This window comes from Perna viridis, chromosome 13 (genome assembly GCF_037379345.1).
Source record: "Perna viridis isolate PV_CMFRI_1.1 ecotype Kerala chromosome 13, ASM3737934v1, whole genome shotgun sequence".
In the NCBI taxonomy this organism is placed as follows: Eukaryota; Metazoa; Mollusca; class Bivalvia; order Mytilida; family Mytilidae; genus Perna; species Perna viridis.
Window position 1 is genome coordinate 28,019,813 of NC_142457.1, and position 120,701 is coordinate 28,140,513.

Sequence of the window (120,701 nt, forward strand, 5' to 3'; positions counted from 1 at the left end):
TTGAACATGTCGGTCGGGAGTACTGTTGTTCATGGCTGACATACCATTCAACATGTCGGTCCGAAGTACTGTTGTACATGGCTGACATACCATTGAACATGTCGGTCAGGAGTACTGATGTTCATGGCTGACATACCATTTAACATGCAGCATTTCATAACATTCCAAACAGTTTTTCATTTTAATTTCATTGTCTTTTAAAATAGAATGAGGTTGGAATAAGTCTACAAAATTGCTAGTTTCTTCATGTTAATTTTGGCTGGAATTCTGTAGTAGTTAGTGATTGTTTTGAGTGAAATGTATAAAGTATCCTTCTGTATTACATTGATTCAAGATTTTTATTGAACAAACATAGCATGTTAGTGTTAAGCTCTGAAATCATTGTAAATGTTCATATTGCTATAACTTTTCAAGCTTGGGTCAATACATTTATCTTAAGGAGGTAGTCCCTAGTAAGGGACATAACTCTTGAAATCAGGGATATTTGTTTGTATTATTTTCAATTTCATCAAAGCCTATCAAGCTTTCATTTGAAACAGAATGAAATCAGTCCTAGTTACTTTGATGCTTACATGAGACTGATGTAAAATGCTGAATACAAACGTTCCAATGATTTGTAAGAGTTGTGTTCCTTACCTTAGGTCTACCTTATTAAGCCACACACTAGTCTGCTGTTTGTTCTCAAAAGATGTCTTTGAAACTTGGTGGTAGATGCTCTAATGTAATATCAACCAGCAAACAATACATATATAAAATTAGCACTGAAAAAAAATGGAAGTTACTTGGTTAAAAGCTTCTTTTTTTTAACCCCTTTTAACACATGTACTATGATAGTGAAATACATTGTTGAAGTAAAGTATAGACCTAGTTAGTATGTTCTCATTAACTTTTGCTCAGTTTTATACTAAAAATTGTAGCCATTGTACTTAATTATAAATGATTGGCAGTGTTTTTTTTTTGTTTTTTTGTTTTTTGTTTGTTTTGTTTTTTTTTTTTTGGGGGGGGGGTTTACAATAGTTAAGGATTTATTAAAATGGCTGTAATATACACCAAATGCTTATTTTTATACATTGTCAGTGCTCACAGAATTCCAAAGAAGTGCATTAAAGGTCAATTCAATATGTCACTGATTTTTGTTACAATTGATTAATGATTGGTCCATTGTCAGTATTAAGACAAGACTTGACTGCTATCTCAACCATAAAAAGTATGAATTTTCTTTTAATATTTCAACCATTTACCATCTACATGGAAGTCTCATGGTAAAACTTTAAGGAGTTGAATAGATATATATATATATTTATTTATTTTAATTTCTTTTCCATATCTTTTGACCCATTGAGACCAAATGTCCATTATTGAGAACTTGCTCTTAGAATCATATTTCCCTCTTGTGATTTTTAGTTTGTTACTGTTGGTTGTTTCATTACAGAGAAAGTCTACTGTATTTGTAATAGTTGATCTTGCAGTATTCATTTTACAGGTTATAACAGGATTACTGTAGTGATATGAGTATGAAAATAGTGTTTGGCCTTTTATTTCTCATTAAAGGTTTCAAAAATCCACTAAAAAATGCTATACCAGTATTACTTTTACTCTAGCTACTGAAAAAAAATCCTAGAAACTTATTTTTATTAATTTCTTCTATTGGTGTATTAATAGTTCAGTGTGAAAAGATGTAATGAAATTTTCATACTTTGCATGGAAATAGAGCATCTTTATTTTTTCTTTACTTTCACTCCTTATTTCATATACCTAGATATCTCTCGCTCTCTTTTTTTTATTCCTATTGTAGCTTTCTATATAAATGAAACCATGTTCAAAGAACAAAGGAATTAAACAGCTTATTTCATCTTTGGTTTGAGATTCTTTTATTTATTTACATTGTTTCAATGTTATTTGTTTGTATTGATTTATATTATTTGAGGACAGCCACCTTTGTTGGTTTGTTAGATCTGACTAATGAAAAAGGCACATTTTTTGTTGTTTTTCTTCTTGTGAAATCTGCTCCAAAAATAATTATGAAAACCCACAATGCAAAACTATCTCATTTATTGAAGAATACACAACTTGCAAAATACATCTCTTAGGGATGGTAAAATTTCCTTTTCTATTTATGAAATTCATTGTTAATTACAGTATAAATCAATAATGTACAGTAACTTAAGAAAGAATTAAATTTAAATAATAGTGCCAAGATGTGTTAATTACAGTATAAATCAATAATGTGCAGTAACATCAGGAAAGAATTAAATTTAAATTATAGTGCCAATACATCTTATTTTCTCACTTCTGAGAATATTTTATTATTTCTCCTACATGTGACAATTCATTGTGAAGTTACAGTACCATGGCATTGCCAGAAATTTCAAAAGGGGGCTTGCCCTGCCCTAATTATTCCCTGTGACTTTATATTAAGTAAGATTTTTATAGAATAAGGATGGCCTGTTCCTTCATCCATGGAATTACGTATGCAACAAAACTTCATATGACATGCTATAACAACAATGAGTTTGCTCCGAATCCATCTACAAATCACAAAACTAATTTTAAAGGAGGAAAAATGAAACACCATTAAATGAAAGACTAGAAATTCTCAGGGACACTCAGGTAAGATTTCTCTAGGGGAAAGCAGAGCCTCAATTTTGCCCTAGTCTTTAATTTATTATTCCTGCATTATCAACAGTGCGTCCCCTCATTTTTAAATCTCTGAACCCACCACTACACACTTGCAGCAAGTGTCAGTGGCTCTAAATGTGTGTTATTATATAGTTCGGCATGACTTCATTGATTTTCTGTGGGTTTTTTTTTTCAGATCACTACAATGTAATCGACCAAAAAAAAAATGGAAAATTGGAGTTCAAATTCATTAAGAATAAATAAAAAGGTAGATAATATTGACATTTTTTTTTTCTGTTTACTTGCAAAAAGAAATTGCCGTATGTAATTGTCAATAAGCAAATTACATAAAACTGTCAAGGTAAAATGAATGTTTAATCTTGAAAGAGCCTCTTTCAAGGGGGATTTCTGGTTGGTAAATATTCTGAAAATGTTATATGATTTTTTTTTGTAATTACAAGGGAAAATTTTGGTGATCCCATCTTTTTTTTTTTTTTTTTTTTTTTTTTTGGAAATTGGAAAGTTATACATGTGTTCTTCATACAATTTTTAAAGAAATTTATCAATTAATTAAGACTTGTTTTAAAAGTGTGAAATATTATCTTAAAAACAAACTTTGTGACCTGTTTTTATTGGAATTTCAATATGTTCATTAAAAGATTACCTATCAGAAAATAAGAAAAATTTATAGGCAAAAGACTTTAGACATGATCTACTAGTACATTAAGGGATGGGGGAGTGGACAGTCTATCAAAGAAGTGCCGAATTCTGGAAGGGGCGAGATGACCCGATGTTTGCTTTGGTGGTGTTTTTTTATTTTAAAGAAAACTGCACAAAATCGAATTTATTCCTACATTATTTCTTATTAATAACATATAAATTTAATTTATGAAGACGTGGTATTTAAAAAAAAAAATCTATATTTTTGTTGGTGTCACGACCTTGCGAGATTACACGCTGACAAACCGGCCATGTTTGTTATGCTTTCCGGTGTCCAGATCGATTAATCAGACGAAAGGAACGTAAACCTGTTCCAAGGCATAACAACAACGAAAATGGGGAATCTCTGTAGACAGACGATATCTGTACACTTTATATTAGTGTCACTTTTGGTAAGAAAACGTGTCATTGTAAAATAAACACGTATAACGCACACAAATGTTGATCTCGAGATCCCAGATAACCATAACTCATTAACTGTCGCATTGGTCATGTTAACGTGACTGCAATGTACTGTGCGCTTAGGCTCAAAGACATAAACAGCTGGTGTAAGGAATTAGTCTTAAGTGCGTGCAAAAAAACATTAGATGATTCCCTTAAACTTTTTAGAAGGAAGTCGGTTTTCATGTCATTAAGAGATTAACCACTTTTGCTAAGTTGAAATTTTTTCATCTATGGGAGCCAGCAAAATACTTGTAATTTTATTGGTAAAACAGTTGGCTTTGGGCAAGAATGTCTGGTTTTGCCACAACTGAAAGTAAGTTTGTTTAAAATGTGTGGTGAGTTATGGTCAAATAACATGTATACTTCTTTGAAACATATTGTCTAGGTGGTATTTTGACTACATTTTTATAACTTTCAATAGATAGAGATGTAGTGTTTAGCTTTGATGAAAATTTAGAAAGTAAAGCATGATTTATGTTCAAGACAAGGTATACTAAATGCCTGGATGTTGCATATTTTATGAAGTATGCATAGTCTTCATTATTGTTGGCTATGTGATTATCAAGTCACCGTTTTGATTTGTATTGCAAAAGTACAGCATACTTGTAAAATTTATATGAGGCCGGTATTAATTGGTGTATTGAAACTCTAGTCTACATGAAGGCAATCTAGTATTCAGTCCTCCTGATGACATCCATAATCAAAGTAAATCAATTGTATGATGCCTTGCTATGAAAAAGTTCATTTTTTATCTGTCATGTCATTTTTGTAGTATATGTAGCATAATCTGATTTGTACAAATGTTTGAAGATGAAGTTATTATTGTTTATGATCATACAATGTACACATTTAATTGTTGCCATTAGATCTTCAAATACAACAGAGTTACCTCCCTATTAAGGAATAATGAGGAAGACACTACCTGTAGCCTTTATAGTAACCAAATTGATTTCTACAAATTTGGGGACATGTTTTGAATCATGGTGGAATGGGCTACCCCTGGCATGTTACATGCTGGGGTCGTCAGGCTATATTGTCACAACGTGGTGAGAAAGATACCATGTTCTTCGCATGTTTAAGAACCCTTCTGTGTTCATCTGCCAGAGTAGGAACCATTGGGCTCTGCCTCAGAAGGCTAAATTGCCCTACCATCAGGGTTCTCAGAGACCTGAGCATCCAGGTCCCTGATCCTCAAAATTAATTGGGGACCCTTGAAAATCACAACATGGGAGTCCAGGGGATTTGTGAAAATTCTCAATCCAATGGCCTAAACCTGCACTAGTAAAACGATTACTCAACATGAAGTTGATTTGATTGTTAATTTGTCCAACATTAATCCAAGCCGCCGGCACAATAAAACAGGGGCTCAGATGATTAGCGTGTGGTATTAACGATCGGCAAATATAACATGTGAAAAGATAATCAATATTATTGATGATTAATACTTCCTAACTGCCCAGTATTGCGTTAAAATTAATTAAAGTCCATTTGATGACCAGACACACATCGGAGACATCATATACAATGTGTGCATTTAAATTTCTAAAAATAGATAGTTATGAGCAAGGTTCGTGAAGAGTTATTTTTCATACGTGAAAATATCTATCGGCATCCATTAAAGATTGAAATTGTTTAACACAACTAATCATTAAAATAAGGATATATATGTAGGGTATATTTGAAACGTACTTTATATCAGAAATGTCTAGGACAAATTCAAAGCTTTTTTCAGCAGAAGACGACTTAACAAGGTCACCGTATTGTCCTCATTTGGACAACGCAGAGGAAGAATTTAGTTCTTGTACAGTCAGTACACCAAAGAAAATTAAAATATTCCATATGCAGTGGCTGAAAATGTTTCCGTGGTCGGAGAAATTTGAAGAAGGTGAACAAAAACTTGTTATCTGTACGTGATGCAAAGACTTTAAAAAAATCTGTTCACCACCGTTGGCAGTACAAACTTACAACATAAAACCCTTCACTTTTCTTGGGACTCCAGGGTTCGACATTAACGGTTGCCCGATTGCCCGGGGCAAGTGAATCGCCGGTCTGGACAATTAAAAACGACATCAACGTTGCCTGACTGGGCAAGTGAAAAAAATATGTGCCCAAATTACATTATTTCTGATCATCGCAGCTCTAAAACATCGAAAATTACTTCTGTATTTTTCGCCGTTCTTCCCGACCTTGCTGACCTAGATTATCATTGGATAGTTTTCTGATTTTCCCTTTGCCAAAAATAGATCGTATGATATTAATGTCGACCAATCGGATGCGTCCAATTGTACATCTATTTTCGTTATCCAATTGAACATCGCGATTTATTTATGGAATTTCTTACTTTGGAAAACTGTAAGAAATCTGTATCGAAAACTTCGAAAATATGAGAGAAAAAGAGAAATAAAATTCTATTGAAGATAGTTATTGTTGTCCGTTTGTTAAACTAAAGATGTGAAATAAAAACTCCTCACATGAATACTTTACTTTCAGAGAAATTCGTACATGTAGTAATTAACATGGTTTCTGAATTCATATACTAGTTTACTGAACATTTTTTTGCAAACTTAATTTGTTGGACAAGGTATTTTGTGTCTTTTAAAGGTCTTTTAAAGGACTTTCACAAACTGAGTTGTCTTGAAATATGTTATATCCAGGTTCATTTTAATTTAGTAAAATGTGTTTACAGTTATTTTTATTCAATTTTATTTAATTCAATGGTAATCAGTATTACATAGGTTCATGAATATGTCATGTTGTATTTGGTGCAATTCTGACAGGACAACATGAGCTGACCTTTGCCATCACTTTGTGTATCCTTTGTCTGACTGGTACATTTTCTATTTGCCTTACAGAATTCTCTGAAAATAGTATACTCAACAATGTTGATTGATCATGGTGTCTAACTCTATGTATCACTGTAATCGAATCTTAGAATGGTCAATTTATGTTAAACCACTGTCATCTGCATTATAGTTGAACAGTTTCTTGCCATCCACGTCTTATTAAACAAGGGTTTCTGGTTTAAACACTATATAGTGACACAAAGTTCCGGGCAAGTATTTCAATATTTCGGGCAAGTGAATCACATATGTCACTTGCCCGACTGGACAAGTGAATATAAAAGTTAACGTCGAACCCTGGACTCTCTGAATTCCTTACAGGACTTGTCATTTTTGTGGCAAGGGAGTCCTGGGACTTGCAATTTTTTGGAAGGAGTGAGAACCCTGACCCTACCCACACCTCCATATTTCCAGTTGCAATCAAAATTTGTGCAAGGAATAGGACAACTCAGATTTGGTATTTATAATATGTGTATAATTGACATATTAAGTTCATAGCCACTGATGAATCAAAAATTTGAAATGCACATTGGTGTAAAATTACAATAATAAATGCACTTCGAAATTTCTGAATTTACATCAATAAATAATCTACATGTTACATCACATGTTAATATGTTCAATTGTGGTATAGTTCAAGAGAATTGCATGCTCAAAGTCTTGTTTTTTAATACATTTTTTGGGGGTATAGATCTAAACATACGCATTTCAAGTTTTACAGTTGACACTTGTATCTGTAAACATACAGTTGAGGACATTTAGTCATTTACATGTAAATTATTTTAACAATTACAAAATTCATGCTCCTGAAACAGGTGTTCCATGGAGACATTTATGCATTAATTAGATAAATAGCTTTTGTAGTAGTGTTTATTTTATGCATATAGGGCATTTTCTACATAAAAGCAAAAGTTTGGCTTTTTATACCTAAGGTGAAAGCATGTCTAGTAGGTGCTCAACCCTACTTTGTGTAACCTATAAAGCCAAAAGTATGAAAGCAATATTATTCAAACTTTGCAAAATGGTTATATACTTATTGAAAGAGTAATCAAGGGGACCAAGGTTTTAGAAGTAATCAAAAAAATGCAACCCAGGGACAAAGACCAGGCATGGAAAACGGACATACACAACAAAGAACATAAAGTAACTAAAATCATACATACAAAGTAACAAAAGCAAATGAGCAACTCGGACTCCACTAAAAACTGGGAGCATGGACCAGGTGCACCGGTTGAAGATGTACACATCCTGTTATAGAGAAGTTTTCAATTTTTTTTCAGCAAATTAAATTTGGCCATTTTTTCAGCAGTATATGCTATCATTTGGACATTACACTTGGAAATTCATAACCCAGAGTGTAGTGTTTAACATGATTAGTGTTGAAGACACTTCAGTGCTGACAAATATATGATGGTGACTCAGCTCATGACATGTATTGGGCTTTTTTATGTACAGTATAAGCAGTTTCTTATCTTATGTGATTTCGATTTGGTTTGGTCATAGAACATTAGTCAAACTTTTTTTAGTTTATAGAACTCTTGATTCAAATGGAATTTTAAGCTGTTTAAACTTTTCATACATTGTATATTAATTGTGGTGAGTAATCAAAAGAATAAATTCCATGAACAATGGACAATTCTCCTTGAAGCATTACTTGTGATTTGTAACAAAATGGCATTTGTTATGAGTAACCTCCCTTGGGGCATATAATAATGTAACTAAATACAGTAACAGCTGATAAGTGTTTGGTAGAAAATGACTGACTAAATGTACATTTATTGATTTGAAATATTAGTAAAACTTCACTTCAAAGATGCAATAATCAATATGTTAGAAAAAATATATAGATATGAAATTTAAATGCAGGTCAAGACTGTCAATATTTTAATTTATATATCTCAGTTCTAAATTAGTATTTAGTAGATTAAGTAATTTTCTTGCCCACAAATCCTAAATATTTCTTTAATTCCAAGACTTGACAGCTGTTGAAATAAAGTGCTATGTACAATGTACACTTTCTGTCAACTGACCATTCAGACTCTCATGAAATTCAATACAAATGTAACTCATATAATGCTTAACTTCTAAAAACTTGTGGCTGAAACATGTTTATCAAATTACATATCGATTCCAGACTTAAACTTTAGTTTTCATTAAAGTAAACTCACAGTGTATTGCTTTTGATATTTCAAAATTAAGTAGCACTCCACATAAGAATCATGCAAAATGTGATTCATGGTCGGAAAGCCTACATGTTTTTATTTTGATATTTTGTTTAAAATGTCGTAGTTAACAGAAAGTAACATGTGGTTTTTCATATTACCCAAGTTCATAGGAGATAAAAATTATATCGAATGCACTGTAGATTTCAAAATTAGGGGAGACAACTCTGTAAATGACATTCAAATACAATAGAATCTACTGGATTTTCAATGTTGATTATCTCCTAAGAGCAGGCAGATATGAATGAGTAATTACACATCTCACAATATAGACCCATAAAACAACTTAATTACAAAAATAATAAGTATGTAACCTTTTTTTGGGGTGCATCACATTCTTCAGATTTTGCATGATTCTTACAAAGACAGCTACTTAACCTGTCAATTATTTATTTTCCAGTTGAATTGTTTTTCACCTGTATATTCTGATGTAGTTTCCCTGAATCAACAAAACCTGAAGTCAGTACTAGGTGAGTTAATTATATTTCTTCTTCTGAAATGGATTTGTGCATAAACTTACTTCTAGTCACAGAAAAGATTATATTTTTTTGTGACATTCATTTGTACAAATTTTCATGTACATCTGAAATAAGATTGTACTTTATGACCTTTGGAACCACCTTAATTTTCTATGTTGTGGATAATTTGCTTCAGTTGTGAGAAATTCAAGTATATTTTACATTGACATGTACGTAAATAAATGGAACAGTTTATACAATAGTAAGTTAAGAGATACAAGGGGTTTATGTACATATTACATTGTCATTTTAATGAGACAACACTTTTGGTATCATTCAACAATGATAAAATGATGAAACGTTCTATTCTGTTCTAGGGGGCAGCGAGTTGGTTTTTGTAAATTTTTATGCTGATTGGTAAGTTGAATTAAATTGTAGGTTTTTTTAATGTGTGTGTAATCACCGGGTGACAGAGATCACATTTATCGAACTTGAACTCAGTGATTGGGATTAAAATTTTGACAATGAACAATCAGAATTTCAATAGGACATTCTTTGTGAAAATTTCTGATTTTAATGGGACATTTTCAGCTGGGATGTGATAAAAGGCACAGGGTCCCCTCTAATCCCAATCACTGCATATTTTACAGCATGTAGTATGTGTTCTCATACATGTAAGTGCTGGCAACCTATGATGTTGCTGTCTACTTAAACATTGGCAGTAAACGATAAGCTTTCTTATTTTTTTCTCAAAGGAGAAAAATTAAACACAAATTTTATACACATAGTTTCATTGTTAAGTTCATAATACCAATAAAAATAAGTATAAACATTATTTTTTTTCAGGTGTAGATTTAGTCAAATACTAAAACCTGTATTTGAGGAAGCTTCTAGTAAAGTAAAAGAGGAAATTAAGGTTTGTATCATCAACTAAATAGTCAGATTTAATTTGAATACTGTATACTACAGTGAGTGATGTGGGGAATTCTGTATTCATAATATGAACACTCTCAATTATATGTTTTTACAATTGTGGGTGTAGGTCACACTAGACCTTGAAACTATGATCATATTATCAAATTATGATTAAAAACTTATTTTACTTTCTTGATTCTTGCAAGAATTTCAATTAAAGTGGTATTAAAGGCAGAAGTCTTCAGATGATATAGACTATAAAATGTTTCTCTGAATGATTAAATGAAGGATAAATACTGCTCTTCTCTATATATTAGACTACCATTGTTCACGGGGTACTAATTTTGTTGGTGAGCTAGACCACAAAATTTGGTTCCCAACAATAGAGAGATTCCCATTAATGTGTGTATACTGAAAACCTCAAAACCATGAAGTCAGTCATCCACAAACTTGTGTATCTTCCCTTATTTTCCTCACCTGATAAAAAGCATTCACCAAAAAGCACACTTTGATTTACACTACAAAGGACAGCATTGTAATAGCCTTATATTTCTGTTTACAGGAAGATGGAAAAATAACGTTTGCAAAGCTAGACTGTGATACAGAAAGTAAGTTTAGAATGACACTGTTAGAATTACTTTTACATGTAATAATAAGTTCTACTTTTACATGTATATTTTAAGTGTAATACATGTTATAGCTATAAGTGGATTCACTGGAAATGGAAGGAAGTGTAATAGGAAGAGTTATTCTGTTTAGTTTACTGCCAGGGACTGATGTGTAAATGTACATGTACATGTAATAATAAGTTCTACTTTTACATGTATATTTTAAGTGTGATACATGTTATAGCTATAAGTGGATTCACTGGAAATAGTGTAACAGAAAGAGCTATTTTGTGTAGTTGTTTACTGCCAGGGACTGATGTGTATATTTACATGTATTGTTAATGGTCTACTTTAAAGTTGAACTTTCACCCTTTAAGTACAAGTTAATATGAATAATTGATATAGATGCAGACCATGTAAGACAAAAAAAAAATGATATGTTGTATAATTTGTTCCTTTTAGTGTTTTAATTGCCAAACAAGTCATTGATAGATTTCACAGAATCTTTTAAGAGTGAAATTGATTCTGTGTTGATATTGGGTAATGAGAAACTGACCACAGGAAAGAAATTTAACCATAATATGGTGCAGTGAATACCAGTTCATAAATTTATTTTTTTCCATTTGGAAATTTCAGATACAATAGCTGCTCAATATCATATAAGTAAATATCCAACATTAAAACTATTCCGTAATGGAGAACCATTGAAAAAAGAATACAGGGGTCAGAGATCAGTTGATGCCCTGGCCAGTTTCATCAAGGAGCAATTAAAGGATGTTGTAGAAGTTGCTCCAACATTAGAATCTTTGGATGAAATTGATGTAAGTATATCTAGATCCAGTGCCACAAACATGAACGAGTTGCATTGCTTCGGAAAATTACTTTCTACTGCTTTTAATCATTTAAGGAGGTAGACCTAGGGTAGGGGACTTAACTCCTGAAATCACTGTTATGTTTGTATCATATTCAATTTCACCAAAACCTATCAAGCTTTCGTTTGAAACAGAATGAAATCAATCCAAGCTACTTTGATGCTTACTTGAGATTGATGTCAAATGCTGAATACAAACGTCCCAGTGATTTGTAAGAGTTGTGTCCCTTACCTTAGGTCTACCTCCTTAAATTTTCAACTTATAAATGCTGGTTATTCTTGAACTTCTATTATTTTTTCAATTGTGAGGTTCACAGGCGTAAATGGTCCATGAAAAAAGACTTGTAGGTCATATAACAGGATCCCATGAATTCATGAGAATTGGTCCCAAACTTTCATTCAACTGGTTAGGGTATACATGGTCATGTTTAGAGTAAAGACTACAATCTTATCAATGGAAACCTCTTCCACAGCTAGTTGAAATAGACCTGTTCCAGGCCTACCTGAATTTGTATTGATATTGGAACTGGTCTATTTCAACTAGCTGTAAAAGTGTAAAGATATGAAATTTAATTATTTCTATACTTTGGAAAATGTTAATATTAAAGTAATAAAACAAAACGGAAAATTCAGATAACTATGCATCATATTGATGTATGTGTAAATAGAAAACTAAATATAAACTGGTCTTTCATTTTGAATGCTTTCAACAGTAGGAACTCCAGATCCAGAACAAGTCTTACGACCTATAAGGAGAATAACACACACTGCTTTACATATTATAGTAAATTTTGTACAAATGTCTATGACTTTCTAACTCAGAATACAAATTTCCAGAAAGTGTTTAATTGGTTAATTCCTGTTACTAAAGATAAAGATAAAAACATTTTAAATTTTTGTACATATTGACTCTGATATATCAACCATGTAGTGATTGCTATGGTTACAGCAATCCCAAGATCTTTCAACAAACCAAATAGTTATACTGTTTTACCCTTTTTTGTGTGTCCGTCAGTAAATATTCTTCTGTTTTTAGTTTTCTTTGCAACTATTCATCACAGCAGCTTCAAATTTTAACACATTCTTCCTGTATGTATACCATATGGTGGGATTCATTTATGAAAAAAAATGTGACTATAACTTCCTGTCTACTGAGGACTTCGTTGAAATTTTTGTCACACATTTCTCAGCAACTACTCATCACGGCAACTTGAAATTTTAATACATTGTTCCTGTAAGTATGCCATATGGTGATATTCACTTAGGATAAATTCAACAACAACTTCCTGTTTCCCAATGACTTTGTTTATCTTCCTTTTATTGTGATTGAAAGCTGGGTTATCACTACTTGTTTAGTCAGTTAAGACCCCACCATATTGTATATAATTGAATAGAGATTAATTTAGTTTTTGTCATAGTGGAAATACAAATATACTATGTGTCTTGAAAATGAAAAGAGAAATAAAGTTATCACATATTTTTATTTTATTTTTATTTTTTTTTTTGATAGACAAATAAGAGGCATATGATAGGGTATTTTGGAACCCAGGATTCTGAGCAGTACAGAATATTTGCCAAAGTTGCCAATGTCCTTAGAGATGCCTGCCAGTTCCATGTTGCCTTGGGGTAAGTTGATCATCGGTTTACTCTTTTGTCTAAACTTAGAAGATTGCTGATATATCTTTGTAAAATTGTCTAAATCATTTGATCTGAATTTCTTCCTTTTTTGTTTCCCTTCAATTTCTTATCATTAACTGATATTAGTTCAACCAAAAGTATCTACAATAATAAACAATATCCAGTATTTATTATTCATTGAATGGAGATCAAGTAAAGAAAATGAATATAGAAAACAAACACATTAAAAAAAATACAAATGATGCTATTTAAGTTTTCAACATTTCTTCTGAATTTTTATGCAGATTATTATGCTGCAAACATAAATCTTTAAGCAAACGATTCTTTTAACTTACATAATTGTTCTATTGTATTGGAACATATTTATGATAAATGTCTATTTTTTAGACCAATATCAGAATCTGAAAGAACTGGTGGAGATACAGTGCTCTACAGAGCTCCTCATGTAAGTAAAATTTAGTACAAAACTATTTTAAACAGAATAACTAACAATGCCATAAGCAGAGTTGTTTACTTGTACAGATCTCCTGTATTTGCTACGAATTTTGACAGCAAATTACACTCTACGGATTGTGAATATCTCCTTAGTACTTTTGTTAAAATTTCAGGAAGTTGAGGATTTTACGGATCATTTCCATAGAATACTGTGAAAAATACAGATTGTCATCAAGTAGTATAAACATTTCCTGCATATGCAAAGTCATGCTGTAATACAAAAAGAAAATTTGAATAGATTCCTTTTTGTTGGCCTATAGTTGATTTCACAAAATATTTTAAGTGTAATATTTGTTAAGTAATTAATGATACACTTGTGACTTTGGTGAAATCGGCTACAGACAATAATAATAATATGTTTTTAAATGCTTTTTATAAGGTTTCTTCATTTTGAAAAAAGTTTACATTAATAAACTATTCAAAGTAATAATTACTTCAATTTTATCTGCAGACACACAGAGAGGACCTGGCTTACACAGGTTCCCTATTGTCTTATGACTACCTCCACCAATGGGCTACAGACAAGTGTATACCACTAGTCAGAGAGATAACATTTGAAAATGCAGAGGTAAGAACAGTCCTAGTTATAACTCATTGAAAGTCATGAATCTTATAAACAAATACATGTGTACCATGGTAATTAATGGAAATTCCACATCAAATTTCATCCTTTTGCCACAATGTTCTATGAACTGTTACAGAGTAACTGGGATGAAAAAGCCAGAACTAAAGGCCATAGCATGTACCTTTTATCGTTTGATATTTGCGTGTAAATTGTGTTCAGTTGATATTGTGATTTCCCCATTTTCGTTATTTTCTTCTACCAAATGTGATATAATTTTTTACAACAAGTTGAAAACAGCAGTTAATTAGATTATTAATTTATATTGTTGGTTTTAATTGTATTAACATACTACTCGTATGCATTTAAGGACGTAGACCTAGGGGAAGGGGCACAACTCTTACAAATCATGAGAATGTTTGTATTCAGCATTTTACATCAATCTCATGTAAGCATCAAAGTAACTTGGACTGATTTCATTCGGTTTCTTCTTGATATGCTTTTGTAAATTGAATATGATACAAACAAATCAATGATTCAAGAGTTATGTCCCTTGCCCAAGGTCTACCTTTTTAAGCTGTGATTCAAACACCACATTAATTTCTGAATTGGCAGTATTCGGTTATACCACTTTGATTTGATCTTTCTGTTTAACAGGAATTAACAGAAGAAGGACTGCCATTTCTGATTTTGTTTTATAACCCTGATGACAAGAGTATTATAGAAAGATTTAATACAGAAGTTTCTAAACAGTTAATGCATGAAAAAAGTGAGTGCACATTATAAGTCACATTTAGCATTAAAATGAGGCTTTACACACAAACCAGTCATGCACTGAATAATACATTTTCTTATTTTCTTCAGTGTTACATGTATTGGTTTATAAGACACCACTTTACCTAGATGTAAAGCTGCCTGGACTTTTCTAGACAAATTTTTTAGCTTAGGGATTTTCAGTGCTTTGAAATGTTTGTTGAGTTCAAGATTCAAAGAATAATTTTTGTTGTATTATCAATTCTGGAAGATTTTCTTGGTATAAATGAAAACGACATTTGGCCACACCAAGTTTATTTCTTGATTCACATGCCATTGATAATGTAAATGATAATGGGGTGGCATTCTTTTAACTGATTGACTTGTATTCTATTCATTTGTAAGAGTAATCAAAGGAATCTCAAAAACCAAGCGAAAATCAAAAACATATATTCCAAGGATAATTGGAAAAACATTAAATATTTGTTGAAATTAATAGTACTTAAATGAAATGCTGTTGTAGGTTTTAAGTAACACTCCAGATAATAATCATGCAAAATGTGATTTATGGTTGGAATGCCTACATATTTTTATTTTTGGTATTTTGTTAGGAATGTTATAGTAAACAGCAAGTAACATTGGGTTATACATATAACCTTTGTACTTAGGGGATAAAAATTAAATAGAATGTACTGCAGAATTCAAAATTAAGGGAGATAACTCTGTAAATGATACTGAAATGTAATAGAAACTAATAGATTTTCAATGTGAGTTATCTCATAAGAGTAGACAGATTTGAATGAATGATTATACATTTCATCATGTAGACCTATAAAGCAACTTAATAAGAAAAATAAAAATGAGTAGCCTTTTTGTGGTGTAATATGCATGATTCTTACAAAGACTGATACTTAAGAACTAAGAAGTAATAAGCAGAATCTACCCTTTTGCTTTAACATGTGCATTTGTATACATATCTACACGGTTTTCTCTCTTCAGATAATGTCAATTTCCTGACTGCAGATGGATCCAAATTTTCTCATCCTTTACATCATTTAGGAAAAACTGCTAAAGATTTACCAGTTTTAGCTATAGATAGTTTTAGACATATGTATGTCTTTCCTCATAATGTTGATAAAGATTTAGAGTAAGTATTGGATCCTTTTAGAAAATCCTTTAGCCAATAAGAAATTCACGAAAATAATTTACAGAATATTTCAGTGTCTTTCTTAAACACTAGATGTCTCCATTCCCATATCTATAACATAAGTTTTGGTATCTTAACCAAGCTTGAAATCATGAGACATATGTGAATGCGCAGTTTTATTAATGTACATTAGTATTATTTTGATTTGTAACAAAACTGCAATGATGGGGAGAAGAATTTAACAATTGACATTTTCTAGTGCAAACAGGATTATACGGGTCATTCTTTACTATTCTTTGTAAAACTTCCTGATTTCTATGAGACATTTGCGGCTGGAATGTGATAAATGGCTCATGGCTCCCTTTAATTCCATTAACTACAGAAATGCTTTCTTTTAAAGTCGGTATATTGAAATAATGTTAGTACTACATCATAACAATATAAGTGTTTTATTTCAGAACCCCAGGGTTATTACCCCAATTTATAGCTGATTTACATTCAGGCAAATTACACAGAGAATTCCACCACGGACCTGACCCAACAACCACAACAGAAGCAGCACCAGGGGTAAGTCTATTGTATTCTCTCTTATAATCACTCTCTTAATTTATCTTTCAGAAAACCAGGTTTACTCGGCCAGTTTGTAGCTGATTTACACTCTGGGAAATTACATCGAGAGTATCATTACGGTCCAGACACTACGGAGTCCTACCCGACTCCAACACCTACTCCCCCCGGTGGAGTAAGTTAGTGGTGTTGGGTGTTGTTTATCTGCATGATGGCTAGGTTCTATATATTCAGATTTAATTTAGATGTCGAGTTTAGTATTGGTCTCATAATGCTGTGGCAATGAAATGGTTGTCCTTACTTGAGAGTGAGAATAATTTCATGACTGTTCATAAGTCATGGCATGTTGTCATAAGATTTCATTCATTACCTAAGGTCAAGTGTGCTCTTATTTGCAAAGGATTTTTTACTGTCTATTGTTATCTAATTTTTATGTCTTTTTTTTATTTCTAATACGATGCAGGAAAGGCCTGTAAGAGGAAAATGTCAAACCTTTCAATCCCTAATTTGAGGCAGGTATAATATGTAAGAGGATAATGTCAAAGCAGAGATGTATCTTCAGTAGATATTGCACTTTTGAAATGTTTTGAAGGTTTTGGAATTTTTTTATATCAAGAACCATTTGGTAATTTTCTAATTTGCAAAAATTTGAAACAGTTTATGATTTTTTTTTTATCCTGACTCTCACAATGCATAATTTTTCTTTTCTACTTCTCTAGCTAATGACTATGTATGAGGTGACCAGTCTATAGCTCTAACTTATGACTATATATGAGGTGACCAGTCTGTAGCTCTAACTTATGACTATGTATGAGGTGACCAGTCTGTAGCTCTAACTTATGACTATGTATGAGGTGACCAGTCTGTAGCTCTAGCTAATGACTATGTATGAGGTGACCAGTCTGTAGCTCTAACTTATGACTATGTATGAGGTGACCAGTCTACAGCTCTAGCTTATGACTATGTATGAGGTGACCAGTCTGTAGCTCTAACTTATGACTATGTATGAGGTGACCAGTCTGTAGCTCTAACTTATGACTATGTATGAGGTGACCAGTCTGTAGCTCTAGCTTATGACTATGTATGAGGTGACCAGTCTGTAGCTCTAGCTTATGACTATGTATGAGGTGACCAGTCTGTAGCTCTAACTTATGACTATGTATGAGGTGACCAGTCTGTAGCTCTAACTTATGACTATGTATGAGGTGACCAGTCTGTAGCTCTAGCTAATGACTATGTATGAGGTGACCAGTCTGTAGCTCTAGCTAATGACTATGTATGAGGTGACCAGTCTGTAGCTCTAGCTAATGACTATGTATGAGGTGACCAGTCTATAGCTCTAACTTATGACTATGTATGAGGTGACCAGTCTATAGCTCTAACTTATGACTATGTATTAGGGTCAAGTCTAGTATTAAGTTATGAGGGTCTTCAATAATTGTCTTTTGTGCAATAGATTTAAGAATTACGTCCTGTCTAACTGAAATCATACTGTCAGTGATTCAAAGGTCAAAGTTTGAATTTGTACTGGTATCTGTTATTTATTGATTTTCTATGAAATGTATTGTGTGTGCAGAGGAATTGATAAAAGGCTTTATGAGTTAAATATTCATGACAAGATTCCATAATTCATAATTGTAACACTTTCTAATGTTTATGCTGGTATTTCCTCTTTATTTCTCATGTACCTCGCATGTGCATTTTGGTCTAGTTGTACCGTTACCATGATTAAAGCTTTATTCTTATCCATTATGCTGTAAAACCATCTTTCAACTTTTTTAATTGTTCAATCAGATTTTACGGAGCTGATATGTCGGATTGATTAACTCTGTTGTTGATTCTTTATTCTATGCTTGCCTTTTATGTCTTTCTTACCTGTCTTTGTGGTGTTGCTTCATATGCATTTTTGAAAGGGTTACATTCTCAATCTGGAATGGTTAACTTTAAAATCTGCAGTTAATGTCTCTTTGCTTATATATGGTTGCAGTTTCCCTGCCTTTACTTTTTCAAGGAAAATGTAACTTGATATATTTTTTATTGTTTTTTTTTTTATAATTTAACCATGTGTATTTTGATCTGCATCACCAATGGAGAATGCAGGTCTAGTAGTCACTTTGTACATACATCCATCACCCTTAGGGAGAACCTTCTTATTTGTTTTCTATAACCCAAAATTATGTTTATGAATTATATGAACCAATGTTATTCAAAATTGGCACAGTGGTTGTGTACATACTGAAAATGTGCAAGTTCTATTAGGACTATTCTAGAATAAATGTATGGGAGTGGGGGTTGGGGGGCATGAGGCACTTCTTATTTGACCCCACCATGCATATAATTTTAATTGATTATTTTCTTTCATTGTTAAGGCTAATTAAATGTATATTAATAATAGCAACTCTTGAAATGTTGACTTCAGGCCATTTTTGTCACTGGGGTATTCGTTATGAACAGTACCTACTTTTTAATGGCTGATAAAATCACATACAATGATGGGATATTGTATTGTTTACTAACAAAGATGCATGTCACTTTGAAAGTGAGTTAGAAAACTAGAGATTTGGATGAGTTCTATCTACTGCTCATATATAGCTATGACATTTTGCTTTCCATTGTTGAAGATAGGCATTTGTCTTATCTTCAGATGTAAAAACAAAGATATCTTTTCTTAAGGAGGTAGACCTAGGGTAAGGGACTCAACTCTACAAATCATTGGAACGTTTGTATTTAGCATTTTACATCAATTTCATGTAAGCATCAAATTACCTCCTTAAGATCTAAAGTATTAATTTGCAAATACAGCTTATTAGCTCAATGGAATGTTCGTTCTTGATTTTTGTTTAATATTTTGATCATTTACCAGTTACAAGTAAGAGACCTGAAAATTACCAGTAGGATCTGATTTAAGTTCGTGGCTTGTATTAATGATTCAGTCTGGAAGCTGAAAATATTTTTTTTTTTTTGCACTGACTGAAGACCTTCAGTGTTGCTTTTGGTGTTGGCTTAAATAAGCTGTCTAGTGGAAAATTTTCACATGGTGCTAATTTTGACATAATTCAGGGGTCTGTCTAAAAAAAAAAACAATTTTTTTTTTCCATTCAATTGAAGATTAACTCTGAGCTTAGGTACTTAGAGCACAACTGAGCAATTGTCAAAATTAGAATTGCCGTAATTTTTTTGCATACTTCTTTACCTCCAAATCGCCAAATTTTACACCCGCCAAATTAAACCGCTATACAGTATTTGAGATGCTTATTTGGAACTTCACAGCATTGGTTTGATGCAGTAGATGTCTGATAATGATTGTTGATTTTTATATTGTTAATTATTGAATACAACGTTGTTTATTTACAGGAGGCAAAGGAAGCAACAGGACACTTGCCACATGACAAGAGTGACAGTAATCAACAGGAAGTCAAACAGCCCACGTCGCCACCAGAATCGTCATTCATCAAACTAGCACCATCACGTAACAGATATACCATACTCAGGGATGAATTATAAAGGGACAGGTTTTGTTCTGATTGGTTCATGGTGCACTCTAAAATCATTGGGATTTTTTTTTTGTAACATTTAAAATTCTATTACATTACAACCATTTCGGCATTGAAAGTTTGCTGTCTCATGTCACCTTTGACCTTTCTTTTGTAAATTAGTGTTTTCTTTAATTGGAATTAGTCATTGTTTTGTATTTTACTTGAAGAAGTAAGTTTTTGAGGTTTGTTCATTTACATAAATTTAAACATAGCATGTTTTCATAGAAAATCACAAATATGTTGTAAAATTATGCTTGAGAACTAATTTTTTTTTTACTGTCAGGGAGATGTATTATTTGTGTGCACCATCGTTGATAGAAAACTGATAATTGTGCAAAAAAATTCTTGTATATTTCAAACAAAAATTTGGTTATATAACTACATTGTTAAAATAGTTCTTTTCTAGATACATAAGAAAAGGGTAGGTTTTAGTTTGAACAAAACCATTTGACTCGACTCACCATTTTGTCGTTAGGTAATTATTATATGATTTTAAATGGGTGCTCTAGTATACTAATAAAAATTAATGTGATAGACTTATAAAGCAATGTTTAGATTTTTAAACTACATGTATATGTACATTATAGGTGCATTTTATTGTTTGGGTTGCAATCTGTATGTATATTCAAGTGTAATCCTAAATGTGTGCATAAAAGTGACACCTGCAATCAAGTTAAATATTGTTATTTGTATATGATTATGGTAGCTTTAGAAAATGTATTAAAAGGGTATTTCCCATGAAAAATGTCCATCTATTTTAATACTGTTGTAACTAGAATATATATTTAGATTGGTGCATTATTGAAATATAACACCCTTGTTTCTTATAGTTCATTCTATTTTGTTAATTTTTTTAATTTAAAAAAAACATCATTTCAATAAACTTAAGTAAAATATTATCAGCTTTGCTTCAGGTTAAGAACATAACCAGTCGAAACTACTCTGCCATTTCCGCTACACTAAAAAATAACCTTGGCTGCAGAAAGGAGAATTTCTTCTTGAAAAATTGGTCAGAATATTAGTCATACTTGACTTAAAGTAGTTCTATCCACCAGATGGTGCTAAAAAAATGGTTAGATATCACTAGTAATAAATAACAACTCGGTCAAGAATTTTGGCTCTAGACGAGGAGCCAGGAAAAAGTAATGGTAAAAATTCCAACCAGTAAAACTTTAATTTAAAAATCAGATCGGTCAAATTCAGGACAGATTCTTCCTGCTAGTGCATCCAAGGTTTTTATTTTGTGGAACTAGAAAGGCTGAGGATTGGAACACTTGAACTTGAAGCTTCATCAGAATGGGGTCAGGAGTTATCTCCCTTGACTCTGTTTTCTGTGAGCAGTGGTGGTGGATAGTATTTTTAGATATTAATAATAACTTTGTCAGATGAACAGTGAGTAAACCAATCTTTTTACATAGAAATGTTCTATTATATATAAGGATGTTGATTGGAAACATTACATAACTTTCTGTCAAGACAGAGTTAATTTTGACAAATGGTATATTTGTTTTATGGCAGAATTATTTATTTACGATTATTGTGTCTATCAAAGTTAATATTTTTTTGTTATTTGTTCAATTGGAAATTTAAAATTGTATAAATGTCAAGTGCTGTGTGGAAGGTTATTCTGAAGTATACATGTACATGTATAGATTTGTTACTTGAAAGATAGAAATGCAGTCATTTATCCGTGAAAAAAGCTTTTTATGTTAGTTAAATGTGCTTATTCAGTATACGAATGTCATCAAATTTATAAATTGTATGAATAAATACTGTTATTTGTTTGAATATGAGAAAGGATATCAATTTTATTTTAAGACGGCTTATCTCCCTTTTCATGTAGTTTTGAATGAATTATTTCTGCATTCCTTATGTATATCATTTATATGCCAGGTTGTAAACTCACAAGTTAAAAACAAATTACTCCTAAATCAAGTTATAATAGATTTCTGTGTTATACCTTAGTACATGTACTCAGAATCCATCTTTTTTAATGTGCAAAGATTTATACTTGAGGAGGTAGACTTAGGGTAAGGGACACAACTCTTAAAAATCATTGGAACGTTTATATGCAGCATTTTACATCCCTATTAAGTAAGCATCTAATTAACTTGGATTGATTTTATTCTTCATCAAACAAAAGCTTGAGAGGCTTTGGTGAAGTTGAATATGATACAAACATCACTGATTTCAAGAGTTATGTCCCTTACCCTAGATCTACCCCTTTAATGGTTTTCTTTTTGGTGAAATGCAATTTTTCTCAACTATTTATTGTTCTGAAACTTTATAACTGTTAAGTAAATAATTTAGACATCTATGAAAAGTAAAGAAAAATATCCAGAAAAAGTGCATTATTTCAGTTATTTCTGTGGTAATTTGGAACAAATTTTCCATGTCTGGTCCCTGGATTACATTCGTTTGATTTCCGCTAAAATCTTGGTACCCTTGATTACTCTATTTTAATTTATTTGACATATTTCTTAATTTGTGTATTAAAGCAGAAGTCACTACTCTGTTACTATATAACACAGCCTAGTCTATAGAGACCATGTATACATGCTGGATGGAAGTGATTTTATATCTTTGAACGATGTTTATGATTTTTTATGATGTGAATGTGACATGTCTGACATGTGTGTAATTTGTTTTTGAAATAAAATTGATTTTAAAATGTGTCATATGTGTCTTTAATATTTTCATTATCGTTAGCCCCCATTAGGTGGGGTTAAATAGGTATCACCCTGTCTGTCGGAACTACTTTCTTAGCAGCTTGCTTCATTGTTACGAAACTTTGTGTGGTGTTATATAAAACTTTGTGTGGTGTTATATAACCGTACTGTAGAAATGATGGCAGTTGAACTTAGACATTTTTCAGCAAAACTTGGTCTCATGAATGCATTGTCTGCAACTGCTCCGCAACAACTTGGTCTCATGAATGCATTGTCTGCAACTGCTCCTCAACAACTTGCAGGATTGTTATGAAACTTAATGAAACATTAGAATACCATATTGGGATGTGCATATTGTCAGATATTTATGTTATGTTGTAGAAATGATAACTCTTGGAACTTGGTCTAATGAATTATCCACAACTCCAACAGGATTGTTATGATACACGATCGAATGTAAGGTTACCATATGGAGAAGCTGGAGATGTGCATAATGTTGAGAAATTGTCATTCTCTGTCATTGTGTTGTCAACAAAAAACAGTACCGATTGCTGTTTGGAGTTGGGTGTATTAGAAATGGCAGCAAATTGTGTGTCAAATTTTAAGTGTAGCCTATCCACCACAAAAAAATTGTGTCCAATATGAATTGTATGTCCACAATGGTCCACATATGTACAGGGTTCAACAGGCTGAGGGTTTGTAGGGTGTGTATTAATCCCACTAGTGGCAATGTCTAGTCCGTGTACAATGCTTCAACCTTATGTCATAATACTTCGGTAAGCTTTTTTTATTTGTATTTATCCTACTACCATCAACAGGCAAAATTTGGGGGCAAATAGCTGGACTTAATCTAGCCATCAAAGAAGTTTTGGTAAATTATAATTGAAAAATTGCAATATTGACATTTTTGTCTAATTAATCTATTACAAAAACTTCTCCCTGATAAAGACAAATGGGACAAGTGGGCACAAACAAGGAGACGTTTTTGCTCATTTCTCCATCTAGATCATGCCCTGATATAGAAATCAAAGTCCATTTATCTGTCCATTAAATATTTTCTTATTTTATTGCCATTATTCAAGTTGTTTGATCACTCTTCATTCTGACCAAATCTTATTCAGTATCCAACATTTCAGCTTTAATTCAAGGTCAGATTTAGCTCCAGCTTGAATGTTGTTTTCGTGTTTAATCTGTTTAGGTTGGACCTGTACGGGTATTTCAAGCTGCTATCAGAGATGTGTTTTATTGTTTAGGCTAGGGAGCTTTACTACTAGTTTGTAATTTTTCTGGTTTCAGAGTTGCATGTAAGACTTCATACACTGAGAAAATTGCATAGGGGTATTGCATGGGGTATATTACGAAATGAAGTGACACATTCATGGTAACCCAAGAATTTTGAAGTCCCTTGATAGATCATCTGAATGAAAGTCGCCCGGAAACTCGTAAAATGCTGGCTACTGCGGCTAGTATGTTGAGTTATTATTATTATAGTTGCGTATGGATAATTCTTTTTAACTATCATTCCTGAAGTAAGTTTTTACCAGTATCTGCTGCGTCAGTATATACTACTACTTACAAGGGTTGATCATGAAGCAAAATGGAAATTTTTTTCCACGCGGGGTATTTCTCCTCGTCATTTATCACCGGAATGTAGTTAGACGACACTAGACTTCTGTCTGTAACACTTTTATAAACTCTACAAACAGCATCCTACAGTTAATTTTACATAAATTTTCTATCAAAAAATGTTTAAAATGTCATACAAATATAGGTGGAAAAATCTAATGCTAATTAGTAGAAAATATAGGTCCTTATATCTTATTGTTCGTCGAATCACTGGCCTAAATAATAATAATAATAGTATTGTTTCCTGCTACCAGCAAAAATAGGGTACGTAAAAACATTATTGGGGAATTGAACAATCTAGACTTCAACATTGCTTGATATAATATGGCCATAAATTGTTTAGGAATGGTAGGGTAGCAGCATAGGTTATATATTTTATATGGTAGCAGGAAATAGACATTATTTTGTTTCACTGGCCTAATCGTTCCCAAGCGGAATGAGTGTTTGATAGTCGAACTTTATATCGAGAACTAATATGATGATGACGGTGATGATGACGATGATGATGATGAAGATGATGAAGGAGCCTTAGTCAACAGTGAGTTTTATAGCATTGATTTTCCCGTAAGACCCCGAGAACAATTAAATATTAGTGAAATAGAAGAACCCCTTATCTGAACGTGTTTTTTTTATTGTGCTATACATGTATTTTCAATATTTCAATAAATAAACCTAGATACTGACGTTAAAACAGACAGAAATGATACTTGTCGGGCTTGAGAATCGGATATTGAAGCCTGTGAAGGAATAGGACTTCGGCCAAAGCAGGGACATATGATATGCAGTTCGAATTATACGTCCATGGCCAAAGATACTTAGGGAAAATCATTTAAATTTATTCTGAAGGGTGTCTAACAGTTTCAGTCGAGCCAGTATATCAAACAAATTTAATTTCATATGCTATACGGCTATATAGCAAGGATATTTTTTAAATAGTAGCTAGTCTACTTTAAAAATCATTGGCTTTAGAATATTTATTTTCATCATAATAGCTGTATTCGCGGTAGAATATGGAGGTCAGATTTTTTTCTATTTTGTAGGTAGTGGATCAGCGGAGGACGGAATATTTATTTCCAATTTTTTCCAGGAATCACATGGGCGCCCCCTTATATATTTTAAAAGTTTTTAGGTTTTATACAATTAGTTGTACAAAACCGGGGACTTTGTATTGCTTAAATATGAACTCGCTGACAAAACCAACCATGATAACCATTGATCATAAATGCCCTAATTAAATCATTTCAATTTCCTTACATATATGCGAATGATACAAAGTACATAACATGAAAATGAAATTAATGTTTTAAGTTCAGTTTTCACATTCCAGCATAACTGAGAGGGACACACCCATTTTGACATTCTGTACAAGAAGGGGACGATCGATAGAAGTGGGCGTCGATGCCTTGGTCCGATTTAGTTGTCAAAATAAGCCATTGTCGGTCATTATAAAGAACAGCCTTTTTAGATGTACATCAGAATATAATCAAAACATGATAATCTACAGAAAATACTTATAACTAAGAGTAAAATACATCATTTTCTTTTGTGATTTTGAAAAATAACCCGTTGGCGCCTCTACACAAAGCCATTTAGTTCCCTGTGATTTTATCAACTTAGTAGACAGTAACACGCGCCCCTCTACGCCTAGCTGTCAATCAAATTTTAAATACCACGCCAACGACCGATTCACGAGTCAGTGCGCTTACAGCTAATTGCGCGTTATAAAACAGTTCTTAGGAATAGACCATCAAATTACCTTTTTAATATCATATTAAAAACCGAACCATTTTTTTTAATGAATAAACAATACTATTTTACCAATTTTTACTTCTAAATGTCATAAAATACGTAACTTTATCATAGTCACAAATTCAAAATTCATCCGAGCTGGAAGGCAGCCACGACGAGAGAACAAGGCTTTCCGTACACAGCCCATTTTTGTTTTGAAAATTGTGTGTATTATTTATTAAAAATAGGGGATTACCGATAAATGACGGCGACAACTCCAAAGAAAAACAATCAGGAATATGTTGTACCTGGTGGCACAACACAGGTATGTAAATAAACATTAAATAATCAAAATTTATTCGAAATGTCGGCAAAAAAATCGTTCGCGATGGCCATTGTGATTCACACCCCTAATCTATGACCCCGCCTCGTTTCAGGAAACACAGCCGTCCCCATTAGCCCTCTTAGCAGCAACGTGCAGTAAAATAGGGGCACCGCCACACAACCAAGAGGAGGGGCAAACACAGAATGGTACACCACAACAAGTCCGAGTTATTGGGACAAATGGAAGTGGGAGTGGCGATGTTGTTGTTCCTAACTGGGTGCAACTTCCGAGTGGGGCCGTTGTCGATTCTTCGGGTAAACAAACTATTGGAATTCCCCTTTCTTCACTGGGCGGAGGCCAAATAATTCAACAACAAGTTAATTCTACTTCTCAGCCACAAATTATTGCTACTGCAGGCCCTGGTGGCAATCTTACGTACAATGTTGTCCAACCATTTCAAACGATCAACGTTGAAGGACAGGAAGCGATCATTATTCCATCATCGATGGCTTCTGGGAACGGTGGACAGATAATTGGAGCAAACCAGCCACAGCAGCAACAACAACAGACACTTTTTGCTACACCTTCAGGTCAGATAATTCGTGCGGCTGCATCAGGTATAGCTGCAGCTACCAGCAATGTCATCCCCAACCTTGGGACCGTTGTCAACCTTGGAGGAAATATGGTGAACTTGGGTAATGTACAAGGAATGCAACAAGCTAGACCCAACATTCTTCAAGCTTTACAGTCAGTACAGCCTCAGAATCAAATTCAAATGGCTAACATGTCTAACTTCATTCAGATTCCTATGTCAACTGCAAATGGTCAAACAATTATGCAGACTGTACAGATACCTGTGCAGGGTACTGGTATACCAGCATCAGCTTTTCAGCCAGGACAGCAGTTTACAACAACTGATGGTGGACTGACAACAACTGCAGGGCAAACCCAGACAACTGTTACTTCCTCTGCAATTGCTGGTCAGACAGTCCAGGTTCAACAACAACCACAGTATATTGAAATACAAGCCAATCCAAACATTGGTAATCAGATCAAAGGTGAAGACTCTAACAGTAAACCCTCAACACCACAACAAACAGTTAATACACAGCAGACAAATCAGCAACAACCTCAGATACTACAACAAAACTCTGCTGGTCAGACCATATTGACTCCAGGACAGGCTATAACACCTAATATATTATCACATCTACCTACGCTAGTTTTGAATGCTGCTACTGGACAATTAATTCCAGTATCAAATACTGGAGGTCAAAGCTTTGTACTAGGATCAGGTGCTCAAACAAATGTGTCGGGAACTAATACTGTTTCAGTGGCTTCATCTCCACAACAAACAAACATGCAGGGCATTGTTGCTCCACAACAGTTTGCTACTCTGCAGATGCCAAACCAAACGGTAGGAGGTCTTCAAATTGCTGGTCAAAACCAAGTTATAAATCCCTGGCTTTCTGCTATCAACATGGCTAATATCCGTCCTCAAGGTGTTCAAACCATCTCAGTACCTAATTTACAAACACTACAAAATGTACAGGGATTACAAAACATACAAAATAGTGGGTTACAGGGTTTCCAATTGACTCCTCAAGGTCAGTTGATTGCTACAGGTAACAACATTCCTCAGGGACTTGGAACTGTTACTTTAACTCCGCAAGGAACATTAACAGTAGCTACCCAAAGCAACCAACAGCAAACCAGTCCACAATCCTTTCCTGCTACTGTTACAAATATCAATTTACAACAAGGGACCCAGGCAGTAAATGCAGCTCAATTACAAAATGTTCTGAGTAAGTACATGTAAACTTTATCCAATGGATGGCTCTTCTTTTTATGCACATTTATCTGCAAATAAGATGATGCAGTTTGTCATTTTCATGTATATTATTCCAGTAAGAAAAATTTGTACATTTACATATGTTATTTTAAAGATATTATAATGTTATTTTTACTTCTATATTCTCCAAAGTAATCTTATTATGTACATTACTCCACAAAACCATGAAAAACCTTAAAAACTTCTTAGCTGAAATCAGGATATGTACTATATTGACACTACAAAAATTTGGTAGGATGTTTTGAGATTTTAACCAAAACGATTTCACAGTTTTCTAGAAAAACAGTGGAAGCCTATATCCTACTGGTGCGCCTGGTCCATGCTTCCAGTCTTCAGTGGTGATTGGGTTACTCATTTACTTTTGTGTCTTTATTTCATGTTCTTTGTTGTGTGTCTTTTTTTGCAGTCTAGTCTCCATCCATGGATTACTGCTCAAATCTTGGTTCCCTTGGTTACACTTTGAAATTATCATACTTTATAATATGATCCCCATGAGTCACAGAGTCTGGATTGAACTTGATTTGCTCATTCTTTAGTTACATTTTCTTTTTCTTGCCTTGATCATTATATGCGAAGTCATACTAATATACATGCTGATACATGGATGAGATTGGAAGAATTAATTAGAGTTATTCCCCTTTGCCCACCATTTTTATTTATTTACTACAACGTACATGTATGTATTATTTGTAGGTCAGCAAACCACTCTACAACAGGACCCCAATGATCCCAACAAATGGCAGATAGTTCCTGCCTCCCAACCAAACCAGATAACATCCATCAGTCCACAGTTTAAGGCAGAATCTATGGAACCGGGCACCCCTGGCAGGAGGTTACGAAGGGTAGCTTGTACATGTCCTAACTGTAAAGATAATGAGGGCAGGTAAGTCGGTTGATTGCATTTTAACATACCAGGTGTAAAGATTAGGAAATTATCGCTGTTAGCCCAGACTATATTTTTTTTGAAATATTTTGTATATATTCAACTAAATTTTACCCAAGCCGAAAATCTTATTAGCCATGGGCTAATATTTATCTCTGCATTCATGTAGCAGGGTTTTGAAATAGGGTATGGAAGTCTTGTCACATGACTCTGTTGTTTCATAAGAATGGATCCTAGTTTACCATTCAACGCAGGGAGATTCGTCATTAACATAGCATTGAGGTCAATATTAAAAGCAAAATATCTTTTTTGTGTAAAAAATACTGATACAAAATGACAAATATCTAGTTCTAAAAAATACAAATGTTAAGAAAATTATGAAATAGAAGATTTTGCATTGTGATGCAGTGTTTAGTTTTCCTGGAAGTAAACAATAAATAAACTAGAACAAGACTTACAAACCTTGCGTAATGATGAAAATCATTTAAGTTATATACATTGTACCAAAATACACACACCTTTTATTCTTAATGTTGGGTGATCTTTGTAACCAGGTTCACTTAGACATGTATTCTATGTGAAAACAGTCAGTTTAAATTGACAAGTGTATGTAAGTAAAAGATGTGAAGGAAGTGTTCATTAGACTACCCAAGCAATCATAAACAAATATAAATAAGTCAATTTCAGAAGTAACACACTTTCTGATTGAATCAAAAAATTGTGTTCATCAACTCATTATCATAGACCAAATTTTATTATGTGACTGTGACATCATCAACCTTTTTTTGAAGATTTAAAATTGAATTATAAGGAATGACTGTTATATTTTTTCTAGTCTATTGGAAATTACCTCAATGCCTGTGGTGCACACTGGAAAATAACATGGTAGGCAGGTTTATTTGTTTTACACCACTTGATTGAGGTTACATGTATTTCTTCATAGACTGAAAAAATATAACAGTTTTTCCTGAACTTCAATGAATATGGTGAATATGTCATAGAGACAACAACCCCCACCATGATACATGTACATACTAATATTTATAAAAGTGCTTTCAAACAGTAAGCTCTTAACAGACTCTCTTGAAAATGTAAAAATATTGAAAAATTAATCAAGGATTCTCTTGGACACAGCCATCTGTTCAGTCCTGCATAAAAAATGAAAATGTTTGAATAAATTGATATTTACCCAGTTATTTTTTTACTGTTTTGGAGAAGGGGGCCCAAGACCCAAGAAATTAGAGAAAAGAGGGTGAAAAGTGTGTAAGGAAATAATCTATGAACATGAGGTCAAGGATTTTTAAAAATTTTTTTTGGTCGTTTTATATTGACACATTGTTCAAGAAAATGGATGGCCTGACCAATGAGATCAAGGTTCTGAAATGATCCCTGAGTTATACCTAGACAATGCTAAAAATAGGACTGGGAAAAACAAAGATGTTTGATGTTACAAGACAACCACAGGACTGGTTGATGTAGGGAGATGTATGTTTATTCATGGTACATAGAGTAGGATTTTTACAATGTTACCAAATCCTTTCCTTTTATGCCCTGTGCTACAAGTAACAAATGATTAAAAATCACCCCTATAATGAATGGCTATATAATTACATGTACATGTAGCTGGATTATAGTTTTCCTTTCCTCGTTTGTCTACCCCGGACTTGAATTTTTATGAGCAACTCGGCAGGTGTTTCCAGAACAGCAGAGGACGCTTACCCTACTGGTGCACCTGGTCCATGCTCCCAGTTTTCAGTGGAGTACAAGTTGCTCATTTGCTTTTGTTACTTTGTATGTATGATTTTAGTTACTTTATGTTCTTTGTTGTGTATGTCTGTATTCCATGTCTGGTCTTTGTCCCTGGATTACATTCTTTTGATTACCGCTATAACCTTGGTTCCCTTGATTACTCTTACTAATGTTATAGAACTGGTGAGAACAAGAAGAAACAGCACATATGTCATATAGCAGGCTGTAATAAAGTCTATGGAAAAACTTCGCATCTCAGGGCACATTTAAGGTAAGATTTAAAGATGCTATTGTGAAATACGCTTCAATGAGCGTTAATTTTAATGCTTCCACTGGAATTGAGGGGAGTTTACAGTAAAGTACATGTCACTCATCATTTCAGTATAGCTTTCTGCTGAAGCTTACATGCTATGATATATAAAGTAGATAAATTATTTATCATGTAAAATTAGGCACAATAGACGATTTTCTTCTCAAGGGGGTGGGGGGGGGCTGGAATATTACATGTATGTTGATCTGCATTAGATTTAGTTACAATAATTTATTTGAAAAGCTACTTTGTTTAGTGAACAGATGGTATATTAAATCATAATTTTTTTTCTGTCAATAAATAAAAAAATTTTTCCCAAATTTGAAATTTTTTTTTTTTTTTTTTTTCAAAAATACTTTTACTTTTATGGCTCATCTTATCTAGATGTTGGAGTAGTTGTGGAGTCCATATTTTCCTCCATTGCATAGCATAGAGACTTCAACACTCATGTTAAATGTAGTAAAGCTGTCTCGAATACACATACTTGGGAAATACTAGTGATATATTTTATATCACAGATAATGCGTCATTGAGCAATGTTTAGCTATATTTAAACCTATCTATTCTTTATTAATGAGTTCGTGAATTGATATTGTCAAATTTTATAACTGCATAACATTATATGTACATGTGTCATGTTGTTAAATTTTGTAATAAAATATTCTTATTTTGTTTTACAATGTAGATGGCACACAGGAGAAAGGCCATTTGTATGCAATTGGTTGTTTTGTAACAAAAGATTCACAAGATCTGATGAATTACAGAGACATCGCAGAACACACACAGGTAAATTTTAATGAATAAAAAGTGGCAGTTGGTGAGTTTTAGTATCTCTTGGTTAATTTTTAGATTCAGTGTTTACACATTTTCATGGGCTTACAATGTTTTACATGCTTTGGCTTATAAATTTTTACTGCTATTGGTGAAATTAAAAATGTACAAACACGTGCTTGTCTTGCAAATTTCCCTGCATTAAAGCAACAATATATACACATAATGTACATTTATAATTCATGTACTATATTTTATAATTTTGTATAGTATAATTTATTTTCTGTACAATTCCTCACACAATGAGTAAATGTACATATTTGTATTATAAATCTGTTCAGGTAACAATTGTGCAGTAATACTGTCGAGAATATGTCTATGAGACACTTATGCAAATAAAACAAAAAATGACATTTGTAATATAAATTTCCACAATATATTTATTTTTTGTAATGTAAAGGAGGTAGACCTAGGGTAAGGGACATAACTTATGAAGTCAGTGATACGTTTGTATCGTATTCAATTTCATCAAAGCCTCTAAAGCTTTCGTTTGATGCAGAATAAAATGAATCCAAGTTAATTTGATGCTTACATGACATTGATGTAAAATGTTAAATACAAACGTTCTAATGATTTGTAAGGGTTGTGTCCCTTACCCTAGGTCTACATTTTTTAAGTGACAATGTGTATTTACAGGAGAGAAGAGGTTTGAGTGTAAAGAATGCCACAAGAGATTTATGAGAAGTGACCATCTATCTAAACACAGGAAGACCCACAACAACAATAGAGGTGGTAAAGCACAGCCTACAGATCAAGGTACAGCTTACATTCAGTTGTTCATCATTTCTTTGTTATCGAGTGTATTTCTCTTTTTTTCAAATCCTTTAAAGATTCTTAATTTTCTATGTATGTATTTCCTATTTGCCTATATTTTTGCCCTATGTTTCCTTGTACATGTAAAGTATCCTACATTATAAAAGTGTATAACACAAGCATATACATGAACAAAATTGTAATAAAAGCATTTCTAAGTAACTAAATAATTATGGAGTCTGTGATGATTTTTTTCCCCCAGGTTTTACCGTTATTGTTCTTTTTTTTTATGTATATTTACTTCTTATTTTGCCAATTGCCATTTTGTTTGTTGACCTCATAAAATCTTCTCTATAGAGTTCTCTCATGTATGCAGAATAATGACAGTTTTGAAATCAAAACAAAATATCACAGTAAGCCAGGCTTACATGTATGAATTAATTTGCAGCTGAATGATAAACCAACCATCTTCAGTCAATCACAATACATTTTAAATTTTGAGAAAAAAACTTGATTAACTGGCTGAATAATTTGAAGTTTGAACATTAAAATCAAATCAACTTCATCATGGAATATTGTTTACAGTGTATGATGTATTTCATTATACATGTACATCTCTTTTAACAAAAGGATGTAAATGGATCAATATGTTAATGTCACAGCTAACCTATAATAGACAGGTTCAGCGCCCCATCCTTCAAAAGAACGTAAAAATGAAACTTCATTCTTAAATGTCCTTTTTATTAAGATATCTGATTCATTGAAATTTTACAGTTGAACCACTGGATGACAATGGTTTTTATTTATAATATATCCTTATAAAATGCAATCTTTTCCATGATTGTGCCTCTCAGTCCTATTTTTCTTGCCAGATCATTGTGTTGATCCTTTTTTGTTTATACATTACAGTGGAAAGTCAAGAACAAGAGGATGTGGAGGATGTTGAGGTGATAGAGACTGACACAGGTCTCGAGGAGGGAGAGAGTGTTCTGGTTCACAGTGATGATGGACCTGTCACAGTCACATACGTACAACAGCAGGCAGGCTGACATAGCAATAAATTGCTGACCACATTGAATAGCTGTTGTTATAGTAACAGTAATGACTTTGTCGCTGACACACTATTCTGTTGTTGTCATGGAAACAGAATGCTTGGGTTGTTCTTTGAGAACACGGTAATCTTGCTACATTGACCACAAGATGAGACAGACCAAGAGCTAAAAGTATTGCTACATGTACATTTTAATCCATTTCAGGATCAGATGCTTCAAACTGAACATTATACAGACATGTGTTGTAAATTTTGATTTTACAACTAAAATTTATAGTATAATGTGTACTAATAACTGCATTGTTTATATTCATGGCACTTTTGCAGTCTTTCGTAAGGTTCGTTGGACCATCAGATATCACTGGTAAAAATGTGGCGGGACTTGTAAAAAAATCTGGAATGCCAGACCGAAATTCCAGAAAAATACCTTTGGAAAGACTGCTTTTCCTGGGACGTTCTTATGTGTTCATGCATCTGATATTAAATGTACATGTATTATTGTACATCTCATATCTGCTGGTCAGATTTATTGAAAGCTAATCATGAATAAATCCATACTGATTAAGTTTATTTATATTTAGATTCTGGCCCTGTATGTATGTTTTGCTCTTTTAGTTACTGCTAATTGATAAGACTAGGATATATGAACAATAGTTTACAAATGTTTATATTAAACATGTATCTATGCCATTCACCAAACTTTTTATTTTATTTTGAAAAGTCTACAATTCTGACATTAAAGTACAGTACAAGTTTTTTTCTAATTCATGTAATTTCACAGTAAAACTGTTCCAGTATCTATTTTTGTTACTTCGCGCTAGTTGGTGTTACATGGACGTGGAAGACCATCTTAATTGTTTATTATATAACTACATACAAAATCTGACACAAAAATAATGTGCTAGATAGTAAAGGATGTCTATGGTTGAATTTTCTATCCTGGTAGTTTTGGTCATACATGTAGATACAAAAGGTATTCATTAAATGGCCAAGGATTGAATTTAAGAAATTTTTCTACTAGCTAAATTCAGCAAGTATTAACAATTTACGCTTGCGAAATCCTAGGTTTTTTTTTGGTTATTTCTGGATTTTAGGCACAAAAAAAAAACGAGTATGTGTGTTTACAGTCATTTTATCGCCGCTACCCTAACTTTTTTATTGACAATTTTCTGAAATTTTGGAAATTCCCGGTTTATCTGTCACCGGTACCGGTATTTATCATATTAAACAACAATGGCGCCCTCCAGTGCCAGCACTGTCAACAATTTAAAAAGAAAACTAGCTGATAGACAAGCATGTGCACTATTACAATGTCGTCTGTTTTTCTCATGAAACATTAGTCAAGAAACCTCAATTGAATCCCCCTTCCCCCCCTCCCAAAAAAAAAAAAATTAACCTACCAACCCTTTTTTTTTTCAGCATGTGACAGTAAACACACACTTTTTTTGTTTTGTTTTTTTTTTGCCTTACCTATAATACATATAGAATTCCACAAGCAAATTTTAGCTAGTGGAAATAATTTCTACATGCAAAATTGAATTATAACTTCATTAAACAAGTATTTTCCCTAAAATTCAATATCTGAATTGAACATATTTTTTTCAGTTTCACTTGCAAAAAAAATCCAACAGTTTACAATATACTAAATACTTTAATTTTTGTCATCTGGATATAAACCTAATTTGAATAGTTCATTTGATGTCTTTATTTCTTTCTTTGTACAAATTTTGAAATATTTGAAATATTTCATTTTCAGCCATATAAGTCGTCATGGTGACCATCTGTGAATCACTTCATAGAAATGTTGTAACTGTTGTTAACAACTTTGTTACTGATTATTGTTAAACATTTTAAAATTTTTATTAAAATATAAAAAAATATCTTTCTTTTTAATAACAAATAAGCTCTAATGTTCAGGGCATACTGCATCAAAAAAAAACATGCATCCACCAAGAAGTCACTTCTGTCAAATCCTCAAAAAAATTGTTAACTAGCTAAAAAAGGACCTCAAAATTTTGTCTGTCATGTTGAGTGAAATTATGAGAGTTATTCCCAGTTGAACTTAGAAAATCTTGCTTATTATTATTATTATCGGTACAACAATTTAAGTGATTTCATGCCTTTATAACTTTCTAAACATTCATAGATCTGGTGGATCACAGTTCTTGTAAATGGATATCAACTGTCATATTTAGTTCGGGCAGTTCCATTTAAATCTACATGGGGATGCTGATTTTTTTATTTTCTTTTGGGGGAGGGGTGAAATATTCATCTCTAAAATTCAATATACCTGGGGGTTTGGAGATTTTGGTGCTCTGATGTCACAAAATGTAGCACTACACATGCGTTTTTCAACAGATTGATCATTTCCCTGATATTTTATTTTTCTGGTGGTGGGGGTATATAAAGGATCTATGTTGGCAACATTTTTTTATATTGGTTGGTGTGTGTGTGTGTGGGGGGTTTTTTACAAGTTGCTTCCCCCTCCCCATGTAAATTTAAAAGGAACAGCCCTTAATATTTCGTTAGGATTTAGAAATTTATACCCCTGCTTAAGGAGGTAGACGTAGGGTAAGGGACACAACTCATGAAATCACTGATATGCTTGTATCATATTCAATTTCACCAAAGCCTCTCAAGCTTTCGTTTGAAGCAGAATAAAATGAATCCAAGTTAATTAGATGCTTACATAAGATTGAAGTAAAATGCTGCATACTAACATTCCAGTGATTTTTAAGAGTTGTGTCCATTACCCTAGGTCTACATCCTTAAAGTGATGAGGCTGTTCCGTCTTTCTTTCCTTCCTTTTTACCTGCGCCACCAGCAGTAAAAGCAGGTCTTTTAGCCACTTGACTTTGACTTGTCTTAAAAAGAATTACAGCAACAGCATTAGCTATCTCCTCGTACAGTTTTTGAACTACATCTAAAATATTTTACAGGATATTTCTACACATGATGAAGGTGTGCAGGGCCAAAGGATTTTGATTTTCGTAAAATATTACGGAAATTGGTGGTAGTTACACTTAGTCATTTTACTCAGAAATATATGGATCATGGCATGTCCGGCTAACTCCTCGTTGGTTTTGAACTACATCATGTAAGGGTTTTTTGCCATTGAAATGCAAAAAAAATTACGTTTATAGCAGTTTTCAGCCAATATCTTAAAAAGACTATAATAGATAGAATGAAACTTCCTTCCTACTGATGTCATAATCCTTATTATAAGTCCTACAAAACTCTTCTTGGAGTCAAAATTGTTGGATAACTTCTTGTAAGAGTTATTGCCATTGCTTTTGTCATAACTTGGCTTTCGTTGTCATCTGCCTTTCGTCATGATTTTTAAAAAAAAGAACATGGTTGTCATGGCTAAAAAAAGAACATAGGGTTCTGACCATATATTTGACTTGTACCTTTGCAACTGTAACAAATGGAATAAATCTGAGACTACTAAGGCCCTTCTAACTAACTTAATATCAAGTTGATTGAGTTGCAGATTCATGAGTTATTGTCCATTTTATGCAATTTTTACAGATTTGTTCCATTTTTCTTTTTTTTGTAATTTTCTTTTTAAAAAAAATTTAGCAACTTGCATGACAGTTCCAACTGTAAAAATGTTTCTGCATGATGAGATCTATCAGTGGTCAAATTTTCATTCTAATCCGTTAAGCCATGATGGAGTTATTACCCATTTTCATCATTTTTGCTATTTTTAATGTTTTTTCTTGACACTTCTTGACCACTTGAAACCAAACTTGATATGAATGCTCCTTGGGTAATCCTGCATAGAACTGATGTGGGAATTTTTGATCCGTCAAAAAAATGGCCACCATTACTAAAAAAAGAACAAAGAGGTCGGACAGTAGTTTTTTGCATATATCTCCAATACAGTTAGGTTTAGCTAAATTTTAACATGAATAAAAGTGTTCAGCATGACGAGATCTATCTATGGTCAAATTTTAGTTCTAATCTGTTAAGCCATGTTGGAGTTATTGCCCTTTTCAACATTTTTTTTCTATTTTTTATGTTATTTTTTCCATAAATCTTCTCTGACACTACTTGACCAATTGAAACCAAACTTAAAATGAATGTTTCATAGGGTAAATTGCATAGAACTGATGTGGGGATTTTTGATCTGTCGAAAAACATGGCAGTCGTTACTAAAAATAGAACATAGGGGTCAGACAGTAGTTTTTTGCATATATCTCCAAAACCGTTAGGTTTAGCCAAATTCTTTCAGTAGCTGAAATGATCCTTATTATTAGGTCTACAAAAGTAATCAAAAAAGTTGTCAGAGGAATCCTTGTAAGAATTATTGCCCTTGAAAGGAGAAAAAGGACTTTTTTTTTTACATTTTTCAGCCAATATCTTCAAAACTATGATAGAAAGAAAGAAACTTTCAATCACTGAAATGATCCTTATGATAAGTCCTACCAACGTCTTCTTAAGTCAAAGTAGTTGGTCAACTTCTTGTTAAATTGCCACTGAAAGTCGACATTTAACCATGTGAGCGATTCAGGCTCCTGGGAGCTTCTTTTTTTTTTTTTTTTTTTATCTCTGGTGAATTAGTCAAATGTATCAAGTGGTCAAAGTGTCAGTCTATCTGATTAGTGATTTCATGTCTGTCTGTCTTGGAGGTAGTTTATTAACTTCTGGTTACTTTTTCAAGTGTATAAAGTGGTCTTATCAGTCTGTCCGTCTGTTAGGACAGGTTTGGGTGTTCTTTTTTAAATATAAAATGCAGCAGTTAAATTTTACATATTTTGTGCTTGCAAGTACAGCATTTTTATTTTTGTTCTATTTTCAAGACTTATGTCTCCCCAGTGGCATAGAAGTATGTGTCGGATGAAATCTTAGTCTGCTTTCATCTCAATTGTTCCATGTTCATCTTGACTGTGTATATATCATCTTCCAGTACTATGTGCATGGGGATGTTTGAGATAATGACGTTTCATCATCATCAATGGATTCAGCTGAGGACCTACCACCAATATTTTTTTCGCCTTAAACTTCCAGAATGGATTTAGACTCTCATTGTCTACCAACCAGCCTGACTTCTTGAGTGTCCCAGAATGTATTTAGACCCTCTCTTTCTGATGACCACCCTGACCCTCTTTTTTTTTGGTGGAGTATAACCAGTTTGGATCATCATGATAAACTGATGATGTTCAAGTATCTTTTTTTTTAGAGTAAATCGGAAGTAATAATAGTTAGGTGAAAAAGCTTTTGCCTGCACTTAATTTTGCCAATATATATATATATATTTTAAATACATCCAGGAGAGGCATAAATGATGCTCTAAAACGCTATCTCCGCGGAGCTTCGCCCCCCTGGACCCCCTGCCGTAATTTTGCATACACTTCAATTTGGCCTCAGCTACGCGCCTGATAAATGCTTTTCAATGGCAAATCTAAAGGGTTTATGCTTTTTGATATAATAATTAACATTTCAATCATGTTAAAAAAACCGTGCTACTCACTAACTGTTACAGTCCGTGTCATCAATATTTCAGCTACTGGCCCGAACAGTCAATTTCAGTTCTGTTTTATAAGAATACAACTGAAATTCTCAGACTTTTCACTAACCAGAATTGATTTTTACAAGCCTCAGGCTTTGGGCTAATGACTAAAGGCATAGACTGAACTAACCGAGGAATGTCACTGTCTTTTTTTTTTTATCCATGTGCGTTATTCTATATGAATTACATACTGTGAAACTTGTCTAAACCCAACTCTTTCAAATTTAAAATTGGCTTGGTTAAGACTTGTATGGGTGGTTGGTTTTCTAAGGTTCCAAAATATACATTTACACTGATATAAAGATCTCTAAAAAAAGTATTTGGTTTAGACAGGTTTCACGTACTGTATATGAAATATCTAAATTTTGTGCTGTGCCTTTAGTTTCAAATAAATTTTGTTTTAATAACTCCCTTAGACCACAAATTTTTAGCTTCTCTCAAATTAATTTTTTTTTCATCGGATTGTTCTGATGGGGCTAGGATAATTTGGCGATTAAAATTCAAAATCCGCCACAAAAAAAAATGCTTTTACTCTGTCACTCTGACTTTTTATATTGCCTTTGTAATCAGCCTGATATTTTGATATCTGTTAGTCAAGGTCACGATATCAATCAAGGGCAATATTCAAAGGGTCATTATTTTTTTTTTTTTGCAGTAATGATTTATTTATTATTTCCTTGAAGAAAGAAAAACCATAAATGACTAGCAGAAAAATTGTGTGGTATATTCTTTTGATTATGTTTTTGCAGCATTTGACCTTTCTCTGTGTTTATAGCAGCATCAATATTCATTGATAATATATATGATAAACATTTTTAATCAGCTCTGCTGACAAAAAAAAACCCCAAAAATCGACATAAAGTCAAGCTTACACCTTACTTTTATTTTCCTACTTTATAGGAAGCTTGGCACCTTACGTAGATATACATGATGAAAAATGGTTACTGTCAGGGAGACTACAAAGGGAGATAATCCAAATCAAGTATGGTCTCACTAACCACTTCTAACGTTTCCATTACTTTACATGTTAAAAAAGTAATTTTCAAAGTCTCACTGTGAATTCCCAGGACAAATGACATCTTAAAGTTGCATACCGTTGCGAAGCTTGGAAAGTAAGGCTTCCAAAATCATTATGCTAATGGTACGATGATAGTAGAAATTCTTCACAAAATATACTTGAATAAATAATACTGGAAATCCACATTTTTACCTGTTCTGCTAACTGACAGCATGGAGGCAAATTACTCACACATGTAAACAATATTCATACACTTTTGTAGTTAATTACATATATGAGTACACATTCTTAGCTTTATTTTGACTACTTTTAATCATATTACACGCAAATAATGCACTTACAATGCATATGTCTAGGTTCAGTGTGTTTTTGGTACTACATAGAGGGGGTGGGTGGCCATTTGACCCGGAAGTGGTTAGTGAGACCTATGTTTCATGTTTATAAATCGTTTCTAATGAACTCAAAGGATTTTGATGAAGCTTTATACGAAGGTTCTGCAACATGTTTAGATGTGCATGAAGTAATATAGTTACTGTCAGCAGACTCCAAGGGGAGATAATCCAACTTAAGTGTTGAAATGTTAACACCTCATATTAAAGCGCAACTCCTCCTACATCGCAGAAGTGATTTTGATGAAACTTTATGGAAAGGTAGGGCATCATATATAGATGTGCATGAAGGAATAAAGTTACAGTCTGGGAACTGCAAAGGGAAAAAGTTGAACTTACAGGTTACACATTCAACTGCATTTGAAGTGGGGGTGTTTATTTTTAGTTGGTGTGTGTTTTTCTATTATTATTTATGGTGTTTTATATAGAGTTTTTTTTATAATATTAAACGTATCAAAGTTTTTATATAAAGAAGAAATTTTCAGTTTTAGTTCATCTCTTAGTGTGTAGTATAGATCACACTCAAATAAGAAATGTTCTTCGTCTGCAATGTTGATATGGCATACGGGGCATATTCTACTACCGTTTGGAATATTGAGGTGTCTTCCTCTCTCAATCATAAGAGGATGAGACCTAATTCTTATTTTGGATATCATGGATCTCTCGGCCAATTTAGACAAATCATCTGCAGTGGTTGGTCCACATGGGGTAAAGGGGTTAGAACCGCTGCCTGCTTTTATTGTTTTTAAATTTTGTTAATATTTCTTTTTTCTAGTCAGGTATGTATCCCTGTATGATGTTCCTTGTACCAATTTTTAGACACAGACCATTTTAGTACTGGGGGGGAGGCGTGGTATTAAATAAAAAAAATAATAAAGCTTATTCCAGACTGCAGGGGTTAAACCATGAAGAGCGAGATCAAGTTTCACACTCCATTCAAGTTTGATACAGATTTCAATCTTGAATACAATTAGACATGTGTGACAGGAATAGAACTTGACTTAAACCAGCTATGTCCCTTTTTGACTTTTTATTCATCAATAAGCACAACCCCCCTAATCAATCCAAGCCTTCCTTTTGAGAGGGTGTTGCCACCTTGGGGTACAATTTATAAGATCCATTCATCTTAACTCAACTATAATCTGCAAAACAGGAAAAGGTTTGTTTCTGGTCCCTCAGACATAATCAGTTCCAGTTAAAACCCCTTAAAAATAAATCCCGGTGTCATATATTTCGACCCCGCAATTTATTAACTCCGGGGTCAAAATATCATATGCTATCTAAATCCCTGGGATAATATATCATTTTGAAATATTCACCTCCGGGGTTATTTTAAAATAACCTCATTATATTTTAAACCTTATAGAGGGGGTTAGTTTATCACCGAAAGGGGTTAAAATATTGTGGGTCTAACACAGCAGGAGGGTTGATTTTATTATATTTTAACCCCCTGCTGTGAAATTTTTACCCCCTTATGTTATATATTTCCCCTTCCGCGATAAATTAACCCCCGTTTGATGTTTTTATCCCCTTTTGTGAAAAAATTAATCGCTCCCCCAACGTTGGGATACTTTTGACCCCTTATGTTTAAATTATCTCCCTTACTGCAATATTTTAACCTTCCAGCTGTGATAAATTAACCCCCTGTTATAATATTTTAGCCCCCTTACTGATAACCCTCCCCCCCGTTATGATATTTTAGCCCACTGCTACGATACTTTTTAACCCCTCTGCTGTTAATTTATCACAGGATGGGTTGAAAACATCTAAACGGGGGTTTATTTGTCACAGAAGGGGAAATATCATAATAAGGTCGGGGTAAAATAAATAAAATTAACCCTCCTGCTGCAACAGATTACCCACCCACCCTATGACATTTTAGCCCCTTTGGTTGTATTCAACCTATAGTTGGGGTTAAAACTTCGCTACATTTTAACCAGGGTTCAATATTTTGCAGGGGTCAAAATATCATATGGCACCAGGTTTTCTATTGCGGTTTAGTTTCATGAAGATCTATACACTTATACTTAATTATTCAGATATGAAGTATCTAAGGACGACGACAATGATGAAAATTACGATACCATGATACCATTATACGACTGCAAATTTGTTTTAATCTATCTAGATCCACACCTTTAGAATCTTAGTATGTTTTTAGTTTGTTCACAACTGTAATTTGTATTTGTGAATCCTTTATTATAATATGGTGTCAATGGGGAGATCAACTGATTGATTGATTGATAGCACCTTATTATCGGTTTCATACTTTAATAGTATAGTATGTTGTTATTCTAGTTTAAGTGAAAGTAACCTACTTTAATAAGAACCTCTTTAGTAGGTACAAGCATGAAGACTAACAATGACCTCTTTAGTAGGTACAAGCAGGAAGACTAACAATGACCTCTTTAGTAGGTACAAGCATGAAGACTAACAATGACCTCTTTAGTAGGTACAAGCAGGCACACTAACAATGACCTCTTTAGTAGGTACAAGCAGGCACACTAACAATGACCTCTTTAGTAGGTACAAGCAGGAAGACTAACAATGACCTCTTTAGTAGGTACAAGCAGGCACACTAACAATGACCTCTATAGTAGGTACAAGCAGGCACACTAACAATGACCTCTTTAGTAGGTACAAGCATGAAGACTAACAATGACCTCTTTAGTAGGTACAAGCAGGCACACTAACAATGACCTCTTTAGTAGGTACAAGCAGGAAGACTAACAATGACCTCTTTAGTAGGTGGTACAAGCAGGAAGACTAACAATGACCTCTTTAGTAGGTACAAGCAGGCACACTAACAATGACCTCTATAGTAGGTACAAGCAGGCACACTAACAATGACCTCTTTAGTAGGTACAAGCAGGCACACTAACAATGACCTCTATAGTATATACAAGTATGAAGACATGAACATTATCATAACCAGATGGTACAGATGGATTGAACACATCTTAAAGAAAACATCAACAAGACCATAATAAAACAGCCCTTTTCTGGCAACTACAGTGAAAGCCAAGCACAGATAACGTGGCATTATACCATTGTGTTGGAAAATTAACCACTCATGGAAAAGCTTACAGAAAATGGCCAAAGACAGACAAAAGTAGCATGTCTTTGTTTTTGTCCCAACATCCATGATTTAATCATTCACTGGTTTCTGAAAGATAAGACAAAAAAATGTGTGTTTACTGCCAAATCCTGACAATAAAAAACGCTACTTTGTACAATAATTGATAATATGTTTACGGATCAAGGACAAAACTTCCAGACACTGAAGTCTTCTCAATAAAAAAGTTGGTGACAATCATACAGGGTATGTTGGGGTACAGTCAAACAAGAGTTGATCATGAACCATTGACTAATTACCCCTGTACATTACAACTAGACCCTGACAGCAAACAAAATGAGAGTTCCAAAAAAAAATTTTTTTAATTCTTTTTTACAGTCTGTATAATATTAAAATACAAATTACACCAAAAAAATTAACAGATTTTCTTGAATTAGAAGTTCATATCTGGATACTTTGAAAATTCAAGAGCAATAACTCTTCTCTTAAAATCAGGCTAATTATTGAGGAGTGCAATGACTTGATTTATCATGTTTTACAGTAGTTTTGAAAAGAAAGAAAATTTAATTGACACATCATCAAAATCGACATATTATTAAGTTATTATCACAGTGACTTTAGAACTTGAACTTGTTTTGCACTAAAATTACTTATAAAAAATAAGTAAATGTTGGTAAAATACTGTAATAAAATTTACAAGAAAGTAAAAAATAAAAAAAAAACAAAAAAAAAAACAATGTAAGCCCTAAAAAATGAAAACAAAATTGATGATTCAAATTTTTGTTTGTTCCCATGAACGAAATCCGACAACTGATGAATGATGAATAGCATTAACATGGAAACAAAATGGATTGCCTCCCTTAGAACTACAATGAAATACAATGTGCTTAAAAAAATTATTAAACTGTACCTCTCTTTGAACTTAATAATTAAGTGAAAGTTATTGTAAGAATCAGGCAAAATGCATGTCAAAGCCCCACTAATCTATAATTTCTCTATATGAAAAGACCATAATTTGATCTCTGCATCATTGGATTTTTTTTCCAAAATTTTTAAGAATATTAGAAAAATGAAATTTCTAACAGAATTATCTCCCTTTGAAATGTTCATTGTATGTGTATTTCAATGTGATTTTAATATCTGAACTTTTTTCTTTGATTCTGACACTGCAAATAGTCAAATTGCACTTGCAAAACAGTGGGTTTCCTTCATACCAAGTTTCAACTTCTGCCTGATTCTTATAGAGACTGACACTTAATACATGCATTACATAATTCTGAGAGATATAACTAGAAATACTTAAAAGCAATCTTAATAACAAAGTATCACTTCTTTAAATTAAATGAAGTTATGAAGTTAAATGTACATGTAATAGAAAAAAAACTGTGAGCAAACCTTACTAGGTGATATTCCCCACCCCTGCTTTCAGTTTCCTCCCCAGAAACCTTTTACTTGTAGGATACCCCATAAATGATTAAACCATTCAGATGAAAAAAAAATAGGAGATACAAAATGGTATCAAGTAATAAATAATCTGTAAAAGTAACATCAAGTTCCATTCAACTGTTTAAGAGGAGTTGCGGAATAAAAATCCACCTCCCCCCACCTTGCCTGACACATTTTGCATCAGGTTACCCAAAAAGTCATTCAGTTTGGAAAAAAACAAAATAAGTGGTGCACAATGGTATTGTGTAATAAAGAATTTGTGAAAGTTTCATCAAATTCCATACTAGGTTTCAGGGGAGATGTAGATTAGAAAAGGAAGGACGAACAAACACCTTGATCACTAAATACTATGTACATACTTGTATCTTCTGCTTTTCAAGTGGTAGAGTGTAAAAATATAAAATAAGATATGTGGACAGATGAACAGACAGACATACAGAAATATATGGTGATTCTTAATATTCACAAATGAACACTATTTATAAGTGTTAATAATTTCACTCTTCAACATGTATAATACATGTACATATGAAAAACCTTTGACAGCCACATTAAGTTCAACATACATTGTACATGTAAAAAAATCTCACTAGAGAGTCTCCATCTTTAAAAAAAAATTCCAAATAGTCTAGCCTTTCATACGAAATTCCATATAAGCCAAGCACATAAAAGAATATTCAATAAATTAGCAAAGTCTCTTTGAATATATCCAATATTAAAAATGTCCATGTTGACTGCATCCTTATGTTGAATTCATCTTGCATGCGCTGTATTGAAATGTTTCACATCTTTGAAGGAAATTAAGTTGTAGGTTTGTCATTAATCATAATAATATCCATACCGATCATAATAAATCATGCTGGCATTGTCCATAAGGAAAAATTCAAATTCATCAAGTGTTTAAAATCCACTTCCACAGAGCCTTGTCCTTCTGGATAAATTTATATTGTCCTAGTCCATCAGAAGTAAAGTTACAAATCATTCAACCGTTAAAATACATGTACATGTAATTCGAAATAGTTAGGACCTGTTAGTCAAAACAAAAAATAAAAATAAAAAAAAGAATACTAACTGGGTGTGTATATTACATGAAAATTCGAAATGGCCTTGCTTGTCATTTCACTTAAGATTTCCTATTAAATTATCCTTCATTTGATCTGTACTAATTTAATAAATTTTTTGTTTGTTTGGTTTTTTTTCTTTTTTTTAAAGAAAGTTATTTAAAAGAATACATACATGTGCATCATTACATGTACATGTATTCATAATGCATGTACAGGTAAGCAATAACTATTTGTTTATACCATTTGATGTTGTTCATGTAATATTTGTAAAACAATTATAAGAATTTCAATTTTTTGGGAAAAAAACACAAGTTAGAAAGATGAAAATGATAAATACAACTATATACAAAAACAATGAAGTTAACAGATTTTCACTGATGACACATCTAGATACATGTATTTGACAAACTTAATGAAGACCAACACTAATTTATAAAGAAATACATGTATAAAATAATTTCCAAGCAATCATTCATTATACTAAATAAACAAATTTTGTATAATTTTTAAAAGATTTTTAATCAAGATAATGATTATATTTATGTGAATAAAAAAGTAAAAAGTTCTGTTATTCAAGACAATTAAGTCAGTAAATTAAAACATGTTTGTGAAAAAAAATTTCTTACAAAAAAGAGAAAAATTTCTGATATTGTTATTAAAGATTTCCGATAAATTAAATCATTATAAATTAAACATATTTTATTTACCTTTAAATCAGAATTTGTTTATTTCAGTGTTGGTTCTCCATCAAAAGTCAATATACAGTAAATATCCTGACCACCTTATTGCAATCAACAACAGTGAGATGATGGGTCACTTTATCATAATGTACACACCATGGACGATTCAACCCATCATCTCCACTGACTACAACTTCATGTTTATCTCCATCCCTTGAAATTAGTAATAAATTATTGTTGACATTATCACACACAAAAAATATTCTGCTGTTCATCCATAGATATTCCATAAGGCAGTGACATTGTATTGCGATCCTTGAATGTGAAGATAACTCTGAGGTCAGAATCTAAGACAGTAACTGTGTTGTTGTTGTAACTAGGACAGGTATAACATATTCTGTTGCCATCTGTGTCTATATATGAATCATAACTAACAGTCTGGTCATCATGGAGTTTGTCTATTTTTTCTGTATCTATATTAATTTTTTGGATTCCTACCTGACGTACACAGAAGTATAAATGTCCATCACTATGTGTAATTCCCCAGACTGGACTCTTTATCTGAAGTGTTTTAATGATTTTACTCCTGTCTACATCTATGATGGAGATTGTTTTATGGCCAGGATTAGAAACAGCAACATGGTTCTCATTGATGACTGTTACATCCCTTGGTGGTCCTCCATTAAATCTGACTGATGATTTGTGTTGACCATCACTGTGTAGTATGTTTACTACACCATTGTGATAATCAGTCAACACCAGGAGTCCATTAGGCAGCGTACAACAACCAGTACACAAACCTTGACGTACTGTAAACTGTTGTTTAAGTGTCAGTTGTCTGGGGAATCTTGTCTTCACCTCTGCCTGACCTATGTTTGGTTTGTTTATGTCTATGGATGCTGTATTTTTTTCTTTTGATACTTTAATGTCACACAGAGTTTTTATTCCAAAAATTGTGTCGTCTGCTGTGATGTTTTCATTCATTTCTATGTTTGTATTATCCATGGCTCCTTTTTCAGATAATTTTTGTAAGATTTCTTCTGATTCTTGAACTTCTCTCTCCATTTGTTTTGTTGCAATGAATGTTTGGAAATTTGATGCATGTTTCTTAATGAGTTCCTCTTGTCCCAAAAATTCACCAAGTTTTCTTTTATTTGATTCCAGGATTTTTGTGGTGGCTTCGATTTCATTTACATTTTTATTTACAACTGACTCTAACTCTGATAGTGTTTTGTTTTCTAGTTTCTTAATATGATCAATAAGACTTTGGGTTCTTTTTTTCACCTCTGTTGATAGTTTTTCCTTCCTTTTATGTAGTTTTTCTGCATTATCTACCCTATCAATGATTGCATTTAAGACAGCTTGATGAGTTGTCATTATATTTATCCATACGTCTTCGAAAACTGCTGATAATTTTACATTGTGGATCACATCATCTATGTGTAAAGTTTCTTCACACTTTTTATGAGATTGCAACAAACACTTATGACAGATAGCAAAATCATGAGACCTACAGTAAAATTGATATTTTTGTTTGTGTTCTTCGCAGTCGAGTTGAATTTTATGGATAAAAGATGGTAATTTTAGGTAATCTTCATAAGATATGGTGCTGTGGTCCCTTGTTGTTTTTCGTACTCTGTGGTGCTCACTGCATGTTGAACAGAGGAGTTCCTCACATTGTGGACACCATACTTCAGGAGTGCTGGTCTTTTCTAATAACAGACAGATGCTGCAGCTTTCAGATGTCATAATTCTGTAATATAAACATTAATAAACTTTAATTAGATATTTTTTTATAGATTAAAACTCAAGGAGAAAACTGTCAAACGTCAGTTACACAGATTTGAGTTTTAATGACTTTCGAATGAGTTCAGACCATATAAAACTATATAATTCTACATTGTATATAAAAATCGTAAGTCTGAAAAAAAGTGTTGAAATTAACATAGTCAGTGTGTGTGAAAACTTTAAATTAATATTAACTTACAGACATGAACCATAGTCAGTGATTCAAGTTAGCGGCGGTCCCAGACCTGTCAGATTGACGCAGTCGGACTTGCAACGATGGATGCCTTCAAGTCTCACTAATTGGAGACAAGTGGTGACAAGAAAAGTAAAAAAATTAGGAAACGCGACAAGTACCAGTGAAATAGAAGTTCATTTCTTTTCATTAAAATGAGAAAAAACATTAGTATCGACAAAAGTATGACAGTTGAATAAAATATTTCAACAAGAAAAAAAATGGAAAGGTAAATAGATTGTTCAATTTTTTTTTCAATAGATAAAAGAACCAGGGACATTTTTTTTAATTAAAAAAATAATAAAAGAAACTAGATAAAGTGATGCCCCCACATTTAACCTTCATACAGCTATATCATAACTCCTTATTGTAAAAAGCACTTTGTCAGATGTGTTATTGTGTCTGTGAGACAAAAATGTTGCCCCCGCATGTGGTTTTGAGTAAAACTCAGCATAGCTGAACGAAACTTGAACTCAATCTGTAACTAATCATGACAGACTCACATACCAAAAACCAGTCAAATATCTTCAAGCATTTACAAAAAAAACCGAAAAACTATTATTTCAATACAATTTTTAAAGTGCAGGGCCTATTATTTAGGTAAAACTCAGCATAGAAGAATGAAACTTGTACTCGATTGTAACTAATCATGACAGAGTCACATACCAAAAAGCAGTTCATCTTTAAGGGTTTACAAAGAAAAAAGTTATTTCCATGAAATTTTAAAGTCCAGGGCCTATATATTTGGTAAAACTCAGCGTAGCAGAACGAAACTTTAACTCATTCTGTAACTAATCATGACAGACTCACATACAAAAAATCAGTTCAATATCTTCAAGGGTTTACAAAAAAAGTGTGGAAAACTGTTACTTTCATGGAACTTTTTAAGTTCAGGGCCCATAATTTTGGTAAAACTCAGCGTAGCGGAATGAAACTTAACTCGATCTGTAACTAATCATGAAAGACTCACATACAAAAAATCAGTTCAATATCTTCAAGGATTTTAAAAAAAAGTGCAGAAAACTTATGGGATGGACAGAATTACGGACGGACAGGGGTAAAACAATATGCCCCCAACTTATCGTTGCGGGGGCATAAAAAAAAGATAAATTGAATAAAGCAACAGTCTTTACCAAAGAGACTTCCAACTCGTCTGACCGAACCCAAATTTGACCCTTATTCCTACATAAATCAACAACTTCAAAAATTTGTCTGATCGACAACTGACCCAAAATTGACCTTTTTCTCTTAAGTCAAAAACTTCCAAAATTTCTGTCAACCATACAATATTTTTTATATAATGACCAAAAAAAAAACATAGTTTAAGAGTTAAAAGTTATTTCAAACAGGCATAATTAAAAAATTTGGCAAGATATTATTTGTATTGAACTAAATGCAAGCATGTTATCATGAGAAAAAACCAAAAAAAAAATGTTTGTATGAACAATTAAATTGCATTGCTATTTACAAGATGTTCCAAAGGTTGTTGCTTAACAACCAACTATTAATAAAGTCATACAGAAAATGTATTACCCTAATTCAATCCACGTGCCACATGGATACAGATGCCATATTACCTGTATGTAAGTACAATCTGTGTTCATTCACCTTGAGTTGACGAGTTATACACCTTCCTTGTATAAATGACCTTGCAAGTACAATCTGTGTTTATTCACCTTGAGTGGTTGAGTTTTACACCTTCCTTGTATCACTGACCTGGCAAAAATAGGAACACACACTGTCATATATTCTCTAAACTTTTTTTAAATAATAAGGCATATTTTTCATCTTAATTCAAGTTTTCATATTATCTCGTCAGATACTGATAGTATTTCGTTTTATTATAAGTATTGTTAATTTAGTTTTTCTATCAATAGAGAACAAATCCTTTTCCTTTAGTCTTACTCTGAGTATTGTTTTCTAAATGATTACCTTTTGTCACTTTTTTTTCAATTGTAATAAATACCATATTTTACATGTTTGCATATTTTTATCGACACATAAAATAAAATCTGATATATATATATAAACGTCTCAGAATGTGATGACTCTATTCGCTACACTGCTCCATCGGATCAGATTGATACATGGAAGATATATAAACGTATAGAAAGGTCTGAACCGCTGTGACATCTATGGCAACACTGCCTGCACAAAGTCCAGTGCCCTAAACCACTCGGCCAGCTAGGCTATACTGTCACAGCGGTACGTGTTTGAGTCCCGCCGAGGGAACAACGAATATATATATATATATTGAAAATTATTTCCTATTAAACATTAAATTACTAATATCACAAAATAATTTTTGATATCAAAAATTCATTTTTTTAATATTAGAAGTTCAATTTAAACATAAAAAATAAAAAAACTTCTTTTTAACATGAGAAATTGATTTTTTAACTGAAGAAAATGAATTTTTAATATTAAAAATCCAATTTCTAATATTAAAAAAATCGATTCCTAATATTAGAAAATGATTTAATATAAAAAAATTCTACAATCGTTTTTAATATTAAAAATCCAATTTCTAATATTAAAAAATCCATTTCTAATAGTAAAAAATGATCTTCAATACAAACAATTCTACAATAGTTTTAAATATTAAAAATCCATTTTCTAATATTCAAAAATGATTTTTTAAAATAAAAAAAATCATTTTCTAATATTAGAAATCCAATTTCTAATTTTAAAAAATCATTATCTAATATTCGAAAACCATTTTCCAATATTAGAATATAAATTTTTAATATTAAAAATCTAAATTTCATTATCACTCTGTCGCTTGTAGGCATTTTCAATATTAGAAATTGTATTTTTAATATTAAAAGTTGATTTTTTTCAATACTAGAAATTGAATTTTCAATATTAGAAAATGAATTAATTTTATTTAGAAACTGATTTTTAATAATATCAAAAACTCATTTTCTAATGTTAAAAATTCAATGAGATTCTAATATTGGAAAAGGATTTTTTCTACTAAAAATGATATCTTAATATAAAAAATTCATTTTCTGATATTAACAATTCAATTTATAATATTCACATTTCGATTTCTAATATTAAAAATTCAATTTCTGAACTTTTTATATGAAAAAAATTGTATTTTTGTCAACTTTGAGTTGCCATATATTTCTAATCTTTTTTTAAATTCTTTTCTTATTTTCATTCAAAATTAATTATTTGTAAGAAGTTGTATTTTCGACATCTTGTACTAATTTTTGTCCATGTCACTTTTTTTTCTTTTTTCTTGAAATCTTCTTGTCGCTTTTTCTTGACATCATGATGCCTCTTGTCGCTACTTATCACTACTTGTCGCTAATTAATAAGACCAAGTGTCAGCTTCAAAGTTGAGTTGTAGAACGCTTATACGATCAATTTCTGTATGGAATATTTTGTTAAAACTTGCAAAAAATGGTGTTGAGTCACGATGAGCTAGCTATTTTGTTTAAACTTAGTTTAAAGCTCCTTTGTTCAATTATAGAACGAAGTGTCACCTGTAAAGTCTGAAACGAACAAAAGTGAGCTGAAACAAAATCGATCGAATACGATTCAAAATAAACATAAAAAGGGGTCGACCATTTGATTTTGGTGGGTAAGGGACAAGAGGGGTATTTTTACCTCTAAATAAATATTAAACAAAGGATCAGCATAACTTCACTGGGCTAATATATGCAGGTATATTATTATGCAGTAGCGGATCCAGAGGGGTGCAGGGGATTTTCACTCCCTTTTATCGGGAAATATATCGTTTTCGTGTATAAAATTAACATAAAATAACAAACAATGTGCTAGCACCACCTTTCTTTTGAGGAATCTCGGCTGGCACTCCTCCTTTTCAAAGTGAAAAGACCACAGTAGAAAAACCCTGAACATTTTGGGCAACTATGGACACACCATTCAAACTTGATACAGCTTTGAATATTGATTACAAATAGATATTTGACACAAGACAAAATAAAACAAGAATCGTAATGGTCACTTTTTGGCCCCTTATTTATTCCTAAATGGTTGTTTCTTGAGCCAAGTAAAAATAAGGGGCCACAAAGGTACAAGAAACACGTATTTTGTATGATTTCTGAATAATAACCTCAGTAAAAGGGAATGCATTGCTTTGAAATTGCACCACAAGGTGTCACACCCCAAAAGGAATTTCAGTATGTATTGATTTTGGCAGTTTCCACTCAATTCAAGCCCTTTTTGTCACATGGCACCTTGTTATATAATTTCGAAGAGATTCATAAACTTTTACTGAATTCATTGTCCGGAAATACAGAAAATGTTTGTTTTGGGTCCTTTTTAGCCCATTATCCATAACTGTTCAAGTCTTAGCTCTCAAAATCATCAGACATTGAAATATCTCGGATAGCAAAATCATTGATAGACACATTCGTGTCTGATAAAACTAATTAAGCCAACTGCAACCAACTTGACAGAAATAATTAAAGGAAACATACATGTACTTCTGTACAAGTTGGTTGACAAATAAAGATGGTCAGTAGAAGCTATCTACTTCTGACTGACCTATTTGCAAAGAGCAACTCCCAATGATATGACCTCGTGATGTCAAATATTCCAGTTAAGCAATTTACATGCAGATTCTTAACAATTAGCCTTTTGTTGACTGAAAAATGTTTACTCCATAACTTCGTTTTTTACCTACAACTTAGATATTAGCCATGTAGGTATCTTAGGAAGTTGGTCCATAAAATTATGAGCTGATTTCACCTGGACCTCTAAAACATGGGTTTTGCTCATGTTTTTACTGCTTTCACTATTCAACGTCACTTTTTATGCCCCACTTCTTTTGTCATCCAAAATCCTTTCAAATAAATGAACAGAATGAAACTTATGACTTAATATGTAGCGCATAAAATTGGATCCAATTGTGGATAGGGGAGATTATGCCTGAAATGTTTGATTTCTTAATACCAGGACATTTTGATCCTTCAGTTATGTGGAGTTATGCCCCTATGAACTTGGTTATGTACATTACTGGAGCATTTTGAATATATCTTATAAAATAATATGGTTTTACATTTTTTATTTGAGAGAGATGAGTAAAAATTATCTCCTTTTGTTTTTGAAGATGTTCATTGCATATTACTCTATTAATTTAGGAAAATATGGAAATCAATCTAATCAAAACTAGATCTTGTAATTTGTCCACTACGTTCTCGCATTCAAATATCACAGCAGTGGGCTATAAAATAGCAGTAGGGGCTTACTTTACACAGCAGAGGGTTTAAATATTACAGCAGGGGGGTTAAGTTATCACAGCAGGGGAGTTAAAATATTACGGCAGAAGGGTTAATGTATCGCAGCAGGGGGATTAAAATATCATATCAGGTTGATTGATTTATCGCAGTAGGGGGTAAACTTAACATATCAGGTGGATTAATTTATCACATCAGGGGTTAAAATATCGCAGCAAAAAGGTTAATTTATTTGAAGGGGGGTTAAAATATCATAACAGGGGGTTAATTCATTGCAGTAGGGAGTTAAAATATAACAGCAGGTGTGTAAAAAGATCGCAGCAAGGGGTTAATTTATCACAGCAGGGGGATTAAATATCGCAGCAGGGTGGTAATTTATTGCAGCAGGGGGTTAAAATATCGCAGCAGAAGGGTTAATTTATTGTATCAGGGGGATTAAAATATCATAACAGGGGTTAATTTATTGCAGTAGGGCAGTTAAAATCACAGCAGGGGGGTTAAAATATTACAGCAGGCAGAATAAAATATCTTAACAGGTGGTTAATTTATTGCAGCAGGGGGTTTAAATATCGTAACAGGGAGCTAGTTTAATGCAGCAGGGGATGAATTTATCGCAACAGAGAATTTAAAGGACCACAACAGGGTTAAAGTATCATAAGGGGGTAAATTTATCACACCAGGAGGTTATAATATCGCAGCAGGGGTGGGGATTAAAATTTCACAGCAGGAGTTCAAATATCACAACCAGGGGGGGTTTAAAAAATTGCAGCATGCGGGTTAAATTATCTCTGCAGGACGGTTAATTTATAAAATTAAAAGTTAAATATATTTGGGTCAAGAAATGCATGCATAACTAATTATAAGCCTCTGCCTAATTTTTAGGCAGACCTGTACTTAAAAAATCTTTATGATGTTTTTAACTACATTTAGTCCTTTTGAACATTATTGTCAAGGTTAAGAGAAATAATACTGCAAAATCAATATTAAGGTAAATATTTGGAAACTTGTAGTTCAATATCATAGAAATTTATTAATTTTTATGCAAGACATTGGGAACACTAGTAAAATGCTCATTGCTGGCCCGTTTTTGTTTTCTATTTCAAATATTTAAAGTCATAACCCTAGCATCTGCAATCAACCATAGCTGTCCTTTTGTGGTATTAATCCTCCTGTACAATTTCATTGGCATCCACACATTTTTACACAATGTTTACCTTTGTCGGAAGTCATTGTGAGGCAACCAGGAAAAAAGTGTTCAAATCACAACCCTCAGAATTAATCCCAGCTTTACTGTTGTGGTATGACATCTGTTGGTACTAAGTCATTGTGAACTATTCAAAAATACCCAAGTTAACTGTCTCAGCACAAAATGCAAATAGATGTTAGAAAAAAAAAACATGTATAGAAAGTTGACAAAAAAACTCTTTGACTCATTACTGAGAAGTTGACATTTTTAGCTTACCTGGCGTAAAAGGACATGATAGCTATTACCATCACATATTTTTAAACACTACACTTCCACATAATCTCATAAAACAAAAACTCATATCTCTTATGAAATAGTCGTTTAATAAATCGGGATGTGAATATTTTTGTTCCATTACTTTTAAATCATTTTTTAGTAAAGATAAACATGAAAACTGCCTCTTTTGATATGCTTACAGCACTCAAATTCCTGTTACACAATATTTTCATACGCTATGGCGAAACCGTTTATTGTCAAGTTTTTAGACCAATTGTGCACCACTCATTCAGCATAGGTCCATCTCATCATGCAGAACTTTTCTGCTTCCTGCCAGACAAGAGCTAATCCCAGCTGTTTTTGAGTTATTTGCATAATTCAGCTATTTTACCATAAAGGTCTATTTTTAGTACCACAGCCATGTTTTTCGCAAGATAAAAAACACACACAGACACAGATTGTTAAAGATCTTGTACGAAAAAATCATGCTAAGTGTTGTTTCAATCCATCCAGTAGTTTCATAGGATAGGATATTTAAAGTTAGAATGTAAAATTTGGGAAAAAAATTTTCAGGACCCATAACTCAAACAGCCATCAATAGATATTTCTGAAAATATTTGCATAGGTCAATCCCATCATACTGAACAATTTTATCCACTGCCAAATTTAGTTAAACCCAAGTGTTTTTGGATCATTTGCAAAAATCCTTTGAAGTGAGCTGAAAAGTTTTGTTTTTTTTGGTATTTGACCCCTTAAAATTCATAAAAATTTAAGAGATATCTGATATCTGAATTTTCAAGAGGAATATAATATTAAATTTTCTTTGAAATCTGACCAAAATTTTTAAAATTGTTGTTTTTTTTTATGGGGGAATGTCCTCTTTGGCCCTTGCTTGAGCAATATAAGACACATCTGAAATCTGATTGAAAATGCAAGCAGATTATAGTGCGGAATCGATAAAAAAAATAAAAATCTGAACAAAGTCAAAAAGTTGATTTTTGGGGTGGCCCTTATAGTTTGAAAATCATAAGATATATTAAAAATTAAAAAGGCCAGACAGGAATTTTAATCAGGAATCCAATATAATAAAATTTGGAAATCGAACCAAAATTTTGAAAACTTGATTTTTTTTGGGTAAGGCCCTTTGACCCCTTATAACTCGAAAATGGTCTGAGATATCTGAACACTGCCAGAGATTTTCATAGGGAATGAAAAATGAAAACAATTCCAAAGCAAACAAAAAATTTTATTTTGGGGTGTGGCCCAACTTTGTACCCCCTTGACTCTAAAATGGTTAATGATGAGCCTACCCTGTAATTTTTTTTCTTAACAGAATTTCAAAAGGAACTAATTAACATCTGAACCATAAAAATCAATCAACAATACCAATTTTCTGCCTTTTAGCCCTTTATGTCAAAAAATGGTGGGGCAAAAACCTCCAAAATCTATCAGGCCCTCTTTCTTTTCCTTAGGAACAATGTGTAAACACTTTAAAAAATATCATCTAAATCTTATTCAAAAAAGCTCCCATGTTAAAGCGTGTCAAAAACAAATTAGGTGCCCACACTTGTCCCAAGTTCAACATGCTGCAATTCTATCATTCAGCACTTTGCCAAGCTATGTATTTGCATTTGAGATAATCTATTACATGTAAGAAAAACAGATAATACATTGTAATACGGGTGTATCATAATACAACTGTAAATTCAGTTATATCAACAGAAAATACAGGTCTACAAGGGGGGGGATGGGGCATTAATTGAATTAAATGCCATGCAAAGCAAGGCAAAATATTATGCGGTGAAACTTGTGGTGAATTTTTTTTCTTACCAATTTAGGGGGAGGGGGTGTATGCCCAGCATGTCAGTTCTTTGATCGGCATCTGATTGTTGTCGTTCCATGCTGCGCTTGGCAAAACTCTTATTATTCCGTTTTATTTTTGTATGAAGTATGTAATATGGTATATAAAGACACATTGGATGTATTATTTTCAACTCCAGTAAATACCTTTATTTATCATTTACTTTGAATCAAGTTTATTTGGTTCTTTTCAAGCAAAGAAAGATAACTCATATTTTCAACCTTTTCTTTTTTCAAAAGTGATTAGAATAAAAAAAAATAACTGTCTGTAGATAAATAAATATTTATAGCCTACAAATTTTAATGTAGAAAATGATTTCAAATTTATATGTCCAAATGCAGTATAATAATAATGCATCATTAGTAATTAATATATAGAAACCAAGCTGCACTAAAAAATGAAATATTTATATATCCACACTGTATTAAGCAATGGCAATTGAATGATAATCAAAGACAGAGACTTAATTATACAATATGTATATTATACATCTCTGTCAAAGACTATAACCAACATAAAAAATTTATAATTTGAACCTTGACATAATTTGAGCAGAAATTTATCAAATTTTGTACGAAAAATGTAGGATGATACAATGAACTCAAGTAAAGTTCAAATCAGAATAGATCTTACTCTTAACTGTCCGGTATTTCCAAATATTGGCACTTAGTTAACTTCTTTGAACGTAAGTTTTCGGAAAACGCCCTATTGTTATCTTTTTACTTCCTGGTACATGCTACACGATTAGTTGACCTTTATAAGTGGTATTATTTACATATAGCTAAACGATGGTTTGTATGCACTTGAAAAAGTGAAAATTTTCGAACTGAAGCGATTTTTTTTAACAAAAAAGCAATGGCATTCATGGAGTTCCTCAAAAAAAACCTACTTTTCACAGTTACTGTAAATACAACCAAGATTACCTTATATAGGTCAGAGTAACCGAGCCTATGGCTATTTGAATTGTTGAAATTATCGTCTGCCGTAGAACCTCACTGCACTTATTGAACTTTCACATTAGAAAGCACTTATATATTAAGACAATTGCGGTTCTTCTTAGGAACACTACAAAACAAAAATAACTAATCTAGCAGGTCGTTATCAAGCACTGGTAAATGGACCAAGAAGTCTTCTCAAGATGAGTTCTTGTAAAACGCGGAACGAAGTCGAAACGAAATAAATCTAAATGAATCGAAGGAAATCGAGACGAAATGAAATCACAACCATAAATCGAAACAGTATTATCCTTTACGGTAGGCAAGTTTATAACAAATATTTTAACAAATGATAACTTCCATCATTAACTAATGATTTTCCTGTAGTTTTATACAGACTACGTAAAGTACCAAAGGAGGGTTCTTTGTATAAATACGTCCACACTTCCTCTTCAAAACTCTATAGCACCTGTATGACCGGCAACCACCTGACAAGATTGATCTGAATCTGAATTAAATGATCCTTCAAACCCTACAGGTGCAACAACCTCTAACAAGTCACAAATGTATTGATCATTATATTCTTTAAAAAGTAGAACATTGATTACTGACTAGACTGGAAGGTGTCTTCCTCGAATGCCAACATTTTATATGTTACCTATTCATTGAATGCCAACATTTTATATGTTACCTATTCATTGAATGCCAACAAAAGTATTCATTCTTACCATCGGTTGTTCAATTGTGGAACGGACTCCCGGCTGAAGTACGAGAAAACTCTTCCAAGCAATCTATTAGGAATCATCTTAACCAAAACATAAAATGTCCTCCTCGATACTACAACTTTGGAAAACGCAAATCTCAAGTTCTTCATGCCAGACTAAGATTAAACTGCAGCGCTCTAAACGAACACTTGTTTAATCGGAATATTACTGATAATAAATTTTGTTCTTGTGGATCTGTAGAAAATAATAGACATTTCTTACTACAGTGTCCTAATTATACAGCTTTACGACAAAGAACTATAGGCACCCTTAGTAATTATAATACCAAAATTCTTCTTTTCGGTGATCCTTCGAAAAACGATCGCGAAAATGAAAATATTTTCGAACAAGTTCAGAATTTCATTACTGAGAGTAGACGGTTCGCTCTTAGCAACATTGCTTCTCCACCCTAATATTTACGATTATGACTGCCTAGCTTTGTTACATGTAGTTAACTGCATTTATTATGTCTCCAATTGACCGGACTATAAACATAGCCATAGATATACTTCTCACGCAATCGCAGCAGTTAGAATTACTTTTTAACCTTAATTTAGCTGATTTTTGCATTGAAGTTGATATGTTCTTAATATATGATCACGATTTATTGATGTTATAATCACGTTCTATCTCATTTTTTTTTTCTGGGGGAGACGGATTAATATAAGGAAACTTGTTTCCGAATCCCGATTTCTTATTTATGTTTTGTATTCTGTTATGCATTTTCTAATAAAATATGGTTTACACTAACAAAAGTATTTCAAGAAATGTTTATATTATAACAATAGGTTTTTTTTCATAACAATTAAAATGTTTTTATAAGTATTTAACTGTTGAGATTAATTAGTGAATTTGATAAGAACTGGTAAGAAGATCAGCAGTTCTTCCAATGGTACCAACTGAAGAGGTGGAAGACGTCTGATTTCAAGCACTCCAAGACTTAGAGGATGCAGATACGAACATGAACACCACAAGATTTACTGACTATGTGACCGCGAGTACTGGATAGAGGGCAACCGACATCTTTGGAACCATTACAACACTGCAGGACTAACAACAACCAACAAATTAGAGAGCTGGCACTCTAAGATCAAGAAAATCGTCCAAATTCCACATCCAAATATCTACAAGCTGATCGAACTGTTACAACGCCTTGAAGCTGCATCCAGATGTCAAATGCTGCAGTACGCCGCCGTTGGTAAACGCGTCAACAGAAAGAGAAAGTACAAAGAAATTGAGAGCAGACTTGATAACCTGAAACAGACATACCAATGTGAGATGACAACTTACAGTTTGCAAACTCAGCATCCTATCTTTTACACTTGTACATGAACTGTTAAATGTGAAGTGTTTTTTATGGCTGTTATTTATCAATTGTTATCAGATCACATTATATGTAGTGCTTTTTGACAATTTGCTAAATGTTTGCTTATGTTTTATGTTTTATATTAAAAAAAAAAACAAAAACAGAAAAACAAAAACAAAACAAAAAAAAACAAAAAAATGTAGTATTATTACATATACCAAAAACAAAACTAATCTGAACTACTGAATGAAATTTAAAAAAAATATAAACCACTTACAGCAAAAACGGATCTTCTGCATTGTGTCGCAATCACATATATTTCATTTGAAAATGAACAAAAACCTCATACTTAGTAACTATTCTAGTAATAATATTCCTACATAAAGTAGATTGATAGATTGAAATATTTAATATAAGTTATTGGACTATAAAAATAATTCAAAAGTCTATTGTGCTGTACATGTATAATTTTGTGAAGAAATGATTTAGTAGTAAAAGCCAAAAAAAAACAAAAAAACAAAAAAACAAAAAACAAAAACAAAGGATGTTGGCATTCGAGGAATAAACCGACTGGAAAACGAAAGCCCAAGTAGTTCGGATGGAGGAAATGATCTATACCTCTAAATTTGACAAATTGCGACTTCTCATGAAGACATTTTTTTCTCTGAAACGCCGAGCAAAAATACACTACCTTGCCCTTTTACATTCTCGCTTGACGTTCTCATTTGAAGAAACAAATCTGGTTTTAACATATACATTTAATCTAAATATGGGTTATAATTTTAGAAGCCCTAAGACCAGTCAACTAAACTATTATCTATTTGCCTCTTTATATAGGCGTGTAGTTTTTTTCAAAGCCTTCCATTCATAAAGTTCTGTGTAATATGCAATTTACTTCAATAATTATGTTCGGTCGACTGTCTCTATCCCAGTAATCTTTGCCGAGAATAAAATTTCCAGTTCAAGGAAACAAACAAATTAACCTCTAAATCATCAAAATTTATCTTAGACCCAGCATATTCAAATCACAACCTCATCATAGAGATGATAAAAAATACCAGACTCTTTTTTACGTCTAGATTTGCGTTTTAAAAAAGTTTTACAAGATACATCAGAATAATTCGATTCAACTACTACAACTAACTGATTCCGTGGAATCTGAACTGAATAAATGTAAAATCTTTCTAACTCTACTTGAAGCTTTAGCTTAATATTATTACTTGTTTCCCAAACTCTTTTTTTATACTAAGTGGCACTCAATCTAAGAATCATGCAAAATGTGATTCATGGGTGAAAAAGATTACATACATGTATTTTTACTTTTGATATATTTTTTTTTGGATTGCCAAAAGAAACTGAAATTAACATTCGGTTTTTCATATAACCCATGTTCTTAAGAGATAAAAAATTATATAGAATGCACTGTAGGTTTCAAAATTAAGGTAGATAACTCTGAAAACGACACTCAAATATAGTAGAGTCTATTGGATTTTCAATGTTGATTATCTCCTAATAGCAGGCAGATTTGAATAAATAATTACACATTGTATAATATAGACCACTAAAACAACTTAATTACAAATATAAAAATATGTAGTCTTTTTTTTTTTTGGGGGGGGGATGTAGCACATTTTTCAGATTTTGCATGATTTTTACAAAGATTGTTAGTTAACATCCGGCGCCTGGGTTTCATTAAATCAAAATCTCAACTTGAAAATTTCCTCAAGTCCTGTGTTGTTCCTACAATCGCCAATTTCAAATGTTTGACTGGTCAAATTTGAGTTGAGGACGGAATTGAGGAAAATCTCAATTTGAGATGTTTTATGAAACCGAACCCTGGCTTTTAATTTAATTTTTTTTTAGAATTGATGTTACCAGAAACTTATCTAAAAAAAACATTTTCACTTTTTGCTCATCTTTCATCTTTCTTCTTTATCCCTCTTTCAAATCTCTTTTCACATTTCCTTCTATTTCTCCTACTTACTACCATCGTGCAAATCTTCCGAATCCGATCCGTAACCTCCAACTCCGACATCCGATCATCCGACTCCAACTTCCGAGCATCTGACTCTAACTTCTGCGCTTGTAGCTTCAAATTTCAGTAGAAAAATGCTCGGCTTCTTCCTCCATTAACGGCGTCAGTATAATAACTTAGTAGTTGACCAGATTTATCGTTCAGAGAGATGACACAACCGACATTAAAACGTTAAAGTTCAATTACGTCGGTTATTTTAACTGGCTTTCAGAAGAACCGCAATATATCCTTTGACTTCTAAACAAACGTTATATAAACTAGAATACCTCTTTAAAGCTGACTTTCATCAGAACTATATTTTGGTCGACTTCAGTACAAAATATGAAGAACAGCATATATCTATTTTCAACATGACCTTTGGACAAAAACTGAACAAATATAAATACTATTAAATACTGTAATAAATGTAGCCAAATCCAAGCAAAGAAGAATACATCAGACCAATAGAAACGAAATCAATAATCCATGAATAATTGAAGTGTTCACCCCCTTCTCAGATCAAACCGGATCGAACTAGTAAGCTATTTTGTACGGAGCCCTGTTGGTCTCACAGAGATAAGAGATTGTAATTTAAAAAGTCCAGTGCTGTAGATTCAAAGTCCAGCGCTGAAGATTTAAAGTCCAGCGCTTGAGATTTAAAGTCCAGCGCTTGAGATTTAAAGTCCAGCGCTGTAGATTCAAAGTTCAGCACTGTGGATTCAAAGTCCAGCGCTGTAGATTAAAAGTCTAGAGCTGTAGATTTAACTTCCAGCGCTGTTGATTTAGAGTCCAGTGCTGTTGATTTAAAGTCCAGCGCTGTTGATTTAAAGTCCAGCGCTGTATGTTCAAAGTCCAGCGCTGTAGATTTAAAGTCAAGCGCTGTAGATTCAAAGTCCAGCGCTTGAGATTTAAAGTCCAGCGATGTAGATTCAAAGTCAAGCGCTGTAGATTAAAAGTCCAGCGCTGTAGATTCAAAGTCCAGCGCTGTTGATTTGTTTAAAGTCCAGCGCTGTAGATTAAAAGTCAGCCGCTGTAGATTTAAACTCTAGCGCTGTTGATTTAAAGTCCAGTGCTGTTGATTTAAAGTCCAGCGCTGTAGATTCAAAGTCCAGCGCTGTAGATTAAAAGTCAAGCGCTGTAGATTTAAAGTCCAGCGCTGTAGATTCAAAGTCCAGCGCTGTAGATTAAAAATCCAGGGCTGTAGATTTAAACTCCAGCGCTGTACATTCAAAATCCAGCGCTGTTGATTTAAAGTCCAGCGCTGTATATTCAAAGTCCAGTGCTGTAGATTTAAAGTCCAGTGCTGTAGAATTAAAGTCCAGCGCTGTTGATTCAAAGTCCAGTGCTGTAGATTCAAAGTCCAGGGCTGTAGATTTAAAGTCCAGCGCTGTAGATTAAAAGTCAACCGCTGTAGATTTAAACTCTAGCGCTGTTGATTTAAAGTCCAGCGCTGTTGATTAAAAGTCCAGCATTGTAGATTCAAAGTTCAGCGCTGTAGATTAAAAGTCAAGCGCTGTACATTCAAAGTCCAGCGCTGTTGATTTAAAGTCCAGTGCTGTTGATTTAAAGTCCAGCGCTGTAGATTCAAAGTCCAGCGCTGTAGATTAAAAGTCCAGGGCTGTAGATTTAAACTCCAGCGCTGTACATTCAAAGTCCAGCGCTGTTGATTTAAAGTCCAGCGCTGTATATTCAAAGTCCAGTGCTGTAGATTTAAAGTCCAGTGCTGTAGATTTAAAGTCCAGCGCTGTAGATTCAAAGTCCAGGGCTGTTGATTTAAAGTCCAGCGCTGTTGATTTAAAGTCCAGCGTTGTAGATTCAAAGTTCAGCACTGTGGATTCAAAGTCCAGCGCTGTAGATTAAAAGTCAACCTCTGTAGATTTAAACTCTAGCGCTGTTGATTTAAAGTCCAGTGCTGTTGATTTAAAGTCCAGCGTTGTAGATTCAAGGTCTAGCGCTTTAGATTCAAAGTCAAGCGCTGTAGATTTAAACTCCAGCGCTGTACATTCAAAGTCCAGCGCTGTTGATTTAAAGTCCAGTGCTGTTGATTTAAAGTCCAGCGCTGTTGATTTAAAGTCCAGCGCTGTAGATTCAAAGTCAAGCGCTGTAGATTCAAAGTCCAGCGCTGATGATTTGTTTTAAGTTCAGCGCTGTAGATTTAAAGTCCAGCGCTGTAGATTCAAAGTCCAGCGCTGTAGATTAAAAATCCAGGGCTGTAGATTTAAACTCCAGCGCTGTACATTCAAAATCCAGCGCTGTTGATTTAAAGTCCAGCGCTGTATATTCAAAGTCCAGTGCTGTAGATTTAAAGTCCAGTGCTGTAGATTTAAAGTCCAGCGCTGTTGATTCAAAGTCCAGTGCTGTAGATTCAAAGTCCAGGGCTGTAGATTTAAAGTCCAGCGCTGTAGATTAAAAGTCAACCGCTGTAGATTTAAACTCTAGCGCTGTTGATTTAAAGTCCAGCGCTGTTGATTAAAAGTCCAGCATTGTAGATTCAAAGTTCAGCGCTGTAGATTAAAAGTCAAGCGCTGTACATTCAAAGTCCAGCGCTGTTGATTTAAAGTCCAGTGCTGTTGATTTAAAGTCCAGCGCTGTAGATTCAAAGTCCAGCGCTGTAGATTAAAAGTCCAGGGCTGTAGATTTAAACTCCAGCGCTGTACATTCAAAGTCCAGCGCTGTTGATTTAAAGTCCAGCGCTGTATATTCAAAGTCCAGTGCTGTAGATTTAAAGTCCAGTGCTGTAGATTCAAAGTCCAGGGCTGTTGATTTAAAGTCCAGCGCTGTTGATTTAAAGTCCAGCGTTGTAGATTCAAAGTTCAGCACTGTGGATTCAAAGTCCAGCGCTGTAGATTAAAAGTCAACCTCTGTAGATTTAAACTCTAGCGCTGTTGATTTAAAGTCCAGTGCTGTTGATTTAAAGTCCAGCGCTGTAGATTCAAGGTCTAGCGCTTTAGATTCAAAGTCAAGCGCTGTAGATTTAAACTCCAGCGCTGTACATTCAAAGTCCAGCGCTGTTGATTTAAAGTCCAGCGCTGTTGATTTAAAGTCCAGCGCTGTAGATTCAAAGTCAAGCGCTGTAGATTCAAAGTCCAGCGCTGATGATTTGTTTAAAGTTCAGCGCTGTAGATTTAAAGTCCAGCGCTGTAGATTCAAAGTTCAGCACTGTAGATTCAAAGTCCAGGGCTGTAGATTTAAAGTCCAGCGCTGTAGATTCAAAGTCCAGTGCTGCAGATTCAAAATCCAGCGTTGTAGATTCAAAGGCCAGCGCTGTAGATTAAAAATCTAGCACTTGTTGATGCATAGTCAAGTGTTGGAGGAAATTTAACGCTAAAATTCGTGATAAGCATTAAACGTATTGCTCCTCATATAACTTCTTCACTTTTACATGTATAGAAATGGATGCAATGCAAGAAAGGAATCAGCTTATTTTTGTTTATTTTCATCTTGGTCTTAACTACAAGAAAATAGTGGAAATCATACACGAGAAACATGGAATTTCCATATCTTTGTGTCACCTTAAAAGACTGTTGGCTAGTTTTAGATTATTCAGAAGAAAAAATTTATCCGATATACTAGATGTAGCTATGTTTATTCACGATCAGTTGAATGGATACCAATGGATGCATCTGAAATGTTTGCACAATAAACTGATCGTAAGAAAAGAAACAGTAAGACATTTAATGCGTGTTTTAAATCCTGATGGTGTCCATAACAGATTGAAACGAAGGCTCAAACGACGGGATTGTAATGGAAAAGGTCCAAATTTCACATGGCATCTGGACTCTTATGATAAGTTTAAGCCCTTTGGATTAAACTTATCATAAGAAATAGAAAATTAATCAGTAATAGAAAATAATGGAGTGCCGTAGAGAATGCGTGGTGACTTGGGAACCGAAAACATACACACGGCTGAGATGCAATCATATTTTCATCGAAATGACAACCAGAATTCGTTCATATATGGTAGTAGCCAACATAACCAGCGTATCGAAAGTTGGTGGAGTATACGTCGAAAGGAAGATACGGATTACTTGATCTCACTCTTTCAAACTTTTAAGAAAGATGGCTTTTTACACAGGGGATTTCATCAACAAAAACCTTCTCCAGTTTTGTTTCATGCATCTTTTAAAGGTATAAAAAAATAATTAAAATTACTTTCCATTTGATGCTATGTTTATGTCTTATAGGAAAAATAGCTATAACATTTTCTTTATTACTTGTTGTCATTGCATTGGTCGTTCCTTGTGGACTAATCGCTCTCTCTCTCTCTCTCTCTCTCTCTCTCTCTCTCTCTCTTTGAGTAATAGCAGTGCTTTCATTATTGAACGTTTTACATGTATTTGGAAGGTTAATCATAATTGTGTCTGGGGTATGGAAGTATGGTCACTGAATTTTTTCAACCGGCAGTACCAATCCTTGCTCGAAGGGGTGTATATTGATGTGCAGGATAAACAAATTTTCAAACCAATGTCAACATAGTGTCACACTTAAATTGGCATCAGATGTCGGCAAAAGTATGTACCCTTAGTACAGCCCGGGGTCGTCTGTTTTGCTGGCAAGGGCATTCGTGTCGTCCCGACACATCTAATTAAGTCGCCCAAACGAAGTTTTTACCCCGTTTCTTATTATGATTATGATTATTATTATTATATTTTTTCTCTTTCTTAACCCTGAACGTTTTCGCCAGATTTCTCGGACACTGAGATTCCAAAAGTCATGAAACTTCATAGGAAGGTTGGCGCCTGGGCACTATGAGTAGGGGTGCATCCAAATAATGGAATTCTGGTTGCCATGAAAAGGGTGCAAAAGTATTAAAAAAAAAACCTGAAATTGGTTAATTTTTTTTCCAAATGCTACCAAACTTTATAGGAAGGTTGAGGACCAAACATATTGGTACCATCAAGTAATGGAATTTATGTTGCCATGGAAACACGGTCCAACAGGGGTTTTTAGCGACTTTGTGTTGGCATCTCAACACAGTATTACTAGTTTAGAATTACTACAATACGTTTTTTTTAATGCGCTCTCTTGAGACTTCCCCCTTTTTTCATATTTTTGTCTTGTTCGTTTATGCAGGTATCGCCTACATTTACTTGCATACAATACACAGAAAATTGGATAGATACCTGTTACTGTCAGAAAGTGGAATATCGTTTTTTTTATAGCAGGGGAATATTTACGGAATTGAAAAATGTATTCTTTTATTCTACAGGTTGAACTGCAGGATGTGGTAGACACCTGGAACCATCACAGAATTCGGCCATGTAAGAACGAAGGAAATGTACCTGGACGTCCAGTAATGCTTTACAGTTGTCCTAGACATGGAGATACTGTTGATTTTTTATGTCCTGTTAGACAAGACGATATCGAGGCGTGTATGGAGGAGTGTATTTTTCCAGAATAATTTGTGACAAAGACGTGTTTGAACTTGCTTGCTATACAACCAGCAGACCCATATGCTGCCACTAACTTGTATATGCAGCTACGAAATATTTTCCGTGTGCAGTTGTTGGATCCACAATTTCACTGACAATAAACTATATATAGTACTGTTCGAACAACAATCAAAAAACTTAAAATGGTTTTTACTAATATACGATGTATAAAAAGGAAGGTTAGACTGTCCAACAAAATATTAATTTACAATTTGGTAGGACAATCTGCATTTTTTCTTGCCTTTTTAAGTTGATAATATCATGACCTGTTTCTGTCCTAACAGAATGCCGTAATGCAGAAAATTCTGTGCTGTGTTTTTATTGCATAATTTACCTTGTCGTGGTACAATGCAGTGCGTGTTTGCTGAATTTGAATTGCAGAAATACTCTCAACTTTATACTACTCTCAGAGCAGATAAAAGTCTCCTTCGGTAGACTTCCTTTTACACTGTCATTTGTTACGTTAATATTTGTCAATTTCTTGGGTTGTACATATGTTTAACAAAAAAAAATAAATAAATAAAATAAGAAGAAATAAAATAAATAAATAAATACATAAAAACTTTTCAGATTATTTTCAGTTTCATATTTTGGTTGATAATAGGTCTCTTGCAAAGAAATGATATGTCATAGAAAATAATGAAAATAAAAAGGACAGCATTCAAAATTTTGTTGAATTCTGTATATTTTGTATGAATATACGCCTTAGCTCAATATTTTTTTATGGATCTTTACAAAATTTTGTTCAATGATAATACTTGATAAGATCTAGTTTTTTTTTTAGATTTTCAAGGTCAAGCGTTGCAGTTGAAGGTCATGGTGGAGTTTGTTGTTTTTGAAGTCATAAAAGCTTCTTGGCAGCCTAGCATCGACAATTATCAATGGATCCTATACAAAATTGGTACAATGGTAGTATTTATTTTCAAGGTCATGACAGGAAGTTTAAGGTCGTGGTGTAACTTTCCTGTTTTTTTGTAGTCATAACAGTTTGTTGGCAGCCTAGACTCAACATTCATCGGTGGGTCTTAATTAGATTATGTAAAATGACAGTACTTTAGTAAGATCTCGAATCATACTAATTTTCAAAATCGTGTGATGAAGTTCAAGGTCATGGTTAGACGCGATTGTTTTTTTTTAATCATGAAAGCTTGTGGTCAGCCTCGACTAAGCATTATCAATGGAACTTTACCCAATTTATTACTGAGTAAATCTGGAACCCTACTGATATTCAAGGTCATGACTAGACTTTTCCTTCATGTACACAACTTTGTGGAGTGCATGGACTCAACATTTGATTAAACTTGTTATAAATGTAATACATGAGTGTTTTTTTTCTCTTTTTTTCCCCTTTTATTTTGGTTTTATTTGGTTTGATTTTAAATGACATAAAGCCATGTATGTCAAAATCGAACTTGACCTTCATTTTATATTATGAAACAATATATTAAAATTTGAGAAACCTCTGTAAAAACATTTATTTTAATCATATGGAAACGAAATAAACATGCTTTTTCAAACGATCAAGGGCAAATAACTCTTTAACGACATAGGCAATTTAGGTCAAAATCGACTTGACCTTCATTTTATATTATGAAACAATATATTAAATTTGAGAAACCGCTGTAAAAACATTTTCTTTTAATCATCTGGAAATGAAATAAACATGCTTTTTCTAACGATCAAGGGCAAATAACTCAAATAACTCAAATAAGACAAAAGCAATTTATGTCAAAATCGAACATAACTTCATTTTATATAATGAAACAACAAATTAAAATTTGAGAAAGCTATGTTAAAGCGTTTTCTTTTAATCATCTGGAAACGAAGTAAACATGCTTCTTCAAATGATTAAGGGCAAATAACTCTTGAACGACAAAAGCAATTTATGTCAAAATCGAACTTGACCTTCATTTTGTATTATGAAGCAACATATTAAATTTGAGAAAGCTATGTTAAAGTTTTACTTTTAATCATCTGGAAACGAAAAGTGTGACGGACAGACGGACGGACGTTTGGATCACAACATACCACCTCCCCCTAGGGGAGGGCTATAAAAAGCAGCGGAAGGTATACACGTCCAAAAAATAAACACCCTGGCCACGGGCAAATTTATGACTAGGACCAAATGACCAGCATAAATCATGACAAAAACACAACGCTGGAAACTAAAGCCTGAGTCATAATAAGACATGCATACCATAGAAAACCGTATTGATTTGGAAATGTAGACTTTACAAGCAAATTCACCAATAATGTTGCTACCCAAGAACGGGTAGTTCACAATTGGAAAAAAATTAGGACTTCACTAAATTTGACAGTTTACCGGCTTTGAGCTCTGGGCAATATGACCGGTGTCGTATGCGAAACTGAGGATACGCTTACCCTTCCGGAGCCCTGGTATCACTCCCGATTTTTTATTGGAGTTTTTATTGCCTAAAGCTTTATTTTTTTGTAAAATAAGGGGAATATGGAATATATGCCGGAAAGACGGCAAGTCACATCTTTAATAGGTTACAAATTTACTTTATGAATTCAATTGCATGTGAAGTACTTTTCTGGATTGACCGTCGTCAGACATGTTTACTGTTTGTGGTGTATCTTTTGTTTGTAATTGGGTCTGTCGTTTACTTTTTTCGATGTTCTTTGTTCATGGCGTTCTCTTCTTGTCGGCATGTCTTTGTTGATTTTTGTTTGCCTCATTCCTGTATAGTTCTTTCCAGCGCGATTCACGAATTTGCCTTTGGTAAAGTTAGTTTGGTATCTTCTACACTATATTATCTCGCCAAAAATAAATGGTTAAGCTCACTGGTCCGATCAGTACAGAAAATATTCTGAATATATTGATTACGCATATATTTTTCTAAAGTTAAATTCATGATAGCCGACTAGTCAAAACAGTTCACGTATTGCTTTTCTTTCTCTGACAAAATAAGAAAATTGGGGTCTTTAAAACCACGGTATGAATGAATACGTATTATTATATTTATAGGAATAAATCGTGTTTATTTTATATTTACCAACTGTAATTATCGAGGAACAATTAGTTCTTTTAACTCACGATTTATTATCGTTGTTATTAACAAAAACAAGAAAAACTGTGTCCATTAACTCGACTAATTCAAGTTCTTTCGGTCTTCATTGGATTGATCGTATTTGAGCGCAATATAACGACTGGATTATGCGGGCTATGCGTTCATAGGGCGTATGTCCCCGCCTCACAGAACGTCGATGCTGCGTCACTTTATTTCTAAGGATAAAGCTGCATAGTAAATTTCAAAATATTCCAATAAATGGTTTCAAACTTAGTTGTGTTTTAGGCATGTAAATACTCTAAGTAAAAGTCCATTAAACAGGAAGCTGATGCACAACTACATTTTTAGAGTTTATAGTAGCGGTTTATAGAGATATTTGTGGGTTAAAGAGTAATTATCCAAGGTTAAGTCCGAAAATTGTTCGTGAAACGTTCACATTGCATAATTGTCCTATACATTTGGCTTTTGAATCAAAAGTTTTCAGATTTGATGAAAGGTTTATATATCTGTCATAATGGTATTTATTGATAAAATGAATACGGTAAAAAGTAACCCATTTTACTTCTGTGACTTCTTGTAAAATGGAAAGGCGCAACCCTACCCACTATTTTAAAATTAACGTTTGAAAGAAAAAAATAGAGTTTTCGACCAAAAAGGTACTTTCATATTTGTATTTACACATAAGCCACAAAAAGGATATATTTCAATTGCATGACAAGAATTTGTAATTTTTTAAATTTATATTGAAAAATTAGAATAAAAAAAAAGCATAACCTTGTCCATTAATGATTATGTTCAGTTTTTTAAGTGCGTTAATGAGTAGCCTGACATTTTCGTCCTGTAATTGTTTAATACAATATTTTTCATTGGCAGTGATCAAAATGGTATGTAAAACAATGAGTCAACGTTTGAGCATTGCACGATTTAAAAAAATAACCATCTGAAGCATTCAAGATTAAGGTTTATTCCTCCATCTGCATACATATAATGACAGTTTAATTTGGTAAGTGATTGAGTATTTAGGAATACGTGTTTGACACATGAAGCCTGGCACTGACATCATTGAGCTTATTCAGGTTTGGTTCATTCCCCAGTTCCTATACATGATGGGTAAAATGTGGGTTAGCAGACAGAGGGAAATATCCGCTCGGCATATATCATTCGTTTTAACCTGCAGTCAAAGTTTGTTCCTGCGTATGTATACATGATATATTATTTTAAAAAAATTTGTTGGTGTGCTGCAAGGAATACACGTATGCCTTAGTGAATCTGAAGTACTTCTTGTGCATGTCGTGCGTCCTTGACCGTAAATGAACAATAATTTTCATTCAATTTCTTGAAAATTATTTCATATTTTTGTTGGACCAGAGAAAGAATTCGTATTAAACATAGCATGATTAATATATTTTGTTACATTTGTTTGGTCGCAGTTTGTTGATTTCTTCCCTGTAATTCATGTACATCGACAGACTTTCAGTACATAGTGTGAGTACCTCGGGACAGGTGTTATGTATCGAGAAAAATTATTTTATAATGTAAAATCGGCTATTTTCTGCCTATAGTTACATTAATGAATAGATGTCATTTCTTTAAGCTTATTCAACCTGTATTTTTGGTTATAATAGAAAAGCTTAAATATCAGTTCGAAGACTAAGGCAAATTATAAACTGTACTTGAAAATACGAAGTGAAAATAGTCAGCGAATCCCTTTATGTACATGGCATTAGCTGTGTTCTCCTTGACGACGCTTTTAAAATTAGTCGCCCGATCTCGAGGTTAGCGTGCTAGCCTGGAATGCGGAAGGTTGTAGGTTCGGTCCAAGGCCTTGTTAAACCAAAGACTGTAAAATTTGTACATGCTGGTTCTCCGCCATGTGCTTGGCATTAACGAGTAAGAGCAAAGGCTGTTTGTTTCGGAGTCAGAATAATGTGTTCGAGTAAGGTAGTATGTCTTCCTACCGACTACTATCTTGTGAATTAGCATGTTAAAAATCGGACTCAGCGTATCGGTTTAGTACAAAGCAGGGTTTAATAATCAATTATTAACATGCAGCCGTCCTGGATATGCATATAAATTGGCCGCTGGACGGTAAGCTACAAGTAGTCACTGACTCACTAATATTAGTCGGACAATACAAAGAAAACCATGGCAGTTAATGTTTTGATGATATAACAAAATTGTGACTATATGAGCTACTGATATATAAGCAGATATATGACTCAAGTTTTGTCGATCTTATGATGTTCCGCCTTATAAAACAATGCCGGCAGAAATTGGAAAACTAGCTCAAATTTTATTTGATGTCCAGCAGTGCCTGAGCTAGAACATATACCGTAAAGCACAAGTTACTCTTTAACGCACAAGATTAACGGTCGAGTTTAAGCTTCACCTACCCTATAACGGACCAAATGTTTACATCTTAGGAAATATTTTCATAGTAAATCTATATTTTATTCTGAAAATGGCATGATACATTGGTGATGGCATATGTCTCAAACTGTCACATTTGTGTTATTAATATATAAGCTGAAACCGAGAAACGACTTGAATTTCCGGCTTTGTTTACGTGAATGGCTTCGAAATTTTACAATGAGTTTCACGGATTTTCGTTTTATTACAAAATGGAAGGCTATTTCACCTATTTTAAAGATACATAGATGAACATTTAAACATACAATTTTGATACATACAGTTTTAAAGTGTCAAAACTCACTAGAAATGTTTGTTTAACGCATGATTTATTGGCCTTTATGGAATAACGATAGTATTTACGATAAATTCGAAAACCCCAAACATACTCGTTTAACGGACCATTTTCACGATAAATTACTTTTAACAGACAAATATCACGATAAACCGCTAAACATGAAGCCAGATGATATACCTAGAATAACCGTGAATATACCCATTTATACAAAATCCAAAGGGCTTCAACTTATCATAAGAGTCCAGATGCCATATGAAATTTGGACCTTGTCTATTATAATCCCGTCGTTTGAGCCTTCGTTTCATTCTATTATGGACACCGTCAGGATTTAAAACACGCATTAAATGTCTTACTGTTTCTTTTCTTACGATCAGTCTATTGTGCAAACATTTCAGATGCATCCATCGGTATCCATTCAACTGTCCGAACTTATTTACTTGATCGTGAATAAACATAGCTACATCTAGTATATCGGAGATTTTTTTTTCTTCTGAATAATCTAAAACTAGCCAACAGTCTTTTCAGGTGACGCAAAGATATGAAAATTCCATGTTTCTCGTGTAAGATTTCCACTAGTTCCTTGTAGTTAAGACCAAGATGAAAATAAACAAAAATAAGCTGATTCCTTTCTTGCATTGCATCCATTTCTATACATGTAAAAGTGAAGAAGTTATATGAGTAGCAATACGTCTAATGCTTATCACGAATTCTAGCGTTAAATGTCCTCCAACATTTGACTATGCATCAACAAGTGCTGGATTTTTAATATACAGCGTTTTTTATCTCTATTATTACACTTTAAATCTACAGCGCTGGACTTCAAATCTATAGCGTTGGTTTGACCGGCCTTTCAGAATCCTTTATCGGAAAAAGGAGTGCACTGTACAATATGTATGATACAAAACAGGTACATGTATTAGAGACTGATCATTAATCGTGTGACTTCGACTGCCCATCTGCACGCAAGTTACATGTAACTATGCTAAGAGTGCTTCCAATTTTACATTGGTTGGTTCACTGTCCTTGTTGGACATTTTAATCATTGTACATATATCAGAATTGACTGGTTTCTCTCAAAAACGGCTTAAAGTTTACATGCATACACATGGTTTCTATAATTTCATTACGCATTGGAATTCAGTCATTGACAAATCTAATTTGTAGATTCGTAAAATTTGACGCTTCATGGTGAAAACCGATGAAGATCATTTTTTTATTTAGTATACGTAAGTATGTATATATATATATGCAAACATGCAGTCTATGGTGCATGTATGAACCGTAAGGTGCTGGTAAACTGCATAGATTCGCGCCCATTCTATTTGTATTGGTTACTACCGAGCTCCACAGCAGTCGATATTTGCTTTAAACATTTCTGTATAGGCCCTATTTGTGAATTCAGGCAATTGGTATGAAATATATTCGACAAGACGTTTAGAGATATAAATCGCACCTTTTGAGACAATTGTACGCATGCGTGTATCTCGTATATAATTTATAGTGGAGTTATCTATGTACGTAGTGCATGAAACTAGACCAGAACATTAGGAACTATTTTCAAATGAACGTACTTATAAAAGGAAACATGGTTTTATACATTTAATTGATATAGTTGTACAATTAAGTACTGTAGAAATATTTCATACATGGAATGTATGCGTAGACTTTGATAATATTTTATATATTGAGTTCGCCTGTTCAATATAGCAAGATAATATTTTATATTGAACTCGCCTGTTCAATATAGCAAGATCATATTTTATATTGAGTTCGCCTGTTCAATATAACAAGGTAATATTTTATATCGAGTTCGCTTGTTAGTAATTTAAAGCAAGATCATAATTTACTAAAGTATATTTCTTATTGTTGTTGATTTAGATATTAACTTTTAAAAAAAAAAAGATCGAATTCTTGCTTTAGTTGGAAAGTCGCCCCTAGTTCAACATTCTACAGTTGTATCCGACATGAGTGGGACAGTTACCGACATCAGATTACTTCCCTTTGATTTTAGTAACTTTTGTTTCGTTACGTCTCGTTTCGCAATAATAGTTTATTTTTACATTGTTTGCATTTTTTGTTGTTTCGTTTCGTTTTTCAAATTTAGTTGGTTGTTATGTTACTTAAGTATATAGGGGCAGCTCTTTCACTGGACCTGTGTATAACAATGTCTGCCCTGTGGTATGAGGATTTCCTGGTCATTCATTGAAGACCAATGGATGACCTTGGGCTGAAATTTCCATCCCGGTGGGGTTGTTGTCTCTTTGACATATCCACTATACCTATTCTCGTTATAGATTGATCACTTTTCAGACGAATTTAATGTGTAACTACAGCCATGCGTGCATAGACCTGTTATATAATTTATTATATATCTTCTATTTTTGATAAGATATCTTTATAAATTTTATAAGATGTCTCATATAATGTACATTTAAAAAAATATCATATTAAATATATGAGTTATCTGCTAAAGTATATTTTATAAAGTTCATGAGATACCTTAAATAATATATACATGTAAGATATCTCATACTTTATGAAATATCGTATAAAGAAAACTTATAAGATATTTCATATTTTTTTTGATGTCTTATAAAGTACAAGATACAATAGTTTGAACACGTAATAAATATATAGGTGCCATCTTAAATTTAAAACGTCAATAGGATATCTGACAAAGTTTATGAAATGTGTTATAAAGTTGATGAGATATCTTATATACTATATAATTGTATGCATGTATCTCATATATTTTATGAGATATCTTATAAAGAAAATTTATAAGATATTTCATATCTTTAATACAATATAAGAATATAAAATATAACACAAACTTCATAAGTTATTTGATAAAGTACAAGATATATCTTGAACATGGAATAAATACAAATACGCCACATGTACATGTACATATATATTTATGCACGCAGTGATCATACATCCCAAACAGCATTCCTACGTTGGGCCAGGGTGGTTTAACAAAGTCATTTACGTTGAGCCAACGTACGGTACCCAATGTTGTCCCAACATTGTAAGTGCAAAGTGAGCCACGTTGGTGCAACGTGATGCCAACATTGATCCATCGAATGCCCAATGTTCGCGCAACATAAACCCAAAGTTAACCCAACCACATGGTGCGATGGCGATGTTTTTTTTTCTTAAGATATTAGAACATAATTTTTTATAATGGGTGTCCTAGTTACGTCTAATGCAAAGTGCTGAGGCTATGCGCTCCTGAGAGTAAGCACTCAAATTTCCCCTCAGTTTATACATTCTTTACAGTAAGAATATATATACCAATGACAAGCCAATTGTAGTTTGCAAGATTCCTCAGTAGGATATGTAGGTTTTAGGGTTACTGTCCGTGTGGGTTTTTTTTTTTTCATCTTGATCCTCTCTTATGTCCAACTGGGCCTAACCGTTTTTCCTTTACTTTATGCTGCAATCGTTCTATTTGTATAATTTGAGCGACCAAAATGCATAGTCCGAATTTCCCCTGACCCTGCAACCCTCCTCAAAGTCGTTAAACACGTTGAAAGGTGGTACTCTGCGGTACCGCTGAATCTCCAACTTTTTGAATGGCACATCGTTCTGACCCCAACCCGACATATCAATATCCAAATAGAAAAGAGGAGGGTTGCAGGCTCAGAGGAAATTCAAACTACCAAATGCATTGATTATATACGGTCACTGACGGTATATAACACTTTGGCCCACATACTCCTCTACCCTTGCGCAGTGGAGGGAATTAGTCCCTTTTGGGATTATGCGCTGGATATATATATTTTTTTGTATTGACCACCATTCTCGAATGAAGGTAGTGGTAAAGTGACTTAAACACGAACCTGTTATGCGAGGTCAATGATATTTGGCGTACAGTTGTATTACAAATCCATGTCAATTTTACACATATAGCCCACAGTCATGGTCTGTTGACTTCAAAAATTCAATGTTAAAGTTTAATGTTAAGTTTTCTGAAAAGTTCATTTAAACATGAACAGAGCCCCTTATGCTAGGTCAATGATATTTAGTATACAGATGCATTATCATCATTGCATCACAACAAATTCATGCCAATTTTATTTTATGCACATACCCCGCAGCCTTGTTTTGTTGACTTTGAAAATTTAATGTTAAAAGTTTAACATTAAGATTTCTTATAGTTCATGTAGACATTTTTGTTTAAATTCCATCTTCAGATAAATCCCACCTATCTCAATGTGATACAATAAAAACAATTAATTTCTAATTACTCATATGTTTGCCATTAATCAAATGTTATTTAAAAAGAATTTTTCACTTAAGGTATTTCACATAATTTGTCAGATATTTCAATTCCTCAGTCCTTTCCTATTTCTCAAAATTATTTACATGTTGTAATTTTGTGGCCCAGTTTTATACCCTGGCACTGGGACACGAAGTGGCGACGTATTTTGTGATGGCCTCCAGAAAAAGTTTAGTTGAGTGTTCTTCCATCTGTCGCCTTGTACATTTTGTAGTGAAAACACGAATTGATAATTTTGTAATTTCATATTGTTATACAAAATATGACAGCAACTAAAAAAAATAGTATTTAACAAACACTACATTTGACAAAATCATGCAGACGAGACCTACATGTTCATATTATTTAACAAACAAATCATTATAAACAGACAAACGTATTGTTTCTCGGTCAGCTGTATTAGCCCTCTGCCCTACAAGTCTCGATACCTATATAGCACTCCTCCCTACAAGCATCGAGACCTATATAGCCCTCCACCCTACAAGCCTCGATACCATTACAGCCCTCTTCCTACAAGACTCGAGACCAATATAGCCCTCCTCCCTACAAGCCTCGAGACCTATATAGCCCTCCTACTTACAAACCTCGATACAAATATAGGCCTTCTCCCTTCAAGCCTCGAGACAAACATAGCCCTCCTTGAATCCATACAATGACAGATACAGAATAATCAAGTTACATATTCAATGAAGTAACACTATAATACAGTACTTTATTAGCACAAACTCAATGTAAGTATTATGGTCTATTACATCAGATAAAATATTACTAGTATATGGAGTCCAAAAGTGCTGTAGGACATAAGTTGTTTGAATACCTTTTGAGTCTCTCAGGATTGATACTTATCGGGATTCTGTTAGTAATTGTATTTTGTTGAGGTGACAGAACCCGGCCTTTGGATAATCGGATAGAACTCAGAGAATGTCCGACTACTGGTTGGGCTGCTGTGCTGACGTTTTGTCGGATTGTATGATCATATAATTCACATAAACTCTAATTACACAGCAAAAAAAAAATACGTTTTTTCACTTTTTTCTCTTTCTTATTTTTTGGTACATTTTTATATATGTAAGTACGTCAATGCGTATATGTACTAAGATGACAACTTGACAGTATAAAATATTTTCGAAAACATCCAAATGATGAATAATTTATGTCTATTTCTCTCTGCGTTCGATCACCCCGCAGTTGAGCCTTGTTACGTTAGGTTATTGACGATGTCATAAGCAAGACAGTTGAATTTGAATCTTCAAATTCTTCCTTGGCAAAATAAAGGAAAAGCCTTGGCACTCAAATGTTATATAAAAATACTCTAACTCTCCCTCCAAATTCCTCAGTGTCGGTTACAAGTCAGACAACAATCTTTCTTTCCAAGAACCATCAAAATATGGATCAGTATACCAGCGAACATTTTTATGAGTGACGAAGTTGAGTCATTCAAAACAACCATTTCAACTTACACCTACAGTCATTAAACATCTACAATTGGTAACCAGTGTATGTAGTTTTAAACTCACTCTATTGTTTATTTTTAAATTCACTCCTATTGTTAATGTTTAAATTCACTAGTTTAATTTAGTTGGAATTTGTAAATAGCATACCCAGAGAAAAATGATATTATCTTCAGCGTGTTGAAGTTGGTCAGGAGATTGTAGAAGTAGAAAGTGAGCAATTAAGGCTCGCCTCTAGTTTACATTTTTCAGCAAATACAAAATGTATTGTAAAACTATAGTTTATAGAAAAAAAATTTCCGTAGATAGGATGATCGTTCTGATAAGGCCTATGAAAGTCACTATATGAAAGTTGTCGGACAACTCCTTGTTGCGCCACAGTGTTAAGGCACGTGCACTTTCAACCATTCGATTTAGGGTGATGTTACTTCGTTTTGGAGGTTAATTGTACAGTACCTGAACCGATCAGTGCAACAAAAATTGCGATCGGTCATCGAACACCGGTCAGTAATCGATCCATCAAACCGATCCATTCTTCCATTTTTATATTATTCAGGGATTTCTATGGCTCACTCCAAGGTTGGACAAATTTTCATCGTGGCGCGTGTCCTTTCACACAGATTTTTATTCCAAAATTAGCCCATTGTTGTTTTTTTTTGTGCCAACTGACGGAGCACGTGCCCCACTTGATCCCCCGTAAATCTGCCCTGGTGAGCAAACAGAACTTCATAGAATCCATACATGGACCGAGTGCACCGGTCAGATAAATATATGATTCCTCCGCCTACCTTTTTAACATCTACAAAATTACTTGTGTAATGCTGCATTCTGGTTAGTACTATGAAACAGTGAACAATCAGTTCTTATGGTAAAACATAAAATGAAGGGAAACTATGTTCATAACTTTTAAATTGTATTGCACAACATGCATATGTGTAGTTACATGTACATTCTTTAAAGTCGAATAAGGCCAAGAAATTAGAGTGTTGTGTTCTACCAATTTATTCTTTTCTAAATGTGAAATTGATACCGAATATTTTACATGATTTGACCTTCTTTGATATTGATTTTTCCATTGAAATTTTGAATGGAAAAAACGTAACTGCTCGCTAGAGGGCACTGCATAATTATGTAGCGTAATCAATATATGGCAAGCCGTTGTGGAATTTATTTCCCATTTATTCATATCAATTAATTCATTTATTGATATTAATAAATGAATTATTGATGTTAAGGATTGATTGTTGATATCAATAAATTGGCATTTATTGATATCAATAAATCTTACATATTTATTAACCTGTTAATAAATATATATTGATATCAATAAATGAATTATCAACATGTTAATAATTCATCTATTTATTGATATCAATAAATGGGGAAATACATTCCACAACGGCTTGCCATATCAATAAAACCGGTGAATGTATTTCTGATACATTTGGTATAAGATATGAAGTAATGGCAATGTTTATTTTTACAGATAATGTGTTGCTTTTGTTTGTTCCAATGTAGTGAAAGTGATACAGAAGGAAGACATCAGGTTTCTTAGGTTTAACTGAATAAGATCGATAATGCTCAGAAAACATTGTAATATGAATATTAGCAATTTTTAAGTACCCGCTGAACCCCTTCATTGCAATACACTTACAATAAACTTCCATTCGTCAGCTTTCAAAACCTAATTTTCTCAGATTAAGTTATTTGATAGTAGGTCTTTTATGAATATGTATTTCTACTGTTTTTACGTGTAATTAAGAACTTTCTATGTTTCTGAAAGATGTGCATTACATAAATCCATGTTTCTGTTTCTCTTGCATTTAACTGGCAAATTAGGTAGCTACACCAGATTCTATAATAGCCTGTTTGTATCATCCAATTCCATGACTAACAGGTTCAGAGGTATATTTTAGCTGATCCATGATTAACAGGTTCAGAGGTATATTTTAGCTGATCCATGACTAACAGGTTCAGAGGTATATTTTAGCTGATCCATGACTAACAGGTTCAGAGGTATATTTTAGCTGATCCATGATTAACAGGCTCAGAGATGTATTTTAGTTGATCAATGATTATCATTTTCAGAGGTATATTTTAGTGATCCATGATTTACAGGCTCAGAGGTATATATTAGCTAATCCATGATTTACAGGCTCAGAGGTATATTTTAGCTGACCCATGATTAAAAGGCTCGGAGGTATATTTTAGCTCATCAATTACATAAATTTAGAACTGACCTACATAGTTAAAGGTTTAAGAGGGTGTCCATACAAAGACTAGGCAGTGGTTTGTACATTACAAATTTCGTTTTCTACAAATTTTCACCCATTTCATATCACAAATGCATCCTTTCTCAAAGTTGATATATGATACATTGGAACACAAAATTCAGTTGGATAAGATTAACCATTAGCCACCCTCATCATAGAAACTGTCTGGTTTCTACACAGACAGCCTCTTAATTAAATACCTTTAAATAAAAGATGCTTTCAAACAAACTTTTCAGTGGTCACTCTACATTTAAAGTTCATAATATTTTTTTTATTCATTTTATCTTCAAATTGCCTTTGAAAGTTTAAAACTTTGAAGGTTGTTCGTGTACTTCATAAATAATAATACTGTGATCTTCATTTCAGACTTGTGACTGGCAAGATGTACATCTCAGCTGCATTACCCACCACCAGCCACTATTCCCCAGTCCTTTCAATCATTACCCACCACCACCACCACCCACTATTCCCCAGTCTTTTCAATCATTACCCACCACCACCCATTATTACCATGTCCTTTCAATCATTACCTATCACCGTCCACTAATCCGCAGTCCTTTCAATCATTACCCACTACCACCCACTAATCCCCAGTCCTTTCAATGAACCTTATTTGAACTAATTACTATTCCTACATTTCATCATTACATGTACATGTATACATTTCCAATTTGTTCTTTTTACTGCTATGCTTCACTTTAGTCAATGTCAGATTCAAAATTCTTATTTGAATTAAAAGGACTGGGTTTTAAGGATAAATACTATAAACGACAATGCACATTTGTAATAATGAATTGCTGGTTGAATAATAATTCGTAATAAAAAAATATATTTTGATTCTAAATATCCTAATATCAGTTCTGTAGCTTCATATACAAAAATCGAGTATGACACTATATATCCAACTACATAAACAATGTTGTTTTTATCCCTTCCTTTTAAATCTGGTGCCAGTAATCCGTTAGATATTGCAGCGTTGTTGTTTATATTACATTTTGTTGATAGTGTTTTTTTTCAGACTTGAATACTGGTTCGATACCTGGGAAGCTAATTAGTCACCCTTACAGCATAGTAGATTCCTCAACACCTGTGATTGACACTTTTTTAAATTGCTACCCAAGTAGGCTAAATCCATTTCAATCAGGATGTAAATAGAATGCTACTGTTTTAGAGGTAATTTATGAATTTAAATTGTAGACAAATGCACACTAATTTTTTTAAAGGCATCCTACTGGCAACAAGCTGGAGTCTTAGAAGGAAAGCCCAAAAAACATGTTAAGTTGTTGTACTCGGAAGCTGAAAATAAAATTATAATTAATTTGTGTACAGGGTCTGTCATTTTGTCAGCTGTCTTAGGTTTGCAGTTGTCAGTTGTTTTGTTCTCTCTTCATTTCTTTTAAGTCAGTAATAGCATATACATGTATCTGATACTAGTTCGTGGAGTGGTGGGGGATGGGAAACTTTTGAATTATGCAACTCTTTTATTCAAAGAAGGTAATGTGTTTTCATTTCGATGTTTTTTTATTAGCAATACGCTAATACAAGGAGTGGCATTTATGCCAAGTATGTGACATTCAAATACACGTATTAATAACAGGGGACTAGCTTACATTCAGACCATTGCAACAAGTAAATTAAAATATTCTTTAAAAGCTTACTGGTACTCTCCTTTTTGGCGTATACATACATACTTAAGGAATGAAATTAATTTGACTAATTACATACACATATTTTTTTTAATTATATGGATGGTACTAAAAAAAACTCGCATACCGGAAAACCTTATACCAGTAAATTACATTTTTTTTTGTATCAACCATACCAATAGACTTTCATCTGCAATGAATCAATCTGTTAAGCCAGTTTTGAGAATAAAGAAAAAAAACGTTGAATTCAACACTTGACTGTTAAATGGCTTGGAATAAAGAAAAATCCCATTCAAGTCATCAGTCAACTGTTCAATGGCTTGGAATATGAGTGTCATTCTTCTTTCGATTTGTGCAATTTTGAGGACTTGTAAAATATGTGAATCCAAACCATCTATAACCACCATATTGTAAATGCTGTCTATTTTGATTATGATATCTTGAGCTGTTTTAACTTGAAGATAAATGTGCATTTGAGCAACAAACCAGCAGCTACAGGAACGCAAGTCTGTTATTAAAAGGGGCAAAACCAACATTGGGCAGTCATTTTCTGAGGCGGAACCAGGTATTTGAAGACTAAGTTACTGAATTAATTATACTTTAAAAGGACATTAAAAATCAATCAGAAACTGGAAAAGTGAAATAACCGAGATTGTTTGTAAAGAAAAAAACCTAATGGGTAAAATCGTACGAGGCAATTTTTTAAAGACAATGAGTAATTGAAATGAATCAAGGAATAGCTAGACAGAGTTGTCAGAAAGTTAGTAGATCACGTGATGGGGTCCTCTTAATCTGACTGATGACGATTATTGCAGGTAAATAACTTATGTAAGGATAAACGGTACCTATTTTGGAGGCAAAATTAATGTACTTAACCGGAATATGAAAAAAATGGTGTATTTAACAGTACAGATTGCCAGTGCAAAGGTCTACCTACATGTTTGGCATATTGAACAGTACAGATTGCCAGTGCACAGGTAATTATAAATAACTGAAATAAGGAATGATAGAAGCTTTAAGTGTAAGTTTTTGTAGGATTCAGGCAAAATGGAAAAAAAAATCAGAAACATGCATGTCAAAACCCCACCAGTCTGACAATATAACATCACTCAACGACACTTTCTCTATTTGAAAGACCATTATATGATCTCTGCATCACTGGCTTTGACCAAGTTATCTGCCCTTGAAATGTTCATTTTTAGTGCATTTCAGTGGAATCATAACTCAGTGCACCAACATTATATGGAACATATTGTCAAATTACACAATCAAAATGATGGGTTTTTTCATACCATTTTTAACCCACTGCCTGATTCTTACAGAGACTGACACTAAAAGAATGTAAGAGTATCTGGCACAAATTTGAATGCCTACCTAGGAAAAAAAGTACCATATTGCTGTATTTATTAAATAATGGTGATAATCTTATTTCAAGTACTAAAATATCTGAAATATTAATCATCCAAAATGCAAAGAAGATTCACAAACGTAATGATATATTTAAATTTCTTAGCAAACCAAGTTAGCTAATTCCACCTCAATCAGAATCTTAATGGAATGCTACTTAGCAAACCAAGCATGCTTATTCCATCTCAATCAGGATCTTAATGGAATGCTACTTAGCAAACCAAGCATGCTTATTCCATCTCAATCAGAATCTTAATAGAATGCTACTACTTCAGATGTAATTTATGAAGTACAAATGATTCAAATATAACCTCACTTACAACTGAAGAAAGTAATAACAGTATAGAGCAGTATTGATAACTTGTACAGAACAGGAGGTCTTCCTAAAACAAAGATAAATACTGATACTGAAGCCAACATATGGAAAGGTAAAGGGCACATAATTGAAAACTAAACAATGCCGTGGACTATATGGAACGGTTAGAAAACTGTTACAAAACAGAACACCTACATTGATAAGAGTGAAAAGTACTGATGCAGAAGCCAATATATGGAACGGCAAAGGGCACGTAACTGAAAACTAATCAATATCATGGACTACATGGAACGGTAAAGGGCACATAACTGAAAACTAAACAATATCTTGGACTATATGGAACGGTAAGAAAAACTGGTAGAAAACAGGACGCCTACATTAACAGTGTGGGAAACCACCTCGCCAGCTCGCCAAATAAATGTTGATGTGTAATTTGGCGGTTTCTCATTAGATTACACTTGTCAATTTGACAACCGTCATTTGATTGGCGAGTTCCAAGGAAAGTGTAACACAATCAAACACTGAGTATTTGAATAGAGTTTTATTACATGAGGAACATAGATTTAAGAGTTACCTTTTCACTACATACGTTCGCGTTGTGTTCAGTTTATAAATTCATTATTTTATCGAAATTATATCGAAACATTATAAAGTACTAAAACATTGTGTTATACGAAAGTCGAAATTTTATAGAATCCAGAGTTCGATTCTTGTCAAGAATCAGAATAACGTCCAAGCTCGGTTTCAGACTGGATTTTTTTAAGTAGTCCACAATACATGGCCTTATATATATAGTTCTTGTAGGCCATAAACAGCAAATGTTACTTATCACAAAATTGTGAGTAACTATATATTCCTTTGAAGTAGTAGTGCACATCCTTATATATTCCTTTGAAGTAATACCGGTCATAGTGATCAGGAACAGTTCATCATTTCCACCGGACAATAGCAGACAGTTATTTATAATATACTTTTTTGACATGTCACGTACCTATTAACGATTTAGTGACATCTTGAAACAAGTACCAAACGATGAATAGTTAATAAAAGAATCAATAGCTGACTAGTAACTTTGTTACAAAAGTTAACCAGCCAACAGATTATTTAGTAAAACATCCCTTAACATCATACACTAAGAATATGTTCCCTACATTTTAAGAAGTTTAGCTTGAATATGTCAAATGAATTTTGGCATGATATGCACAATTTTATTGACTTGTAAAGCATTGGTTACGTCTGCCATAAACGGACTGTGCCAAAAACCTATGCGACCGTCCCAATCTCATATTGGTATTCAGACGAAATTTTCTTGGTAATTTAAGAAACAAATGATAAACTTCTCTTGTTTCATAATGACGAATCTGTTGAAATATAATTTTATTTTTAAAATATGAGTTCAGAAATGGAGTACTTATTTTGTTACTGTAATATATATATGAAAACCTTCAATAGGAGGGAATATTCGAAAATGGAAGTTTTTGATAAATTTAAAAACAAATGAATTCGGCTAGTTGAATTTTTTCTATTTGGCTAAGTAAGCAAGATCAAAAAACCACTAGCCAGAATGGCAAGTTGGGAAAAAAATGTTTTCCCACACTGTCATTAATGAAAATGATAAGTACTGATAAAGAAGCCTAAATATGGAAAGGTAAAGGGCACATAACTGGAAACTAAACAATATCTTGGACTTCATGGAACAATTAGAAAAAAAAAACTGGTACAAAACAGAACACCTACATTGATAAGAGTGAAAAGTACTGATGCAGAAGCCAACATATGGAACGGTAAAGGGCACGTGACTGAAAACTAATCAATATCACGGACTTTATGGAACGGTTAGAAAAATTGGTATGAAACAGGACACCTACATTAGTAAAAGTGATAAGTACTAATACAGAAGCCAACATATGGAATTGTGAAGGGCTCATAACTGAAAACTAAACAATATCTTGGACTATATGGAACAGTTAGAAAAACTGATATAATACAGAACACCTCTATTAATAAAAGTGATAATTACTGATACAGAAGCCAACATATGGAACGGTAAAGGACACATAACTGAAAAATGAACAATATCATGAACTATATGGAACGATTAGAAAAACTGGTACAAAACAGGACACCTACAATCAATAAGAGTGATAAGCCAGCATATGGAAAGGTAAAGGGCACATAACTGTAAACTGAACAATGTGATGGACTATATTGGATGGTTAGAAAGTTGTTGGACAACACCTTATTAGAGTAATTGTCCTTTAAATGTGAAATATTATTATTTTTTTTTTTTTTTTTTTTTTTATAGATTTTAACCAATGCCTTGAAAACTATAAAAGATAGAAAAAAACTTTTCATTGACGAAATGATCCTATGATAAGGTCTACAAAAGTCTATAGTGGATCAAACAGACGACTTCTTTGTAGTTATTTCCCTTGAGGTTTTTGAGGTTTTTAGCTCACCTACCCTTAAAGGCAGTGTGAGCTTTTGTCATCACTATGTGTCTGTTGTAAGCGTTCTAAACTTTTTCAAAGACATTTTCCTTTAAAATATTCAAAGCGTGACCACAATGATCTCTAGAATATCAACCTTGTATATCAAAATTGTGTTCAACATACGTGCTGATAAAAATATATTTTGTCACACGTTAGGTTTGGGGTTAACTTTTATATCACGGGTTGATTAGTCAAGTGTTTCTAGTGATTTCATGTCAATCAGTCTGTCTGTCTGTTAGGTTTTTAGGTATTTTGCATACCTGTGGTAAATTAGTAAAGTGATCTCATGTCAGTCTGTCAGTAGCATGTTAGGTTTGGAGGTAGTTTTTATACCTCTGGTTAATTAATTATGTGTATAAAGTGATCTCGTGTCAGTCTGTTCGTAGCATATTAGGTTTGGAGGTAGTTTTTTTTATACCTCTGGTAATTTAGTCAAGTGTATAAAGTGATCTCGTGTCAGTCTGTCCGTAGCATGTTAAGATTGGAGATAGATATTTTATACCTCTAGTACATTAGTCAAGTGTATAAAGTGATCTCCTGTCTGTCTGTCTGTCTGTCTGTCTTTAGCATGTTAGGTTTGGAGATTTTTTTTTATAATTCTAATGAATTAGTCAAGTGTATAAAGTGGTCAAGGTGTCAGTCTAACTCCTGAAAAGCCAGTCTGAAGTGTATATTGTGATATCATGTCTGTAACATTTTTGGTTTGGAAGTAGTTTTTTTATACCTCTGGTTAATTCGTCAAGTGTATAAAGTGGTCAAGGTGTCGGTCAAACTGTCTGATTAGTCCAGCCTGAAGTGTATATAGTGATTTCATGTCTGTCTGTCTGTAATATGTTAGGTTTGGAGGTAGTCAGTCTAACTGTCTGATTAGTCAAGCCTGAAGTGTATGTAGTTATTCCATGTCTGCCTGTCTGTAAAAAGTAGGTTTAGAGGTAATTTTCTTTTATTCCAATTTTTTTTTTTTTAATTTTTGATATTTTATTTTAATCTGTACATTTGTTAGTGGAAAACATCGAATACCGGTACCTTATCCCGGCCCCGTTTAAATTAGTATAATAAGAGAATTCATTTATATTTATTAGAGTGGATAGATTTTGTTAGTACTTGTTAGTATGAAGGTACATGTACTGATAACAATAATTGACATTTAAGTAATATGAAACAGATTGATATTTTGTATTAAAAAAGGAAAAATGGCTAGAAAAAAATAAATAAAATCTAATAAGCAGAAAAAGAACAAAAGAAATACCGAAAAAAAATAATGAAGAATAGGTGTCAGGTCAGCTCTGGTCTGTTGTAATAACAAATGTACCTAAATATCAGATAGTTACAATATGGTCATAATGAAGGCAAGTATTATGTGTATTTACATATTACATATATATTTCATAATTAGAAATATTTACATATATAATAGCAGATATGAAAGGACTACAGGTCAATTATCAATTTATTATTAATATATTTGTTTTAATTATGACTTTTGTTGCATTATAAGAAAATCATAGTATTTGGAGCCAGGGGTTCCAGTAGATATTTGATTGTTGAAATTGTTTATTTTTGTAGAATATTTGTTTTTCAAAGTTTAGATTTTCTCTGACAAAGCTTTTTAATGCAGTGATGTTGAGTTCAGTACCATTCAATTTAGTTCTTAGAATATAGAATTTTCCATAAAGAATAATTTGGTTACGAATATAGTTCTTTGGATTTTTGTCTAAATTCCCAAATAGGACTAGTTCAACATTTAAAGGTAATTCTATTTCGGTTGTATCAAAAATCCATTCATTTAATCTTTCCCATAAATCTATCACCTTATGACCTGACCAAAATAGGTGTTCTATGGTTTCTGTTTCTTCCCCACAGAAATCACATTTATCTGATTCTTTTATACCTATCTTATGAAGAAATTGATTTGTCCCTAGTATTCTATGAATTATTCTGTATTGTAGACATTGCAGCTTTGAGTTTTTTGTTGAATATTTCATTTGAGAGTGAATCGCCTTCCATGAGTGGTTTTTGTTCAAAAGTTGGTCCCATTTTTTCTCACATCTTAACCCTGTTTGGTTATTGTGATTTAATATATTATACATATCTTTTGATCCCTTTTGAGATTTTAAAACTATTTTTAATTTGTTAGGTAGTATTGGTCCATATGTCTTTTCTATTTCATCAAAATTGAAGTTTTTTGATGTTATACATTTTCTGACTGCACAGACTAGTCCATGGTAAGTGAGAAAGTTTGTTCTTATTTCAAAAGTATTTTGAAACCCTTGAAATGACAAGATATTTCCTGTGTTATCCAATAGATCATTAATTCCTTTATTTGCCCATTCCTTATAAAATATTGGTCTGTTTCCAATTCTGATATTATCATTTTTCCAAAGACAAACTGAATTTATCTCAGACTTGTCAATATTATTTTTCGTTTCTAGGTCGTTCCATGCAGAGAAGACTTCATTCCAGAAAGGATTTTTCAACTTTTTAATTTGACTGACATGAGCCAGTTCAGTAAATTCGATCTTTTCTGAATGGGATAATAGGTTAAACACCTTTGAATTATTTTTAAACATTCTCCTAATCCATGTTAGTTTTAATCCTTTGATATAATTATCTATATTAAGCATTCTTAAACCGCCTAGTTCATGTGATTGGGATAGGGTATCTCTTTTCACTTTGTCTGGTTTGTTATCCCAAATAAAGCTGAATAATTTACTATTCAATTTCTTTAAGAGATCATTACTAGGATTTGGTATTGACAGAAATAAATGATTTAATTTGGAAATAATTAATGATTTAATAATGGTGATTTTTCCAATAGGGGAAAGTACTTGGTTTGACCATCTTTTCAGTACATTTTCAATTTCTCTGATTTTAGGTGTGTAAGTAAGGTCTTCAATTTCACTTAGGTTTACTGAAAAATCAATACCTAGCATTGTAAACCTACTGGAACCCCAGTCCAAGCCATGCTTCACACACATTTTGTCTCTACTGAATTTTTTCTTTCCAATCCAGACAACTTTTGTTTTGTCAATGTTTACCTTCAGACCTGACATATCTGCATATCTGTCTAGGGTACGGAGAGATGCGTCAAGAGACTGTGGTGATCCGTCTAATATTAATGAAGTGTCATCTGCATATTGAGATATTAAAAATTCTGAATCATCAATGGTTATTCCTTTAATTTCTTTGTTATTCCGCACCATAATACCTAAAATTTCAGCACATAAAAGAAAAATATATGGTGATAGAGGATCCCCTTGTCTACATCCTCTTTGCACATCAAAGAATTCTGAAAGTTGACAGTTTTGTGTAACAGAAGATTGAATATTGTTATAAAAGGTTTTTATCCATTGTTTGATAGAGTCTCCAAAAGTAAAAAAAACTCAAAACTTTATCCACAAATAGCCAAGATATTGAATCAAATGCTTTTTCAAAGTCGATGAGGAGGAGAATGCCTGGTATATCTTTATCTTCAGTAAAATGCAAGATATCATATATTAGACGAATGTTTTCACCTATAAATATACCTGGAATAAAACCAGTTTGATCTGTACAGATTATTGATGGAAGAACAGATTTAATTCTTTCTGCAATACAACTTGATGCTAATTTGTATACTGTGTTTAGTAATGTTATAGGTCTCCAGTTTTTCATAAATTGTCTTGGTTTATTTCCCTTTGGTATGCATGTCATAATTCCTCTTTTTTGAGTTATTGACATTTCACCCATACTATAGCTACAATTAATTGATCTAAGTATAAACTTCCCTAAGTCTAACCAAAAAAATTTATAGAATTCATTTGTATAACCAGTTGATCCAGGACTTTTACCATTTTTCATTCTTTTAATCGCCTGTGTTAGTTCTGACATTGAGATATTCCCCTCTAGAGAGTCTCTTTTTTGGTTCGTAAGTTTAGGTATATGATTATACGGTATGTCATGTTGAAGATTTAGGTTTTCAGATGTACCTGTTTCTTTTCTAGAATATAGATTTTTATAAAAAAAATTGTGCCTCATTTAAGATTTCTGCTTGGTTTTCAATTAATTCACCTTTCTCATTAATTAGTTTGGGAATAGTCTTATTCACAAAATTTGAGGATTCTAAATTCAAGAAGTATGTGGTTGGTTTTTCTCCTTCTTCTAAAATTTGCATTTTTGATCTAATATAATGACTTCTGACTTTGTCTTGTCTTAATATTTTTAATTTTGTTTTCTTTTCCTCTAAACGATTGAAGGAGTCTTGATTATTTAAATTACTTTCAAGTGTGTGAATTTCTTCTACTAGTTTTTGCTCGTTCTTTGATTGTTCTCTTTTTTTGAATGATGAATAAGAAATAGTTTTTCCCCTTATTTCAATAAGTAGAGTTTCTAAAAATAACTGGTCATTAATTACTAACTGTAAATCAGAGTTATCTACCTCTTCAATATTTTCTCTGTTATACATAAATAGTGCATATTGGTCTTTACATTTTTTAATCACTTCTTTCACTGATTCTACATATACTGGGTCATATAATAAAGAGTTATTGAATTTCCAGAGCCCTTTGCCTATTTTGAAATCATTTAGTTTAAAGTGTAGTACAACTGGGGAATGGTCAGATCTGTAACTGTTTTCAATCGTTACATCATGAACACTTTGAAAAAAACCTTGTGACACAAGAAAAAAATCTAGTCTAGCTTGCTTTAATGGGTTACTCTTTCTCCATGTGTATCGCTTGGTATCAGGATAAAGTTCTCTGAAAGGGTCAACCAAATAATTAATTTCTTTAATATCAAGTATTTTATTTTTGACACGTGGATTTTTTATATTCCTATAATTAAAAGTGTCTTTGTTCTGGTCTTGAACAAGATTATAGTCACCGCTTATAACGACTGTTGCATTTCCAAACTCTTCTATTACTGTATTTACTTGATTGTAAAAGTCAGGTGTGTCATCATTCGGACCATATATGTTCAATAATGTTAATCTCTTTCCTTCTATTTCAAAATCAATTCCCAGTAAATTACCATTTGTGTCTTTTTTTACCTTTAAGATTTTGTATTCTATATTCTTAGTGAAGAAAATTGCTACGCCTCTTTTATTTGAAGTGTAAGAGTTGAATATGCATTCTCCTCCCCAAAGATTTCTTATACTTGATTCATCTTTCTCTGTAAAATGTGTATCTTGAAGACAGTAAATACTTGCATTCTTAGAGTTCAGATATTCTAATACATCTCTCCGTTTCTCAACAGTTTGTAATCCTTGGCAGTTCTATGAGAAAATCTGTAAAATATTTCTACCCATAATTATTTACATATAATAGCATAAGATAAACAATAAACTATTTCAAAGAGATTAGCATGCTTCCCATACAACTGTCTGTACAATGCATATATAATTATGTATGTAATTGCGATTACTTGCACTATTTGAAAATTGGATATCATTGTAATGGACATAACAGCACCTAGAGCCTGACCTATCAAAATTATAAAGAACAAAAAAGTCATGTAAGGCTTAAAAAAAAATAAAAACAAATTTTATTGTACCCTGCTAAGGCAGCAGTATAGAAATTGAAAATTTTCCACCCTGAACCAATTTTGTCATTCCCTGTGTTCAAGGGTTAACTTTAATTTTCCGTGTTAAGTAATTATAAAGCATCCTGATTACATGTTAATTTTGGAGGTAGTTTATTAGCCTCAGTTTAATTAGTCAAGTGTATAAAGTGGTCTGGATATCAGTCTGTCTGTCTGTTAGGACAGATTTGGGTGTTCCTTTTTAAATATAAAATGCAGCAGTTAAATGTTTACAAATTTTGTGCTTGCAAGTACCGCACTTTTATGTTTATTCTACTTTCAGGACTTCTGTCTCTCCAGTGGCATAGAAATATGTGTCAGATGAAATCTTAGTCTGCTTTCATCTCAATTGTTCCATGTTCATTTTGACTGTGTAAATATCATCTTCCAGTAATATGTGTATGGGGCTGTTTGAGATAATGGCATTTCATCATCATCCATGGATTCAGCAACTGAAGACCTACCACAAATATTTTTTTTCGCCTTCATCTTCAGGAATGGATTTAGACTCTCACACACTATAAACCAGCCTGACAACTATTGTGTTCCAGAATGTATTAAGACCCTTCCTTTCTGGAGACCACCCTGGTCCTCTTTTTTGGTGGAGTATAACCAGCCCGGATCATCATGATAAGCTTCTGATGTTCAAGTATCTTTTCTTCAGAGTAAACTCTAAAGTGATAAATGTCTATACATTCATATTGCATCCGAGAATGTACTTTAAGCAACAGGTGGCAAATGCTACACGAGAAAGTAACCATCCAGAATAAACATATGTTTTAATTAACAGATACTTTCAACGCCGGAAGAAAAACAAAAAATATGTTTTAAACATTTAAAAAAGAATTTAAATAATGAGAGATGCGAGAAACATCCTATAATGAAGGAAAATAGTATGGACTGACTGAAGTACAGATACCCTTCATCATTGCTTGTTTGTTTTTGTTTGTTTGGGTTTAACGTCTGAGCAGCAATATTTCAGCTATATTCAGACGATGAACATGAAATTGATGATAAAATGAACATGAAATGATGATGAAATGCAAAAGGGGTGAGACACAAGGACAATGGGGTCGACAAATTTTGATTGCCACTGGAAATGTATTGCATAGTTTGGGCATAAAAACGATATGTCTGACCATTTAATGGTATGGTTTTATGATGTATGTCTGTTTTCCATGTCTGGTCTTTGTCCCTTGATTACATTTTTTGATTACCGGTATAACATTGGTTCACTTGATTACTCTTTAACGTCCTTTGGCAGAAAAGGACGAGAACGGCCCCTGCTTTGAACTAGTCGTAAATCCAAAATAAAAGAATTTTGCACTCTTGTAAGACCGAAAATCATGTGTCTGGCTATTTTTGTTTTAAGATGTAAGTATGCAAGTGGTATCAAATTGTGTAAGTTACATTTACACAATTTACAGGTTATAAAAACATGCATTTTTGACTCCTTTCAGTCTGCATAATGTCGAATGCTTGAATTTGTTAACAACAAAACATAACCATAATAACCATCTGGGATTTAAGCGGATGTAAGCGGGTTGTTTATACGGTTATCTTTTCTTGAGCTAGTCACAATATTATACAAAACTAAACTTGGGCTTTTTTCTTCCCTGTCAGACTGTCAGAGGTTACAAGATATCAACTTTGGGTTACCCCGTCCCCCATGTTTGGGGCACTACCTTTCATAAGACAGGTTCTTAGTCCATTATAAAACTTTTAATTTTTTTACATGTATGCTATGATATTAAAAAAAAATAGGAATATTTGTGAAATTTTAAGTAACTTTTGAGAATTAAGTATATTTCAATTGCATTATTTCATAAGCTACCTGCCCAAGTAAAACGCAATATTTCAAGGCCAACATCTATTTAGATATATCCGAGTAGGAAAAATACAAAAATAATATATATTATGAAGTGGCTCAAATTTACAGTTATTACAATAAGGTATAAGTTAACAATAACCACTTTTAAAAGGTAAAAACGAACTACATATAAAAACAAATAAATACAAGAATAAATAAATTAAAGGTACAAAATTGACAAAATGCCTTTAAATTATGAAATGTTTAAGTAAAGGTACATGTCATGTCTAGATATAAGAATAAAAAGTATCTTTATTCATAAAAATATACTTCAAATAGAATAAACATTTCCAATTTTAAATAAAAAAAAGTACAAATTCCAAACATTCTATCCTTATAATGGAGGAAAAAGTCACCATATCAGGGGTATTTCCCCAAATTGGGGTTAGCACTTATTTCAAGTGTTGTTCCAAACCTGTTAACAGATATGCAAAGTGGCCCTTAAAATATTAAGATTAAGTGAAGATGTGAACAAAGCAAATCAAAAATAGTACAACCATGTAAATATTGTTGAAGTAATTTGAGACATTGTTAAGATAATAAAGCAAAACTTGTATTGATAAAAAAATGAAGACATGTCGAGACTAATAAGGTTGCCCTGAATCTTCGAGCATTGGATTAAATTGTTGAGACAGTTTTAGTCGATACTGGCTGAGACTATTCGAGACGGGTATGACTGTTTGAGACTGGTCGAGACATGGTCGAGACTAGTTGAGATTAGTTTGGGCAAGGTGAGACTCGGCCAAGTCAATCCAAGTATTTTGCAGACATCTTTAGAGAAGTTAAGACAGAGTTAGCACAAGTTAGAACAAAATGTACCGTATTCAGACTTATATCACTTAGTAGTGTCACCAACCCAGTAGTCAGATCTGTCTGACCCCGAAATATATCATATTTAAGTACCCTATTTATGAAATCTTGCAGTATTCAAAATTTAAAAATACGTAAAACACTAAGGCTTTATTCCTTTCACTGTATATGTGATCGATTTGCCTTAATCTTTCCATAGATTTGGTTTTGAGTACTACTTGTATACGACTAATATTTTGATTATGATCTCCCTAGATAGTTGCTTTGAATGCTGCTGATGAGAAATTTCTCGCAGAAACACGCGTACAGCTTATCGAAATTTACAATACACGAATCTGATATTGTTTGTATTTAAAAGGGTTAATTTTTGTTATAACATCACTGGACGATAACTATTTACTTAACAGACTGTAATAAATGGGATTTGTAAAATCGTGACTGAGTGTAATTCAGTTCACTGTTTTAATTTAGTATATTTCATTTTCCTATTTTGTCTTCTTTTTCTATTGTTTTGTCTGTGCTTTCTTTTTGTCTGGTCTATCATAGTTAATCACATTTTCACTACTGCACTTTATGTAGTATGTGACTGGTGTACTGAAGGGAGAAAACTCATATCAGCTGTTGTTTAAAATGTCACTATCATGCTTTTGTTAATAAACTCTCCGTACGATGATGGCTTTGTAATAGAAGGCTGCACTAAGGCTGCCATGTGCTCTGGGATGTGATAAAAGTTGCAATCGAAACGTGTCATGTCGAAACGTTTGAATCAAATCAAACAATTTATACTTCATCAGATATGAACTACTAAATATATGATAAATAGATCAAGGAGTAATATGTCCATTTAAAACAAAAACAATGACTCATGATGCAGATAATTTTTTCAATATTTCTAACTAATGTCAAGTACAATTTTCCTTTGATCTAATCAAAATATGTAAAAAGATACGATTGTAATCTTTGCAATCCTGGAGAGGGATCTCTCCGTTCTGTTTTGAACCAAATACCGCCACACAAGTATTTGTACACAATACAAATAAAAACTAATCATTAAAAGTATCAGTGTATAAAGCATTAGACACACAAAATAATGTATAACCTTGTATGGAAAGTAACGTAAGTTTTGTTACCAACAGTTGCTTGCTTTTTATGGGGTTCATCCATAAATTAGAGGTAAAATGGATTATGGATTAGAAGAAATGGGATTTGGAACGAGATATTGTATCGTTAAGAACATACATTATGTGCATCTTAAAAGTGTATTTTTTTTAAGTTACTTGCTTTGTTCATACGTCTTTACATTAATAAAACAAGAATAGACTATAATTTTATTTAAATAAGAAATAAGATGTCATAACGAAACTGAATTACTTACACCATTTCACAAAGAAAATAATTTTTAACAGTACAAGGGTCATCTGTCCATAAGTAGGTCAATTGATTCGGAGGATCGTAATTTATAGCTGCACAGTTCTCAGCTCCAAATCTGTTGTTTGGCTGCGTTTGTCCCCAGGCAAAATATGTAGCCTTTCTGCCTTTAGCAGCCCATACAAATTCGCCTTCTTTTACATGTCATTTAGTCCGATATAGACCTCTTTATAATCTAAAGGTATTGAACATATCATACATTTTGAATACATGTTTCCAAAGAGAAATGTATTGACATAAGATCAATAAGCCTGTTAACAACTTGTATTCTATGTATAGTTCAGTATTCTTGAAATACATATTGTGAAATGTGTCTTGGTAATCGATGAAATTGGGAATAGATAAAGTAATAAAGATTGGCAATCTTTAAAAAAATATTTCCAAATATACTTCATGAAATTAAAACCGTACTTTTTTTTTTATTTAATTCAATGACAAAATATAAACAATACGCTCTCAGATGGGAAGATGCTATATATTTCGTTGTACATTAACATTTTGTTAGATATTTTTGTCTCTCCGGTCGATTATTAAACTTAACTAAATATTGGTACAAGTACAAAAACTCGGATACACGTACAATGTATTAGAGGAAAATAATTGAAGTCATCCACCAAACTCCGTGCCACGAAACGAATAACCAAACGACTGTACAACACGGACCTGAATGTTTGGCAAAACCCATATTATTAAACAAGCTCTACACGCCCAAAATTATATGATGTGGAACTATGCTAAGGAAAATCACCTTTTTTCTTAATTTGTTTTACTGAGAATTGCAAAATAAAAATGAAAAAGAAGAACCATTATATGATGAAAATAATGTCTATATGTTTTGTTCTCCCACACTCACCAGTTTAATTTATCATTCCGGCAAGGAATCTTTGAGTTTGTGCGTCGTCAACAGTTGCCAATGATGCTGATCGTCCATATTGCCTTCCAATCATTTCACATATAGTCTTAAATTCAGGAAAATTATCAAAAAGTTTGAAAAAATTTGTAGATTCCACGTTTCTTCAATGATATTGTAGTCTTCTTTGAAAGCTGTACATTATGAAAGCATACACAACAAATGATTTTTGAATAAATGAAATATGAGTACCAATAACGATATATTCAGGACATAAGTTTTCATGGGATACATCAGCTTGTGTATTAAAACAAACTTAGAATGATATCACTAGATGAAAAACTTACAACGATATCACTTATCACTAGTAGTGTAATCTACAACTAAATGTCTTATCACTAGTTATCACTAGTATCACTAGTGTAAATTACAACCGTTTCATTTATCCTTACTTATACCTGTGTCACTAGAAGTGTATAATTACAACGCTATCACTCAGAATCTTACTCACCAGTGCTTCACCAAATGTTTCATTTTCTCTACTGAGGAAGAATCATTTATCTTGGAAGTGGCTCCATTGATCAGGATATGCACACAATACTGAAAAGGACAAATTTATAGATCAATGAACAAAATGATGTTTTTGTTAAGATATGTAATCTGTGAATAAAATTTATAATCAATAATATTCGGAAACAGCATTCATTCAATATTGATTTCATGTTTTGTGATATAAAAAAGAGACCTTCGTCGGAAGGTAGAATAAACAAAAACATAGTTGTGTCAATCGATATCATACAAAAGCGGCATTTATTTATCTATATCCGAAAACTTAGCGATGGTTATGAAAGAAGCAAACAAGAAGAATAATTTGAAGTGAGATTCCATAATAATTTGTGATTATTAAAAGAAAATATGATGAGGTGCTGATAACGATTTTTACGCTGCCTGTTTGTATATTAATTTCTTATCAGTAGGTGTGTACTTTGAGACCATGGTTTGCATGATGTTCAAAAAGAAATCGTAAATTTTTTATCTTACGTTCATTAATTTTCTTCTCCCCCGTACGAACCCTAAGATAAACAGAATTCAATGCAGAACAGTCTATAAACATCAGAGTTCAGATTTGTTTCAGAACAAGGGATATGATATAGAACATTTAATGGAACTTTACACTATTGTGTTGCATTTACATTACTATGTATGTCTTGTAATTTATCTGACTGTATTTCAAAAATTCTAAAATGGTTTTATCAGCATCCTGCAATGAATCGTATTTGGAAATATTATATTTCATTTTCCTGCGTTTCCGCAAATACAGATAATTGACCTCTTATTTGCATCGCTACGTGAAACAGTACCTATATGGGATAAATTTCCCATTTTATGGAGTATGGTGCATGGGGGATGCGAAATGGGGCATGGGGAATGAAAAAATAGTGTATATGAATGGGGCAATGGGAAATGGGGCGAGGGAATAGTTTTGATTCGTCAATTGAAAAAAAACTGTTTTTGCCATTTTCCGCAAAACAAGATGCCTATCATATATCTATGACAGCGATTGAAAAACTTTAAGAAAAAGTCTGTTAGAATATTTTTTAAATGATTAGAGGTGATTACAGGATACAAATATTGATGTTGTTGATATCTTAAACAATAATTTTGGCCTATTATTGAAATTAAAACTGTTCCCCCATTTAATCTGTAGAAATATGTTATTTTTGAGAAACAGCCAAACATGATGTTTATGTTGACATTGTTTATATTTAATAAAATAAAATCGAAAAATTTCAAGTGTTTGTATTCATTCAATTTGCAAAAATACCTGATTTTTTAGAATGTGTTTCGGAATATCTTTATTACAGATATCCATATAATACTTACATCGACAATTTTATAATTTTATACAATATTTTTAGATTGATAGGACGATTTAAAGTGTTAGTACAAAAACACTATACAAAAAATATGTCATTTTGAACTGAAATTTAAGTATCGCAACCTCCAACAAAAATTTTAACATTGTCATTTTTAATATTTCAAAGAATAATTTTGGACCATTTTTAAATTTAAAATGTTTGCCCTTAAACATTTTTTTAGAAATATGTCATATTTGAGAAATTGACTAGAAATAAATGTGTTTCAACCACACAGATGATGCTTATTTTGACAAGTTTCTTTTACATTTTAAACAATAATATAAGACCAGTACGGACACTTCAAGTATTCTTAGTAATTCAATTTGCAAACATATGTTATTTTTAAGAATTTTGTGCAATACAAGAATATAGCCATTCATATAATACTTATATTGACAATTTTATCATTTTTTACAATAGTGTGAGACTGATAGGTAAATTTAAAATGTTAGCAAAAAAAACCTTTGCAAAAATATATCATTTTGAAGATATGGAACTGACCCATGAGTGGTGCAACTACCAACCAAATGCTAATATTGCCATGTATTATTTTAACCAATAATTTTGGACCATTTAAAAAAATTGACTGTTCGCACCTATACAATTTTCAAAACTATGCCATGATGGGAAATTGGACGGAGAGAAATGTATCACAGCCACACATTTGTTAGTTATTTTGACAGTATTTACATTTTGAACAATACTATCAGTCCACTGTTCGATTTGAATTTGTTTGCACCAATATATATATATTGTTTTAGGAATATTAGGCATGATTATTTTTTATGCAGCTCTGATTGGCGATTATATACAATGCAAGTATCGCGTGATTTCGGTAATTTCCGAACACGGCAGCGATACTCGAAAATCGGTATTGATTGCAATAAACTTTGTGCATCCAAATGCAATACTTGTTTGCTTGAAAAAAAACATTTACTTTGTTTTCTTTTAAGATTTTGGAATTGGGAATAGGCATTGAAGAACATGAAGTAATGCACTGCATTTGGGGATTCGGGCAATAAGGAGTGCGACTCTGTGAACTGGAGCAAGGGGCATGGAGCAATATGGGGCTCGCCTATTTGAAATGGGGCATGGGGAATTATGCATGAGGCAATAACGATTTGGATATGGGGCAATAGGGTTTCGGGCTAATGGAAGGTTTATCCCAAACGAGGACTGTAACTAAGTCGTGTTTTGAATATTTGAATCCATGAAGTACTACTCATAACCCAGTTCACTGAAATTGTAGTGACCACATAATAGTAATATTTCAGATGGAATTGTTATTCTTATACTGTTAAATTAATATGTTCTCTGAGGTAGCTTGCAATTAATCTGAGTGTGAATAATGTATTTTGTCTATATTGTGTTTACTAATGTATTTCATAGAAAGATGTGGAGAAAGTGCCTAGTTAAATTTTTATAAAGCTATAAAGAATTAGAGACCAAAATGTCTTTTGGTAATCTGTGAATATATTTATTATTCTAAAAGTCATGTTATACAAATGTACGCTGGTGCATTTATTGCGTTTCCCCATACCCATTATTTCTTTCACGTTTCCAACAGATTCAATTAAGTGAAGATTTGTGGTAGGAGGTGAATAGAAATGATCTCTTATAAGATACGAACGGCTGCACTTTTTTGTGAAACAGACAGAGTAGTATATATCTGGATTAGTTTATAAAAATAAAACACACTAAAAAGAAATTATGAATAAAGCCCAATGTTTTCATCCATTGACACATTAAAAATTTATATTGTGTTTATCACACTCGTGTATGATGTTTTACTTTTGTGTTTTGTTATAAAAGATGTTGCTTCAATTGTATAAGAATCATCCCAAGGATTGTAGAACTGAGTTAAGTAAAACAAAAATACAGGTGATACATTCCAGGAACTAATTATCAAAAAATCCATTAGCGGAAGGCCGTTCATGTAATGTTTGGGAGTGGAGAGAGCCGGTTTCAAGTTGACTGGAGTTCATGCATGTATGAACTTTCGGCAACGACGTTTTCGACCAGTCAAAAGCGGCTATAAGCACGAAGAATCTCATGATTAGAATTATTCACAAATCAAAAACAACTATAGTGTATTTAAAAGTTACTTCAAAGTACGCAAATACTTTTGTTTGTCTAATTGGAAATAGTGGTATATTGTTATCTTTTTTCACTTGCTAAAAATAGCTGTTTTATACGAAAATCGTATATTCATATTTATAGGATGTATTGACAAACATCATAAAGAAACAACTAGAAATAAGAGTTACTAATACTCTATGTACTCTGGAAGTTATAGTTGCTACATTTTGTACCAAGTCTTGGATAAGACCCGCCAAACAGTTTTTTTATAAGTTATAATGCTTGTTGAAATTTAAAAAAAAATGGGCGGGATGAGATAATGTATCACAGAGAAATTGCGTTAGTTGTATTCATAGTTAAGTTAGCGCCTTGAAATTAGGAATGTATTCTTCGAGTTATTGTATAAGGTGTTATCTTAGTTTATGAATAGATACATAAATAAACGGGTGGACGACCGGTATTTGAACGACCGATGATCGGCGAAAGATTTGATAATATTCATTTTATGTAAAATGATCGGTTCATGTTAAGTTCAGAATCTTGATCGAAATTAATCGATTCAACTGTAGAATTTAATCGTATTTTATTAAAAATAGTTTATTCAATATACCGGTGAATTAGTTATTTTCTGAATTGAAATAATATATTAGATGTTGGTAAAAATGGAAAACCAAAATGAATTTATCACTGGTCATTTGATGAAAAACAGAAGCGATCATCGGTTAAATGGAACGGTTTGACGGATCGATGACAGGTCGATGATCGATCGCAGTTATAGTTAAAAACTAAAATAGAGTGACCACTCTGTGGTCAAGTGATGCGATTATCGGTTTAATGGATCGGTTTGACAGATAATGACTCATGGGAAATTGAAATTTTCATTGCACAGATCGGTTTAGGTACTGTTCGTACAACTGTGTCACTAGAAGTGTAAATTACAACCCCTTTCTCTCAGATCCTTACTCACCAGTGCTTCACCTAATGTTTCGTTTTCTCTACTCAGGAAAAAAACATTTATTTAGAAAATGGCTTTATTGATCAGGACATGCACAAAATACTGAAAAAGACAATTTATACACGTGTATGGATCACAAAACATGATAATGTGTTTGTTAAGATATGCAATCTGTGAATAAAATTCGAAATCAATAATTTGGTAAAACAAATATTCAGTCAGTATTAATTCCATACGTTGTGATATGAAAAAAAGTGGAAAAAGGGTGGAATAAAAACACAGTTGTATCAATCGATATAACACAAAAAACGATAATTATTTTCTAATATCCAAAAACTTACCGATAGTAATGAAAGAAGCTAACAAACAAACTAGTTTGATAAGAGATTCTATAATAATTCGTGATCCTTTCCTGTGTTCCCCAAATAGAGATAATTGACCTCTAAGTGCATCGATACGTGAAATAGTATCTGTATGGGATAAACTTCCCATCATTTTATGGGAAATGGGGCATGCGCGAGTATGTTAAGGAGTTTTCTTGTACATCTGGTTGACGTCTGATCACGCGCAGAAAACGTGAGGTTTTTAAGTTGGGAGAATTCTTTCCGGAAGTAACCAAAATCTTTGTAAATAACACATAAGAATATTTTTAATATTAAATGTAGCCCTTAGTTCTTTTAATCTATAAAATTAACGATCGAATTTACCCTCATCTTTATAAAGCAACACAACATGACAAAACTGACATCATTTTTTGCATCTATTTTGACGTCACAGAGAAGCTTGAAACGTCAGAGCATCTGTAGTAAACAAATAGGACGTCATGTTTGCATTTACTGAGACCTTACACTTTAATCATCGACGAATTTTGAAATCTTACATGTTACCAGTACAACAATTCTCCAAGTTTGGGTACGTTGTATCTTAAAATCTCTTTGTTTGGGTATAAGACGGTTGTAACTATGTTCGGGACCGCCTGGCCGGGGTTCATTCATTACTGACCTACTAACATACATCGAGCAACTGTCATCAGAGTTTCAAAAACGAAAAATCTTCATCTGCAGAATTGATTATTGAAATGATAAAAATATTAACCTGATCGCAAATTTGAAAATTGATACTAGTAACTGTTTGTTTATATTATCTTCTTTTAAAAGTTTTAATCAAATTGTAAAGTACTTCTTTTAAACAATCACTATCTAAACAGGAATGCAAATTATTGTTTTCCTTTCAATAATATATTCAATGACATATCAAATTGTTGTATTAGGTGTGAAGAATTATTTAATTCATTTCAGCCCGTGTGGCCGTATGCGTGGCTTTTTAAATGACTGACCAGTAATTTAATTGCATGAAAGAAATGCTAATTTGAATTTTACTGTCTTTGTTTACAGAAATATTTCCGAACTCCAAGCTGTTTCAAAACCATGGACTGCAGGGTTAACTTTACTTATGGTTGATAGTTCTATAATTTTGGTGATGAAATATCGAGTATAGAATATTAACGAGCTTCAACAGACTTCAACTGACACTGACAGGAAACTTGATTTATTAATTATGAGTAAATATTCCCTGGATGCAAGATTCAATTTTGATTTCAAGAACTGTTCGCAAAGTTAACAGAAGGAAGCATTTACTTGCAATAATTCATGTGTACATTATACAGGTACATTGCAATTGAATGTATCAGTGAAATACAAGTAGTTATGTGTTCAATGGAAAATATTTTGCAGGGAATTTTGTTTGCAGTATATGTTCAAAATATACTCATATCTTGACCTACACTTACAAATCGATGGTAAAGGAAAACTATTGACCAAACTTTACGACAAACGTGATGACTTTTCATTCAGAATTGTCAACTTACCTTCCACGTGTGGCAACATCCCTTCGGCTTATACGTATGGAGTGTTCATATCACAACTCATACGTTATGCCAGAGCTTGCCGAAACTACGCAGACTGTTTGTATCGCGCTAGAACTCTAACAAATAGGCTTCTGGAACAGAGTAATGTTGCTACAAGATTGAAGTCATCACTACAGAAGTTTTATGGCCGTTATCATTATGTTGTATCCATTAGCACCAGGAAAACTGATTTATTCAACGGGTCATAGTTTTCCTTTCCTCGTTTGTCAACCCCGGACTTGACTTTTTATTGGCAACTCGGCGGGTGTTTCTAGAAAAGCAGAGGACGCTTACCCTACAGGTGCACCTGGTCCATGCTCCCAGTTTTTAGTCCGAGTTGCTCATTTACTTTTGTTACTTTGTATGTATGATTTTAGTTACTTTATGTTCTTTTTTGTGTATGTCTGTTTTCCATGTCTGGTCTTTGTCCCTGGATTATATTCTTTTGATTACCGCTATAACCTTGGTTCCCTTGATTACTCTTTCATTAAAACAGATCATACCCTTTCTTTTGCAATCTTAATCTTAACAAAAATTGAAATCTCAGAAAATTTGAAGAAGCATGACCCTTCTTGTTAATCATACATGCATGTGTAAACTATGAATTATAAAACAGGTCTTCTAGTATGTTCATAGCCATATGATAAAAGAATAAGGGAAAATCTTGAATTATTGTATGAATATACATGTATCAACACTTAGCATATTTGAACAAATATACATGTAGTGATGTACAGACATATAAAGCTGAATAAAGCTAATCACGTACACCCTTAAAGCACCTGGTATACACATGTATTCCTTGAATGATGATACTTCATTTGCTATTATGGTGAAGTGTATTTGTGTATGTGTGTGTGTGTGTGTGTGGCGGGGGGGGTGGGTGGGGGCTATGACAAAATCACTATCAATGAACTATTTTATTTATGTATGGAGCAAAAACACCACAATAAATCTCTTTTTATTTTGCAAATTGTTCATCAACTTTAAGTATCTATGATGGTACCTCATGTTCCTTATAAAACAAATATTTTAGAGAGTTCAAATTGTACATGTACACTCATGCAATGTCTTAAACATATCACATTTATACAAAATACTAAGCAGCTACATACTAAGTTATTTGGAAAAAAACTTTCTGTATTCATTTATGTGGGTTTCGGAGATTGATAAGTCATAACAAATTTCTAATGTAAGGGAATATTGCCATAAAGTTGTTGGAAATGGAATATTTTCTACGATACCATACAAAAAAGGGGGGTAACCATGTATTGTTCAACTAAAAAAAGGAGACATCTTTAAAACAATAATAAACTTTTCTGCAAGTAACTTTATAAATAACTACAATTTTCAATGAAAAATGTTTCTGTTTTTTCAAAAAATACAAAAAACTTAAAGCGTAGTCTGCTATCGCAACTAAATCGGTTGTTCACACGTTTCCGTCACATGTCAACATATCTGAGGTCAGCAGTGCGTTTGTTTCAATGTCGCCGCTATGTGAAAAATTATATGGTTAGAAAATGCAAAAGTGCAGTGGCATGCGCTATGTCGATTTCATTTTACCAGAAACCTTCTGCGGGAAGTTATCTATCAGTAGCGTTTTGTTTTAATATTCGTCAAAATACTAGGAAACGCCAAAATATCTCAACTCATGCAAGTTACGAGCTACTTTTTAACTTCCATGTAGATTTGTCAGACTTCCCGCAGCATTTTTTGAAAAATACACATATTCATTGACCTACCATTAAAATTTGGGTATACAAATTTGTCATCTTCCCACTGCACTTTTGACATTTATGTGGTCCGACCAAGTCCGATCACGTGACTCATTTTTATTGCACATTTTGACATTTGGTTGATTTTTATCCACCTGTATACCTGAAATATGAACATCGACGAAATTTCACGTATTAAGATTATTTTAAAAGTAGTTTGTTTTCGTTAATGAAAATATGACAATTTATGACATTTCTCCTTAACACACCCGATTTGGGAATGAAAAATAGTGTATATGAATGGGGCAATGGGAAATAGGGCGAGGGAATAGTTTTGATTTGTCAATTGAAAGAAATGTTTTGCCATTTTCCGCAAACAAGATACCTATCATATTTCTATGACAGCGAATGAAAGACTTTAAAAAAAGATTTTTTTTAAATGATTATAGGTGTTGCAGTATTTTATTCCTTGATATTTTTTAAAAAATAATTTGTACATTTCTGGTCATTGGAGATTAAAAGTATTCGTGATTTTTAAAAATGTCATTGTTGAAGGTTTGGACTGAAATAATTTTGTGTCAAATTTACTGGAACTTCATAGATTTGTATTGAATTTACATTACTATGTATGTCTAGTAGTTTATCTGACTGTATAAAGAAATTCTAAAACAGGTTTATCAACATCCTGCAATGAATCGTATTTTGAAATGTACGATTTTCATTTTTTTCTTGTTTATACAAATAGAGATATCCGATCGCTAATTGCATTGCTACGTGAAACAGTACCTGTATGGGATAAACTTTCCATGTTATGAGGTTTGGAGCAATGGGGCATGAGGCAATGGGGATTGGATATTGGGTATGGTGAATGTAGTATATGAATTGGGCGATGGGGAATGGGGCAAGTGAATCATTTTGTTTGGTCAATCGAAAAAAAATGCTTTGCTTTTTTTCCACAAGCAACGTACTTATCATATTTCTATGACAACGATTAAAATAGTTTTAAACATGTCTTTTATAATGATTTTTAATAATTACAGTTGTCGCAGTTCATTATTCGTTGACATTTTCTAAAATATTTTATACATTTGTACCATATTTATTTTCTGATCAGTAAAATAAAAAAAATGTTCGCGTACCTCTACTTGCTGACCTATTCCTACACTCTTATTATGTTGACTTTATAGCTGATCTGATCCGAAAGAATGAATATCGTTTAATTAGACCCTTTAGTCTCAGTTTCCGCTATGACGTGTCATTTTTAAACAACTAAATCTCGTGGGTTAAAATCTAAAACTTAACTATCTCGAGTGGAGTAATGCTGTCATCCCCTCAGAGATACAATATATATATATATATATATATATATATATATAGGGCGCAGGCGGTGTTGCCATAGATGTCACAGCGGTACGAGTTTATATATATATATATACAACATCTCAGAATTCCCCACGATGTTAGAACTGTCAAATTTGCGAAGCAAATTTTCGGTCGTTCCCTCCGCGATACTCGAACTCGTACCGCTGTGACATCTATGGCAACACCCCGCCTGCACTAAGTCCAGCGCCCTAGATCACTCGGCCAGCTAGGCTATATAAAAATATAGCTTTCGTTGGCCGGGTCATTCCTCATCGTAGGATTAATCTAGGACTGTAACTTAGTACACGATGTATGGTAGTACGGGACAGTTCATCTAGGTGTTATCATGTAGGATAGAGGATCAGGATAGATGAACTGTCCTGTACTATCATATATATATATATATATATATATATATATATTATATAATAAAGAACGTGAATCAAAAATATATACAAGTTCCGTTCGATTGTCTTAATCTTATCCCCGAATTAATTATAATTCTGACTTTTGACCTATACAGAAATTCTGACATAAGTTCCACATATATAAGGATCCCCACAGCTGCAAGAAGAAAACTAAGATCACGTCTTTTACGATATTCTTTCAAAAATCATGCTGTACATGATCTATTAGTGCTAAGATATTAATATCAAACAAAGAGCGAAATCAATTGGTATCAAAATTTTATCACATAAAAACAAATTATAATGGAAACCCTTATTCAATCCGTCTCCTTTTTTGCCTCTCTCATTACCATTGGCAAGTTATTGCAATTGCATGTAAAATATAAGAAATCGTTTTAAACTTATGTCGACACAATGTGTGTTTTCCTCAATGAAATCATTTTTATACTATTTCAAAATGTTAGTTGACTTAATGCTGTTAAATGAACGCGTCTTAAAATGTTTCAAAAAAAGGTTCTAATTAATAAAAAAAAATGCATTTAAAAAAATATGTCGTCCTATTTGCATGTCCCGATCAATGGAGCCACTTCCCAGACAAATGTTTCTTTTCAAGTAGAGGCAATGAAACTTTCGATGCTGTACCAGTAAGTAAGATTCCCAATGATGGGGGCGAAGGTTACACATCTTATGAAACCGATGTACATGATACATTTTATGATTCAGTTCTATGTTACACTTATAGTGATATAATTGCAAGTTACCCTTATAGTGAAAGAAAAATAAATTACACTTATAGTGATGCATTTGCAAATTACACTTATAGTGATGCATTTGCAAATTACACTCAAAGTGATGCAGTTATCAGTTACACTAACAGTGATTGCACTATAAGTGATGCAGTTATAAGTTACACTGATAGTGATAGAGTTATACGTTACACTGAGTGATGCAGTTATAAGTTACACCGAAAGAGAAGCAGTTATAAGTTACACTATAAGTGATGTAGTTATAAGTTACGCTACTAGTGGTGCAGTTGTATGTTAAACGGAATGACTGTTTACATTCATTTTTTTATTTATTCATATTCTGTATATGTTCAATATATTCAGCTTATACTGAAACGCCTAACACTGCGATTGACTAATACAGCAGGTTTCAATACTTTAAGACATCATTCACAAAATTTCTAAATCATGGTGATTTTTAAAACGGAATTACTTTCTTCAGTAATAGAAAATTTGTCAAATGATTGGAAAACAATATGGACGATCAGCATCATTGGCAACTGTTGATGACGCCAAACTCAAAAGTGTATTGTTGCCATGATTAAAAAAAACAGTAAGTTTTTTGGGGAAACTTATAATATGATTATTTCTCGTCAAATTTCATTTTAATACTATAATCATGAAATGAGATAAAATATCAGTTTAAAAATAAAACAATTGTTTATTTTACCATCTCTATATTTTCCGTTTGGTTAGTGTTCAAATTAAAAGGAATTTCAAAACTCAAACTATAGGGCCAACTGTGACAATATTTACTTGGCTTTAAAGAGTTAAATTTAAACATTAAGAAAAGTTTCAAAGACGAAATTCATTTCTTTTTTTTTGTATTATATTACTACACCTCTGGTTGAGAGCAAGCAAAATGCGTTAAAGTGGGAAGACAAGCGGTATGTTGATTCATTGGGATAGCACTCGATAAAAAGTAGGTGTTCATTAGCCAATGAAAAAAACAACAACAAAAACAAAACAAAACAACAAGCAAAACTAACAAAAACACAATACAAACAAGTTTATTATATCTTTCAGTGGTGAGAGAAAGATCGAACTGATACATCATTTGGAAACTTACATATACAATATATATTGAAACAACTTCAAATTATGAAAAGGTTTATATCGGACTAAATGATATTGTCAAGGAAGGTGAATTTGTATGGGCTGCTAATTACAGTATGGCTGCATATTGTGCCTAGGAACCAACTCAACCAAACAGCAAATTTGGAGCTGGGAATTGTATAGCTATAACTTACGACCCTCCCAACCAATTGACCTATTTATGAAAAGATGATCCTTGTACTGTTAAAAGGTATTATCTTTGTGAAATGGTGTAAGTGATTTAGTTTCTAAATAATGATTTCTACCGGTGCACCTAGTCCGAGTTGCTCATTTGCTTGTGTTACTTTGTATGTATGATTTTAATTACTTTATGTTCTTTGTTGTTTATGTGTGTTTTCATGTCTGGTCTTTGTCCCTGTATTACATATTTTTATTACTGCTATAACATTGGTTCTCTTGATTACCCTTTCTAACTTATTAAAACATATTAAAAATTAAATATCTTAATTTTTCTATTGAATTTTTAATCACTGGAAGGAATGAACAATTTGTGAAATATAGTTTCTAAAAAAGCATACTGAATACATTAAATAACACCGATTCTTCGTTTGTCTTCAAAGTATACAATATTGTCAGTTGAAACAATTTTGGCGTGGTTAAAACACATATACATTCAGTAGAAGGAATTTGACTGATATTGTTATTTTCAATAGGAAGGCGTATACATCAGGGACTTTACCATATATGATTTCAAAATACATAAATTATCAATTTCATGAAAAAGTCTGGACGAGAAATGTCAGTTTCACAAAAATCCAATTTTCTTTATCTTTTGAAGAGCTGCAGACATTCCTCCTGTAGTACGCTAGATACGTATTCCAGCAATGTAAATACTAATTTGTAAATTAATATATATGTTACTAATTTTGTGTATTTGTCCCCCTTGTAATCTGCAATTAAAATTGATGAAAACTTACAACCACGATTAAAACATGATTTAAAATTATTTCAAATTCACTGTTTTATTCGTCGATTACAAATATGACGCAATACAAAATATCCAAAACATGAATACACTGATCATCTAGAAAAATCAGAATGTGGCATTTTGTGTTTCAGTTAAATACTTTTCAAATTTATTTGTAAACAACGGTAAAGGTATGAATATAATAGAGTTCTAAGATTACATTTTGTCTTGACCAAAGTCATAAATACTGTGACGAAGATCAACAGCATGAGGCAGAAGAAAGGACTTACCAAGAATTAGAATTCCATGATGATTACTGTGAAAAATCTTGCACTAATGTCACACTTAAATTCTTATGAAGATCTAGATAACATTTGGTTTTACAAATATAGTGTATATGGAAAAGTAAAAAATGTTTTTTGTTTTTATGGGTTTTTTTTTATGTAGTTAATATTATACACAAAGGGAATCAACTCAAACTATAATTCTGAAATTTTGATCAAACATCAAGATGAAAGTTATTTATTAAGATAGCAACATAAATAATTGCTGCCTTGAATTATTTCAGTTATTTTTTAGCCCTTTCAGGCTTAACTCTCCATTTTATTATATTCCCATAATAGCGTTTTCCTTAGCAAAACAACCTGGTTCAGACCATGGGAATATATAAATAAATCAAGGTACACTCACATTTGTACATAGAAAAATATTGTTTTAAGTCCCCGTAGACAAAAAAATAATGACATTTAAAAAATAATGTTGCTAAGTTACTGTTTTTATTTTTTCTTATTTATCTCCATTTTTGTTTATAGTTTTTGTTTGTTTATTTATTTACGTGTATTTGTAATTTTTATTGAATAATGTGTTCTATCAAATATATTTGCAAAAGCATAGCAAAATTATCAGGAACAAGTTATGATTTTTTACAAGCATCATCTTAGTAATGGTTGTGAGTCGTGTGAATCTAATCATATTTTACACTTTTCTATTTGTTTGGACTAAACCATTGGCGATGTTGTTTAATATTGCATCTATATTGCAAGTTATATTATGAATATGGAGAGTAATGTAACAGTATTTTCCATGAATGTAAGGGGCCCATTTTCAAGTAAGAAGAAACGATTGGATGTTTTTGATTGGGCAAAAGGTAAAAACGTCTCTATTGTCTGTTTTCAAGAAACCCATAGTAATGTTGACGTTTGTAAACAATGGGAAGATGAATGGGGTAATACTTGCATATTCAGTCACTGTAATAATAGATGTGCAGGTGTTTGTAAAACGTTTAAAAAGGGTCTTGATTTTGTTATTCATGGTTCTGTTACAGACCCAAATGGATGATATATTATTATTGATTTTAATTTGTATGAACACAGATTATCTTTGTTTTGTTTGTATGGACAAAATTATGATGATCCATCATTTTTTAAACTATACTACAGAGATTGTTTTCCTTCTCTAACACTAGTTTTTTATTATGTGGTATCTGGAATGTTGTCCAAGACTGTAGTCTTGATATTTGTAATATCTTACACAACAGAAATCCCGAATGAAGAAATTATTGAAAAGTTAGAATTAGTTGATCCTTTGCAAGTCTGCCATCCTAATGAGAAAAACAAATTACTTGGCGTCAGCCTGAATCTATAAAACAAAATCGATTGGACTACTTTAAGTAACTGAAGATATTTTTTCACTTATGAAACACACGAAGATTATTCCTGGTTACAAAACTAATTTGTTTGAAGTTACCTTTTCATACAATGATCAGCTGTTTTTTTTGTTTTTTTTGTTTGAAATTCTAATGATGAGAGTCAGGACTCTGTCAATCACTCATAGTATAGCTTAAACAAGCTAAAGAGGCTACTTGTACTATAGAACAAAAGGTCCACATTTGAGCATGCTATGAACATCTCTCCGAGTGTAGAATTACGATCACACATGCAAACTGGCACGAAAATATGGAAAAATGCTCTCAATGTCTTTGCAAGCTAGAAAAAAAGTTATGAAAAAGACAATAACAGAGTTGATCGATGATCAAGGAATACATATTTCAGAAAGGACAAACATTTTTTTTTTAACAACATAATTTTTTTTTATAAATCTTTGTATTCAAGCATAAATTCTGGTTGTCGAAATGATTTATATTTTAAGCATGGCGTTAAACTTGCATAAGACAAAGTGAACTTTGTACGGGTAACATAACATGTAATTAGTATTCTTTTGTACAAAAACATATGGCAAATGGTAAAAGTCCTGGGTCAGATGGATTTACCATTGATTTCTATATTTTTTTCTGGAAAGATCTTGGACCACTTATGTTTCGATCCTTACATTTTGGTTATGAAACAGGAAATGTTTCTGCTTTCCATTATCAGAGTGTTATCACTTGTATTCCCAATGATGGTATGTACAAGAGATATATAAAAAATTGGCACCCTATTAGCTTGTTAAATACAGACATGACGAAAGCCTCTGTGGCAATTGCAAATTGGTTGAAAACCATATTACCCAATATCATAAGTGATACACAGAAGGGTTTTATTAAAGATGGATATATAGGATAAAATGCTAGACTTTTATATAGTCTGATGCGCTATTTAGAATATTATAATATGCCAGGATTAAAGTTACTCATTGATTTTGAAAAAGCTTTTGATTCCATTGAATGGGAACTTCTTGTTGCAATAGTTAATAAACAATGGTAATATGTCAAGTTTCTTCAATCTTCAACGTGACTCTAGACAGGGGGACCCATTGTCACCTTATCTGTGTATTATAGGTGTGGAACTATAAGCTATTAAACTTAAATTAGACCCAAATATTCATGGTGTTATGGTACAAGAGAAAGAAGTCAATTTGCGGATGATCATGTATTATGTTCTGATAAAGACCTTCAATGGTCTGTCTCAAATTCTAAAGTTATGGGATTAGAATTTTCATTAAATTTAATTTAAAGAAGGTTAAGGAAATGTCTGGTATATTGAAGTCATGGGAACGATTAAACAAGGGAACCAAGGTTATAGCAGTAATCAAAAGAATGTAAGCCAGGGACAAACACCAGACAAGGAAAATAGGCGTACACAACAACGAACATAAAGTAACTTAAATCATGCATACAAAGTAACAAAAGCAAATGAACAACTCGGTCTCCACTAAAAACTGGGAGCATGGACCAGGTGCTCCGGTAGGCTAAGCGTCCTCTGCTTTTCTAGAAACACCCGCCGAGTTGTTCATAAAAAGTTAAGTCCGAGGTTGACAAACGAGGAAAGGAAAACTATGACCCGCTGGATAAATCAGTTTTCATGATGCAAATAGGTACACCATAACGAGTTCATGATGACGACCATAACACTTCTGTAGTGATGACTTCAATATTTTAGCAACATAACTCTGTTCCTGAAGCCTATTTGTTAGAGTTCTAGGGAACATAGAAAGTTTACATCCTTTCGTAAGGTTACAGTCATAAAAACTCTTGCACTTCCAAAGATTTTACATTTGTTGACAGCCTTACCAAATTTGTCTCAAAATGGTAAAAATAAGATTCTTTATTTTTTCACTTTATTTGTAATGGGAAATCAGAGAGAATTAAGCGTAATACACTTATTTGAGATTTCAAGCAAGGAGGATTGAACTTGATTCATTTGGAGTCATTTGCTTATTATTTAAAACTTGGTTTGGTACGTAGAGTACTTCAAGATACATGAGGGAAAGGGCAGCCACTCTTACTCTCTGATTTAAGAATGTTTGGGGTAAAAGAGTTTTTCTCTGCAAAAGAAAAAGTTGAAAGAGTTGTCAACTTCTATTCACAATCCTTTTTGGAGTGATGTATTTTTGTACAAAGTGAAGCCAATTACAGGATAACTGTTTTCTCTAGATATTTTGAATTTTATTCTTGTGCTAGATTTTATGTTATATGACAATTGGAAGCATCACTGTGTTCAAGTTTGAAAATAATAGATTTTTCAAATTTCAAGATTTCAAAAATAAAATTTTCACTGATAACTTTTTGAGGTACTAGAGTATCCTAACACAGATTTCTGAGAGAGAATATTAAGATTTTTGTTAAAGAGCACTGTAATGAGAATACCTTTGTATTTTTTTCCTGCAACTGACACATTTCGTGAACTTCTTCAAGTGAAAAACCAAAGTTTTTATATAATATTATAGCATTAAAACCTATGATTTTTCATCACTGTATACTTCTATTCCCCATACTCAGTAAAAAAAAATCCCGACTTAAAAACATTATACATCGTTGTTTTTTCCAAAAAGATGGTACACCTAGATACAAATAATAGTTCTTGGTAGAGATTCCTCATACTTTGTAAGAAATAATTCCAAATCATCTTCCAAATATACAAAGGAAGATGTTTACAAAATGCTGGAATTTTTAATTGACAACATATTTGTCCAGTGTGGTGGACGTGTTTTTCAACAAACGGTCGGCATTCCAATGGGAACAAATTGTGCTCCTTTACTTGCTGACCTATTCCTTCGCTCTTATGAGGCTGACTTTATAGCTGATCTGATCAGAAAGAAAGAATATTGTTTGGCTAGATCCTTCAATCTCAGTTTCCGCTATATAGATGACGTGTTATCTTTAAACAATCCTAATTTCGGGGATTTGATACATCGCATCTACCCAAAAGAACTTGAGATAAAAGATACTACAGACACTGTGAAGTCAGCCTCATATCTTGACCTACACTTAGAAATCGATGGTAAGGGAAAACTATTGACCAAACTTTACGACAAACGTGATGACTTTTCATTCAGAATTGTCAACTTTCCTTTCATCTGTGGCAACATTCCTTCGGCTCCTGCGTATGGAATGTTCATATCACAACTCATACGTTATGCCAGAGCTTGCCGAAACTACGCAGACTTTTTGTATCGCGCTAGAACTCTAACAAATAGGCTTCTGGAACAGGGTTATGTTGCTACAAGATTGAAGTCATCACTACAGAAGTTTTATGGTCGTCATCATGAACTCGTGGATCGTTATGGTGTATCCATCAGCACCATGAAAACTTATTTATTCATCGGGTCATAGTTTTCCTTTCCTCGTTTGTCAACCCCGGACATGACTTTTTTTATGAGCAACTCGGCGGGTGTTTCTAGGAAAACAGAGGACGCTTAGCCTACCGGTGCACCTGGTCCATGCTTCCAGTTTTTAGTGGAGTCCGAGTTGTTCATTTGCTTTTGTATGTGTGATTTTGGTTAATTTGTGTTCTTTGTTGTGTATGTCTGTTTTCTATGTCTGGTATTTGTCCCTGGATTGCATTGGTTCCCTTGATTACTCTTTATTCAGTCATCATATTAGTCGCATATTTTGTTAGCCAATATAAAACTTTTTTGAAATGGGAAGAACTTTTAGAATCAGAAACTGTAGACTGGCAAGAATACTTCATTTTAACAAAAACTTGTTGTTCTGATAGTTTTCAAAGCAAACTACTACATCGTATTTTTCCTAAAAAGTCTTTCTCATACAGGATCAAGCTAAAGCCAAGCAATATATGTTCTTTTTAAAAACTAGATGAAGAAACCATCGAACATTTATTTTATGACTTTCATATCATACAACATTTCTTGTCATCATTTTTGCATCAAATACATATGTACAACAGATATTTTGTATTTCTAAGCAGCAAGTACTATAAAGGTTTCCTTCAAAAGATTTAATTTCTAATTTGTTGATTATAATTGCAATAAATATCTGTTTAGATGTAAATTGAAAGGAATTATATCAAGTATGGTTGGCCTCCTCAACCATATTAGACAGTACCTATCTCTTGAAAGTTGTCTCGCAAATAAAAATTGCACATTAGACAAATTTGAAAAAATATTTGGCTCCTTTACAAGATATTTTCCATCATAATTTTACTACACAATGTTTTCTTTTATTTATTAATTACTCTCTTTTCTTTCTTCCATGATTTTTATTCCAATTAGATACATTGCAGTCCAAACATATATATTTCAGTGAATGCGTGGTAGGTGAATGATGTAAGAATGGAAATTTACTCTTTTTTCATGGTATTTTATAAATATGTATCTCAAAAATGTTTGTATGTCTGGGATAATTTCTGCATCAGGAACTCCCTGTACACCATAGTCAGGTGATGATGTGAGGGTATTGTGTAAAATTCTGACTTCTAAAAAACAAATAAAAAAAGATTACATTGCATAGACAGCCGTCCTTATTACCTTTTTTGTGGGCCGTTTTCTTGTGGCCGTATCTACCATGTGGACATATATTCAATAGTTTGTACACTGTCACTAAATGAAAGTATTGCTGTTATTTCAAGAGTTGATCCGACTTCCACTTCAATTGTCATTTACTTTATATCTACGACAAAATTATATGAAAGAAGGACTATGACGAATGAAATTGCTCTCAATTGGTTTTGCCTCATTCAGTATATATATATTTTATTCAAAAGAAAAAAAGGATATTCCATTTAAGTTTAAAAATCGTATTTGATATGATTTGGGCAAAACAAAAGGGATTATGAAATGTCAACAGCTGCAGACGATAATCTCCCATATCTATTCATAATCATATTGCATATTTTTTACCCCCTCCAATAAATCAATAAAAGGAAACAACATCATAACCCGGTTAATATAGAAATGATTTATATTTTAGAAAACCTTTTGATCATAATTTTTTGAAGAGTAAATTCTTCACTTGACAATAAATATTTACTTAACAGTCTGTAATAAATGAGAGTTGTAAAAGTGTGACTAATAGTTATTCAGTTCGATCTTTTAATTTGTATGTTTTCCTATTTAATCATCTTCTAACGAATTGGTAATAAAAACTGACTTTATTACATAGAAAATAATTTCTGAAGCCTTATGCTGATATAAATATATCGGGACGTGGCTGTGTAATATGCAGTATAAACTTTCCGTGTGGTGAAGTTTCAGCCATGTAATAAGTTGTGATGAAAGGTTGTGACGTCACAATGTTTGAATCAGATAAAACATTTTATACTCATCAGTTATTCAAAAACTGTTATATGTACTACCACTACTGTACAAAAAAACGACCGTCCGTACCATAGTCAGTCGTATTTTAACTAATACAGTCAATATATAACTGATAATGACTGCTATGGTACGGACAATCTTTTTTTTTTTTTTTTTGTACAGTAGTGTACTAAAAGTATGTTAAAACCAAGGAACCAGAAAGTCACGGGTACATTTAGAACAAAAACTTATTCATGGTGCAGATAAATGTTACAACATTTTTTGTCATCTTCAGTTTTCTCTCAAGTCAATCTTACCAAAAGATGTAAAAAGACCATTGTAATCTTTATAAACCTGGAGGCTAAGTGATTCTATTCAATCGATTGTTTAAACAGAAATTAATTATCCGTTCAATGTTAAAATCGAGAAGGACTTATCCGTTCTGGTCTGCACCAGATGTGTGACAACAATTGCTCATGCATTTTGAATCTGTTCATATACTGTTTACTAGAGCGTATATATGAGCTAGCTAATGAAGACTTAAAGCGGTTATAGGTCTCTGCTCAAACAGAATGCCTCCGTTGGGCCAAGGTTGGCTGACCGTTGGTTCGTGGCTTTTAGTTGGCGTTGGCAAGACGACGTTGTTCCAGTGAAGTATTCGATAGTTATGGAAATATTTCTCCTTGATTTTTTTAACCAAAATGGTTTCTGATTTACAACTATTAAACATGACATTTTGAAATCCTAAATACTTTCTTATCATAAAAAGGTTCGACGTTGGCTAAGCGTTGGCCCTACTATATTTAGATCAACCATTGTATTGTATGTTTCTCGTTCATAACTTGTTTTAGAAGCTATTTGTACTTAAGAGTATTGGTAAATTTCAATTTTTTAATCAAAACCATAATTGCATAAAGTGTATGTAGTGTTCATATCACAACTCATACGTTATGCTAGAGCTTGCCAAAACTACGCATATTTTGTATCGTGCTAGAATTCTAACAAATAAGCTTCTGGAACAGGCTTATGTTGCGACAAGATTAAAGTCATCACTGCAGAGGTTTAACTGTCGTTTTATGAACATCACTGTGCAGCAATCTGCGCCATGAAAACTGATTTTTTTAACGTGTCAAAGTTTTCCGTTTCTCTTTCGTCTACCCCGGACTTGAGCAACTCGGTTAAATGGTTAATTTTCTAAAAAAAAATCTGGCCTTCGGAAGAGAAACTAAGACATGTCTCATTCACAAAACAATCTAGTTTTCGTTTTGTAAGAGCTGCTGGCATTCCTCCTATAGTAGGTTAAAATGTAGATACTCATTCCATCTAGTGTAAATGCAAACTTGTTAATATATGTATGAGTAACTTTATGTTCTTTATTTTTGCTTGTAAAATGCATTAAATAAAACAACAAACATACAACCACGATTGAAATATGATTTTGAATTCACTGTTTGATTTCTTTATTGCAAATATCATGCAATATCATTAACCAAAATATAATTATACTGACCATCTTGGGAAATTAAAAAGTGGTATTGTTGTTTCCAGTTTGATAATCTTTGCATTAGAGATAACGGTAAACATATGCATCATATTGTGCTATTATTGCATTATGTATACAGCCGTCTTTATTATCGTTTTTATTTGCAATTATTTTGTGACAGTCTTTACCATGTACAATCAATGTTTTTTTACACTATCACTTAATAGGAAGAAGGCAAAACAATCAGGTATTTAATAACTTTGCCGTTCATTCGAAGTTTTAGGTCATTGCCTGTTACCTTTAGTTCCCTGAGCGAAATACTGTTCCATTTTGATCTCTATAATCATGTTTATTCATTGCTTAAGACTAGAGCAAATGGTAGCGGTATCATCTCATCTATTCCAGTTGTGAAGAGCGGAATGATAATGTAAGGACTTATTTTACAAAATGGAAATGTTTGATTTCGATAATGATAAAAAGTCGATCTGCAGAGCTTGAACTAATATTACTACTGAATAATATAAAAGTTATATGGAATTGTTGTTCCTCCTTCATCGTCATGATTGAATTTTTTAAACTTGAAACAAAAGTTTTTTTCTAGATGT

The 120,701-nt window shown here is 32.8% G+C and overlaps 4 protein-coding genes, 1 long non-coding RNA gene and 1 pseudogene across 14 annotated transcripts; 4 read left to right on the plus strand and 2 right to left on the minus strand.

Moving 5' to 3' along the window:
- Positions 1 to 3,570: 3,570 nt before the first annotated feature.
- LOC148600202 (endoplasmic reticulum resident protein 44-like) lies at positions 3,571 to 23,070 on the plus strand. Of its 2 annotated transcripts, none has more exons than XM_088557413.1 (13): positions 3,571 to 3,731; positions 9,246 to 9,315; positions 9,681 to 9,720; positions 10,150 to 10,219; positions 10,781 to 10,826; positions 11,463 to 11,647; positions 13,208 to 13,323; positions 13,723 to 13,780; positions 14,282 to 14,398; positions 15,050 to 15,161; positions 16,145 to 16,292; positions 16,751 to 16,859; positions 20,214 to 23,070. In XM_088557413.1, exons 1-13 carry the CDS (start codon positions 3,675 to 3,677, stop codon positions 20,361 to 20,363), a joined length of 1,278 nt encoding a protein of 425 aa, XP_088413539.1. In that variant the 5' UTR covers positions 3,571 to 3,674; the 3' UTR covers positions 20,364 to 23,070. The 2 variants fall into 2 exon arrangements, with proteins under 2 accessions (XP_088413539.1, XP_088413538.1); XM_088557412.1 differs by lacking the exon at positions 16,751 to 16,859 and adding an exon at positions 16,911 to 17,034 and having other exon boundaries at positions 20,214 to 22,192.
- A 3,504-nt stretch (positions 23,071 to 26,574) lies between these two features.
- LOC148600203 (transcription factor Sp3-like) lies at positions 26,575 to 36,052 on the plus strand. Its single transcript, XM_088557895.1, has 7 exons — positions 26,575 to 26,743; positions 26,856 to 28,548; positions 29,289 to 29,478; positions 31,406 to 31,498; positions 32,223 to 32,323; positions 33,005 to 33,124; positions 34,031 to 36,052. Exons 1-7 carry the CDS (start codon positions 26,681 to 26,683, stop codon positions 34,168 to 34,170), a joined length of 2,400 nt encoding a protein of 799 aa, XP_088414021.1. The 5' UTR covers positions 26,575 to 26,680; the 3' UTR covers positions 34,171 to 36,052.
- An 8,461-nt stretch (positions 36,053 to 44,513) lies between these two features.
- On the minus strand, positions 44,514 to 59,062 carry LOC148600204 (uncharacterized). Of its 7 annotated transcripts, none has more exons than XM_088557420.1 (4): positions 58,550 to 58,765; positions 50,958 to 51,096; positions 49,348 to 49,444; positions 44,514 to 49,113 (listed from the first exon to the last, which is right to left on the minus strand). In XM_088557420.1, the coding sequence occupies exon 4, from the start codon at positions 49,107 to 49,109 to the stop codon at positions 47,607 to 47,609; it is 1,503 nt and encodes a 500-aa protein (XP_088413546.1). In that variant the 5' UTR covers positions 49,110 to 49,113; positions 49,348 to 49,444; positions 50,958 to 51,096; positions 58,550 to 58,765; the 3' UTR covers positions 44,514 to 47,606. The 7 variants fall into 7 exon arrangements, with proteins under 7 accessions (XP_088413546.1, XP_088413544.1, XP_088413542.1 ...); XM_088557418.1 differs by lacking the exons at positions 49,348 to 49,444; positions 58,550 to 58,765 and adding exons at positions 54,037 to 54,199; positions 57,886 to 58,472; XM_088557416.1 differs by lacking the exons at positions 49,348 to 49,444; positions 58,550 to 58,765 and adding an exon at positions 58,840 to 59,062.
- Positions 52,957 to 68,582, plus strand: LOC148600205 (uncharacterized). Of its 2 annotated transcripts, none has more exons than XR_015917721.1 (2): positions 52,957 to 53,055; positions 68,145 to 68,582. It is a non-coding gene; the product is annotated as an uncharacterized LOC148600205 (long non-coding RNA). The 2 variants fall into 2 exon arrangements; XR_015917722.1 differs by lacking the exon at positions 52,957 to 53,055 and adding an exon at positions 58,651 to 58,680.
- Positions 68,583 to 97,474: 28,892 nt separating this feature from the next.
- LOC148600206 (salivary C-type lectin 1-like) lies at positions 97,475 to 103,935 on the minus strand (annotated as a pseudogene). Its single transcript, XR_015917883.1, has 4 exons — positions 103,785 to 103,935; positions 99,002 to 99,090; positions 98,500 to 98,599; positions 97,475 to 97,815 (listed from the first exon to the last, which is right to left on the minus strand). The product of XR_015917883.1 is annotated as a salivary C-type lectin 1-like (transcript).
- Positions 103,936 to 109,366: 5,431 nt separating this feature from the next.
- LOC148600207 (uncharacterized) lies at positions 109,367 to 110,898 on the plus strand. Its single transcript, XM_088558122.1, has 3 exons — positions 109,367 to 109,477; positions 110,067 to 110,144; positions 110,812 to 110,898. The coding sequence occupies exons 1-3, from the start codon at positions 109,367 to 109,369 to the stop codon at positions 110,896 to 110,898; spliced, it is 276 nt and encodes a 91-aa protein (XP_088414248.1).
- Positions 110,899 to 120,701: the final 9,803 nt, after the last annotated feature.

Coding starts and splice junctions, on each gene's coding strand:
- LOC148600202 (XM_088557412.1), top strand. CDS start 3,675: ATGGGGAATCTCTGTAGACAGACGATATCTGTACACTTTATATTAGTG. Junction 15,162..16,144: donor ACAGTTAATGCATGAAAAAA/GTGAGTGCACAT, acceptor TTCTCTCTTCAG/ATAATGTCAATTTCCTGACT. Junction 16,293..16,910: donor AATGTTGATAAAGATTTAGA/GTAAGTATTGGA, acceptor TTTATCTTTCAG/AAAACCAGGTTTACTCGGCC.
- LOC148600203 (XM_088557895.1), top strand. CDS start 26,681: ATGACGGCGACAACTCCAAAGAAAAACAATCAGGAATATGTTGTACCT. Junction 28,549..29,288: donor TCAATTACAAAATGTTCTGA/GTAAGTACATGT, acceptor TATTATTTGTAG/GTCAGCAAACCACTCTACAA. Junction 29,479..31,405: donor TGTAAAGATAATGAGGGCAG/GTAAGTCGGTTG, acceptor CTAATGTTATAG/AACTGGTGAGAACAAGAAGA.
- LOC148600204 (XM_088557416.1), bottom strand. CDS start 49,109: ATGACATCTGAAAGCTGCAGCATCTGTCTGTTATTAGAAAAGACCAGC.
- LOC148600207 (XM_088558122.1), top strand. CDS start 109,367: ATGCATTTAAAAAAATATGTCGTCCTATTTGCATGTCCCGATCAATGG. Junction 109,478..110,066: donor AAACTTTCGATGCTGTACCA/GTAAGTAAGATT, acceptor CTTCAGTAATAG/AAAATTTGTCAAATGATTGG. Junction 110,145..110,811: donor ATGACGCCAAACTCAAAAGT/GTATTGTTGCCA, acceptor TATTGTGCCTAG/GAACCAACTCAACCAAACAG.